The sequence below is a fragment of the Photinus pyralis genome, unplaced genomic scaffold (assembly GCF_008802855.1).
Source record: "Photinus pyralis isolate 1611_PpyrPB1 unplaced genomic scaffold, Ppyr1.3 Ppyr1.4_LG1, whole genome shotgun sequence".
Classification (NCBI taxonomy): domain Eukaryota; kingdom Metazoa; phylum Arthropoda; class Insecta; order Coleoptera; family Lampyridae; genus Photinus; species Photinus pyralis.
Window position 1 is genome coordinate 30,438,692 of NW_022170249.1, and position 128,603 is coordinate 30,567,294.

General features: G+C 36.4%; 13 protein-coding genes and 2 long non-coding RNA genes across 20 annotated transcripts; 6 read left to right on the plus strand and 9 right to left on the minus strand.

Moving 5' to 3' along the window:
• The first annotated feature begins 6,479 nt into the window (after positions 1-6,479).
• Positions 6,480-30,264, plus strand: LOC116159886. Of its 3 annotated transcripts, none has more exons than XM_031472978.1 (3): positions 6,480-7,154; positions 29,497-29,579; positions 29,631-30,264. In XM_031472978.1, the coding sequence occupies exons 1-3, from the start codon at positions 6,690-6,692 to the stop codon at positions 29,830-29,832; spliced, it is 750 nt and encodes a 249-aa protein (XP_031328838.1). In that variant the 5' UTR covers positions 6,480-6,689; the 3' UTR covers positions 29,833-30,264. The 3 variants fall into 3 exon arrangements, 2 of the variants coding, with proteins under 2 accessions (XP_031328838.1, XP_031328837.1); XR_004143079.1 differs by lacking the exon at positions 6,480-7,154 and adding an exon at positions 20,734-25,301 and having other exon boundaries at positions 29,631-29,682; XM_031472977.1 differs by lacking the exons at positions 29,497-29,579; positions 29,631-30,264 and adding an exon at positions 16,348-18,282 and having other exon boundaries at positions 6,484-7,154.
• On the plus strand, positions 8,905-12,578 carry LOC116159890. The gene is made up of 3 exons (XR_004143080.1): positions 8,905-9,425; positions 12,104-12,139; positions 12,190-12,578. It is a non-coding gene; the product is annotated as an uncharacterized LOC116159890 (long non-coding RNA).
• On the minus strand, positions 19,440-26,592 carry LOC116159888. The gene is made up of 2 exons (XM_031472979.1): positions 25,959-26,592; positions 19,440-20,398 (listed from the first exon to the last, which is right to left on the minus strand). Exons 1-2 carry the CDS (start codon positions 26,307-26,309, stop codon positions 19,604-19,606), a joined length of 1,146 nt encoding a protein of 381 aa, XP_031328839.1. The 5' UTR covers positions 26,310-26,592; the 3' UTR covers positions 19,440-19,603.
• Positions 30,265-32,485: 2,221 nt separating the features above from the next.
• LOC116159889 (protein quiver-like) lies at positions 32,486-38,522 on the minus strand. The gene is made up of 4 exons (XM_031472980.1): positions 38,224-38,522; positions 38,075-38,128; positions 33,735-33,881; positions 32,486-33,683 (listed from the first exon to the last, which is right to left on the minus strand). Exons 1-4 carry the CDS (start codon positions 38,255-38,257, stop codon positions 33,472-33,474), a joined length of 447 nt encoding a protein of 148 aa, XP_031328840.1. The 5' UTR covers positions 38,258-38,522; the 3' UTR covers positions 32,486-33,471.
• A 9,885-nt stretch (positions 38,523-48,407) lies between these two features.
• On the plus strand, positions 48,408-49,405 carry LOC116179458 (probable pterin-4-alpha-carbinolamine dehydratase). The gene is made up of 3 exons (XM_031499253.1): positions 48,408-48,760; positions 48,947-49,075; positions 49,127-49,405. The coding sequence occupies exons 1-3, from the start codon at positions 48,626-48,628 to the stop codon at positions 49,307-49,309; spliced, it is 447 nt and encodes a 148-aa protein (XP_031355113.1). The 5' UTR covers positions 48,408-48,625; the 3' UTR covers positions 49,310-49,405.
• Positions 49,406-54,017: 4,612 nt separating this feature from the next.
• LOC116168447 (L-threonine ammonia-lyase) lies at positions 54,018-62,517 on the minus strand. 2 transcript variants are annotated; one of them, XM_031484285.1, is made up of 9 exons: positions 62,327-62,517; positions 58,444-58,569; positions 56,441-56,511; positions 56,102-56,389; positions 55,329-55,491; positions 54,706-54,861; positions 54,519-54,655; positions 54,242-54,467; positions 54,018-54,194 (listed from the first exon to the last, which is right to left on the minus strand). In XM_031484285.1, exons 1-9 carry the CDS (start codon positions 62,363-62,365, stop codon positions 54,063-54,065), a joined length of 1,338 nt encoding a protein of 445 aa, XP_031340145.1. In that variant the 5' UTR covers positions 62,366-62,517; the 3' UTR covers positions 54,018-54,062. The 2 variants fall into 2 exon arrangements, with proteins under 2 accessions (XP_031340145.1, XP_031340154.1); XM_031484294.1 differs by lacking the exon at positions 62,327-62,517 and adding an exon at positions 62,083-62,279.
• Positions 62,518-62,620: 103 nt separating this feature from the next.
• On the plus strand, positions 62,621-66,980 carry LOC116168481. Of its 2 annotated transcripts, XR_004144771.1 has the most exons (6): positions 62,621-62,785; positions 62,863-63,055; positions 65,891-65,936; positions 65,990-66,261; positions 66,313-66,483; positions 66,660-66,980. It is a non-coding gene; the product is annotated as an uncharacterized LOC116168481 (long non-coding RNA). The 2 variants fall into 2 exon arrangements; XR_004144770.1 differs by lacking the exons at positions 62,621-62,785; positions 62,863-63,055 and having other exon boundaries at positions 65,786-65,936.
• Positions 66,981-75,746: 8,766 nt separating this feature from the next.
• Positions 75,747-76,557, plus strand: LOC116168464. The gene is made up of 2 exons (XM_031484322.1): positions 75,747-76,042; positions 76,111-76,557. Exons 1-2 carry the CDS (start codon positions 75,862-75,864, stop codon positions 76,470-76,472), a joined length of 543 nt encoding a protein of 180 aa, XP_031340182.1. The 5' UTR covers positions 75,747-75,861; the 3' UTR covers positions 76,473-76,557.
• A 64-nt stretch (positions 76,558-76,621) lies between these two features.
• On the minus strand, positions 76,622-77,646 carry LOC116168456 (dolichol-phosphate mannosyltransferase subunit 1). Its single transcript, XM_031484308.1, has 3 exons — positions 77,452-77,646; positions 77,172-77,382; positions 76,622-77,123 (listed from the first exon to the last, which is right to left on the minus strand). The coding sequence occupies exons 1-3, from the start codon at positions 77,562-77,564 to the stop codon at positions 76,713-76,715; spliced, it is 735 nt and encodes a 244-aa protein (XP_031340168.1). The 5' UTR covers positions 77,565-77,646; the 3' UTR covers positions 76,622-76,712.
• A 3,493-nt stretch (positions 77,647-81,139) lies between these two features.
• Positions 81,140-82,035, minus strand: LOC116168472 (V-type proton ATPase subunit G-like). Its single transcript, XM_031484334.1, has 3 exons — positions 81,856-82,035; positions 81,513-81,712; positions 81,140-81,462 (listed from the first exon to the last, which is right to left on the minus strand). Exons 1-3 carry the CDS (start codon positions 81,935-81,937, stop codon positions 81,394-81,396), a joined length of 351 nt encoding a protein of 116 aa, XP_031340194.1. The 5' UTR covers positions 81,938-82,035; the 3' UTR covers positions 81,140-81,393.
• Positions 82,036-86,800: 4,765 nt separating this feature from the next.
• Positions 86,801-116,991, minus strand: LOC116163887 (dnaJ homolog subfamily C member 1). Its single transcript, XM_031478303.1, has 4 exons — positions 116,771-116,991; positions 116,393-116,713; positions 87,072-87,776; positions 86,801-87,021 (listed from the first exon to the last, which is right to left on the minus strand). The coding sequence occupies exons 1-4, from the start codon at positions 116,903-116,905 to the stop codon at positions 86,923-86,925; spliced, it is 1,260 nt and encodes a 419-aa protein (XP_031334163.1). The 5' UTR covers positions 116,906-116,991; the 3' UTR covers positions 86,801-86,922.
• LOC116164758 lies at positions 98,761-102,161 on the minus strand. The gene is made up of 2 exons (XM_031479316.1): positions 101,653-102,161; positions 98,761-101,592 (listed from the first exon to the last, which is right to left on the minus strand). The coding sequence occupies exon 2, from the start codon at positions 101,361-101,363 to the stop codon at positions 100,131-100,133; it is 1,233 nt and encodes a 410-aa protein (XP_031335176.1). The 5' UTR covers positions 101,364-101,592; positions 101,653-102,161; the 3' UTR covers positions 98,761-100,130.
• LOC116162582 lies at positions 103,978-107,700 on the minus strand. 2 transcript variants are annotated; one of them, XM_031477269.1, is made up of 2 exons: positions 107,113-107,700; positions 103,978-107,060 (listed from the first exon to the last, which is right to left on the minus strand). In XM_031477269.1, the coding sequence occupies exon 2, from the start codon at positions 106,861-106,863 to the stop codon at positions 105,529-105,531; it is 1,335 nt and encodes a 444-aa protein (XP_031333129.1). In that variant the 5' UTR covers positions 106,864-107,060; positions 107,113-107,700; the 3' UTR covers positions 103,978-105,528. The 2 variants fall into 2 exon arrangements, with proteins under 2 accessions (XP_031333129.1, XP_031332452.1); XM_031476592.1 differs by having other exon boundaries at positions 107,110-107,700.
• LOC116166290 (mastermind-like domain-containing protein 1) lies at positions 112,601-115,322 on the plus strand. Its single transcript, XM_031481520.1, has 2 exons — positions 112,601-113,276; positions 114,342-115,322. Exons 1-2 carry the CDS (start codon positions 113,144-113,146, stop codon positions 115,253-115,255), a joined length of 1,047 nt encoding a protein of 348 aa, XP_031337380.1. The 5' UTR covers positions 112,601-113,143; the 3' UTR covers positions 115,256-115,322.
• On the minus strand, positions 113,278-115,660 carry LOC116165542 (protein ALP1-like). The gene is made up of 2 exons (XM_031480454.1): positions 115,312-115,660; positions 113,278-114,259 (listed from the first exon to the last, which is right to left on the minus strand). The coding sequence occupies exons 1-2, from the start codon at positions 115,620-115,622 to the stop codon at positions 113,338-113,340; spliced, it is 1,233 nt and encodes a 410-aa protein (XP_031336314.1). The 5' UTR covers positions 115,623-115,660; the 3' UTR covers positions 113,278-113,337.
• Positions 116,992-128,603: the final 11,612 nt, after the last annotated feature.

Genomic DNA, 128,603 nt, shown 5'->3' on the forward strand with positions numbered 1-128,603 from the left:
TTAATTTGAATATTATCGCTTTGAGTTCCCTATTCTAATTTCGGTTCGCCTGCGATGTATTCAACTAAAGGAAAAGTTGATTTTCCCAATTGGTATAGTGCCGATAACAGTTAAAGGAGCACAAGATATTTATTTTCTGTGAAGCTAAAGCAACAATATTCAAATTAATAATTAATATGACAGCCAGATCTTTATTTGTTTCAAGAAGTTATTTTGGTTGCATTAAAGTAGGCGTCTTTCAGGAGATTTTTTATCATGTATAAGTAGACATAATGTCTTCTTCTACATGAATATCACTGTATATTAATATGAAATAGACGAATGTAGACCGACATCAAGTATTATGTGACCGGTATTCTCTACTGGAGATATTACAAAATGCGCTTCTAGACCGGTACCTATATTATATAGCATCCTTGACCGGTACCAGGTGTTCTGTGACCGGCATTCTTTCCTGGCGAGCGTTAACAGTTTAATAGCTGCGATTGGTTAAAAAATTAAATGCAGTTTATTGATGACCTTAATAACTGGATTTGAAGTGAATGCAACTAGTACACTGCTTCCGAGCATTACACTACAGAATAAACTTTCAGTAATTTTGATATATTACAGTGAGTCGTTATTATTCAAACAAGAATTTACGCTCTCGTGACCACAGAATCTCGCTTAAACGTGTTAAGAAATTTAATGAACCACATAGGGCAACTTGGATTCTTTGAAATTACTTTACAATGTATTTAGCACAAATAAATTGTCTTCATTCCTTATTTAAGGATTTGCTACAATGATATATTCATTCCCATCTTTGGTCACAATCGCACAGTGAAATGAAATATGTACGTTTTCTATTACAAATGATTGTATCTACTTTAAAAAGTGCATTTGTAATAGTCATTTAATATTGCCAAATATTAAGAAATACACAAGTTTGAGTGCACAAGCAACATATAAACTGGAAACCTTCCAGGAACGCTATCGTTGTTGAGTTTCATCATAGATGAGTAAATTTTCATTGAAAAACTGCAGAGTGATATTTTATATTGCAAACAGAAAGAAACTTGTGCAGTAATCTTTCATTTTAATATACACTCACTCATGTCTCTTCTTTCTTGGACTGTTAGATTTCTTGTTTCGCTACAAAGTTGCACCAAATCATTTACAACGTTCCGATGTTATACTTATTCCAGAATAAAGATAAATTGACCAAAATTTGACATTAAATTCCCTAACACTTTTCCTAATCGCAACAGAACCATTAATATTCTCATTAAATGTTGAACGTTTCTGAATTTCAGAACATTAGACTCTTTCTGTAATATTGAATAACAATTACTTAAAATGTGTAAACTAATACACTTGACATTTCTGGTCAGATTAATAATATTTTCATTTTACGCGAAGTTATTAAATTGAGTAACAATTTCCATTTCTGCACATCGATTAGGCATTCTCGTTATTAGTAGGTAATCCATCTACACATTCTTCTTGGCTATCAAAAATGTGTGTCTAGAAATCGCAGTCTTTCAAGTTAGACTGGTTCACTTTTTTAATAAACAGCGTTTTAACAGGTTCTAGGGGCATTTCAGACAACATTTGGCCAAATAGGCGTTTTTTACTAATTTGGACCTGCTGAACACGAATATCGATGTTGGCACCTCGAAATCTGAACAGGAAGTCCAGAATTCAAGATGGCGGCCAATTTCCGAAAATGTTGATATTTTCACTCATGCGACCGATTTTTTCGATCAAAAAACGGATTATAATGTTATTCCTGACGGAGGTACGGCACGATAATAATAATGAACAAATGTTTAAACAATGATTTCATAGTTTTTCTAAAGCCTAATTTACATTTGGCAAGTTTACTGGCGGAAAGTACTTTCTGCCAGTAAACTTGCTACCCTATTTCTATTTAACTGGCACTTTCCGCGCATTTACACGTGGCAAGCAGAGTTGGACTGGGTCACTGGGTCACTGGGTCAACTGGGTCACCTGGGTCACTAAATTAAACTGGGTCACTGGGTCGCTGGGTCACGTCATACTCTTTTCAGTTAGACCCAGTGACCCAGTGACCCAGTTTGACCCAGTGACCCAACTTGACCCAGTTTGACCCAGTGACCCAGTTTGACCCAGTGACCCAGTTTGACCCAGTGACCCAGTTTGACCCAGCGACGCAATTTCGCCCGGGGAATTCGACCCAGTCACCTAGTTTGATTGAATAACGCAGTTAAGTCAGTTCCCTCGGTTCAAGTGTACAGATTATGCAATAAATGAAATGCTGGTTTGTTGAAAATAATACTCGATTGCTTGACAACTGCCATTTCTGTGATGTTTGCTTTAATACTGCCGTAAAAAACTTTCCATGTCCCGAATTGTATTAGAATAATGTTATTTCTTTGCTTTAGGGCTTACCAGTTTGCTTACAGGTGTTCACATTTAATTTTTTTCTACTAGTAGCTTAATCCAAATAAATCTTTTCTCTAAATACTTTCATTGACTACTTGACTACAAACTATAAACAAATGCATTTGATTTTTTTAGGTATTAGTTCTCTTGAATGAAATTGGGCTACGTGCTTGTTGCCGAATATTATTGAGGAAGTTTTTTTTTAAATTAAAAGTTACTTGAAATTGTTTTGGATGATACCTAACAATAATTTAATTATTGGGCTACCGGGTCAGGACGGGTCACTGAGTGAAGCTGGGTCAAGATGGGTCACTGGGTCAAGCTGGGTCATCGGGTCAAACTGGGTCAAGCTGGGTCACCGGGTCAAGCTAGGTCACTGGGTCAAACTGGGTCAAGATGGGTCACAGGGTCAAACTGGGTCAAGCTGGGTCACCGGGTCAAGCTGGGTCAAGCTGGGTCACCGGGTCAAGCTGGGTCACCGGGTCAAGCTGGGTCACTGGGTCAAGCTGGGTCACCGGGTCAAGCTGGGTCACCGGGTCAAACTGGGTCACCGGGTCAACTGGGTCACCGGGTCACTGGGTCAGTAAACTAACTGGGTCACCGGGTCACTGGGTCACTCTATGCTTGACCCAGTCCAACTCTGACTATCATGCCTTCTACCCAATTTAAAACGCTTCTAAATACGGGGTGTTCATCTACAGAGTGATCACTAAAACGGGTAAAGATCAAGGCGGAACTTTTCTGATCATTTAATCACTTCGCAACTTCGTTTTCAGTTGCTTCAGAATCTTCTGATCCTCAAAGATCTATATAGATTGTGAAGATTCATCACATTTTCACGATTTTTCAAAATCCTCTGTTATAATTTGCAAGATTTTTGAAAAGTCCCCCAATTTTTTAGATTATTCTCGCCCTTCATATTCTTCAAATTCTCCATGTTTTACTGTTTCTTCAAAATTTTCCGATTCTTCAAATTGCTTGAATTCTTTTGATTTTTCTGCCTCAGTGAATTTTTCATGCCATAATGATATTCTTCAGCTCATACGGATTTTTTCATCATTCAGTTTGCTGCAATTTTAATAATAATAATAATAAACTTTTTAATGCCGTTAAATTACAAAATGTAACATTGGCGCGTCAAAACATATAAAACAGTTAATGTATATGGACAGTATACGCAGTAACACAGACAAACAATAACACAATCAAGCTTTTAAATACTCGTCCACCGAGTAGTATGGGTGGTTGAGAAAAAAATCCCGAGAAGCTGTTTTGAAGTGAACATGCGTGCTATGCTTTCGAATATCGCGAGGCAGATGGTTGTACAGCTTGATGCACATGTATTTTGGAGATTTGGCGTACAGAGTTGTAGCGTGATGGGGTACAGAAAGATGGTCCGCATATCGTGTCTGCATGCCACTGTTGACCTCCTTGTTGGTTACAAATTCGTGGCGGTTTAGAGAGACGTATAGCACACATTTATAAATATATAATGCGTGAATAGTCATTATCTTGAGTCGTTTGAACAACGGTCTACAGTGCTCCCGAGGCTCACTATAGCAAATACGGCGAATGATGCATTTTTGGATTTTAAGAATTCTGCTGCTAGCGGGAGAATTTCCCCAGATGGTGATGGCATATGATAGATGACTCTGTATATGTGCATAATAATATGTAAGAAGTGTTGTTTGTTGCACTTTGTGTCTCAGACAAAGCACCGCGTAACTGGCTCTGCGTAGTTTGCCGCATAGTTCGCTTGTATGAACTGTCCAATTGAGGTTCTCGTTTAAGGTTACACCTAGAAATTTTTGGTTGGTGTTTACGGTTATGTCTTTACCGTTGGACTTAATTTTGGCGTGAGTGCCAGTAGTATGAAGATGGACATTTCGATATATGACTACCGCCCCGTTTTTTCTTCGTTCAACTTCAACCGATTAGTGGCACACCAATCGGACATAGCGCGAATTGCATTATTTGCAGAATCTACTACCGTGTCCATACCAGAACCCGAGATAATTACCGATGTATCGTCTGCGTATTTGCATAGGGTGGCGGTGGTATATTCGAAGGCAGAGTATCCATATCATTTACATAAATGACAAAAAGGAGCGGCGCCAGAGTTGAGCCCTGAGGAGTGCCGACAGTGGGTTTCAAAGTAGAGGAGTTGAATTTAGCAATAACTATGTTGCCATTTCTTTCCGTAACTTCAACAAATTGCGATCTTCTCGATAAGAACGCTGAACGATTGTATCAGTTGCCGGCCAATTCCAACGTAATTCCATAGATTTCTAGCTTCTCCAGCAGGAGTTCGCGATTAATTATCGAAGGCCTTCGATATATCGAAGTAGATGCCCATTGTATATAATTTCTTGTCCAGGGATTCGGAAATATCATTGATAGATTTAAAAAGGCCCGAAACAGTCGATTTCCCCTTAATAAATCCATATGTTGTGTTTTCGAGAATAAGTTGAGCTTGTCAAGGTAATCAGATATTCGTGTCGCTATGCAGGTTTCTATGATCCCTGAGAATACTGAAGCGATTGATATGGGTCGATAATTCCCTACCTGCTGCCGATCGCCCTTCTTATATACAGGAATTACTCTTGTAGTTTTTAGGGAATGAGGGAAAACCCCACTGGTAAACACGTCGTTTGTAATATGGATTAATGGTTTGACAATAGTCATTGCTATACATTTTAATATTTGACCAGGGATTCTTTCTGCGCCAGAAGACTTCCTTTTTGATACTTTATTAATGAGATGGAGAAATTCGGATTCCGAGACCGGTCGAAGGAAGAAGGAACAGGAAGTGCGTCGTGGTATGGATTCATTGTTAGCCACAGTAGAAAATGAGTTGGCAATTGCAGTTGCGCTATCTATGAAATGTTTGTTGAAGATTTCCGCTATTTGGGCGGGGTCTTTAACATTGCTGTTGTTATGCACTATCGAGAGTTCATTCGGTGCTTTTTTGCGCGTGGACATGATACTTTCGTTTATTAGATGCCACACGGCCTTGTTCGGATTGTTCGAATTTGTAATATAGGTAGTAGTCGTTACACTCGCGTTTGGCTTTATCGATTATTCGGCAATACTTCTTTTTAAGTAGGTATTTTATAATTGATTAGGACATCGCGATTACCGGTAACTTTCCACAGGAAGTGTTGGTCCTTAAGGTCTTTACTCATTGTCCTTATTTCTGGGGTAATCCATGGTCGAGGGTGTTTGGCGGTGTATAAGGAACTCTTATATTTTTTTAAAGGAAATGCTGTTTGAAAGTAGTACTGAAGTATGCCCACAAAACAATCGTACTTCGTGTTTGTGCATGTGCTTTCATAAACAGAATTCCATGTTTCTGTTTTGATTGCATTGTAGAAAAACCGTTTGTTATGATTCGAGTAAACTCTTTTTAGAACCCAGCCCTCGTCTTTTTTGATAGAAGAGTCGACACTTATTGTCAATAGAATAGCCATATGGTCGGAAAATCCGCACTCGAGCACCTCCGCATTATCATATTTTAATTTAAAATTATCATATGATAAAGACCTATTAGGCGCTTTCTTTCGGTGATCCAAACGCGTTTGGATTGTCAAATCACGTTCTTTCGAAGTGTGATCTTATAATCATGATTGCTAAAATCGCGAACAAACTGAACATAAAAGTTTTATGATCACGAATTCCTAACCTATAAACGCAAGGATATTTTTGCTCAAATGTTAGATTAGTCAATATGTGTAACTGAAGAGGAGCATAATCGTGCAAGTACTTCCACCATTGAATTTATAACTTATAAATTCAATGCTTCCACTTGTATTTAAATTATTTTCATAATCCAAACAAAAAATATGTAATTCGAATGCAAATGTGCACTACGTAAACTTAACCATATTTTGATTTAAATTCGCGCGTTCTTTCGTAAAACGTGATCTTACGAATCACGATCTCCAAATCATGATTGCGAAGTAGCCGAAAGAAAGCGCCTATGGTCTCAAAGGGTAAGTTGTTTGGTATATTTTTGTAACACCCTGTACGAATACCACAGATGTAAATCGTGACGAAGCCAACAATTTAGGTTATGTTAACTGCTAATTGTTTACAATAGATGAATAGAAAGTTGTTTTTATTTGAAAATTTTAATTGATTTTAAAGTACCTCCTGTGATAATAGCCCCTATTAATTATACACCAAATAGATAAAATGTAGTGATTACTGATACCTTTTTATCTGTATTTTAAGGAAATTGTTTTATTTTTGTTATTAAATATGTATCGACTGTAAACAAAGGTATGAGTAATGTATTTGCAAGGCATCTCACAATGAACACCTTTGACGAAGACCAATTTGCTTATAAAATTCATTTCTCTAATAATTTAGATTGTGATAGTGATAGTGATAAAAGCGATTTCGATGAATGGTATTACAAGCACAAACCACCCCCTCTGTATATAAACGATGACTGTGATGTAGTGAAAATAGAACCTTTTACTACTGTGTTGTATAAAAGAAGCATTTCAAAAGTTTTGCAAGGGGCCAGTGCAAGTTTAAAGAAAAAGAGCAACACCGTAAGCGTATCTGTTCATGGCAACCATGTTCAGTTAACAAAAAAGGCAAAGAAAAAGAAGAAGAAAGTAGGGAAAGCCGTTGTAGGATCAGCCTCCAAAGTTAATGGACCAAAAGTGGCTTCTGCAACTCCTAAGGTTATTGGAAATCTTCAAAACACTTTCGATCGACCCAAGTTAAAGGAGTTCACGGTGAGTATGTACTTATATGTTTTTGTGGGAGTACAAATTTATTTCAGCAAGTAGTTGTACCATATCTGCGAGCCTTATTGCAAACACATTGCTGTTATTACCTACTCTCAGTAACTCTTTATATAATTGGAGCAAGCTCCATATGAAACCAACGAACACACCAATAGTGGTTCTGATTATATTATTAATTGGGCAATACTGTATTCATTTTAAGAATAAGAAGGTAGTGCTAAAATGCATATGGAACCTTTGAACTTCACTGTGATTGGTTAAAACACGAGTCAGTGTTACACTGAAACATAAAACGACTGGGGAATTTTGTAAGCTGGTAGTAGGTTGTTGCCAATTAAACTGACGAAGTAGTGGGGTCGTTATACGCCAACACCAATATTTTTGTCATTAAAGCACCAGACTTAGCACACTTTCTACTTAGGTGGACCCGAATGGAAATATATTTTTTTGTAGGCGATATCGGCGCTAGTTCAAAGATTATGGTCATTTGAAGAATTTTTTTGTAAATAAAATTCAAGATTTTTGACCGTAATTCAATCTTTTGTCCGTAAAGATGCTTTTTTTGTTTCAGAAAATGAATGACCACCTTTTATTTATGCAAAAATGATACCCCACTTGCCCTAGTAGTTATAATTTAGCAATTATGACGACCAACAGCGCGCGCAGCGTAAGAAAAGTTTACCCCCTCCCCCTCCCTCACAGCAGCGTATCTCCCGCTGCCTCCCGGGCGAATTCCATTCAGGTCCACCTAAGTAGCAAGTGTACCAAGTCTGGTACTTTAATGAAAAAAATATTGGTTCCCATATATTAAGTGCACATAACAACCCAACCCAAGTGTCATTGGCTGTTAATGTTCAAGGTTGGTATGTACTAACCCTGGTTAATGTCAACATTTATTTCTGTTCACAGTGCTGGATATTTCTACTTTACAATAATTTGGTGCCATTTTATATTTTTACTGTGTGTGTTTATCTTTAAACATAGCGCTAGGTTTGCCATCTCAAAACTCTGCCAACTAGAACAGGAAGCGCGAAAACCCCGCATTTAGGGACTATAAACCCGGACATATCAACTGAATTTGTTAAAAAATATTGTCTAAAGAAATAGTCATTGAAATTGTACTTTATTAACGAGCTCTTAGCGAGTTTATAATTTTGCGGTGTCTGTCCGTCCGTTAGCACGATAACTCATAAACGAATGGACCGATTACGATGAAATTTTTAAATTTTGCAAGTGGATTCTTTATCAAATTTGTAGATCGTAGTTCGTGAATTGGCAATGTAGCCAAAAAAATAAAGTAGGCCCTTTTGACATCTCCGTTAGTTATGAACCGAATTGCATGAAATTCAATATGCGCATAGCTTTAGCCATATAAAACACAATTCCAAAAGTTGAACCTAATCGATCAGCATTCACAGTGCCCTTTGCGCATCTGGACCATTTATAGACCGAATTGCAAACTTTCTTATTTATGAAGGTATTTAAATGAAATTTGATACATAGCCACTTGGAATAAAAGAAAATTTAACGCCAGTTCAAAATTTGGTTTTGCGCATGCGCGGTGCCAACTTTATTATTTACGGAAGCAAGTAAATGAAATTTCATGTATATACACTTTAAATAAAAGCAAAACTAACATCAGGTTTAAAATTTGGTATTGCACATGCTATAGCCATACCCAGGAGCTCGTTTGCTATATTTGTTTAATTTATTTTTATCAATGACTAGACTGTTTCAATATTCAATAAATTCCTTTCTTTGGTCCACTGTTTTGCCACTAGTGAAAATATTCTTTTTATTCACAATCGGTTAGTAATAAGAGTCATTCGTCTCATTTAAGAAGTTTGAAAGTCGGCCGTAACTAGATTATATTTATTACGAAGTTCGAAAGTATGAACTTCCGCGCTAAGGAAGAGAAGTATAGCTACTAATATCAGTCACAGATGGCGCACTAGATGAGATGAAGTTTTGAATCTCTGTTGCACCGTGACTCTCTCAGTGACCTCGGCACTGCGCAACCGTAAACACGCTAGAATTTGAATTTGCGTTACTGTTTAAGAGTAAGGGGTAAAGTACGAGTAAAAAATATACTCGTAATGGTAATATCATTGTTTATTCATAGGTATACAAACAAAACAAACGCTTGCCCGTAGGCGCGTTTTCGTTTTAAGTAAATTCATATTCAAAGCGGTTGCGCGTTGCTGAGGGAGTCACGGTACAATAGATATTCATGTCTAATTGGCTGTTGGTTTCCAGTTGGTTGTAATCATATATATAAGAGAAGTATATGGATAACCGCCTATGATTGCAATGTGCAAATTGTTCGCCATAATAGAGAGCTGCCCTATTCCTTAGTCCTGAACTCTGTATTTATGCGCAAACTCCCCAAGTAAATATTTACTTCTCTCCGCCTACTTTTAAGTAGCGCCAATTTCAAATTTCATAACCTATAACTCGAAAATAGGGTTAAAATTTTATTAAACCATTATTGTGTGCAATTACCATATGTAAACACAACCACGCACCATTCGGAAACTTCACCCAGACTTCTATTCGCTTCATGCAAGTTCATATTCACCACATTGGCCCCATTCCACCTGCCGACTCCTATCACTATTGTCTGATCCTGTGATGTCTTTAGATAAGTATACTAGCTGGCCGAGGCCCACCCTCCCAAGACCAATCGCCGCCGAAACGTTTCTTACCTGTTGACTATATCGCTTCGATTCCCCTACTTGCATCTTCACCGAGAGGGACGACGACAATTTGAATCTTCCCTTTTTTGTGCCCTCAACATTGTTTTCGGCACACAAGGATTCGGGACCTGCAGTCAATGGCCTACTTGAATGATTTCACTGCCAACTCAAATCAGCGCTCACGTGCCCCCCAGTGCGTTCTGGTTCAAAGTACTCCATATCGTTCTGCTTGGAAACTGTAGCATTTTCACGGAGAACTTTCGAGCTTCCTCAGCGGAGTTTGTTTACAGTTACACCCTTCAACTTCGAAGGCAAACTTTGTAACGATTTAGAAACTTAAATTGCAATTGAAATAATATACCTATAGGGATTATATCTTGAATATAACATGAAATTGGATAAGTTTGCATCAGCTATAATATAAAGTGATACATTACCAATGTTCAAAGAAACACAATTAAATTAAAGACATTTACTGATTTTAAAATAAAATTAACATTGTCGAGTTGGAAATCTTTTAGGTGTTAAGTGACCCCCATATAACTTCGTGCCCCCATCATGCTTGCGTGCATCCAAATCAATGCAGTCATAGCGGTTAAAATGACGAGAACACAACCTTGTTTTTACATCATCGAATTCCGATAGTTCACATGCTTGCAGTCACCGATTCTTGTTGCTTTTTTCATTTGGGAATCTAATAACAAGTAGGTATGGCATAAATGAATTGATTGCAGATAATTGCATTGTAACTTACTTGTGCCATATGAAACCGAAAAATCCACTTTCCCACAAGTACCTGCATTTCTTTATTTCTAAGTAATGAACACACTAAAATTGCCAAACATTAGGTATTCCATTACAATTATTGTGTATCACTTACGTATACTGATTTATATAACTACGAAAGGCTTCTTTACTATTAAAATTAAACAAAAGTTCAATAACTCATAAACAAAACAAACAATTTAACCTCAATCCGTTATGTCAAACTGGAGTAAATGCTTGGTAAATAACACTACATAATAACAGGCAAGCGCATTAGCGCCTAGTTCCCAACTAATGACAGAAGTATATTTCCATCCACTAACGTTGGCGATAGGCGTGTCCACTCGTTTATCCATATACTTCTCTTATATATATGGTTGTAATCATGGCCTAATAAGAGTATGGTCTGCTATTGCGCATAGTGCATTAGTCGGCGGGCGTTGATGTGACGTCACGCGGTTCTGAAACGAACTGGTGCCGGCAAAACTCCCATAATATTTCTATTTTTTGGCCTCATTGGTTATAACATTTGTTCAGATTATTATATACCATTGGAAAGCATATAAAATTATCTATCCTCTAGTATAAACACAGTTTTATAAAAATAAATTTTCGCGGAGTGAGAGATCCGATAAAACTGATACATTTTTTGAAGTTTTTTGTGAATAACTTTTAGCTCGACCAATTGCCGACGTCTAAACTATATGCATCTGATATATCTTTTTATTCCGCGTAATCTGATATATAACACATGTGGTTGTACCACTTGATTGGGTATATGAACGATTTTGAGGCTCTGCCGCCGCACTATAAGAATAAGTAAGAAAGCCTAACAATTACGGTGAACAGTTTTCATTCATAAAGTGCTTACGCCTAATTAGAGCTTATCTGCATATATCTACGTAACAAACTGTGTTGTATTACAAAAACAAAGTAAAAATCATTAGGATTTAATCTAAAATATGAACAAAACTTTTTATTCAATACCATGAACAAAACATTAATTCAGACTATTTACATATCAAAATGAATTGAACATATTCTAGCTAAAGTAAGGTATATTCAAGGTTAAGAGAAATAATTATGTCTTCAATAACGCATCTTACCTGATGATATATTTATTTTATCGTCTCTGCTGCAGCTATTTATCCATCGACTTTTAATATCATCTCGTTTAGGAAATCTATAATAACTTATGTCTTTAGTTTTTCTACTGTTGTTACTACAACCGTACACCGCACAATGAACCATTGTAATGAAGTAATTAATATTGTATTTACACGTCATGAAATGTAATACCGAAATGATTAGTGCAAATTCATTCTTATACGCGCGTACAATATTTCAGTGTACAGAACCGCGTGACGTCATGCGCGACTTGTGCGAGATTTCGTTCACGGGAATAGCAGACCATACTCTTATTAGGCCATGGTTGTAATCATGGCCTAACTCTTATTAGGCCATGGTTGTAATCAGGTTGTAATTCGTTAACCTCAAAATAACATTATCTTGGTAAGTTCATTATTGGATTAATAATAAAGTAAAATCGATCAAATTTACAGAAACGGACGTACCAATGCAGAAAAAATAACGGTTCTATTCACGGAAAGATACAAATTCAAGAACTACAATTGTTGAAATTAAAGGTTACATTGGACTGACCGCTGTTGTTTATAGTTACAATCAGGCCTTGTTTGGTCTGCTCAGTAGAAAAGTTTGTTTCTTGAGTAATAGACGCAACAGGAAAGGTTATTCGGGAGCAACTTGGGTATTGGAATGGAAGCATTAGGTTGTTCATCTCCCGTGACACTTGTGGATAACGACAAAATTCGCGCTATTCTCTCTTGGCCATGAAGAGACTGGTCAACATAACCACCCACAACCGATGCAGATTTCCACCCTCCCAATTGCTTTAATTGAAGAGTGTCTCCGCCGGCATTTGCTAACAGAGTTGCCACTGTTCAACGGAAACAATGCCCCGTGAATTTAACCTCGTCCTTCAATTTCAGAAATGATGCAATTTTTGCCAAAGTTAGTACTGTAATGAAAGTGGCTTTGTATGAACTTGTATCACTAGAAAGCATAATTTAATTAAATGTTTACGTCTTTGTCAAATACGTATTGTAGTTTTATTTAATAGCTATCTACTTACTTTCTGTGGTAAATAATCAAAACGTGCTTCATTCAAAAATCTCTCTACTTGATCCTGGCCAAAAACCTCCGACGTCTTTGGCTTGTATTCAACGTTTTGCGCCTTAATGAAGGCGATCAGATTATAAAATTTAGTGATATGTCTACGCTCTTATTTAAATTTAAAGTTGAGCGTAACATTGAATACGTAGCCCAAAGAGTTGAGGGTTTTTTAACCTTTAGATATTAATTCGTTAAAGTATGCCAATAACGAACTTTCAGAACCTATTGGAGTACGTTTCTCTAAACACCCAGGCCTTGTACAAATTGTAAGTTTGCTCGTATCGTTTTTTACTTTTATCTGGCAGTATACTTTTTGAAACTGTCTCTGCAACTTCTCGTAACTCAGGGGGGGTACTTATAATCTCCTCTGAATCAGACATTTTCAATTTTAAATTCAAATTTTCGTAAAAGTACGGCCGCGTAAAATGAAACAATTGACGGATGTTTGACAATTGTACGAACTGATGTGACATTTTTCCACTAATGAGAATAAAAAGCAAAATTTAAACAATTTATTTAACCTTTTTGTAATTTCTTACGATTGTGAATAAAATAGTATACGAACCTCGCGCGAAAGATTATTTCTCTCAGAATAAAACTGCCCTCGGCGCAAGCGCCTCGGGCAGTTAACATTCTTCGAGAAATAAGCTACTTCCGCGCTCAGTGCGTAATATACTTATTCAACGGTGGCATTATGAGCAGGAGTGCAAAAAAAAGCTCTAGGCAATTTTCAATAACTCCAAGTATAAATGAAGATTCGATGTTTAAAAAAATTGTAACCAAAGCTGACTGGCGCTTAAAAGTTTATCTTGTTGGCTTAAATTTTGACAGAAACTTGATGGCCTAAAACCCGGACTACCAATGAAACCCCGCCCGGACGCTCCCGGACGCCTCCTAAACTAGGACAAATCCGGGGAAACCCGGACGGATGGCAACCCTACATAGCGCCAACCTTCTTATAATGAGTGCACTATAGTCCCTCAATAAGTGAGAGACAACTGTTTTTTCAAAAAAATTTTTGTCTTTGTCCAAGAGGTGTTTCCGAGGGTGTTTCACTCCCATAATACATGTAGAAAAGATCCTGAAAACGCACCAGTCGTAAATGTCAGTACCTAATTAATCTCTTGCAGTCTCTAGCAACCGCAGATAAATATTTACAATTTTACAAAATCTACCTGCAGTCAGGCGCAATTTGTAATATTAGCAGACACCAATTTGATTTTGCGTAGAATAGCTGACCAATACACATTTTAGTAAGAGAGAACCTTTGCAAATACGTTTCCAGGAGAAATATGATACTATTCAATATACAAAAAAAATCTATTTTTAGTGCATGTTCCAACTCATGTTGGAAGGCGCCATTATGACCAATTTCTCCGTCCGTCCGTCCGAGGCCTTAACTACTCCTACAGTTTTCAGTTTGTTCTTTTTGAATTCGGTAGCTTATAGCCCTGACACCGAGTCAAAAAAGATCTTGACCATTAATGTGCGGGTGCGCATTTTATATTGGGTAATATATTTTGTTGAAATTTTTACCATAGATGCTTCTAGTAAAAAAAACATAGTTCACATAGCTATGGCCTTTTGGGACATACTTATCAATGCATGGAAAATGCCCTAAAGTAACTCGCCTTAGGACGAATACCTTTTCTTTTAATTTTTTATATTTATATACTGAATTCAGATATAAAATGTTTATTTCTCGGTTTGTTTATTCCTGAAACATCGTTCATAGGTTCTATGGGTTGTTTTTTTACATTTACATTACAAATGGTCCTAGAGTCCTGGAATTTTTTGCAGTAGGTAGCCTATACCTCGAAGGTGTGCCAGACGGTCATCAAATTTCGCTGTTTAAAAAGGGGGCCCCCCCACGAATTATTTCCTGAGATGCTGTTTTTGAAAGTAAAACTTGCATAACTTTTACATACGACAACCAATTGGTCTCAGATTTTGCATACGCATGCCTTCAGTGGTGTCAAGTTAAACTTTAAAAAATGGGGGGGGGGGGGTAAACACATGTTCTACCCTTCATGGTATTCTAATGAAAGGTCTCATCGAAATAAATTGGTTTGTACAAACTATAACTTTCCCGTCCCGTTTTCGAGATCAGTGAGCGACGGGGCCTGGGGGAGGGGGGTTAAAAATTAATTTGATCTCTTATTGTAATCTAATTAAAGGTCTCAACGAAAGGAACAGTTTTCTACACACTACTGCCCTTCTTTCTGTCCTCTTGTCAAAGTACGGGATGGAGGGGGGGAGTTTTATCCTTCATGGAACTCCCACACCATAGTCCTCCTCAACCAGTTATCATGGTCTGTTGTTATTGCTTATACTTTAAGAGCAGAAGGGGGTACTCACAAAGGGCGATTAGGACGTTTGGAAAAATGTATTCATTGATGATTTCAAAACTTTAAGAGCGAATATCTCAAAAACGGTTTGTCGGAAAGTAGTCACAAAGACCAAACGAATCGTCTGGATAAATGCGTGTTTTTTGTATGACTAGGATAGTTTTATTTTTACTTAGGTAAAAAAAACACTGCCCATCTCTGCATAACCTTTACAATTCTATAAGTTCTTGAATTTTTTTTAATTCTAATCCAAATACCAAAAAATTCATACAAATTCGATTAAGCAGGACGCACATTATCGCGGAATGAAATGGATCGGAATGGAATGGAAATTCTGAATCTCCGCACATTAGCCCGGAATTTCGCGGAACAAAATTATTTGTATATAAGAGTAATTTATATTACCAGACTTGCTTGATCCTGTTTGTAGGGTGTAATGTTCTTTCGCAGTGGACACGTCAGATGAAGAATTTGTAGTGCTGTGTGTAGTTTGAATTTGAAGCAAGAAATGAGAGAAAACAAAAAAACGCAAATTTGTATCGCATGACAAATATAGATGTGGATAACCATATAATATAACTAAATATAATTAATTAAAAATTCTTCATTCATTTCAATAATCAAACAAACACAAAATGGCTACGGTATATTGTCAAATGTCAGAGCTATTTTACTCTATTTCCTGTAGGATGAAACAGCTTTGTACGCGCCTTCGTCTAAACTAAACGAAGAGTGTGGAAAAATTCGTTGAGTGAGCAATCCAAGTCTTTCCATTCCGTTCCAATCCATTCCGCGGTGTTCTGATCCGCGATAGTCTGCGAACTCTAACTTATTTATATGTTTTCAAAATTTCCGTTCCGTTCCATTCCCTTCCATTCCGCGATAGTGTGCGTTCTGCTTTATGGCGTGTTTTAACGGCTGGGACATTAACGTTATGCAAATTTTTTTTTAATCGATTGATTTTTTTTATATTGTCGTGATCATACATCACGGAGCGCCATGTTTAACTTGCTTTCCTGCATTGGCGACCGAGGAACCATAGAACCAGGCATTTGGATACAATTTTTTTTGGAAACATTGTATTAAGCGCGCATGTAGGTTTGTCAATCCAATGGCAATTAATGAATTTGTTTTCATGAACACACAAAAGGCACTTATTTACATTTCTCTTTTTTGTAGGGCTATCAAGAGAGTAACCCTGTTCAACATCCAAAAAAGAAGTTGGATCAAAGAAACGAGAGTCTATCTAAAAACGTCAAACCGTTTTCTTTTTCTTCAATTGAATGGCCAGCACTTGGCACACCTTCTTCTACAAGAAGCGAAGCTGATACCGAGGTTGATACGTTAAATTTTTCACCTTTGGCTAATGCTGTAACAATCTTGCAAGATCCGAAAGTTAGGAAAAAATGTGACAATACTACACCTAGTCAAACCACACAAAAAAAAAATATGAAGAATAAATTGATATTGGAAACAGTACTTCGATCTGATGATAGTGACTCGCTAAGGATTACTGCAAAAAGATTACAAAATTCGTCGTCGCTCTTCAATGATGTCAAAAATAGTAAACTGATAACTAAGGCTAAGACTAAAGCACTACAATCAACAAAAGAAAGTCCACCACTTTTTGAAAATAGGAAAAAAGCTGGGCCCGGCGAAAATTTCAAGTTTCAAGCTGAGGACACTAATAATAAACCTACTGTCACAAGCATTTTGGATAACATACATACTATAAAAAAAACTCGAAAGCGTAGGTCCAAAAGGAAGAAGGGCAGTATTTCTAAACAAGTTGACAACAACAAATCCAATCCAATAGCATTTAACTTATCATCCTTAAAATGGCCATCCCTTAACGAATTAATAGATGAAAACAATACACAGCAAAAGTCTGCAGGAAATCAACAAACAAAAATAGACAAGAATCAAAAATTAAGAACTGGTCATGAAATAAAATTGGAACAAAATGTAACCTGTACGAAACTGGATGATTGCCAACTCAAAGGAATATTGAAACCACATGCGGGTAGTGATTGTCATGATGAACTGAAGAATGGTTTCTGGTTCTTGGACATTGCAGAATCTGATTGCAAGAGTATCAAGAAACATTCTGACAACCAGACTCCAAAGATAACAGAACCTCAAGTACAAAAGCTAAATCTATCCAAATTGGGTGATAAACAATCTACTCGAAGGAAGTCGGAAAATGGAGAACAACCTCATCAAATACGTGAAGTGGCAGTTGAAGGTATTAAACGTTCGAAGAGACGTCGTAGAAAAAAGGGACCAAGCGTTAATAATTTGGTTAACACAAGTCCCACCTTGCCACATGAAGACGACAAATGGCTAAACGATACTCTTTGTCAGGAAATGGGTTACAAAACAGAGGACAGTGCAGTAATCGAAGTGAAAGGGCAGCACAAGAAAAAAGGGGCGAGTGAGATTTCTGCTACGAATTACAAACTCACCACCTTATTGTCTGAAATAGAAAAGACTCCTGATATTGTTGACATTAATAGAGAAATCACAGTCAACTGTTCGAGACAGGAACAGAACATTATCATCATTACCAGTTTTCTCGGAAAGAGCCAAGTTTCTAAATCGATTATTCCTTGTTCGTCTTCTAATAACCGCACACTGCAGAAGAATAAAACGAGAAAACATAAAACCCCAACCCAGAAAACCGTTGAAAGTAACAAATGGAGAGCGGATCAAGATTTGCTTTTACTTGAAGACTTCTTACCAACCTTTAATCGAACGCCTGACAATATGGAAGGCAACTCTGTAATTCCCTTGAATAGTTTCGTAACGGGCGGGCGAGATTTTTTTTTATTAGATAAACTATTTCCGCAGAGCTCTTTTTCGATACATGCGAAACCACGTTTAGCTATGTCGAACATGTTTCTACATTTTTATACCGGATACAAAAATGATATTGAAATTTTAATGTGATAAATTATTGTTGTTACCTTACAGCCGTCAATTAGGCTACAATAATAAATGTGTGATAAAAAACCACCATTTTAATAGAACTAACATTTTTACTTGTGTTATTATATTCTTATTTTTTCTATTACAATTGTTGGACAATTTTATGATAATAAAGAATTTTATATATGTGCACAAGTTCATACAAGATGAAAATATTTTTACTGACAATTCAACTCATGTATAAAAAATCGCATAAGCCGCAGTGCAATTGTCACTTTGACAGCGGCAAAAGTTACCTGCAACTTTTACAGCGACAAATGCACTAGTGGTTTTTTCACTTATTCATTTTGGAACAATTATTGCATTATCCTTTCCCATATGATTAGCTTGACGTCTGTCAATAATTGACTAGTTTGGTGAATTTCTTGTTCGTTAAATTGTCCTGCCGAATTACACTCGAGGTTTGTATTTAAACCGAGTAAATTTGGGTTGTTGCAATTCAAATCTGTTTCCTTTTAGCAATTGAACTCGAAAAACTGTCAACCTAAAAATGCTCCACCTTCGGTGTCGCATTTTTATTAGTTGACAGTTTTTCTCGTCTAATTGCTAGGCAACAGATTTTCATTACCTTAACAACCCAAATTTATTCGGTAAAATACAAACCTCTTGTGCAATTATAAGTGAAAATCGTCACGAAACCTTCATTTTAATTCCAACTTTGTCAGGAAAGTTCAGGTTCTATGAGAGACAGTTCAGACCGCTTTTCCTGTCGCCTGTCACTTTATCGCCTGCACCTGTCACATTGCTATAAATGTCTGTAAGGACACCTGTCAACACTGACAGATTGACATTAGTCAAATGTTCTATATGAAAATTGAAATATGATTTCGGGTAAAATTTAATGCAAAACTAGTCAATAAAATGACATTACTTGACTAGGAGGTTTGTCTCCTGTACTTCAATATTTCTTCTCCAATAAATTTTTATTAGACTATTTTACGCGGAAAATAATGCGAATCACGTACGTATTAGTGATGATTTGTTCGATATTTTTAAGGTTACAAGTCCGGTGACCTTGGCGGCCACGGTACGTCACCAAAACGTGAAATCAGCTTTACAGGAAACATGTTTCTCACAACTTCCATTGATGCGCGAGCAGTGTGCTGCTCCATTGCTACTGAAATGGTAAGCTGCAATGGAGTGAATGACGTACCGTCCGTCGCCCCACCACTTACCGAAGGCATGCACTAGCCATTTCAAAAACATCCGTCTCCCGTAAGTCACCCTGTATATCTAAAAATGTGTTAAAATAACGTCTTAGGCGACCTAAGAAGAAAGTTATATTTACAAAAATCTTTCAACTTTATTTGGTATTTTAACAAAAAATAATGCTGCACAATTTATACAAAAACATTCATTCCATATTGTGATATACAAAGTGTCTAAGTACAACACTATTTTATATTACACCATAATTAAACTATGATCTTGAAAAAGAAATGCTAGCTCAAAGACATTTTAAATAATTACAAAGAATTAGAAATAAAGAAAGCAGTGATACCCCTAAAAGAACCACAGCCATGGTTCGTTTTATCTCATACTCCTCCTGGATAATACGTTTAATTGCATACTTATTTCTTTGAGATTTGCATATATTAATTCTTCTAGATATGCGGGTGTTAGCACAAAAACGTAGTTTCCATGCGTTATTAACAGGCGCTTCCAATCTAGGATTAACGTAATGTACCTGATGTTGACTGCTATTTATACTTTTTGGCAAAAAAGCATGTGTGCTAAAATTTGTTTCCTTTGCTTTATCCGAGATGTCATCAACTATGTGTTGTGTATTATTGTGCTGAATGATGGTTCTATTTAGATTTTTTGTCTGATAAAAATCAGCAATCCAGGAAAGAAAAGGTTTTCTATCGCTTTCACTTGGTATATTATCTGTTATGCTCTCGTCACGTTTTGAATTAACATTGATTGTATTCTTTACCTTTGTGTTTTGTTTACTATGTGTTCTAATGCATAGGTTATTTCTTACTAAATTATTCACAGGTTTTGCTTCAGATGTTTGTTGGTTGTCAATTATACTATTCGTTTTTTGGTTATTTAGCAGACTGCTGCTGACACGCAATTGATTCCACTGGTCTTGGGGGAATTTTTTCTCATGCTTCAATAATATAGCTTCATTGTTTGCTCTGGCTTTGGTTTGTGTCTGGTTATTTTTTTGCTTATCTGACTCGTTTACAGTTTTCATGGACGCCTTTTCTGATTCTCTATACTCACTGTTATCAAGGGACTGTAAAAAAACCAAATCAAAATAAGATGAAGAAATGAAATGCTTATAGTGCGCATAAATTACACGATGCGCTGTGTTCTACAAGGAGACATCTTTAAAATAATTTTAAATAATAAATAAGCAATAAATAAAAAATTTGTGGGAAATACAGTAATTGAAATATTTAAATCAAGCGTTTGACTAATAAAAATGGTTGTTAAATAGGTAGAACAAAAGAGCTTTCATAAGCATTCCCATGCAAACACCTTAATTGTTTAGTACATTAATGCAAAGGCATTGATGCGTACCACAACAAACAAGTTATGGTAAAATCAAATGAAATTGGCAACAATTAATTAACTCTATACCTATTTTTAGTTGTTAGTTTCCGTGAAAGAAGTTACCAAAGTTTCCACCATGCACTTGCTCCAACATTTTCAATCAACAGATGGAGGTAGGCTGATCAATTTCTCTCCGAGTGACTATACTACTACAAAGAAGTCATAGTAGTTGTAAATTAAGAAGGGAGTTCAAACAGTTACAAACAACAACAACGCATGCATGATATGCCAATATACATTTATACAATTTGCAATGTTTAAATTTTTGGCTTACAATGTGCACTGTATGCTGTATGAACCGTCAACTGTAGTTCAGTCATACCTTATATATACAGGATGACATATTTGCCAAGCACAGCATTGGGATTTTGGCTCGGATTTTGGAATAGACTTTTTTCTTCAAAAACGGATACTTTTATTGAATATTCTTACCCTACACCGGAAAATAATAAACTTTTGGTTTTTCCCTACACATACTATTTTTTGAAGCCGTTCTGTAAGGAATTTGGCACATTTTTTATGAATAGTAAGGGGATTTTGGATGGATGTGTGCGTCGGCGCGCGAAATCGTAAGCACGATCCCGTCACGCAGTGTAAACAAATAATTATACAGGCGTTAGTAAAGCTAGGAAAAGTGAGAGAAAGTACAATATAAGTGTCTAAAGTGTGGTGAAGTGACCAACACTAAAAAAAAAAAAATAGACTAACTGGATGAACTGTAAGTACCTAATATAAATTTAAGTACCTATAACCTATACGTACATACAACATAACAAGCGCGTTAAATAGTCGACCGGCTATCAGCTGACAGATAAGAGTTGTTTATTTACGTACGCGTATCTATATCGAATTCAAGAATGGAAAACTTGCTAGCGGATATCAAAAAGCAACTGGAAGATTTAAATAGAACGTCGGAATCGAAAGCAAAATTGATGACTGCCAGAAGCAGATAAACGAAATTAAAAATGAGAATGCTAATTTGAAAGCGGAAAACGAGCAGTTGAAATCAACGGTCGCACAACAAAACTATAGAATTGGATATCTGGAAAAAGAGATCAAAAGAAATAACCTGGTAATTCAAGGTGTAACGGAGGCAGACGACGAAACGAATATACAACTAAAGGAAAAAATGGAAACCATACTAAGAGACATGGGAACTCCGATAACTTTCGAAGCCGAAATCCAAGAACTGCATCGTATAGGAATAAAACACGCAAACAAAACACGACCCATATTCATGAAAATGCGAAACTATGAAACTAAAGTAAAGGTAATGAAAAGCACAAAAGAATTAAAAGGTACACAAATCTATATAACAGAAGATTTTCCAAAACATGTTATGGAGGAACGAAAAGTATTGAGCAAGCACTTAAAAAAGGCAAGAGAAATGGGACATAGAGCTTTCATGAAGTACAACAAACTAATCGTAAACGGAGAAGAATACGGAGTAGAAGATATCTTTGAAGAATCAAGCAATGAAATACCTGAACAAGATGCCACGAAGAAAGGAAGAACGATCAGTCAAAGGTCCCCTCAGAGCGTGGTTTCTAAGAGGACGAATAGCATGGGTTGTCTACTAAAAAACTGATACATAACGAGCAACACAGTACAAAGGAGACGACACTGGCAATGAATAAAGGTAACGAGATGGAACAAATAAATCTATGGAAATTCGGAACATGGAATATACGAAGCATAAACGGAAAAGAGGAAGAGTTGATGAGAGAATTTAAACAAGAGAAACTAGATATTATAGCAATATGCGAAACAAAGAAGAAAGGACGAGGAGCCATTGAGATGGATGAGGGAGATGTACTCCTATATAGCGGCGTAAGCGAGGAAACGAGAGCAAGAGGGGGGGTAGCATGTATAGTAAGTGCACGGCATGCAAATAAACTAATCCAATGGGAATTTATTAATGAAAGGATGCTAAAACTACAAATAAAATTACATCAAAAGGACCACACAACAATATTAATAGCATATGGACCAAATGAAGACGAAAGCGAAGGTAAAAAGGATGAATTCTGGGAAGCACTCTCGGAAAATACGGAAAATATTGCAGAGAGGCTTATAATCATGGGAGATCTGAACAGCAGAGTGGGAAAAAAGATGGAGGGAACACCAGATGTAATCGGCCCTTATGGCGAAGTACACCGAAATAAAAATGGAGATAGATTAATTAACTTTTGCGTAGAAAATAACCTAATAATAGCAAACACATACTACAAACACAAAGACATACACATGTACACAAGAGAGGCGCAAACTAGGGGAGAGAAGTCAATAATAGACTATGTGCTAATAAAAAGAGAATATAGGCACGAAGTAATAGACGTGAGAGTGAAAAGGGGCCCAGACATCTATAGCGACCACTATCTAGTAGAGGCAAAGCTACGAGTCAGAAACCAGATGCAAATAAAGCAAAAACATAGACCACATCCGCAACAGGTACATGAGAAGATAAGAACGTATAAATTAATGGATAAAGAAACTGGAAACATATATACAGAAAAAATAGAAAAACATTTACTAGAAACTAGGCATGAGTGGCGAAACATGGACCTAAAACATATATGGAAATATTTTAAAGAGATAATACTATCGACAGCAGAGGAAACATGTGGATCAATAAGGATAAGAAAAAATAAAAAACAAACAAGCTGGTGGAATCAATCTATACGAGAAGAGGTAAGGAGCAAGAAAGAAAAGTGGAAACAATATCTGATACGAAAGACGGAGGAAAGCTATAGCAAATACAAGCAACAACGAGTAAAAGTAAAAAACATGATAATAGAGGCAAAACGACAAGCCTGGATGGAGTTCGGTAATAAAATGGAAAAAGACAGTAAAACCAACCAAAAACTCTTCTATAGGGTATTAAAAAGTATGAAGAAACCTAGGGAATACAAAACCATGCACTTAAAGGACAAAAACCACAAAATAATCACAGACCAGGGAGAAGTAATGGAAAGATGGAGGGAATACTTCCAAGAACTACTTAGCAATAACAGACAACAAGACACTACAAATAAACATGTAAGAAATGAGGCAGTAATAGAAGAAGAGGCGGATGCCATAACAATGGAAGAGGTTATACAGAGAGTAAAAGCGCAGAAAAAAGGGAAAGCAGCAGGACATGACAAGATAGCACCGGAAATGATACAAAAATTAGGAAAAAACGGAATAGAAATGCTCACCACAATTTTAAATAAAGCTTGGCAAAGAGGAGAAGTGCCAGAGGATTGGAGAATAGGAGTGATAATCCCGATACACAAAAAAGGAGACACAAAGGATTGCTCAAACTACAGAGGCATAACCATCTTAAGTAACGTCGCAAAAATATATGAAGGGGTCCTAGAGAACAGATTGAAGCAGCAAATCGAACACCAACTAGACAATGCACAAAGCGGTTTTAGAAAAGGCAGAGGTATACAAGATCATATATTCACCATCAAACAGATAATGGAAAAAATTATGGAATACAACAAACAAATATGCTTAGCATTCGTGGACCTGGAAAAAGCTTTCGATAGAGTTCCGCAAAGATTAGTGTGGGAAAGTTTAGAAAGAAGAGGAGTTAATGCAAAGTTAAGAAGGGGAATAAGAAGCCTGTATACAGAGAATAGGAATTATGTACGTAAAAACAACACACAATCAAAAACTTTTAACGTGGAAGACGGTCTGCGACAAGGAGGCGTGCTTAGCCCAACACTATTTATAATAATAATGGATGACGTTATTAAAGAGGTGCGTAAAACAGTAAAGAAAGTGCAGGTAGGGTATAATAAACTACAACCGGTAGAAATAAGTGAATGTGTGTTCGCGGACGATTTAATGATATGCGCGAAAAGTGAACGGGACTTGCAAATGAACTTAGGGGCATGGAAAGAAGAACTGGAGAAGAGGAACATGAGAATCAATTGTAACAAAACGAAAGTCATGGTAATTGGAAAGGAGAACAGAAGCATGGACATAGAAATTGGGTCAGACAAAATTGAACAGGTGGACGTATATAAATACCTGGGAGTACTGATACATAGAGACGGCAGCATGGATGCAGAAGTGCAGGACAGAATTAGCAGTGCAGCAAGATTATATCACGCGCTAAGGAACAAATTCATCTCAAAAAGGGAAGTCAGTGACAAAACTAAAATGACAGTGTATAAAACAATATATCGGCCAATACTAACATTCGGGAGTGAAACGTGGAACATAACAAGCGCAATAAAAAGTAAAGTGCAAGTAATGGAGATGAAGTTTTTAAGAAGGATAAAAGGAATAACAAGATACGACAGAATAAGGAATGACACAATCAGAGAGGAACTAGGAGTGGAAACGGTAATCCAGACAATAGAAACACAGCAACTAAGATGGTTCGGTCACTTAAACCGGATGGACGACAACATTCCAGTCAAACGTATATGGGAAGCCAAAGGCCAGGGCAGAAGGGGAAGGGGACGACCTAAGAGAACGTGGAACCAACAAGTGGAAGCAGTTTTGGATACAAGAGGAAAAACATGGATGGAGGCAAAAACGCTGTCCAGGAACAAGACACTGTGGAAAATGCTTTTGAAAGAAAGGTATCCCCAACCACAGGAATAGATCTAACTTTACAATGTATCAAATAAGTATTGTAATTATGAACACCTCACACTCCAGGGTAAGAGGTTTTTTGATTATATATATATATATAAAATACACGAATTGGGTAACCTAAATAGGGAAAGATTTGCAGGTTTACATCCCTCACTCTGCTCACCCTTTGTTTCTCAAAAAATATTCATGCTTTGTTAAAAATCTTTTTTTTATACAGGGTGTTCTAATATTATGTTGTAAAAAACATAAGTTTATTTTATAACAAACATATACATATTACCTTAAATTAAAGTAGGCCATATTATTGACAGTTCAATTATCTTTAATTTTTGCATTTATACTATTTACGGAGAATTAAATAAAAATATTTAGCAAACCATCTTACAGAGATATCAGTTTTTGAAAATCTATAAGACCGCGATGCTGTGCACAGTAAATAAGTCACTTTTTATATAAGCGTTTGGCAGAATTTACCAAGCCAAAACTAAGAAGCACCGAATTAGTGGACAGTACCTACGAGAAGTAAATTAGTTTTCCCAATTTGTAATTCACTCTGTGAAGAATAGTAAAAATGTATAATTGAACAATAATAGAAGGTCAAATATTTAATCAATTTGATAAAAATTACTGATGCTACTTACATGGACCAGAAAACTTTGCTCATTTCCCAATTTTTGAATCACATTTTTTTTTCTGCTTATATCATCGACATTATCTTCCCCCTGTTGAATTTGAAGTGGCACCCCAGGTTTTTCTACAGCGGAAAGACTATTTTTGTAAAGGCCATATCGAGAATTCTTTTTCGATACAACCTCTTGAAAGGCCTCTATTTTTATAACATGATAGATACTGTGGTCTATTAGAACAGGTGGAGGTTTGTTCTTTTCGTAAACTTCGTCAAAGTCACTTTGGTCGTCGCTACTGTAATTGTCTGAATTGTATCCCGCATGTACTCTGTAGGCATAATTTTCTTCATCGTAACTAGTGTTCATTTTACAAGCTAAACTGCACGAGTGTAGCGCCTTGTTTACTGCTGCCTTTGAACCAACAACTAACCTAAAAACATGCAACAATCATAACAATTGATTGCCATTGCTTTTAAGTGGATATATGACTCATGCGAGTAAAGCCGACAAGTTTCTTGCACCACAATATGCTATCGCATTATTTCATTACGCCTTATCAGACCTGTAATACCCCACACGAAAAACAAACAAACATTTTTGTTTACATATTTGTTTATGTTGCAACAGTCAACACATCGCATTACGCATGAGCAGTGAGCACCCCCATTTAAACAAACGTGCTCCGTCTCGTGGAGCATTTGTGTATACCAAAATACGAATCATTGGTGTATACTGTACCATTGATTAGATACACATTTGTATAGTACCATTGAATTAATAGGATAGTTATAAATTCAATGTAAATTAATAAACAAAGATAGTACTTACCAATGAGATTTTTACCTTGTTTACATGTATACCCTACAGCCTGTTTCAAATTAAGTCGACACTATTTCGAACTTTCGTGTTTGTAGCTTTGTTTATTTAATATTTCAGGGGGCGATAATACTTCTCAAAATAAGAAAAAAATACAAATATGTGCGTGATGTACCTAGGTAAAGGGCGTAATTTTCATTTTACAGGGTAGCAAACTTTCAATTTTTCTCTCGTATTTTGCGTTGTCTTTCTTATGTTCTGGCTTAATTGTTTGAAATTTGATACATCAATTATTTTTTAGAACCTCTACAATAAGGTATCAAAATAGTTGGCTGTGGTATACAGGGTGTTGCATTTTCCTTGCCACTCTGTATAACGAAGACGACGCCTTTTAGACCATGCATATACAGGGTGTCTTAAATTGAGTAGGATAACATGACTATCGTTGTTATTAATTACTATTATACTTACAGCTTCGGTTAAATTGGCAAAGTTGTGCAGTTTTTAATGTTGATGGATATGCGATATTTAATTCGTTTCGTAGACACTATTTTTTTATTGGAAAAAAGTGAAAATCGCCATTTTCAAAGTTGAAATATTTGAGTAACAAATAGAGAGACAAGAAAATTACAAAACAGTGATACTAAACAGTTAGTATTTAATTTGGGAATCAACCTTGCATTTTTGCCTCGAAGTTTACAATGTAATTCTTATGGAAATAATTCCATGGCTGATTAAGATTGAAACCAAATTCATTCGTTTATTGTCTCGCATAGTCACCATCGACCATGGAATTATTGCCATAAGAAATACATTGTAAGCTTCAAGGCAAAAATGGTTGATTCCCAAATGAAAGTCAGTCTTTGGTATCACTGGTTTTTAAATTTATTTCACTATCGAGTGATGTAAAAATCCAATTTAAAATTAACCTTAAAATTAAGCATAACTAAAATACCATAGCAACGATTGTATTAATAATCGTTGCCATAGATTTTAAGTTCGACTTAACTTTAAGCAAGGCTTAATTTTGATGGTGCAACTGGGCATAAGCTAGGCTTAAGCTAAAATCAGCTTAAATTTTTTCGGTGCATACGGCCATAAGAGAAGGAAAGAGTGAGGAGTGATAATAATGATCATAAAGTTAAGCCCAAATTTGTTTGTTATTTCACCGAAAACTAATCTATCTAACTTCCGTGCACTAACAAAGAATGTACCATTGTCCAATAATGTTTTGAATCGCACACTTCGAGACTTAAGGATCGCATAAACACGAAAATGCAAAAAAGTAAACAAACTTTGGCTCCAAAAATAGCGCCGCCACAGGTTTCAACGTGCAGCATTGCCCTTGATAGGCATGATACTACATGCTTGATAGCATATTAGCAGTCCCCTTTCTTTCATAGTCCAAGGTTCCACCCTTAAGATCATGTTCCATCCATATTATATAAGTATACAGTGAATTTTTTTAAAATGCGAACATAGGAGTTTGCATGCAATGTAATTTCCCTATGTTCGATTTAAAAAAAAACACATCAATCTATTGAGTAGTTCAAATGAGTAGTAGATACAATTGACAGCTGTCACATTTTTAAAAATACCACCGTCCAATTTAATTACGAAATCGGTTAGGTTATTGCTTAGAATGTCAAGGAGGACACTTCGAACATTTATTGTAATTATTTTCGGTATTTATTTTCTTATTTTCTTCATTTATGTATTGAATAGATCAAATTAGTAGAATACCAGGTGCACATGACCTACAAATAATTTAAGGTTGGTTCACAATGAGTTGTGGTGTCAGTGCGTGGCCTGTGAGGTCAAGTTATCGTAAGTTTAAGAAAAATGTATCCTAAAGTTGCTATGGCCTCACATGGCTTCTTTAAAAAAATCTTACCGAGTGCTCTTCATCATAAAGTCTATAGAGTTGCTATTCATAGTCACACAAGTTGCGCGATTTGAGAATGTGAACCGCGCACACTTCATAGATTGATGTGTTTTTTTTAAAATCGAACATAGGGAAATTACATTGCATGCAAACTCCTATGTTCGCATTAAAAAAAACTCACTGTGTATTTCATATAACTCTCGCCAGGAAAGATTGCCGGTCACAGAACACTTGATCCCAATCTACAATCTCTGTTTTTCGCAAGGTGCTAGCGACTTCCGGGATAGTATCGTGTCAATGTTGAACGAAAAGAGTTTTTGTTCAACATTAGCACGATCCTATTCCAGAAGTCGCTCGTATCTTAATAAAAACAAAGATTGTAAATCGACACAAGGTGTGCTGTGACCGGCAATCTTTCCTGGCGAGAGTTATATATGGTATGGTTCCACCTTCCGAGTAGTTCACATTACTAATTGTAGTTCTTATGAACTCAGGGGTCTAAACACGCTACGAATTCAAATTCGCACTACTTTCAGTTTCACATTAACCTAAAAAATATAGGGTCTTGCACTGGATCTCGGATTAGTTAATCCATATATATAAGAGAATAATCTGAGCACTGGATATATATGATCTTGGATCAGACACTCCAGGTCCACAGATAAATATTTCAACATGACTCAGAGTGGAGTAAAGAAATGTGTTGGAAAGGACATATTCGAAAGAATGAATTACTTATTACAAGTAAGTCGTTTTAGGACATGTTACCATTTTCAAGGTGTCAATGTCAATTTTTTACATAATTTACGTGTCTTATTACTGAAATATTAATGAAGAAGGAAATTTTTTCAGTTAAGCAGTATCGCGAAGCCAGAAGCCTCAGCTTTGTATTCGCACTTACTGATTAATGTTTCTCAGAAGGCTGTTCAAAGAATGTAAGTTCAAGTCTTCTGTCGCTTCGGCTATTTACCACGTAATTACTTTAGGGAACCTGAAGTGAAACGGTCTATATGCAAAAGATGTCACACACTCATGATTCCAGGAGTTTCTGCTCAAGTACGCATACGTAAAAAGCAGTTGAGGTGGAAATGTGGTAAGTGTTTGGCCACAAAGGTGTTCAAAACAAATCCCGAATACAAATTATGGATTGATCATAAAGAAGCGGTTGTTGAAACTTTAAGATACTAAAGTGTAATAAAACGCATAAGTTAAACAAGAGTTATATTATTCTTTGAGCATTAAGATTCTTAAAATACAACAAGATAACTTAACATTTTGTTAGTTAAAATAAAATCAATATTAAAAGGTACAGCATTGGTGTAGCACAAATTTAACAATGATATGATTTCTGTGCCTAGTTAGATATGCTAAATGTATGGCAATCAGTATGTAACTACAGTTTGGCAATACATGCTAGGCAGTAACAAAATGAAAACTTCACCTTTTGTGGGATAAATCTTGTTTGTATAGTGGTCGAACTATGAGCACTTGACAATGACGTAGATAAAACTATGAAAATATCTAGTAGCTTAATTGATACGAATTTTGTAATTATTAAGATGTATGAAATATTGTAGATTCGATTAGAAACAACATAAAATAAAGTTTACTTAAAGATGATGCCAAATGTTTCTTCATTTACTTACAGTTAATGGTCTGAAACGCTGCAAATTGTGTCATTATGGTACAGAACATTAAATGGAGTGATACATTATACACACAGTCCTGTCAGGTGTTGCAAAAGTGGCATTGTTTGTACGCGAACGCACTGATTACGGTCGCGCCGCCATTGAGCATCAACCTCTGATATAACTTTCGATTAAAATTGATCAAAATCGGAATTTGAAAAATTCCAATTATTTTTATTTACATACCTACTTAATTTTTTGTTTTAATAGTGCGCTACGTACGTACCTACAGGGTGTCCCATTTTTGATACTTTTATAAGAGAAGTTGCTAGTGGTATCAAAAAAGTAATATATAGGTGTTATGTGTAATTTGAAAATATTCGCTTGGGGGGAAATCAAAAAACTGTCGATTTTGCAATGACCCCGTCGTTTCTTAGTTAAAAGAGATAGAGAAAATGTTTGTTACAAAACTTTGTTGAATAATTTGCCGATTTCAAAATAAGTATACTTACGGGGCCATGTAAAAAAGTTATGACCTAACTTCAATTTTTAAATGGAACACCCTGTATTGTTTCAATATTATTAAGATCTTACAAAAATTTAAAAAAATCTGTTTAACATTTTTTGTATATTTTTGAATATTTTTTAATATCCCTGGTGTGTTATATGTTTGAACAGAGAATCTAATATACTACCTTTTTAGATTAAAATACATAGGGTCTTCTATTTAAAAAATGAGGTTACTTCTGATAACTTTTTTATCTAACCCGTATACTTATTTTGAAAACGGCAGATTATTGAAAAATCATTATAAAGAAAGTTTTGGAATAAATATTTTTTTTAATCTCTTCTAACTATGAAAATATAGGGTCATTTTTTTGATTTTTCTCCAAATCTCTAAATCCAGCGAATATTTTAAAAATTTGGTTTTTTACCATTTTGAACCAAAAGGAGCGCATGACGCCTACATTATTTTTATGATAGCACCAACATTTACGGAGGTACCCTAGAGAAGTGTCGAAAATGGAACACCCTATACATGTTAATTTTACCTAAGCGATTAAAAAAAAGACAGCAGAAATAATTCAAGTTTCTTAGATCTTTTTAACGTCACAATATCCAGAGTTACTCTGAGATACCTTCAAGACTTTTTGGTTGAATATAAAACGAATGTGTGCAGTCGTATAATATGCTTTTCAGGCATATTTTCGCAAGATCAGTTCATTACTCGAACGGTAGGTTGCTTGATTTCAAGGAAGTAAAGTGGGAAACGCTCTACCTGGACTACAAGTTGAGATATTATTTAAATTTTCTGTCTTTATTTTAATTCGACCATATAACAGGGCTATAATAGACCACGGTCGTATACACCGATCTGAAAACTCGAGCCTGTTTCTATGTGAGAAGTGAGGTTGATACGCGTCGACTGTCGCGTAGTACCAAAAGTCGTCACGGGCGGCGCATCAGGCGAAGAATATTCTCTGTCAAAATGGGGTGCAAAAGTTCTTCTGTTTTTGAAGTGCCTAAAGATGCGGAAATGCGTGCAAAGTGGATGCTTGTGATTATTGCGATTCCGAAAAGTTGTTTTAACGGCGTTTATTGAATCGGATTCAAGGCAAATTTTCTCCATTGAATGTACCTATCCTCTCTACTCGTATAAGTTAAGTCTTCCATAGTATCCTTTTCTATTATGACATTATAACTATTATCGCTCCTTTTAATTAAAATAATTGATAAAAAAAAGTTGTTGCATAAGTTTAATGAACCTATAATAATAGCTTGCGCGCTCGGATTCTAACCCCTGTGTCGTCGGTGGTTAAGCCACCTGCGCTAATGGGACGCACGCTTTACATACGCTTATACCCGCTTTGGCTATACCGTATGGCGTCTGATCCTGACAACATACCTCAATCCATGCGCCACCTGGTAGCTCAGGGAGGAACTACGAATCTGACGACACATAAGAACCTTATCTCAAACAACAGGGTTTCCAAACATCTGTATACGACCCATGTAATATACCCACTGCTATATAATGTATGTTATAACTGTATCACTCAATGAAGTTAAACAGATAAATACACTCAAAACCAAGTTACCAAATTGTATCACTCAAATTGTTGTAAAAGCAATGTTTGGCATCACGTTATCATTGACCGAGCCTTCCCTATTCACGAGGCTTTGCAGTTTTACATTTTAATGAAACTCATATCTAACATATCATATACTTTACTCTTAATATTAATATCACAACCAATCTAAAAGTTAAAGAAATACTGCAAATCGCCTATTCAGCGGTGGCTATGGTAAAAATTTGGTATGTGTCAAAAAGTTTGTATGATAGGTCATAAGAATAAAAAAACTGATTTTGTTAGGTACTTAAAGGATTTCCTCAAAATCGGTACAGTCTTTTAGTGGTCGTGAATGTGTGGTGGGTGACACCATAAAAAACGTTGCCGCGTACGCGTATTATACTGTGGTTTCCAACCGAACATTAACACACATCGTAAAGTACCTATTAAAGTGGTGCAGTCTAAAGGCTGAATTCTCACTTGCGCTGAGCTCGGCGACGCGACGCGTTGCAGCGATGCAAAACGTCACTAAATAGAGATTTCATGGTTTTCAATGCGTGACCGCTTCGATGGCCGTTTTTGTGACGTCACCCACCGTATTTGAACGGCCGCTAAAGACGGCACCGCTTCCGAGAAAACTGTAGCTTTACAGAGAAATTGTGCAATTTTGTGACGTAATAAACATTGTAATTAGTACATTGTATTTTTATATGCATACTGGAACGGATGCACAATGCTACTGAAGCCAGTGGCATGCAACCCGAAAAATGGCGTAGGTAATTTATAAAGCATCAAAATGCAATAGCTATTGAACTATTATTTCTATGCTCATCGTTGAAACATAAATCTAGTAACTATCTACTAACATAATGAGCGTAACAAGGACAGGTAGCCGTAATTCAAAGTCTCTTACTCCGCACTCCCCTTGTTAGAAAAATTTGCGCATTTTTGTATCTTACATCCATTCCAGTAGGTTTAAAGTTCAATCAATTGGCATAACAAACTTGTAGACTGTTTTTTTTTGTTAATAAAAGTCTAATCTCTCTACCATTGTAACATACTTGTATCTACAGGTTGTTCCATACCAGCCTAGGACTGTGATTGAAGTAGGTATGGAACATTTAATATTATATCTTTAAACAATTACCAACTGCTAAAATTGCTAAAATAGATAGATAGACATGAATGGAGGTTTGAAACTTGGTAGATCCATTGCACATATCTTCCTCACAAAAACACATATGTCCTGTTCCACTACTTTCCATCATACAGACGTGATCAACCATAAACAAATTGATTTGTAACTGGGATGTACAAGTTCGTCTAACAACTTCGTAGGCTAAAAGATTGTTTTTGGTCTATCTGAAGTTGATTTACAGGAATTACTTACGTGATCGAGCGTGTCGTACCATTTTCACACAGCATCCATTACATGTCATTAGTGGCGGTTGATCCCTAGGAAGGACGGTGTAGTTAAACGGATCCTTGCATCGTAAGTCGGTCCAACTATCACATTCGTAGCAATAGATTTGTCGGGCTATTAACACAACAATAAATTAAAGATCAACAGTATAGCACGGTTCCTATTCATAATTTGTAGTCTTGTCTTAAGTCTATTGAAAAAAAGAAAAACTCAACGTGTTTCTTTCTTCCGAGATTCCTTACTGCAGAACGACGGAGGTGGGCTGCCCAGGCTTGCCAGAGCCTCTCTTCAACCAGAGAACGGGAATGTAAAGATAGCTAAAACTATGGACTGCAGCGGAAGGAGTACGTACTGCCCAGCATTCGCCTCGTAGATTTCTACATAATGGTAGCATTATGCGAAGGTACGTGTACCCCCTGAAAACTCCAAACAGACTGCAGTCTGCAGTGGGATTCAAACCCACAACCTCTCAAAGCGTGCGTAAAACGCATCCACTTCCCTACCCGCCTAAGTATTAAGATTTCGATTTTGGAAAATCTGACGCATCCATAAACAGGAGGAGGCCAGAAAATAACGAAACGTCATAAAGAAAACCTTCAGTGTAATAGAAATGCGATATACTAACAAAAATGAAAAAAAAAAGGTTTCTTTAACGCATTTTCCATGAATTGATCAACACTTCTTGAAAGGTCAGTGTAACCGACTATTTAGGTGTACAAAGCGAAATAGTTCTAATAACTTATAAATAAGAAACTTAGTAATGCGCATTCTGCGTATTCGCGCACCTGATTTTTAATATATGCGATATGTTTGCCTTTACCAGAAGAATCTTTGATGAAAATTTCAAAAAAATATCTGTAAGAAAGTTCACATTGCGCAGTATGCACATGCGCACATTAATCGTCAAGATCTTTCTTGGTTGAGGTGCCAGAGCTATACGCTACCCAATGCAAAAAGAACGAACTAAATACCTTGAAAACTGTAGGAATAGTTGCGGCCTCGGACGGCCAGAGAAAGTAATCATAATAGCGATTTGCAACATGAGTTCGATAATTAGCTGAAAACTGCATATATTTTGTTGAAATTTTAACCACAGGCACTTCTAGTTAGATATGCGCAGACTGCGCTGCGCAATGCCAACTTTCTTATTCATAGAGATATTTCTTTGGAATTTTAACCAAAGATGGTTTTAGTAAAAGCAAACGTATCGCATATTGTAAACATCAGATTAATGTGCGCATGCGTAGGATACGCAATAACAACTGTCTTATTTATCGAGATATCATTTTGAAATTTTAATCACAGATGCTCCTGTTACAGGAAAACATATCTCATCTTGTAAACATTAGATGTGCGTATGCGCAATCTATACGCATTCTGCGCAGTGCCAACTTTCTTATTTATGAAGATATTTGAAATTTTAACAATAGATACTTAAAAATCAAACGGACGCATGCGCAGACAGCAAAATGCCAAATTTGTTTACTTATGAAGATCTTTTTAAAATTTTAAACATACCGACTCTTCTAGTAAAAACAAACATATCGCATAAATAAAATGTGCGCATGCGCGAACTGCGCAACGTCAACGTTCTTATTTATGGAGATATTTCTAGTAAAGAAAAACATAGCGCACATAGCAATGGCCTTGGGAAGTAACTGGTAAATGCGCTGAAGTTACTCACCTTAGGGGAAAACCTTTTTACTTGTTTATCTTTATGATTAATCAGAATCACTCTACATATGTCAGATGGTTCGTTTTCTTGTTTCAGTCTGTGGCCCAAGTAAATGTGCGCAATTATTGCTTTCATATAATTTAATAAAGACATTTGAGTTGAAATGTGCAGGTGTTTCTTTGTGTAGAATTTCTGTATCTTTAAAGATTATTCGTTAAATATTAGTTTTGTGTTAAAAGTAATGGATTTGTATGATACAACAATTGATAATTATTTTGCTGACGTTAATAAATGTTTAACTTCGTAAAAATGCGGTCTTGCGACAATGTGGAGGTGGTTAGCGATAACGCATTGGTTATAAAAGGAAGTGTTAGAGGAAGATAAGGGGATTCTCAGTTTTGTCGGTATGGGAATTCCTGACCTTTTTATAGGGAATTTATTAGTCCTCATTTGTGAGTCTGATAAGGTCGTCCAAAAATCGTTTTGATAAACAAGTGCACTGCGAATTATTATGGTAACCAAGAAGCTAGTTAGTGATCTTTTTAGCGCATTTTCCAGCTCATGTTAGAAGGCCCTATTATTGCCACTTTCTCCGTCTGACTGCGCAATGCCATCCTTTTTGTTTATGTAGATATTTTTTGAAATTATAACCACAGATGCTTCTAGTATAGACAATTAAGTACGGGGAATTGGTCTTACATGTATACATATGGGCTATGTATACTTAAAAAAAACGGATCAAACGCATGGAATCATGATAGCATCACGGTATGGAACAGACGACTGTAGGCAACCAATATTACACGCGAATAACTTCAATATGGGCATAGCTTTAGCCATATAATACGCAATGCCAAAAGTTGAATCCAATCGATTCAAAATTCACAGTGCTCTTTTCGCATCTCGACCATTTATAAACCGAATTGCAAACTTTTTTACTTATAAGAGTATTTGAATGAAATTTGATACATAAGCACTTGGAATAAAGGAAAATCAAACGCCAATTTCAAAATTTGGTTTTGTGCATGCGCAGTGCCAACTTTTTTATTTATGGAGGAATTTAAACGAAATTTGATACATAGGCACTTGGGATAAAGGAAAATCAAACGTCAGTTTCAAAATTTAGCTTTGCGCATGCGCAGTGCCAACTTTTTTATTTATGGAAGAATTTAAATGAAATGTGATACATAGGCACTTGGAATAAAGGAAAATCTGGCGCCAGTTTCAAAATTTTATTTTGCGCATGCGCAGTGCCAACTTTTTTATCTATGGAACCATTTAAGTGAAATTTGATACTTAGGCGCTTGGAACAAAGGAAAATCTAACATTAGTTTTAAAATTTAGGTTTGCGCATGCGCAGTTCCAACTTTCTTATTTAGAAAAGCATTGAAATGAAATTCTTCTCATAAACTGAAATTGAAGTAGCACGTCAAAAATGGATTGCCCATGTGCAACGCTATCTTTCATATTTGTGGCCGGATTTTTACGATTTTATCAGAAGTTGCATCTTACAAATGGGAAATGAATGCAAGTGGAAATGCGCTTTATGTAAATCGTTTACGATTACTTTTTAACTTGTTTATAGTAGTTATTGCTATTAATTTTAACAATTTTGATTGTAATCCAAAAGTGTGGGATAATTCTTAAAAAAAAGTGCAAATAGTTCCGCAAGCACTAACAAGTAGTCCAATGATATCGACATTTTTTAATCCATAGGATTCTTTGAATTTAATTTAAGAAAAATTCCCTGTATATCACATAGTGTAAAAACCAAATGTGCATATGCGCAATGTGAACTTTCTTAATAATAGAAGAATTTTGAAATTTTAACCAGATTCTTTTCGAAAATACAAGCATAACGCATATATAAAAATCTGATGTGCGCATGCGCATACTGTGCAATGTCAACTTTCTTATTTATGGAGATATTTTTTGAAATTTTAACTACCGATGCTTCAAGTTACGACAAACATATCGCATATTGTAAAAATCAGATGTGCGCATGCGCAGACTGCGCAATGTGAACTTTCTTATTTATGGAGATATTTTTTGAAATTTTAACTACCGATGCTCCAAGTTACGACAAACATATCGCATATTGTAAAAATCAGATGTGCGCATGCGCAGACTGCGCGATGTGAACTTTCTTATTTGTAGAGATATTTTTTGAAATTGTAACCGCATATGCTTCTAGTAACGACAAGCATATGGCATATTTTAAACCGGTGTGCGTATGTGCAGTCTCCTAAGCTTTATATTTATAAGAATATTTATGCCGTCATTTTTTTCTTTGTTCACATAAATAGTCCGTTACATGATGGCAATTTCTTGTTTGAATCGAGAAATTTAAAATTGTAAAATAATCAAGGTACTCAAATTCATAGTACACACATCACCTGCACTACAAACTTCAAAAATCAATATTTCAGTAATTCCTAGTAGACAGGATACCATACTCTGTAAGCAATAGTAAGTGTTTTTTTTATTATTATGACCTTTTGTACTACAACAAAACGGAAAAACTAAATACGTATGGTAGGTAATTACAGAATTTATATGGGGGTTTACAAATGTATAGTTATGTACAATAAGTATTTGAAACGACTAGCTAAATATAATTTCAAAAACTTACTTTGGCATTCTGCATCTGTAGTTGATGTTATTGCTAATAGGGATATTACTGAAGCTGAAACAATAAATCATAGATAAGTAGGCAGCTTTGGTTTCAATAAGAGCAAAAGATTTACGGATCCTGCTCTAAAACTAATATAGTGTAGGTACCTTTTATTAAACTTATTATTGTAAAACTTATCATATTGTTTAAAGTTAACTCCGGTATGTCCTTGCACTATTTTTATGTTTTTCTAACACAATCACTATTTCTGCGTATGCTACTATTGCCATCATATTTAAGTTGTAATCTTTTAGGATGTGATAATAACATTTAAAACTTTACACTTCCAAGAAGGAGTAATGTACCAGCAGTGCAATAGGTACGTACGCTCTCTATCTCGTTTTCTGTATTGATCTCTTTAGCTTTCTCTTTCTAAAATAGCTGCAGAAATACGCGCAAGTCAACATTGTCGAGATTCAAAAATTCATTAGCAAAAAGAATTTATTATGACACTCGACTCGAGATTCCACTGATTCAATTCTTAACATATTTATGTTAATTATAATTTCTATGCAATAGTTGCTGCAATCGACATATCATAATAGGACTCCACCTTTCTTTTATGAAAATATATACCGCGGATTTCTGCGATAGTCAATTTGGCACTTAGCGTGGTCAAAGTACACATATAGCTTCACAAAAAATAAAAACCTCTTGAAATTTCAAATTTGAGTATTCAAAAGGGTCGTGCTTAATATGAAAAATTCTTTAGGAAGATAGGTATGCAATTTTCCGAAAAATCGTCGAGTGAAAAATTTTGTTTTCGTTTTTTCACTGTAATTGTTTAAATATTAAATATACGGAAAAAAGTTTCAATTAAAGTTTGCAGCTGATGCATTTATCGACAAAATTTGTCTGTAAAGTTTTTCTGTAAATTGACAAGTGTACGAGATATAATTGATTTCAGCGGAAGTTGATTCGTGGGTGGGCGCGAACGTCCCGTGAGCCGAATTGATTAAAGGCTTGATTTAAAAGTTAATAATTTGAATATTGTGATGCACTGAAAAAACTGACAAAGTTAATATATTTCAATGAAACTTTATCTGTAAATACTTTGAAGTATATACTTTCAAAACTTAATACAATTCTTCTGTAAATAACAAATTTTTTAAATAATAGACAATTATTTATATCAGACGTCTTTTAGAAAATCTAACAACTATTTTCAGTGCTAATTTAGAAAAACACAACGTAGATATTGACGAAGATGAAGATAATGATGACTTCGACGATCAAACAACTATAAATGTTGATAATCAAGACACTCAAGGTTCACATTTTGAGGATAACTTCAGTGAAGATGAAAATGATATTGAGTTATATTTGAGCTTGGAAGACGAATGATACTGATTGATTTCGATATGATAAATAAATGAAAACTCTACGTTTCTACCTGTCATTGTTTATTTACTATCTTAAAATTAAAAACTTGAAAATTAATAATTATGATGTTTAAAAATACTCTTAGGAAAATTTGGTATATTTCGAAAACTAATGAAGATATCAGAAAACTTTTCAGACAAATTTTGTAAGTAAATGCATTGTCTATAATTTTTCTGTATTTTCATTATTTAAACAATTAGAGTGAAAAAACAAATAACAAAATTTTCGACCAAAGTTCTTCCGGAAAATTGCTTATCTAAATTGGTAAAGATTTTCTCATATTAAGCACAATCCTTTTAACTACCTACATTTGAATTTCCAAAAGGGTTTTACTTTTTGCTGCATTTTACGGATATTTTGTGTACTTTGACCAGGCTAACTAGACATGATCCCATTGTAAGGTTGGGTGGGTAAGTGTAATTAATCTTAGGAACCATTTTTGCTCAGAAATCAATTATGCGACAAATATAAACTAACATTTGTCGTAATACATCAATATCCGCATTAGCAATATCAACTGGTCATCTTGCACCCTACCTGAGTCGCCAGAGGGCAACCACACCTGTCTGGAGCTTAGACCTGCTGCTGTATACAAATATTCAGATATAAGATGAAGTTTATAGGTCGATTTTGCTCCCCCCGCCAGCACCAGATCCGGTGGAAGTTGTCAGGGAAGAAGACGGAGTGGCAACAACAACAGCTACAGCGGAGAAAGAATCAGACGAAGAAGGTTCCTACCGCGAAGTCCACCGGGGAACACGCTCCCAAACTAGCCGCCTGCAAACATCTTCGCGACAACAATCGCGCATAATACCGGAATCTTCAATTCAAACCGAGCAGACCCAACCACCTGCACACCACCACCATCAACAACCAATCCAGTATCCAGAGTGACAAACCAAAGACACGCTGTTGCCAAAACGACCAGTCATCCACCGCAGAAGCAGCCGCTACAACCATCCTTCCTGCAGATGCACGACAATGAGACACAGGTTTTGAACGTCTCAATCTACCAAATTCACCTAGTTCGTGTAATTGGGTGTAGTACTAGCGGTATAACGGAAATTCTTGAAAGAGACTGCATTTTTTTATACCAAGGTGCCACTTGGTACAGTTGTTCCTTAGAGCCATTTAAACGATTTGACCCGAAGAACACTTGACATTTTCCGTGTGGGTAGATTTTAGAGGGGGTGGGGGGTGATTTATTGTAACATTTTTTTAAAAACTAAATATGGCCTAGAGACGAGATCTGGGTGTCGATTTCGTATGATTTTAACCCGAGGAATCCAATGGTAGCGCCAGAAATGTAATCCGGATACCGGAAGTCCGTGAAAAGCCGCCATTTTTAGAAAATGACAAACTTTTGATCGAATTATATTTTTAAGGGACACCGGGTCGTGTAAGGTGTCTAGACTTATGTTTTTGGGGTCAGGGAATTCATTTTTGATAACAAATAGAACCTACTGGCATCGGAACTGCATGAGAGGCTTCCCTACTGCACTTTTTGAAGACGTCGCACACGGTGAAACCCAAGAATTCCAAAGTTTTAATATACAGGGTCATTCTTGACGAGCGTCAGTTAGAAAGATATGCAAAACCTTTGAAAATTAAGCTGAACTGATAAGTCCTTTAAAGGTTTTGGCACATGATGAATTGAACTAAAATATTTTCAAAATGGCGCCACTTCCGGAAATACCGGAAGTAGCCATCAACTTTGTTATTTTAAATAGGGACCCCCTATTTTTTCTACATTTTCGGATTCTACGTCGAATTTGGAGTACAACGATACCCCATAGTTGACCCTTTGCTCCAAGGGCTTCGCCGATATTCAAGTTTTTGTGTCAAAAATTGAATTTGCAGGGGTAACTTTAAAAATTTATTATTCGAAAACGGTGAGAGATATTGCAAAACAGTTTTCAATGCTTTATTAAGGAAAGATCAATTTTCTTATGGTATGCGTAACCGTCTAAAAAAGTGAGACTACGTCACTTTTTCAAAGCTCTCAACTTTTAAACTTTTAAACATCCGTAACTCCATTTTTTCAAATGGCACCCCCCATTTTGTTCTTCACCCTTGTTTTCCTTTTTCCCAGACCTTTAATTTGATGCAAAATTTCAAAAGCTGCTTCAAACGGTTTCCGAGATATTCCATGTTTTAGTTACTTCTTGTGGAAAGTTGATAAAAAAATTAAATCGCTTGATGTTATTCTTTTGTTTTTATTATGATAATGTTTAAACGTCAAATTTTCGCTGCTTTTCCTGGCAGCTATTCGATTACATTCACCGTGTATTAATATTAAATCCAAAAAATCTTCATTAGTGTAACCCAAACGAGCCATTATTGACGAGAAGTATAAGTTCAAGCAACAAAAATTTGACGTTTAAACATTATCATAATAAAAACAAAAGAATAACATCAAGCGATTTAATTTTTTTATCAACTTTCCACAAGAAGTAACTAAAACATGGAATATCTCGGAAACCGTTTGAATCAGCTTTTGAAATTTTGCATCAAATTAAAGGTCTGGGAAAAAGGAAAACAAGGGTGAAGAACAAAATGGGGGGTGCCATTTGAAAAAATGGAGTTACGGATGTTTAAAAGTTTAAAAGTTGAGAGCTTTGAAAAAGTGACGTAGTCTCACTTTTTTAGACGGTTACGCATACCATGAGAAAATTTGATCTTTCCTTAATAAAGCATTGAAAACTGTTTTGCAATATCTCTCACCGTTTTCGAATAATAAATTTTTAAAATTACCCCTGCAAATTCAATTTTTGACACAAAAACTTGAATATCGGCGAAGCCCTTGGAGCAAAGGGTCAACTATGGGGTATCGTTGTACTCCAAATTCGACGTAGAATCCGAAAATGTAGAAAAAATAGGGGGTCCCTATTTAAAATATCAAAGTTGATGGCTACTTCCGGTATTTCCGGAAGTGGCGCCATTTTGAAAATATTTTAGTTCAATTCATCATGTGCCATAACCTCTAAGGGACTTATCAGTTCAGCTTAATTTTCAAAGGTTTTCCATATCTTTCTAACTGACGCTCGTCAAGAATGACCCTGTATAAACTTATATTATTTTATTTAATAAAAATACACATTAACAAAACATAAGATATATTAAAACATGGGGTAAAAAATGTATAATCCTATGAAGAATCACCATGTACATCGCTGACCTCCTCTGAGATTGTGTTATAACCACTGAAAAGGAGTTTTACATATAAATATTAAAGGTTCGGTAGTAAATTATATCGAAAGTATACAATAGTCTCCCATACATTTTTGGCATGCAGAGGAACATGGTAATCCGTTTCGCCGCAGCACGAGTTGGAGGAGCACATAAGGAGGGCGGCGTATGTCCCTAGCCATATCTGGGGATGTGCAAATTAGGTGATGAGAAGCTCTACAAGTCCAGAAGGATGGGGATGGACTCTTGAAGCCAAAGGCAGGAACGTTCTGTAGTCCAAGCTGCCACAAGTATGGAAGGCAGTCCGTGCTCTGAACAGGTGTGGCTGCGCGACAGGCTGCGAGACCCTTCGGTGCAGCTGCCGGCGACATGGATTGCCATGTTCCCGTGCATGACAAAAATGTATGGGAGATTGCTCAAACAAAGGATAAGAATATTGTAAACTTTCGGATATACCTAATTTACTACCGAACCTTTAATATTTATACCGAGTGAATAGTCCCATTTTCCCATTTTTTGTAGATAGTTGCTCCCCATGTTAACTTAGAGGGTTGATCATGACACCAATCGAAAAGAGATTTTTTTCCTCGTCTAATGATATACGAATTAGTTCATTTTCAGGTGTATTTCTCGCTATATTATCAAAAACTCGAGAAATCCACTTACCAAAATCATGTTTAGCCATGACAAAAAACAGATTCAAACGTCGAAATCAATATCAGTTTATGACGCCTGGCATTAATTTTTTTGTAAAATGCGGTTCACTGAGGAAAAAGTATTTATTTCATACTATCTAGTAATCGCCGCTTTCCCAGACCCATTTGAGTCTGGTAAATCGTATTTTACCAGACTGAAAATGTTTACCTGACTGGAAATTTTGCCTAGCAACATCAACTGACATCCATCTAAACCTGTATATTAATGTGTCAAACTACTGTCAGATCAAACAAATCAAGTGATCGACTTTTGCTTTCATTTGAATGCGTACAACATTCTAATCAAAAATTGTATGGCATTTTAATAGAAAAAAGAGCAGTATGAAATAAAATGTTTTACATTATTTGTATGTTAAATCAGTTAACGTTACTCGTTTCGAAATTCCTGCCTCAGCTACGCTTCGGCAGTAAACATCTCACTCGTTAACGTAAACCTTGATTTACCATACTTATATGTAAATAACTATTATAATAAACAACGTTTACAGCAGAAATATTTACTCTAACGCGATATTTGTTTTCCGTGCATGTGAAAACCTATTTCAATTCGTTAGGAAATTTCCATGGCTTAACATGATTTTGCTAATTGGAGAAACGATCGGCAAAAAAACGTTTTCGTACTTCCGGGACTAAAGTAAGAACTTCACTCCATTATGACAAGTGCTGAAGTGTCACTTTTTGTCCCGCCGGGATTAAATTTAGACGAAAATCCCGGAAGGATGAAATTACTAACAAGGCAATTTCAGTAGGTTGTTCCACATTTTGTATGCGGCACTACCTCTTAAACGCATCGTACTGCTGCTCATATAGTTTTTTGGATTTCGGTGGTATCAATTCTATACCTACTTTGGCTGCTTTTTATCAATATCAAATACACCTTTGTCACCCACCACCAAAATTATGACACTAGCAATGACAGTTTCCAAATTATTTTTGTTACCATAGCATAGGGTTTGTCATACCAACGCAACGTTCCTATGGTAACTTGTCAAGCAGCGATTTTTTTGAAAGAACGCGTTCTCTAACTTCATACATATTAAGTGTTTCGGTTTCGGAAGTACGAAAAATATCGTATATACCTTGCGACTGAAGTAGTGGTCTTAATCCCTTCGGTCGGGCCATAAACTTTACCTTCGGGATTAAAAGTAAGTACTACTTCAGTCCCGCGGTATATAATATACTATTTCGTACTTTCGAGACTAAAGTGACAACTTCACTCCATTATGACAAGTACTGAAGTGTCACTTTTTGTCCCGCCGGGATTAAATTTTACGAAAATCCCGGAAGGATGAAATTACTAACAAAGCAATTTCAGTAGGTTGTTCCACATTTTGTATGCGGCACTACTTCTTAAACGCATCGTACTGCTGCTCGTATAGTTTTTGGATTTCGGTGGTATCAATTCTTTACCTACTTTGGTTGCTTTTTATCAATACCAAATACACCTTTGTCACCCACCACCAAAATTATGACACTAGCAATGACAGTTCCTATGGTAACTTGTTGGGCAGCGATTTTTTGAAAGAACGCGTTCTCTAACTCCATACATATTAAGTGTTTCAGTTTCGGAAGTACGAAAAATATCGTATATACCTTGCGACTGAAGTAGTGGTCTTAATCTTAATTAAAAGTACTACTTCAGTCCCGCGGTATATAATATACTATTTTCGCATGTTAATTTCCTACGTTCGGTTTTAAAATATTCACCCGGTATGTGAAACTCCTTTTCAGTGGTGATAACGCAATCTCAGAGGAGGTCAGCGATGTACTTGGTGATCCTTCATAGGCTTATAAATTTTTTACCCCATATTTTAATATATCTTATGTTTTGTTAATGTGTATTTTTATTAAATAAAATATTACAAATTTATATAGGTATTAAAACTTTGGAATATCTTGGGTTTCACCGCGTGCGACGTCTTCAAAAAGTGCAGTAGGGAAGCCTCTCATGCAGTTCCGATGCCAGTAGGTTATTTTTGTTATCATAAATGAATTCCCTGACCCCAAAAACATAACTCTAGACACCTTACACGACCCGGTGTGCCTTAGAAATAATTCGATCAAAAGTCTGTCATTTTCTGAAAATGTCGGCTTTTCACGGCTTCCTGTATCCGGATTACATTTCTGGCGCTACCATTGGATTCCTCGGGTTAAAATCATACGAAATCGACACCCAGATCTCGTCTCTAGGCCATATTTAGTTTTTAAAAAAATGTTACAATAAATCACCCCCACCCCCTCTAAAATCTACCCACACGGAAAATGTCACGTGTTCTTCGGGCCAAATCGTCTAAATGGCTCTAAGGAACAGCTGTACCAAGTGGCACCTTGGTATAAGAAAATGCAGTATCTTTTGGTATACCGCTAGTACTAGTGGATATTTGCTGTTGGTTAACATTAGCCCCCTCTGATGGTTAAGCGGGGTTGGTGTTTCGTATGCAGCTATTGGTATATTTTCTCGTGGTAGTTTCAAATTTTTTGTTTTTTTAACAAGTTGACTTGAAATTTTAACCCTGTATATTGCAGATTCCACTGACTATATAATATATACTCGGATACGCGCTCCTCCGTAATCCGTGCCTTCCCCTAAGGGGTAGCGTAAGCCCCTCACTCTGATACGCAATGAGGGAGACTCACTACGCACTCGCATTCAATCCTAACGGTCGGATGGGATCAATCTCCCCCCTCTTGCTCCGCTTTTCCTTTATCTCGCCCGCACATACACCATATCGCGGGCTCATACGTCCCAGATCCTCAGTCCTGCTGCGACGGTGTCTGCCTACACCTTCGCTCGAATGCATTGCTCTTAACACCCCAATTTCTCATTAGCTAGTGAAGTTTATAACGAAGTGATCATCGCAATGCTATCCCAAGATCTATTACTAGACCTGTACTGTCACCCGATCTCAGTACCATGCATGAGATAGCCCTTCACCCACTGTGGTCACTCATGAATTACCAGTGATCTCAGTCCTCTACCATTCTCTGCTCTCGCTCTTCTCTTCTCTCTCTCTCATCTCTCTCTCTCTTCTCTCTCTTCTCTCTCCTCTCATCTTCTCCTCTCTCTCTCTCTCGTCTCTCTCTCCCTCTCTCTCTGCGTCTCCTCTCTCTCTCTCTCTCTCTCTCTCTCTCTCTTCTTCTCTCTCTCTCTCTCATGCTCTCTCTCTCTCTTCTCGCTCTCATTCTTCTCTCTCCTCCTTCTCGCCTCTCTTCCTCTCTCTCCTCTCTCTCCTCTCTCTACCTCTCTCTCCTCTCTCTCCTCGTCTTCTCCTCTCTCCTCTCTTCCTCTCTCTCTCTCTCTCCTCTCTCTCCTCTCTCTCCTCTTCTACCCTTCTCCCTCTCCGTCTCTCTCCCTCTTCTCTCCCTCTCTCTCCTCTCTCTCCTCTTCTCTCCTCTCTCTCCTCTCCTCTCCTCTCTCTCCTCTCTCTCCTCTCTCTTCCTCTCTCTCCTCTCTCCTTCCTCTCTCCCTCTCTCTTCCTCTCTCTCCCTCCTCTCTCCTCTCTCTCATCTCTCTTCCCTCCTCTCTCCTCCCTTCTCTCCTCTCCGTGCGCTCGCTCCCTCTCTCTCCTCTCTCTCCTTCTCTCTTCCTCTTCTGCCTCTCTCTCCTCTCTCTGCCTCTCTCTCCCTCTCTCCTCTCTCTCCTCTCTCCTCTCTCCTCCCATCTACTCTCTCTGCTCTCTTCTCCTCTCTCTCTCTCTCCCTCTCTCTCCTTCTCTCCTCTACTCTCATCTCTCTCTCTCTCTCTCTCTCTCTCTCGCTCTCTCTCTCTCTCTCTCCTCTCTCTCTCTCTCTCCTCTTCTCTCTCTCTCTCTCTGCTCTCTCTCCTCTCTCTCTCTCTCCTCTCTCTCTCTCTCTCTCTCTCTCTCTCTCTCTCTCCTCTCTCTCTCTTCTCTCTCTCTCTAATCTCTCTCCTTCTCTTCTCTCTCTCTCTCTCCCTCTCTCCTCTCTCTTCTCTCTCTCTCTCCTCTCTCTCTCTCTCTTCTCTCCTCTCCTCTCTTCTCTCGGCTCTCTCCTCTCTCTCTCTCTCTCTCTCTCTCTCTCTCTCTCTTGCGTAATTAAGTTTATGTTTTGATTGATTACATGCGGTCTCTTGAGCAGAAGTAATATTCATATATAAGTTTTTATCGTACTGACTTGTTTGTAAACTAAACTAACTCTTCGGTTTAGAATCTATGTGTGATATGCGATTCAATGACTTCCACATACCTACCCGCTTACCTGGCCCATAATTCCCAGAACTTGTATTTCACCTATATGTTACCTTTTGAAGCCTACATGTTACTTTTTTTTGTTGTTGTTATAATCTTATGTTATACTTCCCCATCATTACAAACAATTACTTTTGCTACATAATTTAATTGTAATTGGACGGCTAGTTTTTTCTTGACAAGTTCTTTTATTCTCAGCCTATTTTTATTTTTATTCAGTGAACTACCATTTTCAAACTCAATTTTTGCAAAATTTCAAAAAAGTATCAAATTTCAAAATCTCCATAAATAAAAAAGTTGACATTGCGCAGTGTGTTCATGCGCACGTCTGATTGTTACTATGTGCGATATGCTTGTGTTGTGTGTACTAGAAGCATAGTTAAAATTTCAAAATGGTTGAGGTACCAGAGCTATTAGCTACCGAATGCAAACAGAACGAACTAAAAACTGTAGGAGTAGTTTAAGGCATCGGACATTTATTACATGTCACTCAATACTAAACTCGAGCAGTTTAGGAATATTCACTAATTTTCCTTTTTTTTCTTAATTTTTCATACAGAATCACCTCTTTAAATATTCGCATATTAGGAAAACCCTGTCTTCTTTATCCCTGATTGTGTGCAGACTTGGTGCAGACATACAATCTTGAACTCTAAAGAGTTCACTGTATGTCTATGCATACAATACGTCTATAGTGGACCGATTAGGCAAATCCAATACCATGGGCAAATCATATAACTTGCGGCCTGCGGGGGGGCGTGGCGTGTATTTCGTTAGGTGGAGGGGAGTGTAAACAAATGAGCTGAAGATGAGTGTGCTGGCACTTGCACTTTGCAGAATCTAAATCTTGACTTTAGATAAGGTTATGGTTATCGATATCTTCACAATCTTTTTTCTATATATTCCCTATATTTTACTTAATTCTTTTTATTTTTGTTGCTTGAATTGTAATTGACGAACGACCTTGTTTTGTCACTGAACTAGAACTTGGACAATCGCGTAAATAAAAAAAAATGAGTTTGTATGCGACCAGACTGGTAGCCGTAAGGTCATCAATAACCGGAATTGGTCTAGAAAGTACGCAGATACCAAGGAATTTCCACATAACCTCCGCCCAGTTAACTACCACAAAACCAAAGCAAAAAATGGTAAGTTTTCACTTCTCCTTTGCCTACAATTATTTAATTAATGCAGTTTAAAGATAATTTTGATGAACAACATTTGGCAAATCATCTAACTTTCACTTGTTGCTAACTTGCCTATCTTTAATCCATATTGTAAACTTCAACTGTTTTCTTACAAGCCTAAAGTTAATACGAAATGTTAATTTTCAGCCACTTAGTCCTAAACTTATCGGTGAAGAACGTGATCAACAACTGAAACCTTTATTGCTAACAGGTTGGTCTGTAGTTAAGGATCGGGATGCAATCCACAAAGAATATCTGTTTAAAAATTTCAACGAGGTTTGATTTTGTAAGCGATCTTTAAAGTTATTTTAATCATTTGTCTTTCAGGCGTTTGGCTTTATGAGCAGAGTTGCTTTGTTAGCAGAAAAAATGGATCATCATCCTGAATGGTTTAACGTGTATAATAAGGTGCAGGTAACGTTAGCTTCACACGATGTCAGTGGTATCAGTTCTCGGGATGTAAAAATGGCTAACTTTATGGAAACTGTCTTCTCGTCATATAGCAAGTAATTATTTCTTCTCACCCTGCAAATTGATGTGGTCCAATTGATATGATTTTGATATTAAGTTTATGTACTTAAAAATTATATACGGATGTTGTAACTAGTTTTTTATTTATTAACTACATTAGATACAGTTGGCATATTATAGTTACTGTTTGAGGTCAGAGAAGGTATTCTAGTTTAGTCAATGTACCTACTACGATCTTGGGGTCTATTGTACCCTCTAGCTTTATTTTCACTCCCTTAAAGTGTCTATGTGTATGAAAAAACATTTCCAACATTTTCCTGGGAGAAACATTTTAAAAGATTTCTGGGTTGATCTTCCTTTTCTGTAGAGGTGTTTCTCTCCGCGCACCTTAACACAGAAGCACATTTGGTGCAGGTGTTCATTCTATAGTGCCCTGTTTATATGGACCTGTCAATATGAATAAATCATTTCTACCTGAGTTGCAGTAGGTGTTCAGCCCTTTGGGCAGAGTCGTTCTTAGGGTGGAGCGGCAGCTCCAGGCCTCGCGCTGTGAGTCCTTACTCTTGGTTGAATGAAAATAATATAACAATGTACAGTGTACAGACAGTACAGATATACATGCCTAAAATACAGGGTGATTCCTATAGTACCTGCCACCGTTTGAGAGCGTGTAGGTGGTGCGTAGGGGAGTATTTTGATATAGGACACTTGGGGTCGGAAATCTATAATAAGGGTGCCAGAGCCAAATTTACCTTCTGGAATTTCGCGCCTGTAGGTAGGCAACCCAACCGGCCGGCGGTGCACACGGAGCGATCTCAGGCGGCGATGTGTGGCTGACACTTGATCAGAATTTTGTTTAAACCCACGAAATCCCGTCTGCAACGACGCGTATCAAGTGAATAAACACTATGGCAATAGTATAATAATAGTTGGCTAGATGTAGGAAGTGCATTGAGAACAACGGTGGCCACGTTGAACACTTGTAAACGTTATTGCTTTTGACTGTCGTTTTCCCTCCTTCCCTCCCATGTCGCTTCCTCGCGCTAACTCGCTCTGCATCGCTCCGCGCGAAACGTCGGTCGGTTGGGTTGCCTACATACAGGCGTGAAATTCCAGAAGATAAATTTGGTTCTGGCGCCCTTATTTTAGATTTCCGACCCCAAGTGTCCTATATCAAAATACTCCCCTAGGCACCCCCTATACGCTCCCAAACGGTGGCAGGTACTATAGGAATCACCCTGTATATGTCTGATTACCCACAGGTGCATTTTTCGTACAATGCTTGACAGCTTGACCCGGTGAGACCCATTTTGACCCAGCGTTACCTGGTGACCCAGTAATTAAATTATTGTTAGGTATCCGCCTTTGTGCCAAAATGGTAATTTTTATTCAAATTTATAGCATTAGGTTTGCATTGGTATACATACAGTGAATTTTTTTTAATGCGAACATAGGAGTTTGCATGCAATGTAATTTCCCTATGTTCGATTTTTAAAAAAACCTACGAGTAAAAAATAAGAGGAGGGAATATAATGGTGGTGGGAAATAGCATAACACGCGACGGAAATCGTCAAAATATCACTTCCTTTGCGCTGGTTATGTCGACTTGACTTATCATAAAACAGAACAGACGGTGTCAGTTTTGTTTTACTACACCACTGCCAATAATATCGCGTTTCTCCCCACTCTTCTCGCAATTTTATCACTTCCTTTTTGTCCATTTCCGTCAAGTCCCCTTTTAATGCAAGGTTCTCTCCTTTTATTTTTTACTCGTAGAAAAAAACACATCAATCTATTGAGTAGTTCAAATGAGTAGTAGATACAATTGACAGCTGTCATATTTTTAAAAATACCGCCGTCCAATTTAATTACGAAATCGGTTAGGTTATTGCTTATGCTCAAGGAGGACACTTCGAACATTTATTGTAATTGTTTTCGGTATTTATTTTCTTATTTTCTTCATTTATGTATTGAATAGATCAAATTAGTACAATACCAGGTGCAGATGACCTACAAATAATTGAAGGTTGGTTCACAATGAATTGTGATGTCAGGGCGTGCCATGTGAAGTCAAGTTTTCGTAAGTTTAAGAAAAATGTATCCTAAAGTTGCTTGGCCTCACATGGCTTATTTAAAAAAATCTTACCGATCGCTCTTCATCATAACGACTATAGAGTTGCTGTTCATAGTCACACAATTTGCGCGATTTGGGAATGTGTCCACTGTGAAAGAACATTACACCCTACAAACAGGATCAAGCTAATCTGGTAATAATAATTACTCTCATATACAAATAATTTTGTTCCGCGAAATTCCGGGTTAATGTGCGGAGATTCAGAATTTCCATTCCATTCCGCTCCGTTCCATTCCATTCCGCGATAGTGTGCGTCCTGCTTTAGTCTCCTGGCGAGGATTCGGGTGGGATGGGGCGTACAGCATCGCGTATTGTCGTGTTTGCTTCGGTGTTTCTTTGTCGCTGCCTTGATATAAACACTACAGCAGGTATAATTACACGAATATTGGTAAATCCTTTTTTTTTTAAATTTTGTGTATTTGGCATAGTATAATAGTTTGCCAAATTTAAACTATCTACCTATCTCTTACTTTACAGTTTCCGAGATCCTTATCATGGTGGCCCCCGACTTTGAATCAACCTATATAGGTCCGCAAAACCCTGATAAACATTGGTTATTTTGTCCAAATGTCCTATCTACAATAATATCCCCTCGTAGTTCCTTTGCAATGGAGATGGCAAGGAAAAGAAAAGTGGTGTCTGGTCCAATACAGGATTCTGTAAACAGTAAAAGTTTTGTGAACCGAAAAGTCCTATCAGCATTTTATGCATAAAAAATTTAAAAACCCTCAATTTTTATTTGCGAGTAAAATAAACCCAAAATAAGTTATTGAAAAGCTGTGTTTTTAGTCCGAATTTGAAACGCTTCAGTCTAAATACGTCACAAACCTACAACCAATCACGTAGAAGGGAGCCGGCAACCTTGTGCGAGGGTCTGACGTTTGTCGGATTTGACGTTTTAAGAGGCATGTTTAACCACACCGTCTATAATTATATAATTATAATATATATAATTATAGACGGCTGTGGTTTAACTGCATCTAATGCGAAAGTGAACGACAAGTGACAAGTGCCTGTGACAGGTGACGCAATTTACAAATGACATTCTCCTGCTATATTGCCAATTCGTTATGTCATCTGATTGGTCGGGCTTATTACGTCACAGAGCCCGCCACAATCATACCGTTTTGAATAAACCCTTAAAACCGCACATGTTCAGTATTTTTTGCTAATCAGCCTCTATTTTTAAATAAACTTTTACTATCCAAAAAAATGTTTTATTCCTTTATGGTTTCAAATACACGCTTATTCAATTAGAACTACGACTGTAAACCCCCATTTCCGCGTAAAACCATTTCACTGTTTCAATTTTCTCGGATAATGAATACATTTTTATTTTATTTAACAAATTTTAAACCAATTTTCTATTACAAGCAATAAATATTAAACCTCTCGCCAGGAAAGATTGCCGGTCAGAGAACACTTGATCCCGCGGTCTACAATCTATGTTTTTCTAAAGATGTGAGCGACTTCCGGGAGAGTATCGTGTTAATGTTGAACAAAAAGGCTTTTCGTTTAACATTGGCACGATCCTATTCCGGAAGTCGCTCGGATCTTAAGAAAAACATAGATTAATTGTAGATCGACACAAGGTGTGCTGTGACCGGCAATCTTTCCTGGCGAGAGTTATATATCAAAAATAACAGAAAGTTTACTTTTTGTTTTAGAAAATTCCATCGCATCGCAGATTATTGAAAAAGATGCGGGTTTTATTTTTCCCATTTTCAGTCTTTATTATGACGGTTGATTGGCGTAAAAAATTATGTTCTACAAAAAACCTTAATACATGTTTGCACTAAAATAATTTGGGGGGCAATAATCGCATGTTATGAATTTTACATTGAAATCCCTATGATGCGTTACGCAAGTCACCACCCTGTATATATGCCGCAAAACGTCCGTCGTTTCGACATTAAAGTTAGATGGCTCTGTTTACATTCTTTTTCCCCAGGAGTTGCAACTGTAATTATAGAGCAATGAAGGTATTCTTTATTCATTGTTATAGAGTAACGGCGCGTTTAGACTTAGACGTAGCCAGTAGCTGGCGCTAGTCGCACTGGCCCGCCAATTCTTGGCTGGCGCCCGCGCTGAACCTATGGAGGAGTCCGGCAATTGTGAGTTTTTATTGCAGTTTTTATATATGCGCCGCACGCATCGAATGTTCCATAAGCATTCCTGCTCTCTGTATAGCTAACGAGCTTAGAAGTTTCTTTCTCACTATATTTACGTGCCTATGAAAACACAAAATTGTTATGACAGCGACTGACGCCAACCTGTTCAGACTTTGCCTGCAACACTGGCGCGGGTATACGGGGTTGGCAGCTACAACTGGCGAGTGGCGAGAAAAATAGACGCGCTCTCTATTCGTTCCAGCGATGGCGGCTAGTGCTGGACTCAGGACTGGCACGAAAAAGTATTTACACGATGCCAGTGCGACTGGCGCCAGTTACTGGATACTGGTAGTACCACAGCTTATGTGGTAGTACTATAGGATAATAGACTATTCGTTAGGGCGAAGGAAGATGATTCAAAACCGCGGAAGTCGGTACCTTCTCTCTCTCTCTCACGCGGTGAATTTCACAATGGTTCCGAATAAAAAAAAAACTAAGAAAATAAAAACTGTAGGTATTATATATTTTTGCAAAGAACAACAAATAGTTAATCATTTCCCGAAATACCTGGGTAAACATGAGGAAAGTCAACGAATTCCACCCTTTTGTAATTGTTTTTTAGCAATTCTCTTAACTGAGAAGTATGTTCTGAATCCCTCGTTTCACACACAACCGTTATCTAAAACTGCAAATTACCAAATCTGTAACAAAATCATGACGACTTACCTCCACACTAAAAACATCAGTTGCAACCCAAGCTCTTTCATGAAGTATGTCCTTAATCGAAACTCCAAAACCGGCAAGCAGTTTACAAAATTCCGCAATACCTCCCGGACGATCGCTGACAGTTGCGACAATCTTCACTAATCTTCCATCCGCTGCCAAACCACGTTCTAAGCATCTTCCCAGTATTGTTGTGTCAATATTTCCACCGCACAAGTTCAGTACAACCCTGCAAAATTAATATAAATTCCATTCACTTCGCACGACGCATTATAGGTACCTTTTTCCACGAAGCTCATTTAATTGTCCCGCAAGTATTGCGGCCAAACCAACGGCACCGGCACCCTCTACAACGCATTTTTCGTATTCGATTAGCCGTAAAATGGCAATGGCTATCCATTCTTCTCGTACCACAACCTAAGAGCACTGTACTTTGAAAAGTGTAAAGTTTTTATTTATTTTCTTACCAATTTGTCAATAAGAGATCGTGCAGTCTCAAAAGCGTTGTATCCGACCTGAGGAACCGCTAAACCGTCCGAAAGGGTTGATTCTATATTTACGTAAACTGGTTTTCCAGCTTCCACTGCTTTAGAGAAGCTGGCACACCTTTCAGATTCCACCCCCTAAAATGTGTACGGCTTCAATAACATATTCAAATTAAGTAAGAATGTGAATAAAAATAATTATTCATCCATGGCTCATCTTTTTGAAGTATGCATTGTAAATTTATGCTTGTCCAAAAGCGCGTATTCATATAGCGAACGAATTCGGCCGAATGGACTCGTTCGGCTAATGTGTATCTACCTTACCTACAATCAATCATAAGCGAACGAATGTGTTATCATTCTTTAGTTTTCGCTCACAAGGCACATGAAAGAAAAGTAGCCATGAATTCATTCGGTATGTTAACGTCGAACGAATTCGTTCGCTATATGAAAAGCTGAAGTTATATGAAAATTATGCCGTCGAGGCATAGTATTGTATTTATTTAGCTAGGTACACCTATTGTCGTTCCGATTTTGTTAATAAGAGTATATAACTACAATAGTATTTTAACGACGTATAATAAAATACATATGTATTCACTTACGATTATTTTAATATTTGGGTAAAGCGTTTTAATTGCTAAAGCTGCTCCGGCTATTAGACCACCTCCTCCAATTGGTATCACAACTGCATCAATATTCTCTACTTGCTCAACAATTTCTAAGCCTATGGTACCTTGACCAGCCATGATGTCCGGATGATCGTAGCTGTACATATAATATAATAATAAAATAATATAATATAATTATGCATGATACATACATACAGATGGCGACACTGATTAGTAGGTATTTATGTAAAAAATAATGAATTATTTTATTAGGAGTCGGGCCGGGGCCAAATACTTTTTTTAAAATATTTAAATATTAAATGAAATAGTAAGTATTTAATTATCATATATTTTAAAAAGTATTTAACTACTTTGCAAAGCATTTAATATTGATATCCTTCACGAGCAGTTAAAGTATTCAAGTACCCCAAAAGTATTTGACAAGTCCATAAGTATTTAAATACTCTAGAATCATTAAAATACTTCTAAAAGTATTTACGCTTTCAAATGCAAATACAATATGAAGAAAGGTTTACATATAAAGTATTTAAATACTAAAAGGTATTTAAACACTTCAAATACTCCTCAGCTTTGTTAGGAGTACTCAAGAGATTGGATAAGGCGGTACGTAATTTCGTATTCCTAAGTGAAAGAAATACGAAATCGCTGACGGCTAACCAAACGCGTATAGGTACCTATATCTGATGAAACCGGATATTTTTAAAAATGAAACTACTCTATGGCAAATCCGAAAAATGCCTACCTACCCATTAATGTATGTGTATCCTTGTTTCTTGGCGAGTTTTAAGGCTACCTTCTTCGCTTCACCCATATCTTTACCTTTCACAATCACATTCGCATTGAATTTTCGACACTGCGATATTTTCATGATTGGGGCCACTACCGGCATGACTACAGTGACTGGTATGCCCAGTTTAAATCCGTGGTAACATAATGCAAGTGCGTGATTTCCTAAAGATGCCGATATAACTCCCGCTTTCTTTTTGGCTTGATCCAACATTAGTAGTGCGTAACGAGCCCCTCTATCCTTAAAGCTAATTTTTGATTAGTCATCAATCGCAGTAAGTGAAAAACCGAGTGTATACCTTCCTGTATATTGTAGATAATCTTTTTTGAAGAACATGTCGATGCCTGTGGTGTCCGATAATTGTGACCTCTGAAAATCAAAGAAAACGGAAATATTATATAATATTCAGTCTGTTTCAAATTAAGTCGGCACTATTGCTAACGTTCTTAGTTGTAGAGTTGCAAAGAAGGTTAAATTACCAAAACTGTGTATTTTTGAGTTCAAATCTGCGATTATGAAGACAAAATAACATCGCATTTTTCATCAGATAATATCAAAAATGTAACTTTTTTATATGGAACACCCTGTATATTATTACAAGTTCTTAATGCACCATACCCAAAATACTTAAAATAACCAAACTCTTTCAACTATTTTCGTTTCGATCTAGTTATGTGAAAAATGCGATGTGCTTTTGTTTTTTTAAATGCAGATTTGGATTCAATAGGAGAAATACACAATTTCCATAATGTGACCGTATTCTTAACATTACAACTAAGAAAGTTAGCAATACTGCCGATTTAATTTGAAACAGACTGTATAGGTATAGGCAAGACAGCAATAGCGGTTATTACATACATTAGAATTTGGTTGTTTGATAGTATGGGTTGGTACAATTTTGATCCCCTTTAGTTACCAATTCAATTTGGTAGGACGGTTAAAATTCGCCCTTTATATGGGGTCTTCTATTGAACAAAATTAGTATGTTAACCGTTTTCTTGGTTTCACTATTGTACCTACTCTTGTGAAAGAAAATGCTACGTACTTGCGAATTTTACTCGATTTATAGTTCTAATAAATTAAACAAATATAGCAAACGAGCTCCTGGGTATGGCTATAGCATGTGCAAAACCAAATTTTAAACCTGATGTTAGTTTTGCTTTTATTTAAAGTGTATATGTATGAAATTTCATTTGAATGCCTCCATAAATAAGCTGCGCATGCGCAAAACCAAATTTTGAAACTGATGTTAAATTTTCTTTTATTCCAAGTGGTTATGTACCAAATTTCATTTAAATCCCCCTATAAATCAGAAAGTTATCACTGCGCATGCGCAAAACCAAATTTTGAAACTGGCGTTAAATTTACTTTTATTCCAAGTGGCTATGTATCAAATTTTATTTAAATCCCTCCATAAATAAGAAAGTTGGCACTGCGCATGCACGAAACCAAATTTTGAAACTGGCGTTAAATTTGCTTTTATTCCAAGTGGTTATGTACCAAATTTCATTTAAATCCCCCTATAAATCAGAAAGTTGGCACTGCGCATGCGCAAAACGAAATTTTGAAACTGGCGTAAAATTTGGTTTTATTCCAAGTGCCTATGTATCAACTTTATTTAATTGCCTCCATAAATAAGGAAGTTGGCAATGCGCAAAACCAAATTTTGAAACTGGCGTTAAATTTTCTTTTATTCCAAGTGGCTATGTATCAAATTTTATTTAAATCCCTCTATAAATAAGAAAGTTGGCACTGCGCATGCGCAAAACCAAATTTTGAAACTGGCGTTAAATTTGCTTTTATTCCAAGTGGCTATGTATCAAATTTCATTTAAATACCTTCATAAATAAGAAAGTTTGCAATTCGGTCTGTAAATGGTCGAGATGCGCAAAGGGCACTGTGAATGCTGATCGATTAGGTTCAACTTTTGGAATTGTGTTTTATATGGCTAAAGCTATGCGCATATTGAATTTCATGCAATTCGGTTCATAACTAACGGAGATGTCAAAAGGGCCTACTTTATTTTTTGGGCTACATTGCCAATTCACGAACTCCGATCTACAAATTTGATAAAGAATCCACCTGCAAAATTTGATCGTAATCGGTCCATTCGTTTATGAGTTATCGTGCTAACGGACGGACGGACGGACAGACACAACAAAATTATAAACTCGCTAGGAGCTCGTTAATAATAAGAAAGTTGGCAATAGTGCTGGTTTTAGTTGGACCACACTGCACAATTATAACTTTTAGTGCTAATTCTATTACAATAGTACCTGTACCTAAATTGTAGACACTTACATCACATGGTGTACGGATTACGCCAGACTTTATTTTGAATGCTGCTGATGTTATGTCTTCGAATGTAATTTTAAGCGGCCTTTCGGGATCACAAAACGGATCTTGAATGATTTCATCATCGGAGTCCTGCAAAAATAAATTTAGTACTTGCATTAGATTAGCAGCTATTTTGTGGCGTATGTGATAAAGTTTACGTGGTGGAGGACGCGTTCGTGAAATGTAGACAGGGGTATTACGCGCGTAGCCGCAAGGCATTACGGTTGCTTACGCGTTAGAGTGTTAGACCATGCGATCATCGTGTCGGGCGGTCAAAAAAAAGTAATTAATCGACCGCCGGCAAATGTATAGCGAGGTAGTGTGGTATTTTGCATCATAGTTAATCCGCGGGGTGATTAGATTCAAGTGGTGAATCAGTTGACACAATGGGAAATCCGATGTAAAACGGCCGGGCGCGTCGGCAAGAGAAGAAACCATCTAAATTGACCATAGCTTCACCTATCGTCAATTGCGTAAAAAAAAATTAAATCGTTGGTAGAGATATAAAAAGTTCAATAAGTCCGATGATTTTTTTGCGTGCAGAGTGTTTTTGTGTCGCTGAAGAGAGCAGTAAACAGCACGTGATTAAGTTGAATGCTTATGAATGTCGATGTCTTTAATACCTATCGTAAAATAAGGTAAACGCATTTTTCTTGTATTTGTATATTCAACCCATTACCGTGCATTTAGGGGTAAAAAGAACTAAACTATTGTCATTTAAATAGTAAAAGAGAAACCTTTAAAGAATCGGTGCCTTCATATTGTCGAAATGTGTATTTTTGTTAGAACCTACCTAGAAGGGATTTTTGTTGCAATGAACTGTGATTTTTAACTACCGAAGACCTCATAGTTGGGTTCAGAATTTTCTAGTTTTAAGATTAAGACTTGCCATTTTAAAGAAGGAATTGGAATTGTTATACCGTTTATGAAAGGGATTAAGTAAGATAAAGAAGTGACCACTTAGGCGGAGCACAACTCGTTGACGGAATCCTGAGTTAAAGGTCAATTTTGTAAACAAAAGTATTTTTTTTAAATTTTATTATATGGAATTATTTTTGCACTCACGCTATTTGCTAAAATATATTTTATAATTCTATGCCATAATAAGTACCTACGTACTAACATGTCTATTACATCTACTACTTTTTATTATACCGTTGCTACTACTAAAAGTATATAGTCCATAAATTTTCATTTAAGATGGTCTGCGCATGCGCAAACTCAATTTTTATCTGCATGATCAATTCTTTAAATATACATCCGAATACAATTAATATTACAACAAATACCTATCTTAACAAATATAACACAATTGAAATGTACGTGTACAACAAAAACGTTTTCGAGAATTATTCCCCTTTTCGCTTGCGTCTTAACACCTAATAATTTCAAACAAGTTAAAAAGTAATCGTAAACGATTTACAAAAAGAAAATCCGGCCACAAAATATGAAAGATAGCGTTGGCACTGCGCATGCGCAAAATAAAATTTTAAAACTGGCGTTAGATTTTCCTTTATTCCAAGCGCCTATGCAACAAATTTCATTTAAATGCTTCCATAAATAAAAAAGTTGGCACTGCGCATGCGCAAAACCAATCTTTGAAACTGGCGTTTGATGCGAAAAGGGCACTGTGAATTTTGAATCGATTGGACTCAACTTTTGGCATTGCGTATTATATGGCTAAAGCTATGCCCATATTGAGTTTCATGCAATTCCACGGAGATGTCAAAGTGATCGGACATTTCTAAACAAAGTTATCGTTCACACGGACAGACAGACAAAGGAACAGACAGACAGACCAACAGACATACGACAGACACCAATACTCTCTAGGATCGTTAATAAACGGCAAAAGTGTAAAATTATGAAACATGTAAAAAACTGTTTTTTGGTTTTTTAACAAAAACTTTGTTAGTAATAAACGCAGAAAAAATTCCTTCCTTGGCGCAAGCCTCGACACCATAACGAACCAAATAGCCAAAAAAGTAGAACAAGATGATAACTTTATCGAAATCGATCGCCTAAAGAAAATCAATAAATAAATTTTACTTGAGTACACGAAAATATTTTCTTACCACTTTAACAATTCATAGAAAAAAGTAGAACAATCAGCTCTTAAGATAAAGAACTAGTAGCGTCTCAACGAACGAGCGGACGGACGGACGGACAAAGTGGCCACAATAGCGCATTTTTTTAATTTTTGTTGAAATGCGCTAAAAATGAGGTGTGAGAGTGCCGTATGTCCTATCTCGGTTAAGACTGCAGTGTATCTCACCTGTTTTTAAAGATAGAAACTTATGGGATTTTCGCGACCCTGTGTCTACTTTTTTATGAAACTAGCACAAACATAATCAATCTAGCCACGTTTTTTTCTGAAATACAGGGTGAAAACGAAAAGTTTTACTGGTATGTTATCATATCTTACTACGCAGTAAGATAGAAAACATGTAAAAACTGCCTGTTTTAAATATTTTTACGTAGAGTGGCGTAGTCAACACAAATTTTTGGAGCACCGTTTCTGAGATTATAGCCAAAGTTGGTATTTTTTAATGCAACACCCTGTATATCTTAATGTCAATTTTTTGTATTCTTTTGCCTGATTGCATTGATCACAATCTATATTTTGTTGATAATATTTAATATATATCCGAAATGATATCATATTTGTTCTAATTTTTGAAATGAAATGTTTCACATCACAGTCAGCCATTTTTATTAATTGACGGCTACCTTATTTACCCTGGATAAAATAAACAAAACAAAATCTCCATCTCTATGGCCTACCATTTAAAAGCCATAAAAGGTAACCTTTTTGATTTTGATTCTGGGCTAAAATTTTAAAAATGTAGCTTTGATACATCAATGTAGTCCGAAAAAGAATGCAAAAAAAAAGATATAGTCGCGAAAACCGCAAGTTTAAAAACAGCTGCGATTCTCTGCGGTCTGAACCAAAATAAGACGCATGGTGTAGTGATCACAAAACCGTCGAACATATACGTACGGATGGATTTTACGCAGATATTAAGCGGTACTTCTCATAAAAATATGCTATCAATTTGCGCACCTATCCTTTTATGCATGAATTTGGAAATCAAATATGTAGCCCTGTAAGCTTAAATTGAGGCAACCGTACCTATAATGGTGAAAAAAGAGTGGAAAGTAGTAATGAAGAAGGTGGCAAAGTAAAAAAACACTAAGTTCGTTTATCCTGAGTGAACTACATACTATTACATAGGTATTAATAAAAACTAAAAGTAAATCTTACAATTTCGACCTGATGATGTCCTTGGATAAGATACAGAAACACCGTGACGTCTCATTTGTGATGTGGTTTTTCCAAATTCAACGTTGTTTTCAATTTTGTTTAGGAATTTCAATTTTAAAATTCATTTACCAATACCTAATAAATTATATAGTTATTAACAGTAGGCACCTACCGAGGTACCTACTCATTTAAAATAAGCACTACTAGTAGACAAAGATGTTGGCACCTACATCTAAGTTAATAAAAGTTAATAAATCGTATTTAAAATATGTAAATACATATTTTTCATACATTGGGGAGGGGCAGGTTTTAAATTAGAGGAAATGTAGGTAACTTACCAAAGTTAATGCCGCAAATTCCATTTTACGAATAAAGTAAAGAAGGGTACATCAACACGCAAGGTTATTTTGTATAGTAAGTATAAAAATAATTTAAGAATTGAGAATCTTATCAACGCTGACCGAATTGCTAAATAAGATGAAGGTCACAACATTTCTTAAGATACTATGAGGAGTAATTGCGCACTGTATCCAAAAATGTTAGCTCGGCACTGAGGTAAAAAAAAAGAAACAGTTTACTTACTTGCTCTTCAGAACTGTGACGAAAAGTTAATTCCTCCATTATCTACGTCAAATATAAATAGATAGATACTGAATAGATACTTTGTCAATATCAGTTTTATCAACTTTGACCTTAGAGAAATTGAATAGACCGAATAATGAAAGCGAAATGTATTCAAGTTAACTAATTTGTTTGAAATGGACGAGTATAATGTAGAAACAGATTTCTACATGATGATTTTGGATTGGCAATTTACTGATAAAGCCAACGCAACATAAATGGTGATACCACGATTTTAGATACTTAATTACATAATCGTGCGCGTATAACAAGCTTCTTAAGTCGCAAAATAAGTACCTACCTAAACCTCTCGCCAGGAAAGATGCCCGTCAGAGAAAACTTGATCCCGGTCTACAATCTATGTTTTTCTAAAGATGTGAACGACTTCCGGGAGAGTATCGTGTTAATGTTGAACACGAGGTTGAACAAAAAGGCTTTTCGTTTAATATTGGCACGATCCTATTCTGGAAGTCGCTCGGATCTTAAGAAAAACATAGGTTGTAGATCGACACAAGGTGTGCTGTGACCGGCAATCTTTCCTGGCGAGAGTTATATAAGGTACCTATAAGCATGTTAGTGTGTATAATCAATGTTATAAGTGTAAAACTTCGTCACCACCATCACAGATTACCCTAAGTAGATATAGGGTAATCTGTGCCACTATATACTCTGGATATTTGAGTTTATTATGTAAAATAATCTAAACAAATATAGAAGACGAGCTCCTGGGTATGGCTATAGCATGTGTAAAACCACATTTCAAACCTGATGGTAGTTTTGCTTTTATTTAAAGTGCATATGTATGAAATTTCATTTAATTGCTTCCATAAATAAGAAAGTTGGCACTGCGCATGCGCAAAACGAAATTTTGAAACTGGCGTCAAATTTGGTTTTATTACAATAAGTGTCTATGTATCAAATTTTATTTAAATGCCTCCATAAATAAGAAAGTTGGCACTGCGCATGCGCAAAACCAAATTTTGAAACTGGCGTTAAATTTGCTTTTATTCCAAGTGGCTATGTATCAAATTTCATTCAAATATCTTCATTATTATTATTATTATTATTATTATTATGGTCGGTGTTTCTTGTGAGAACTCAGGTCTAGCCTGGTTAACAATCGCACGGATTAAAATCAAGTAACGATTAGTGTCTGTGTCTGTGTCTGGTGAAGTTCTGTAGGGTCCTAAAAAAAAATGCCTGTAATTTTATTAAATGTAGTTTATTGTGTAAGTGTTTCATTGGCTTTGCGTTTGGGTTGAATACGAGGTGGTGTGTTTCTGTGAAGAAGGGGTTTTGTGTTTTTAGCGCATTTCCACAAAAATAAAAAAAAAATGCGCTATTGTGGCCACTTTCCGTCCGTCCGTCCGTCCGTCCGTCCGCTAACTTTGCGACGCTACTAGTTTTTTATCTTAAGAGCTATTGTTCTACTTTTTTCGCTATTTGGTTCGTTATGGTGTCGAGTCTTGTACCAAGGAAGGAATTTTTTCTGTACCGCTTACAAAAAAAGTTATTGTTAAAAAAACAAAAAACCGTTTTTTACATGTTCCATAATTTTACACTTTTGCCGTTTATTAACGATCCTAGAGATCGTTTATAATTTTGCATTGCTATCTGTCGCCTGCCGGTTGGTCTCTCCGTCTGTTCCTTTGTCTGTCTGTCCATCTATCTGTCCGTGTGAACGATAACTTTGTTTAGAAATGTTCGATCGCTTTTACATCTCCGTTAGTTATGAACTGAATTGCATGAAATTCAATATGGGCATAGATTTAGCCATATAATACGCAATGCCAAAAGTTGGATCGAATCGATTCAAAATTCACAGTGCCCTTTTCGCATCTCGACCATTTATAAACCGAATTGCAAACTTTTTTACTTATAAAAGTATTTGAATGAAATTTGATACATAGGCACTTGGAATAAAGGAAAATCAAACGCCAATTTCAAAATTTGGTTTTGCGCATGCGCAGTGCCAACTTTTTTATTTATGGAAGAATTTAAACGAAATTTGATACATAGGCACTTGGGATAAAGGAAAATCAAACGCCAATTTCAAATTTGGTTTTGCGCATGCGCAGTGCCAACTTTTTTATTTATGGAAGAATTTAAACGAAATTTGATACATAAGCACTTCGAATAAAGGAAAATCAAACGCCAATTTCAAAATTTGGTTTTGCGCATGCGCAGTGCCAACTTTTTTATTTATGGAAGAATTTAAATGAAATGTGATACATAGGCACTTGGAATAAAGGAAAATCTAGCGCCAGTTTCAAAATTTTATTTTGCGCATGCGCAGTGCCAACTTTTTTTTATCTATGGAACTATTTAAGTGAAATTTGATACTTAGGCGCTTGGAACAAAGGAAAATCTAACATTAGTTTTAAAATTTAGGTTTGCGCATGCGCAGTTCCAACTTTCTTATTTAGAAAAGCATTGAAATGAAATTCTTCTCATAAACTGAAATTGAAGTAGCACGTCAACAATGGATTGCCCATGTGCAACGCTATCTTTCATATTTGTGGCCGGATTTTTACGATTTTAACAGAAGTTGCATCTTACAAATGGGAAATGAATGCAAGTGGAAATGCGCTTTATGTAAATCGTTTAGGATTACTTTTTAACTTGTTTAACTGTGCTAGGGCGTGTAACTTTATTGGGTGGACCTGTCTTTGTAGTGCATGTTGCGTTACTTGTATTGTTATTATTATTAGTTTGCAATTTGGTTTATAAATTAAATGGTCGACACCGCAAAATTATGAGCTCGTTAATGAAACAACATTGTCGTACAATAATTAGACAGCAGTTGCTGCATGCCCATTCTAAGATTCTGCCTCCCCACTTCTCTATCGCATGCCATTTATAACGAGCTCCTAGCGAGTTTACAATTTTGCGGTGTCTGTCCGTCCGTTTTAGCACGATATCTCGATAACGAATGGATCGATTACGATAAAATTTAGTAGATGGATTCTTTATTATTAAATTTGTAGATCGGAGTTCGTGAATTGGCAATGTATATCCCAAAAAATAAGGGAGGCCCTTTTGACATCTCCATAAGTCATGAACCGGATTGCATGAAATTCAATATGCGTATAGCTTTAGTCATATAAAACGCAATTCCAAAAATTGAGCCTAATCGATCAACATTCACAGTGCCCTTTTCGCATCTCGACCATTTGTAAACCGAATTGCAAACTTTTTTATTTAAATGAAATTTGATACATAGCCACTTGGAATAACAGCAATTAGCAAAGGTAGAGCCATTTTCCAAATTTGGTTTTGTGCAGGATGTGCAGTGCCAACGTTCTTATTTATGGAAGCAATTAAATGAAATTTCATACATATACCTACACTTTAAAAGTTTAAATAAAAGCAAAACTAACATCAGGTTTAAAATTTGGTTTTGCACATGCTATAGCCATACCCAGGAGCTCGTTTTCTATATTTGTTTAGTTTATTTATTCATATTACGTTTTTTCGTACCTTTCATTCACATCTTGCCTCCATGATCTCTTCATCGTGACCAAGCTATTTCGTTTTCTTCATTCTTCCTGGTGCAGTTAATGCCATATAAGTATATCTTCTTTGGCCATCTTATTCCATCTTTAATAAAGAACCAAACCATAGATTACGATATAGGAGGGCGGACAGAGTCCACGCATACCTAAACGGCGAGACCTCAAATTCGGGCCCTTTGTACTACCTCCCTGACTTGAGTTGTCCGACACCTCAACGTCACTCAAGGCATCTCACAAATTTGAGATGAACCTAACGATGGTGGAAGAGGAGGCGGCTCTAATCGTGGCCAAGTCCGGCCAGGATACCCTCAACATGGTACATGTCAGTTGGACTACAACGGGACATTCACAAAGTATGTGGTGTGCCGTTTCATCGTCTGTGTAACCAATTCTACCAAACCCATGCAATGCATAATTATGTCTTTTTTTTAGTTTGCAGTGCCCAGAATGTATATGCCCACGAGTAACCTCCGGTTCTCGATTGATAGCACCGCCGTTCACAGAGGAACAATGGGAAAATCTGGACAAGAGAGGCAACAATGAAAAAGGCTAAACACATTTTACATCACATCTACAATATACAAAAATTAACAATCCGAGGAGGTAACTAACACTTGAATTTGAATAATTTAAATATGACGTTAAATTACTACAACATTTGATAAGCTAAAGAATGACCATCCCAAATAGATTTAGAAACAACTTCCCCCATTTGTGAAAGAATAACATTCCGAAGTCTCATACATAAAAGTACATTAAGTAACATTGTTAATTTATAGCCGGACCTCCTCAAGTCCAGAAGGTATCTGAAGGTTCTGAATACTGTAAACTTAGACTAAAGTTGTATTTCGAGATGAATGCTGCTAAGTAGGTACCCTATCTTTATCACTTCGCATCTACATCTGCTCGGGCGAAAAGTTAATTGCACTCAAAAAAGGCAGATTCGTACACAATGAATTGAAGTCGCTAATCGATCTAAATGAGTTCCAAAGGTTCAAACAAATCAAATGAAAATCAATAATTGAACAATCTGAAACAAATCAAAATAGGAATGACATGTACATTGACAGCAAATAAAACCAAATTCAAGAAACACTTTACCCTGAGTTACAAACAGGTGAAGGTGTTTAATATCACCATTAAACAGGAAAGGGCGCTGGCCAAATATTAGAGAAATAGTTAATTGGGAAAGAAAGTAGGATTAAGAAATAAAATTACATTGCATTATTTGTAAATGAGGACAATTTGCACACAACATTGACTAGGTTAGTTTTCAATTTGCAATTAACAGATTGCAATTAATTTGCCAATTGTTGTATAAAATTTTGTATATAAACAACGTAAAATGTAGAATAAATTACTATTGACACAAAAGTCGTTTAGTCACTCTACGTGAGCACGGGGCTTCCAAGTCTTTAAAATTCGGTGCATGAGACTGTGTACCACCCTGTGCTTACACTAAATAATATTGGGAGTAATCTCAATATTGTTCATGGTCCTTCGAGCCAACACCAGCGGCAGAAAATAAAAAGGTCCGTCAAGCCACCACCAGCGGCAGCAAAACCACTATTAGCAGTCAAGGATTTACGACCCTTGGACTTGAGCGAGAGGCACTGGGTAAGTGGAATTTTATTTTGACTAAAAAAAGTCAAGGGAAGCGGCGAAAAACAAAAGGATCCTACCTACTAACAAAAAGGCGATCAAGAGTCGCGTCGCTGATGCAGAAGAACGCCGGCGACAACAACTGGAGACTGATTCCTGTAGCAGGAAGGAGCAAACCATACAGCTTCAGTCCAACGTTAAGAGTCCGGGGGGACCCACGGATATCTGCGTGCGACAAACACAACGTTGCATTACAGAACAAGTTTTTGGAATTATTCGGGCCAGAACCAAATTTTCAGCATCCGACACAACAACTACTACTAAAAAAAAAAAAAAAGGGGAAAAACGGTTCTGAAGTAAGAGGGGGTGTTGGTTTGGATTCTGTTTTAGCTACCAGAAGTTCAAATGGAGCAATTAAACGAACTCGCACGGAAACAACAGGAGATTGGTCAACAAATGTGTAAAATGTTAGCCAATATGAAGAAAGACTCAGCCTCCAGGAAAACCAGCGAATATATTGTGAAACATGACCGACAGCTAGAAGCTTATCAGGAAGGTATCGAAAAAAATCATAACGAAATTATCGAATTACAGATACAAAATCATGAGTATCACAGTACAAAGTACAGAGATCAGCTGCAAAAGGTCTACGACAACACGATAAATTATCTACAACAGTTACAGAATCAGCAGAAGAAGGAAGAGGATATTGAAGAAATGGATAACGAACAGGAGCTCCGAATAAAAAAACAGGAGGTTCGTCTAAAACAATTTAGAGGGATATTGTTTCAAATGGAAGAGGAAATAATGGAGCAGAACTTAAGACGCTGCGAAACATTGTACACCAAAGCAGAGAAGAAGTGGGAAGTAATATCAGAGCTTGAAGTGGACATTCAAGCAAACGAGGTGAGCTTCTCTCATGAGTATTTTAGAAAGGATCCAGTCACGAAAATGGAATTCGAATACGATAACATACAAGAAAAATTAAAAATGCTCACCAAAAAGGCAAGTATAAAGGCGACAAACAACATCGAGCTGCCCAAAATAAAAATACCAACGTTCCGAAGTGGATATGACAATTGGGCTCCCTTCCACGATTTGTTCGAGAAATTAATACATTCCAACGAGAAGTTATCGAACGCGGAGAAGATGCACTATCTGAAGGGGCATGTGGACGGAGAAGCAGCAAGACTTATACAGCATCTAATGATCTCGGAACAAAATTACGTAACAGCATGGAAGATCCTTCAAAACAGGTATAATAACAAAAGATTAATGGTAAATACGTTATTAGATAGAATCCTGGAATTCTCGAAAATGGAAACAGCGAAGGCATCTCGATTGAAATGGCTTCACGATACCATACATGAGTGTCTGGAGACAATATCAAATCTGGGAATGGATACATCGTCATGGGGTCCAATGGTAATTAGAATCACCACAAAGAAATGGGACTCAGAAACCAACAGGCTATTTGAGCAGTCACTAAAACAACCAAATGAAATCCCAGCATTAGGAGAAGTGATGCAGTTCATGCAGACGAGGTTCCAGTCCTTGGAGGCATCGGGGTCAATGCAGAGCAAGGATGCGAGTCCTAGGTACACCTGGGGAAACACGTCCACCATATCATGCCATTACTGCCAACAGGAGCATCGACTTGAACAATGCCTTAAGTTCAAGGGGCTATCAATCAACGACAGAAACAAGGAAGTAAGAGAAAGAAAAATATGTTTTAGGTGTTTAAAACACAACAGCGAGGAAAAATGCTACTCAGCGTACAGGTGTGCAGAATGCGGTTATCCACATCACACTTTACTTCACCAACCGTACAAACCAATAGCAGAGCGGGCAACACAAGCAAGCACAAGAACATCACACACTACAGTATCTAAAAGGAATTGTCAAACCCAAAAGGAAAACCAGGAAGTACTACTAGCAACAGCGATAGTACAAGCACAAGACCTCACTGGGGTACAGCAATTATTAAGAGTACTAGTGGACCCTGGATCACAAGCCTCGTTCATCACAGAAAAGGCAGCACAGCAGTTGAAGCTACCACGACAAAAAGCGAATGCAAGGGTATCAGGAATAGGTGGTTATGATCACACTAACGCAAAAACCAAGATAACGGTTCAATTACATCCAAGACAACCAAGTGAGTATGAGTTAACAACAGAACTAATCATTCTCACAAAGATAACCGAAAATCTACCACTGGCGTCGTTTGAGATGAACAAAGATCCATGGAAGAATGTGCTGTTAGCTGATCCCACGCTGAATAACTCCGGACCAATTGACATACTACTGGGTGCCGAGGAATACGCAAAGATCATACTACCGGGAGTCATGAAAGAAGGAAAATTAGTGGGTCAACAAACCGAATTTGGGTGGGTGATATCCGGGCAAACAAAGCACGGTGTCAACCAAGGCTATCAAATACTGGGCATGGTATCAACAATGGAAGAAGAGACACAACTATCCAAATACTGGGAAATAGAAGAAGCGACCATGGCTAATGGGTTCAATGAAGAAGACAAGAAGTGCGAAGACCACTATAAGGCAAACACTACACGCAGCCCCGATGGAAGATACACAGTCAAGATTCCATTCAAGAAGAATTCGATCAAATGGGGGCGATCCAGACCACTAGCAATAGCCAGGTTGTTGCAACTGGAGAAAAAACTAGCAGCAAACGACAAGATGCGTGAAGAATACAACGCGTTTCTACAAGAATACCTGGATTTGGGTCACATGGAAATGGTACAGGCACACTCAATCGAGGGCACACGCTATTACATACCACACCAACCAGTGATAAAGGAATCCAGTACTACAACGAAGATGAGAGTGGTGTTTGATGCATCAGCCAAAACGACGACCAGCGGAAGTTTAAATGAGATGATGTATGTGGGACCGAGGTTGCAGCCAGACATAGCCGATATATTACTAAGATGGAGAAAACATCAATATGCGTTCACAGCAGATATTAAAAAGATGTACCGCCAAATAAGGATACATCAAGACGATCGCCAGTTCCAGACTATAGTATGGAGATTCGAACGTAATCAGCCGATACGCGAATACCAGCTCAACACAGTAACATATGGAACAGCGGCAGCTCCATACTTAGCCATAAAGACACTACAACAGTTAGCAGAAGACGAAAAAGAAGAGTATCCATACGCAGCACGAGTCACGCTACAAGACTTCTATGTGGACGACATTTTATCTGGTGCTAACAGCATACCTCAAGTAGTACAATTGCAAAAAGAATTAACCAATATGCTAAAAAAAGGAGGGTTCCAGCTACATAAATGGGCAGCCAATAAAGAAGAGATATTAACCACTATTCCCATGGAAGCTAGAGATCCTGCTGTAGCCGAGTTCAACAATGACGACCAGATCAAATCGTTGGGAATAAGATGGATACCAAACCAAGACATCTTTACGTTCAAATTCAAGGATGGCCAAGATAAACCAACCAAACGGAACATTTTGTCGGAAGTGGCCAAGATATTCGACCCTTTGGGTTGGCTGTCACCAATACTCCTAAATGCAAAATTACTCATACAAAGACTCTGGCTATCCAATACAGGCTGGGACGAAGAGGTGGCGGAATCAATCAAGATAGAATGGACAAACTTCAAAATCGATCTCAGTATGGTGGAATACTTACGGATACCTAGATGGATGCAGTACGATCAAGACCAAGAAAAAATAGAACTTCATGGGTTCTGTGATGCATCAGAAAAAGCGTATGGAGCAGTGGTGTACTCAAAAACAGGAAATGGGTGCATAAGTTTATTAATGTCAAAATCAAAAGTCGCCCCAGTACGAACCAGGCAAACGTTACCTAAATTGGAATTGTGTGCAGCAGTGCTACTAGCAAAGGTGCTAAAAAGAGTGACAGAAGCATTACAGATACCAAAAACAACAGTGTACGCGTGGACCGATTCCATGATCACACTCGCATGGATAAAAGGTGACGCAAACAAATGGAAAACCTTCGTGGGAAGTCGAGTGGCACAAATCACAAGCATGACCGCAAAAGAACAATGGAACCATGTGCGTACTAATGATAATCCTGCAGATCTGGTATCGCGAGGAACAACAACATCCAAATTAAAAAACAACACGTTATGGTGGAATGGACCCATATGGCTAAAAACAGATAAATGGAAACACAGTACAAGCGAATATCCTACAACAGAGGTAGAGAGCAAGAAAACTATGACAATAATAGTGAACAATAGGAACGAGCTAGCAGAAAGGTTTTCTTCACTAACACAACTAATTCGAGTGACAGCATACATCATTCGATTCATCAAGCATTGCAAAAAAATTACAGTAGCTGACGAACATTTAACAGTAGAAGAACTCAATACGGCATTAAAGAAACATATACAAGTAACACAACAGAATACATATCCAAGGGAAATACAAAAGTTAAGTAAGAAAGAACAAGTACACAAGGACAGCAAGTTAGAATCGCTCAATCCGTTTCAAGATGAAGACAGTTTACTTAGGGTAGGAGGGAGGTTACGCAATTCTTACTTATCATACAACGAAAAACATCCATACATTCTACCAGCAAACAGCCATCTAACACGACTACTGATTTTGGATGCACATCAAAAAACATTACATGGAGGTCTTCAAATAACATTAGCATATTTAAGAAGAAAATATTGGATTATCACCGGTAGAAGAACAGTTCGAGAAATCATCAACAAGTGCAATACATGCATAAGACATAAGGGACAAACATTACATCAAATAATGGGAGATCTGCCAGCATCCAGAATAACACCATCATCACCGTTCGAACATTGTGGAATTGACTATGCCGGTCCCATACAAGTAAGAGCATGGAAAGGCAGAGGCCATAAATCATACAAAGGATACATTGCAGTGTTTGTATGTCTAGCAACAAGAGCGATTCATTTAGAAGTTGTTAGTGACATGACATCGGAAACATTCATCGCGGCTTTCAGAAGATTTTCAGCAAGACGCGGTGGTTGCCAACACATATACAGCGACAACGGCACCAACTTCGTCGGAGCCAGCAATATGATACAGCAAGAAATTCAACAAATAGTACACAGTAGAGAAGTGCAAGAAACATCGGTGTCAACTGGAACTCAATGGCATTTCATTCCCCCAGCAAGTCCACATATGGGAGGAATTTGGGAAAGTGGAGTTAAGTCCTTAAAACACCATTTAAGAAGAGTAATTGGGGAATCAACACTTACATATGAAGAATTAACTACATTAACTCATCAAATCGAAGCGTGCTTAAATTCAAGACCAATAGGAAAGTCCAGTGATGTAGTAGACGGAGGTACAACACTAACACCCGGTCACTTTCTAATAGGAAAACCAATAATAGAACCATTCGCGAAATCATCAGGTACAATAGAACTCAACTTAAGCAACAGATGGAAAATGGTACAAAACATGAAGAAACAATTCTGGAAAGCATGGACGACGGATTATTTGCATAATTTACAACAACGCTATAAATGGAAAACAAAAGAAGACAATCCAAAGATAAATGATGTAGTACTCATCAAAGAGGACAACTTGAGTCCAGGGAAATGGCCACTTGCAAAAATCAAAGAATTACATCCATCAGAAGACGGCACTGTACGCATTGTTACCATCCAGAAGGCAGATGGGAAAGCATCAAAAAGGAGTATTCATCAACTAATACCAATCACGACAGAAGAAGGTAACACCGCAGAAAAAAATCAAACAGCAACATCACAACAACACGCATATGGATGCAATCTGAAAACATTCGTTATAAGCATACTAATGCTATTGGTCACAGTAACAGCAGAATACAATATTACATATCCAAAGCCAGGTTTCTACATTGAACACATGGGAGAAGTTCAAATTGAAAGAGGTATATTCCGAATCGATCTACAATACAACAAATCACGAATCAAAGAGGATATAAACGCAGCATTTCTAACGACTAGTAATTTCAAAGAGTTGTGCAAGAACGCAACAGAAATGACAGAAAACGTACAATGTACAGAATTGGTGCAACATATCGAGGATCAAGAAAATCAATTGAGATGGGTACAAGAGGGAATCAACTACATAAGTCAAACTCGTAAAAAAAGAGGTATCTTGGGGAATATATTAACGGCGATATTCGGTGTGAATGACGAAGTATACAAGGACATTGATGCGTTAAACAAGAATCAGCAAGAGTTAATGCGGAATTCAGAAAGACAATCCAAAATAATGTTGTCTACTATATCAAAATTTAAAGAGACAGAAAACCGCATCGAGAAGCAATTAGAGCGCTTCAACACTAAATTAAATGAAGCGATAAAAGCCATAAACCAGATGCAGAAATGGTATAAAACAATAGACGAAAACAGACTAAATATTCACATCTTAAGTACATATCAAACTAGCAGTGAATCTAGTAACAGAAGTACACAATCACTACAGCAAAATAAGAAACATCCACTACAACCAAGGGAACTTTCAAGAACTTATATCAGAAACCCACATCAGAAGTATTATTACATCGGCAGAGCAGAAATTACCAAGCATCCTCAAGATTTTACCACATCCAATAATCAAAGTAACTACAAAACAAACAGTGGAAGTGATTCATGTGTTCGGGTTTTTTCTGGTGGCAGAGATCACGGTATACGTGATTATGAAAGTCACCCCAATTCCTATAAAAATTGAAAATTCTACGTTTTGGACCTTAAATGTCAATGAAGAAATGCTAGCTGTGGACTACAACAATCAACTATATTTCGAAATATCAAATGAAGAATTCAAAGACTGCCTACAAACAAACAAACACAATTTTATATGTGCTCCCACTATGGTGAAGAAAATAGAAGAAAACAAAAATTGCATCATTGACGAAGTCTACAACAGAACAGAAATTAACCAATGCAATATACAACAACATGAGATTCAAGGATTAATTTGGAAGCAACTCTATGCCACCAATACTTGGATGTTCATCACTAATCAGTCCACACGTATCGCTATCTCCTGTAGTGGCGAACGACAGGAAATCACGATCAATGCCACTGGAATTATCAGGATTTCACAAGATTGCCTGTTGAAAACAAAGAAAAGTATACTCAATCCGAAACGGGATAAAAAGTTATCAGTACTAGGTAGCTACATAAAACAGTTTAACAAACCATATAATCATACAAGGTCAACTCAGCAAATAACCAAAGTAATAGAAGAATCAATATTCCATCCAGAAGACTCTTTTAAACAGCTAAAAGACGAAGAAGAAACTCTTAATGCAGATATTCGAAATATCAAATGGCGGTCCACAACATCACAGTCCATTATTACAAGCACGACAACTACCTTACTCATTGCAATTATCTTGGCACTCGTACTAGGAATAAGATTCTACATCCAGCACAGAAACAAATCACATACCAAGGACAACGATCGCGAAGCAGTTCAGTTAGAACCATTATATTCAACTATTCCCGGGGAAACACAAAACTAAAAGATAGATTAGGGCGCGGCTGGCAGAATGTTTAATATCACCATTAAACAGGAAAGGGCGCTGGCCAAATATTAGAGAAATAGTTAATTGGGAAAGAAAGTAGGATTAAGAAATAAAATTACATTGCATTATTTGTAAATGAGGACAATTTGCACACAACATTGACTAGGTTAGTTTTCAATTTGCAATTAACAGATTGCAATTAATTTGCCAATTGTTGTATAAAATTTTGTATATAAACAACGTAAAATGTAGAATAAATTACTATTGACACAAAAGTCGTTTAGTCACTCTACGTGAGCACGGGGCTTCCAAGTCTTTAAAATTCGGTGCATGAGACTGTGTACCACCCTGTGCTTACACTAAATAATATTGGGAGTAATCTCAATAATGTTCAGAAGGCAACATAATTTACAATATAAGTAATTTCAAATTTCAATTAAAACTAAAGTAGGTACATTATACACTTTTGAAAATGGAGAATGGCACAAATCTTACACTGGAAAAATTAGCAGAACTTGAACTAAACTCTATGGATGGAGAAAGCCAAGTGACCTCAAATACAAAAATGACCCTGATATGAACTGACCAAAAAGCAAACTCAGCAAAGCTATAATTCAACACACCATTTCTTTCCTATACAGACCAACACTGCAAAGAGCACAAAATTCAGGTAAACCAATAGCTTTTCAACAAGTAACAACTGATGGGTAGGTATACTATGGTGTGGCTGGACAATCAGTGCTCGCAAGGACACCACCATCTAGCTTCTTATAATAATTCTCAACAAGCCAGTTTCAACGCGCAGAACGGTGTCTTGAATTTGCTTGTACAGACCCGCCATATCTTCACAGATTGCAGTCATGTTTGACCCTCGCGTTCTCACAGACGAGGAACGGGAAGGTCGACTTCACTCATGTTTTGAGCTTCAAAATCAGGTCAAAGAGGACCCTGAAACTTTTTTCAAGGTAATAATTGGTGATGAATCGTGGGGCTATGGATACGACCCCGAAACAAAGCAGCAATTAAGGCAGTGGAAGACAGGTAAGTCTCCTCGTCCCAAAAAAACAAGAAGAACAAAAGAATGCTCATTTGTTTCTTCGATTGCGAAGGTCTTGTGCATGCAGAATTCGTTTCCCCAGGTGGAACTGGTCAACTAGAAGTTCTACTTGGAGGCTATGGAAAGATTGAGGGAAAGTATCCGGAAGACATGGGCAGGTTTTTAGCGCACAACTTCCTTTATGATAACGCACCGGTCCACACCACCCTCTTCCCAGAGACCCCAATGAAACCGAGCCTATATTTTCCGTTTCTCTTACAGTGCATTGACCATGAACTGAATTTACTTTGGACTTATATTAAAGATAGGGAGTTCATACACCTCGTGTTCCTTGCCTATTCTGTTACCCAAAACAGAATTCGAAAATTTCGTTCTGAAGAAAGGAGGACACATAAACACAATGAAACCATATAGTCTGCTAATCGCTATTTCAAGGATTTTAGTACTGCCATTATTGTATTTATTGATTTTAACTTATAGACCTCCACTGTGCCACTAAAATTCATGACTTGCCTCCCTTACTATTTATTTTTGTCAGCTACATGTGATATAATTTAAGGTTGTACTGCTTTTGATATTTATTAAAAGAAAATGTGATAATCCAATATTTCACAGTTCATACTTTAGAGCAATTAACAAAATTAATAATAAGTTTTATGTAGTCACAAATAGATACAAAAGACCGGTTGCAAATTGTACAATTTCAGAGCCTCCTAGTTTTGATTCCCCATAAACGCGATCTACAAAAGCAATTGGTACTTCGCCTATAGTAAAATGACACTGCCTCGCTCGAACAATCATTTCCATTTGAAAAACATAGCCCTTAGATATACAACTTTGAATTAATGTTTGCAAAACGTCTTTTTTGTATAAACGAAATGAACCGGTTAAATCGGAAACGCCAGGTCTCAACAGTAATTGGGTTAAGAAATTAGCTCCTCTGGATATTAGTTTCCTTTTAAAATCCCACCCATGCACTCCACCATTTCCTAAATATCTTGTTCCTGTTACGATATCGTAATTATGTATTTCTTGTTGTTGTATAAATTCCGGAATGTACTTTGGCTAAAAAACACATGTCTCAAAAACACTAACGGTGAAAATGATGCTCACATGGTGACTTAAATCCGCATCCATGATAATTATGAAGTTTCCTGTCGCATGTTTAATGCCATGTATATACGCTGTACCCAATCCTAACTTTTTTTCTCTTGGGCGTAGAACAATTTTTGATGAACCGTAAATTTTTTGTAGTTGTTCACCAGCTTCCAACGTACCATCCGGACTTCCGTCGTCAATTATGATAATTTCATAGCCATAACCACTACATAGAATTTATTTAAATGAAGATAATCACTTGCTGTGGCTGATTAGAACTAAAGTATGTATTTACCTTTTCTCCATACATTTCACTATTAGCCATATTATTATAGGTAAATTTTCTACCTCATTGTAAGTGGGTAACAGAATAGAATATTTATTTTGCGATTTTGTAGAGGACGACATTATAATTTAATACAACTTTATAGTAATCACAGATTTAATAGGTTATGCTTTCTTACACGTCGAGTTGTCAACTGAAGGTTATTTGAACTAATCGAAGGCAAAAGTTCTACTTTTCAATCAAGTTCCACCACTGAAATGGGCGCGCCGGCCACAACCAAGTGTTTATCAGTGCCACTATAATTAAGGTACTCGACTCGCCATTAACGTGCCCAGTGGACTGTTAATATAATATATAAATTCTGTTTGGAATAATCGGACGTTTTGCGCATGGCTCAGTTATTTAAACCGTAAATGGAGTAGCTGGTTTGGTTTGCAGTCCGATGATGGCATAGACAAACCGCACTGGAAGCTTTCGCCCTAGCCGCTAGCGGATTCGTTTCGTGAATTTGCTTTCTTCTTCGTGAATTCGTTTTTACGCTCGCGAATTCGCTGTCTCCCTCTTTACAATGGCCTGGTTTTTGATCTAATAGAAACATTCCTCTCAACATCCAACGGTCTCACCATAGGTATTAGTTCCAAAAATACCAAAATTCATTTTTCAGTAAAATCTGTCAAAGTATGAAAGTTGGCACTTAAGGGCCGCGGTGCATTGCAACCTTCTCAAACTAATCTCAACAGTTTATGCTTGATGATAATATTCAAGAAATATTTAAAAATGGAAACCATACAGGGTGCTCATCGCTCATGTATGGAATAAGTATAGTAGGTATTTCGGTAAATATCGAATGTATAGAAAATTTTTCTATATGAAAGTTATATTTAGCATTTTATTTCCCATAATCATCATCATCATTTCAGAAAACAAATGAGTAACGAAAAATAATTGAATTTTTTAAATGGCAGTGCACCTTTTCATCATATAGCCATATTATGCTTTTCATTAGACTCATTTGATAGAGATTTTTTTTCTTTTCGATGATTTAACATTAACATTGGTACCCTAATACAAGAAAATTTTTCAAAAACTTATTATAATCACATCATTAACATTAATCTAGATATCGCACATCAAAATAAAACAGATGAATGTGTACGTTTGTTACCATTTTATTGCTAATTTCATTTTGTCTCTAAGGTTTAATAAGAACGTACACGTTCATTTCTTTTTTTATGTAGGATATCTAGATATTAATGTTGTTGATGTGATTATAAGTTTTTTTGGAAAATTTTCTTGTATTAGGGAACTCATACATGCGTTACATCATCGAAAAGAAAAAAAAATCTCTATCAAATGGGCCTAATGAAAAGATGCACTGCCATTAAAAAAAATTCAATTGTTTTTCGTTACCTACTCATTTATTTCTCTGAAATAAAACAACTGAATACCTACTGCCTTATTATGGGAAACAAAATGTTAAACAACTATCATGTAGAAAAATTTTGTATACATTCGATATTTACAGAGATATACATCAGGGGTGGTGACTTGCGTAACGCATCATAGAGATTTTAATGTAAAATTCATAACATGCGATTATTGGCTCCCCAAATTATTTTAGAAAAATGTATTAAGGTTTTTTGTAGAAAAATATTTTTTACGTCAATCAACCGTATTAGTTTTCAATTTTTTGCATAATAAAGACGGAAAATTGGAAAAATAAAACCCCCATCTTTTTCAATAATCTGTGATGCCATGGAATTTTATAATACAAAACTACGCCAATATCTGACATGCCATGGAATGTCTGCTATAAAACAAATCAAATTCTATCAAAAAGTATATATTATATTTAGAACAGGGAATTCAACATTAAGAAAGACCAAATTACTAAAAACCGTTTCCTAATATAACAATTTACAATAAATGTTCGAATAAACAGTAACCAAGTCGATAATATAAAATCCATTTCGAACTGCTGCTAATTGATAACTGGATATTTTTTTGTTTTAGAAGATTCCATGGCATCACATAGATTATTGGAAAAGATGGGGGATTTATTTTTTCAATTTTCCGTCTTTATTATGCAAAAAATTGAAAACTATTACACGGTTGATTGACGAAAAAAATTTTTTCTACAAAAAACCTTAACACATTTTTGTTCTAAAATAATTTCGGGAGCCAATAATCGCATGTTATGAAATTTACATTGAAATCCAGAATCTCTATGATGCGTTACGCACGTCACCACCCTGTATACTATATTCCATACATAATAATGGGCACCTTGTAGGTATATGTTCTTACTAACATCATTGTTTAAATACTTTACAATGCTAACATCAAGATTGTTTGGAAAATTTATTTAGCGTTGTTCGAGCCAAGCAATTAGTGCTGTACAATTTGCGATAACCGTCGACAAGTATTTAAACATGTCCAGGAGCGGTTATAAATACAGATGAAACAACGTTCTTGGTTGCTGCACCATTACCGAATATACTTATCAAGAAGTAAATATTCCTGAACAATTTATAGTAGCTTTGTTGAAAAGTATACAAACAAGTACAAATTGTGCACAACCCTTAGTGCAGGTAAAGCGCATTTTTTTAAACACCCCTACGAAATTTCTTCCATAAATAAGAAAGTTGGCACTGCGCATGCGCAAAACGAAATTTTGAAACGCGTTAAGTTTGGTTTTATTCCAAGTGGCTATGGCTATGTATCAAATTTTATTTAAATGCCCTATGGTTATATTTCTTCCAAACGTCCCAATCGCCCTTTGTAGAGGTACTTTCCTTTGACAATTCACTCTTAAGATATAAGGAATTATAACCGATCGCGACAAGGGATCGAGGAGGAAGACTATGGCTAGTATAAATTAATTCCTTTCGTTGAGACCTTTAATTAGAATACAATGAGATAAAATTAATTTTTAACCCCCTAACCCCCCCCCCCTCAGGCCCCGTCGCTCATTGATCTCGAAAAAGAGTCGCACGGGAAAGTTACAGTTCGTACAAACTAACAAACCAATTTATTTCGATGAGACCTTTCATTAAAATATCATGAAGGGTAGAACATGTGTTTACCCCCCCTTTTTCTAAAGTTTAACTTGGCACCACTAAAGGCATGCGCATGCAAAATCTGAGAGCAATAGGTTGGCGTATGTAAAAGTTATGCACGTTTTACCTACTTTCAAAAACAGCATCTCAGGAAATAATTTGTGAGGGAGTCCCCCTTTTAGACAGGGAAATTTAATGGCTGTCTGTCACACCTTCAAGGTATAGGCTATCTATACCTACTGCAAAAAAATTCCAGGACTCGAGGACCATTCCCCAAGAAGTAGTTCAAAACGGTAGAAGTGGGTCCGGACAAACCACAAACAATAGCAAATTTTTTTAATTCTTAAAAAATGCAAAAGGTTGTTCCCTGTGCATGAAATGCATTCACATAGGTATAGCTTATGTATCAGAGTTTAACTAAGACAAGAAAAACTGGACCCGATCATAACAAATTGACTTGTAATACCATACTATTTCATGTAATTCAAATACCCCTCAATAACTGGTTCAAATTTCGCGCCACATTAAGGCTACAGAATATCCAAAATTGATGTGATAATTCATAAACATAAGCTCAAATTTGGAATTTTACATAATGCAGCTATAACAAAAAGTACAGTGGAATGATGCGAGAGGAGCAACTAGTTAGTAAGATATATTTGCAACATTTACAATAATTAAAAGATCATTTATGTAGCTTACTATAAGTACACATAACATGACCATAATCGAGACAAATTCTCAATTTTTTCAACAAAACAATATACAATTCAAATACATAAGCTTTCATAATTGGAATGATATTTACATGTCTAAATTTTAACTAATATGTAAGTACTCTCTAAGTGTTTACAACAAGTAATGAAACACATTACATTTAGCCCCTCTTTATTTACTGACGATAATTCTTATGAATTTCTGGCTTGATATCATACACCAATTCCAAAACCTTGTGCATCACCTAAAAGTAATGAAATCATAAAATGTAAATAAAATTACAGGAAATATTACCAAATCTTTTTGGCTCAAGATCGCTTTGTTCATATCTTCAATACGCAATTTGGTATCCTGATCAATTTTCGCAGCAACATCCTCTCGGGATCCCATGTGTTTTGCCTCAAACTCACGAAACTGACGTTCCCGTTCCTTACGATATTTCTCAATCTCATCTTGGGCTTCTTCCTTGGCCTGCTTTAGACGTTTCGCTTTACCTGAAAGCAAAACAATATCCTTCAACTTATTAATGACCTAACAAAGGAAGACAATGCAAAGTTTAGAGTCGCTTAAAAACTCGTGATGTATTGAATGAAACGCCCCAATTTATTTTTTATTAAAAAAAAGAAATTCTGCTTACGTTTACGGGCTTCCGACACCTTTTCCGCCGCCCGTTTCTCGGCAGCTAAAAGTTGTTGAATACCTTGCGTTTGACTTGCCATTTTAGTTTAGTAGAGAAAATTGCAAAGGACGGGAAAAGTGATCTTACAACAAGATCCACTCGCTCAGGTGTCTCGTCATATGATTGTTTCGATTTGTATATTCAACACTGACGTAAGAGCGGCGCTGTTATCGTAAATAATTTTAATACATCTACAGGACGGCTAAAAAGTTGATATCGTATGCATGTACAGTGTGTTCAAATTGAAATTGACATTATTTGTAATGTTTAGCTAGTTTAATAGTTATTTGTAGTGTACTTAACCCCCAGGTTCTACGCTAACTTTACACTACAAGAACACGGAAATAAAGTCAACCCGGTAACGTTTAAAAATGGCCACCCGAATGACTATTCCCTCCAAAACTAAACAAGATCCCGCTTAAATTTGAAAAGTGGTACGTGATTAAACATCTAAGGCAGGGCCCCCTTACGTTAGTTGTAAACAAAGCTATGACCTGAAGCACAGTAGGGAAGGAACATTAAATAAAACACTGAAATTGTGAAAAGTTTTTTAATAGTGATCGTAAATTATTAATATTGTGAAAGCCCGGAAATTTATTTGATGTACATTAATATAAACAAAGCCAAAGGTGTCGTACTCTCGCAAAAGTAACTGCTAAGGGTAAAAAGAGTACGACGTAAGAAAAACCTCGCAGTTTGATTAATACAGTCCAAAAGTTAATTAACAAAATATTTTGTAAAAGTTTAAGCAGTAGTTAACAAAGATAGTAAATGCATATACACAATGCTGGTTACACTCAAGGTTAAAAGCAAGTTTTTGGGAACAATGGGTCAGGTATAGGAGCAGGTAGCTAAAATAAGAGTACAGGATGTGACAATAAAGTCCTTTTGTTATAAAAGCAAGATGGATAATTACATGGCCTTCGTAGGCAAATTTAATCAAAAACAAGATATGCCAACTCTCAAAAATGTATGTATCGTCGTAAGTTGTATATACAGGGTAGGGTGGAACCTCTCAAGGCGTTAAATAAATTAAAACGGCAATTACACATTGTAGTGTACTTAATCTCCAGGTTCTACGCTAACTTCACACTACAAGAACACGACTCAACCCGGCAACGTTCGAAAATTGCCACCCGAATGACTATTCCCTTGAAAAGTGACACGTGATCAAACATCTAAGGCAGGGCCCCCTTACATTAGTTACAAACAATGCTATGACCTGAAGTACGGTTGGGAAGGAACATAAAATGAAACACTGAAATTGTGTAATAGTATATTTCATTAAGAGCCTAGAAAGCAGACTTTTCCGTGCGCGCGTGGCAAATAACCGTATACGGCGCAGCCGAAATGCTGTTGTGTTTTATGGAACATATTATACAGGGTGGTGACTTGCGTCGCGCATCATAGGGATTTCAATGTAAAATTCATAACATGCCATTATTGGCTCCCCAAATTATTTTAGAGCAAAAATGTATTAAGGTTTTTTATAGACAAAAATTTTTTACGTCAATCAACCGCGTTAGTTTCCAATTTTTTATATAATGAAGACAGAAAATTGGAAAAATAAAACCTGCATCTTTTGCAATAATCTGTGATGCCATGGAATTTTATAATACAAAAACTACAATATCCGTCATGCCATGGAATGTCTGCTATAAAACAAATCAAATTCTATCAAAAAGTATTATATTTAGAACAGCGAATTCAACATAAAAGACCAAATTACTAAAAACGGTTTGCTAATACAACAATTGACAGTAAATGTTCGAATAAGTCACCATTAACTGCAAGACAGTAACCAAGTCGATCATAAAATCCAGCTGCTAATTGACAACTTGACATCTTTTTGTTTTAGAAAATTTCATGGCATCGCAGATTATTCAAAAAGATGCGGGTTTTATTTTCTCAATTTTCCGTCTTTACTATGTAAAAAATTGAAAACTAATACGGTTTATTGACGTAAAAAATTTTTTTCTACAAAAACCTTCATACATTTTTGCTCTAAAATAATTTGGGGAGCCAATAATCGCATGTTATGAATTTTACATTGAAATCCCTATGATGCGTGACGCAAGTCACCACCCTGTATAGGTACAATATATACAAAAAAATGGTAGTCGAAGTACACGTGGCGAGCGCTCCCGTCGGAGTACGGTACGGGCTGATGCAGATCTTTTGACTCATTGGCTGATGGAGCGTTTAGTTTGCTCCCGGAGGTGCAAAGCGGCGCGTCGCCATAGAGCTATTCACACTGTTAAGGGTTTACTTACCTACTGCTACAAATTTTGGTAGCAATTAATGCAGGCTCTTTCAACGAGCGTAGTAGGGAAACCCTTGCACTGCTTCCTATATCCTACACATTAACGGATTAATCTGCAGATTAACGGTTCAGATCCGTTAAAGTGCGAAATTTTCTTTAAATTAGTAGCATTCTGTAGATTATGTACCTAGTTAATCTGCACATTAACACATTCTAAATTGTTCAAGTGCGAAGTTCACGTATACAATAAATGATTTCAATGCAGTAAGGTTCTAAAAATGTTTTAACTACATACCTAATTTAATAAGTTTGTTTCAAAAATGTTGTAATTATTTATCTTTATTCTTTTCACAATTTAAACAAGATTTGCTACTACTGAGTTGATTTTACTGAGTATACCAAATTAGTGGTAGTTTTTACAATCAATTCTAATGTTTTATGTAAGCAAAGAACCAATTTTTTTTCAAATTAACGCACACTTGATTATTAATCTGTAGATTATCTAGTGCATCTGCAGAATAACTAGGTAATCTACGAAGTAAAAGCATTTTTCGCACTTTAACGGACTTAAGTAGATAATTTGCAGATTAACTAGATAATATATACAGGGTGGCGACTTGCGTAACGCATCATAGGGATTCCAATGTAAAATTCATAACATGCGAATATTGGCTCCCCAAATTATTTTAGAGCAAAAATGTATTAAAGTTTTTTGTAGAAAAAAATTTTTACGCCAATCAACCGTATTAGTTTTCAAATTCTTCATATACAGACGTTAAATTGGAAAAATAAAACCCGCATCTTTTTCAATAACCTGCGATGCCACAGAATTTTCTAAAACAAAAAGATATCCAGTAATCAATTAGCAGCAGTTCGAAATGGATTTTATGATCGACTTGGTTACTATCTTGCAGTTAATGGTGACCTATTCGGACATTTATTGTAAATTGTTATATTAGGAAACCGTTTTTAGTAATTTGGTCTTTCTTATGTTGAATTCGCTGTTCCAAATATAATACTTTTTGATAGAATTTGATTTGTTTTATAGCAGACATTCCATGGCACGACGGATATTGGCGTAGTTTTGTGTTACAAAATTCCATGGCATGGGCATCACAGATTTATTGAAAAAGATGGGGGTTTTATTTATCAAATTTTCTGTCTTTATTATGCAAAAAATTGAAAACTAATACGGTTGATTGACGTAAGCAATTTTTTTCTACAAAAAACCTTAATACATTTTTGCTCTAAAATAATTTGGGGAGCCAATAATCGCATGTTATGAATTTTACATTGAAATCCCTATGATGCGTTACGCAAGTTATCACCCTGTATATACTATACAGGGCCATTCAATATAAAAAAGTGAAATTTTTATTACCTGAAAAATGCAATGTTGTTTTGTTTTTTTAATTACAGATTTGGGTTCAATAGAAAAAAATACACAATTTTGGTAATTTAACCGTCTTTCTAACTCTACGACTAATGGCAGTTTGCACCAACAAATTTAAGCTGGGCTTAGCTTAAGCGTAGCTTAAATTCCCTGACAACCATTGTCTCAATAATCGTTGTCATGGATTTTAAGCTCCGCTTAAATTTGTTGGTGCAAACGGGCATAAGAAAGTTAGCAATAGTGTCGATTTAATTTGAAACAGACTGTATACAGAAAAATTTATTAAGAAGTAGACATAGGAATGTATGTGTATTATCTTAGGGAGACATAAGGAAATGTCTACTCTTAAAAGACAAAATCTCTTCTGAAGGGCGCCTAATTTTATGTATCCAAAATAATTTCATAAAACAAAGATCTGGTTGTCATATTAATTAATTTGTTGCTTTGACTTCTGCATTGTAATTTTCGTTCGTCGGTGATTATATTCACCTGAAGAAAAAGTAGTTAATTGGTATTGTTCAAATTTAGTTAAATTTCAAATTAAAGTTAAGTGGGAGAAGTAACGCATTCCCCTTCCTTACTATCTTTTCCAAGAGAGCACACTTTTGGTTTCGATGAGGCGCGTAACGCGAGCGATCCTTATAACGTCGACTTAAAATTAATAACGTGCGACTCTACAACGCAAGTGAAATAGAAACCCAGAAAAAGGTGTCTACCGCAGGGAGCTCCCGAAGAAAAGGAAGTCGAATACCAAACAGTAAGTGACAATTCCTTATGTTTCCTTTACACCTTTTGAACAGGTATAGTGCCGGTAACAGTTTAAGAAGCGTTAGAGATGTATTTTCTGTAAAGCACCAATATTCAAATTAACTAATATGACAGCCAAATCTTTACTTGGTTTAAGAAGTTATTGTAGTTGCATAAAATTAGGCGCTCTTCAGAATAGATTTTGTCATTTAAAAGTAGACATACGAAAAAACAATAGCCGTAAATCCCTATGTCAACTTTTAAATAAATATCACTGTATATGATGTAACTGTCGAAATTTTTAAATAAATGAAGATTTTGTTCAAGTGTGAAAACTGAAATTATGGTTGGCTAACATTATTTTCTAGTTATAGTATCAATTGGACAAAATAACTAGCACCAAGCTCGCGCGCAGTCTCTGTCCTCAGTTTTGAGCGTTGCCTTAGTGTGAAACAAGCTTTCCCCACCTTACCTTAAATTCTATGAAGGAAAAAACAAAATATGTATGAACAATTGTCATTTTTCTTAGTGATACTGGAAAGAAATGACCATTACAAGTTCAATATGTACAGAATTTACTGTCAATGTCACCTACTTAACAATATTGATTAAAAATTTATCGTCACTCTTTAGGTAGTTCACCACCATTTTCAGAAGTGTTATTCTCTTTCTGTTTCTTAATAGTTTCCACTAAATGTTTATACCTTAATATACACTGCTCCTAAAATGATTAAAAGTTAAAGATGGAAAGAAAACAATTTGAAAGATAACCTTTGTTTTTCCTGGAACACAATCGGCAATACAATCCCAACGATCAAGAGCACCTTTGGGGTATTTTGCTAACGCATTTTCCATAGCTTTTTGTTGTTCTTGCGTCCACACGGATTGATTTTGTTCTGTGGTTTCAAATTTCCCTCCCTTAGTCTTTTTCTTAACACGAATTTCCTCTTCTACTTGTACTTCTTCTGTGGAGAGCCGGAAATTATTGTCTTTTATTTTGTTGGCCATGTAAGTGACTTCGGAGACAGTGCGGCCCAAAGTATCTGCTATAAGTTCCCATCGTTTTGCAGTTCCTCCCGGATAACGATTAATAAGGTGTACCAACTCGTTGAGATCGTCATCTGTCCATAGTCCTCCTGATACAGGAGCGCTGTTATTATTTACGGGCACATCCTGACTCGCACGTTGTTTGGACGGTTGAATTTCAAAGGTTGGCCCGTTGGGTATCGCAAAGGCAGGTTTACGTTTGCGGACTGTCTTGACCGGTTGTACTGGTTCATCATCGCTGGTTTCACTTTCGTCTTTTTCTAGCTTTTCCAGCGCTTTCAGTTTCAATGCATTAAACATCCATGGTAATGATATAATGGTTCTCCATAACAACTTCGGAATCTGCACTGGTAGAGTATTTAGTATTGAGGGTTTGGGAACTTCAATTGTTGAAGCTATTTGCCTTTGCTTTTTGCCTCGTACTTGATCCTGAAAAACATAAAAATTAGTCATTTTCCAAATTTATGTTTTTTTTAATACAACATATTAGAGCTAAATGGAACATCATGTAAAAGGCTATTTCAATTGTTCCAATTTTTTCGTTTCTATCTTAACTACTTTTCTCAGCCACTACATAGCATACTAAAATTCAATTTACTACTTTGTGTTATTTTTATTTCATCTTGTTCATTTCTATCGGGAAAACAGTTCAAAGTGTAGTTTTAAGGGGGCGGTATCCAACGGCTTTTATGATTCATGACCACTACAAGCGCTCACATAGGTTTTGTGTGTTAGGCAACACATACAATACATACAGGCATTGAATAAATCAATTACTTAATCAATGATACAGATTAATATTACTGTAATAATCCAGTCGGTATAGACAAAAAAAACGAAAAAAGGTTTTCGCCTTAAGGCGAGTAACTTTAGCGCATTTTCCATGAATTGATTAGTACTTCCCGAAAGGTCATACAGACTATTTATGTGTACAAAGGAAAATAAGTTTTGGTATAAATATTCTTATAAACAAAAAAGTTAGGATTGCGCAGACTGCGCATGCACACACCTGATGTTTAAAGTATGCCATATGTTTGCCTTTACTAGAAGAATCTGTGGTTAAAGTTAAAATCTCTATAAATTGTATCTGATTTTTACAATATGCAATACGCTTGACTTTAGTAGAATCATCTGTGGTTAAAATGTCTCCATAAATATGAAAATTGACATTGCGCAGTTTACTCATGCGCACGTCTGATTTTTACAATTTACGATATGCTTGTTTTTAATAGAAACATCTGTGGTTAACGTTTCAAACAAAAACACCCATAAATAAGGAAGTTGACATTGTGTAGCTTATGCGCACATCTGATTTTTACAATATGCAATATGCTTGTCTTTACTAAAAGCATCTGTGGTGCAGTTGCAGGAAAGCTGCCTTGACGTGTTCTTCAATATGTGTTATTGTCAAGCCTCGGCATGTACAAACGTAGCCGATATATATACCAACAACGACAAGAATTGCGACGAAGAAATTGAGATTAGGATTGACAATCTAATCGAGCAGCCGCCTGGTGACGAAGGCGAAACTGAAAACGTGGATGTAGAAGCTGCCCAAGATTTGCAGGTGCGAGTCATTCGTCCAAGACCCTCGTCACGATAAATATCAAATTTGGATTTGTAGATTAGGCTTTTTGAGGATACCACATAAAAAAAACGCTTAATCTCTAGGGTGTTGTGGAAACGAATAATACCGACTAAAATGAAAAAAAAATAGTGTAAGTCCATTAGTCCGCTCATAGCAGTCAGAAGTTCAGAACACATAAAGGAATTTCAATTTTATCCTTAAGTTTAAAAAGTTGTAGTTTCGAAACTGTTGGCCACAGCCAAAAAATGTTATATAGCAAAGCTGTAGGGAATAATTAAAAAAATTAATTCATAGGGGGCGAAAATAATCTAAGCATTTTTTGTGTAAAACGCCACACAATTGATAAATATAACGTACTATTTATGTGTACAAAGAAAAATAATTGAAGGCATATTCAAGTGTTATACGCAACGGTAAAGGAGACCCTTCTCTCCCGGTTATGAATGTGACATGACGGTTATATATTTTACCATCAAGCAATTTAAATAAATAAATAAATGTACCCAGGCATTATTATTTATTTATTTACGGAAACAACATAAATTGGCGAGGAGGAAGATCGATAAAAGACATTTCTGCAATTATTGATGGTTGTGATTTTAGTAAACCCGTCGACGATTTTGTATTGGCATGTTTTGTCACATTTGAAGTACACTTTTTTCGAGAGGAGTTGACGCTAGCAATATTTTGAATTAAGGGAGAGGAAGATTATACCCATGGTACAATAGGTATGCCTATAACTAAACGGAGATGACGTTTTATCCCAATGACGTAACAAGAATCACCGCCAAGTTTGAAAATGACATACGCTTCATACTTGAATTAGAAGTGCCATTGCAATTACTCAATTAGTGTGTAATAATGATGGATAAATAACTTTGGTGGCAATCCTCGGAAGTGTTTTGTGTAATAGATGTGCTCCAAAGTGTTTCTTAATATTGGTTACAAAATTACATTGGCTACGCCGGCTACGCGCATTTTCTATTCATGTGTGCACAAGTGCATAATTTATTATAACGGGCGATCAAAAATGAGTTGCTGCCGAGTCGCCTTTGGAAGTTCAAGTTAAATACGATTTCCCATGGAAAAAAAATTCCAAAGGTGACTCGACAGCAACTCATTTTTGATCGCATAGTACTATAGGCACATTTTATGTTTCGTTTTGCATCTCTGTAAGTTTTCTGCTTCAACAAAAAGTGGGTTTTGAAACTGGATTTATAATTGATTATAAAATCACACAATGCACATTGTACAAGCCTGGAATTCTTGTGTGTATTAACATATGCCTTTTTAAACTGTATTTATTAGTTGCATAGTCACACTGCATCTCGGAATGCATTTGGAAATAAATATCAAGCAACAGAGAAGCTAAACGTACCAGTTATTGTACTTATTTCAGAAATTTAATCAGCTTTTTAAGTTTTTTTTTATTGCCGCTAGAGGTCTCGTCCTTATTTGAAAACGCTAATATAATTTTTACTTTTTTTACTTACATATTTTATTGTAACTTTAAATATTTGTATTGCGATAACATGCAATAATTCATACTTTGTAAGTTTAATGTGAAAAAGTGGACGCAGTTGACATGGATTGAACAAATCTTATCACATCTGTAAAGGGGATACACATTTATTAACTGGTAGGACTACACAAACCCCATTACTTTATTGGTAGAGCCCAGTTATCCCAATGACGTCACGCATAGGCACACCTTGTCTTATTGTACCATGATTATACCCATTACAATAGCTTTATTAGGCAATATGCCGGAATTCCAGGATACAAACGACTTTAACATCTACAAGGGTAGGCTAGAGCAATTTTTCGTAACAAACTCGATATCAGATAATAAGGTTTTATTCATGTCAATTTAGAGATTTATGTGAAGTAGTTGACATATTGGTTATTAACAAGGGTAGTTACATCTATGGTTACACCGCTGTTTAGGTAGAGATATTTTAAAAAAGTTCAATGTTTCAATGGCCCGTATGAATAAAAGTAAGCAAATGCTTATACTTGCAAAATTCAAAGTAAATACTCGTAACTGCCCCTTCATACTGGTCTGTTTAGCATGGTTTAGCAGTGCTGCACCGCGTCCTGTCCTTCTGCTTAGAAACGCTGCTAAGTCGCCTAGTGCGAAGGAGCACTTACGAGTATTTACTTTGAATTTTGTAAGTATAAGCATTTGCTTACTTTTATTCATACGGGCCATTGTTTCAGCCAGAATTTTTTTTATTGCACAGACAATGTGGAATCTGATTTAGACGGGTTGATTAGAAAATTTTCAGATTTATTTAAAGAAGATTTGGGTTGTTTTAAATATGAAAAAATTAAGTTATCAGTATGGGAAGGTGCTTTGCCTAAATTTTATAAACCGCGAGTAATTCCTTTTGCTTATAGAGACAAGGTTGAAGCAGAATTAACAAGGGTAGAGAAGGAAGGAGTTATTACACCTAGGTATATTAAATTCAGACTAGGGTACGCCCTTAGTTCCAATATTAAAACGGGATGCTTCTATTCGACTTTGTGCAGATTATAAAATCACAGCTAATTACCCGTATTTAGAAGATGTAAAACACCCTTTACCGCGAATTATAGAATGATTTATTGCTTTACATGGTGGACAGAAATTTTCACGTCTTGATTTTAGTTATGATAAGCATCAACTTGAATTAGAGGAGGAGACGAAACTGTTATTAGCTTGGTCCACACATAAAGGTATTTATAGAGTTGAAAGGTTACCGTTTGGAACTAAACCAGCTTGTAGTGTTTTTCAACGTATCATGGAGAAAACGTTACTTGGGTTAAAAGGTGTAGTAGTATTCTTGGATGACATCGTAATCACAGGTCACAATGATACAGAACATTTAGAGAATTTAAGAGGAGTCTTTGATAGGTTGCAAGGTGCAGAGTTTAGATTAAAAAAGAGTAAATGTTTATTTTTTCAAAAAGAAATTAGTTACCTAGGTCATATAATTGATAAAGATGGCTTGAGAAAGGATAAAACAAAGATTGAAGGGATTTTAAACTGTCCAAGACCCGATACTATTTCTAAATTGAAATCGTATATCGATATGGTAGGATATTATTCAAAGTTCATCTCAAATGTAACAAAGTTACTAAGTCCTTTGTAAAAATTATTACAGAAAAATTCAGAATTTAATAAGTGGAACGATAAGTGTTAAGATGCTTTTAAGAAATCCAAAGAAATTATGGCATCAGATACAATACTGGTGCATATTGACCCTCATCTTCCTATTCAAGTTTCATGTGATGTACGTTCTTACGGAATTGCTTTTCAATTTCGAAAACAGCTGTTGAATGAATTGGAAGAAGTTCGTCTTTCATGGCGAACGGACGTGTTTTGTGCCAGCTCCGGCTGATTTTAGGGTCTTTTGTGACTGTATAGTTTTAAAAATGTTTGTCCTGTGTGGCCGGGAGTGCAGAAAAATTTGCAATTGTTTAGTGCATATTCGATCGAAATCGGTTCGGTTGTTGAGATTTTACGAATTTTTAAAGTATTAAGTTTAATCTCAAGATGCATAACGCGCGGGACTAATTAAATCGTGAGAAGACAGGGCAGGAACCTCCAATCAACAGAACAAAACTTGTTAAAATGAAGAGTACTGCTCGCTCATATTTTGGTGGCCAGGGATGGATTCAGAGATAGAGAAATTGGCCAAGGCTTGTGATTCATGTAACAAACTGAGGCCAGATCCACCAAAAAGTGCTGTAATTCCATATGAACAGTCGAAACATGTTTTTGAATCGTGTTCATATTGATTTTTTTGGTCCTATTAAAAACCGAATGTTTTTAGTTTTAATCGATTCTTTTACTAAATGGCCCGAAATCAATAAATTCTAACGATACTATTGATGCATTACGATTAATATTCAGTAGGTATAGCATTCCAAATCATTTAGTGTCAGATAATGGACCAGCTTTTGTCTTAGTTCAGTTTGAAAAATTCTGTTCAAACAATGGCATTAAGCATTCGTTAAACGCACCATATCTAGGCATGGGAATTTTTTTCGATATATCGATAGGTATCGATAGTTATCGATATATCGAATAACAATAGGTACAGCTAAAAAATATCGATATATCGATACTTATCGATAAGTATCGATATATCGATACCTTTCGATATGTCGATAACTATTGATATATCGATATGTCGATAACTATTGATATATCGATATGTCGATAACTATCGATATATCGATATGTCGATAACTATCGATATGCCGATAACTATCGATATATCGATATGTCGATAACTATTGATATATCGATATGTCGATAACTATTGATATATCGATATGTCGATAACTATCGATATGTCGATAACTATTGATATATCGATATGTTGATAACTATTGATGTATCGATATGTCGATAACTATTGGTACGATAAAATTATGTTATTGTTGAGATTTCAACGAGCGCTACTATTTTTATTAATAAAATCCATTTTCGGGTTTACTCTCGTGTAAATTTACTATTATTAAGCATTCGTTAAACGCACCATATCTAGGCATGGGAATTTTTTTCGATATATCGATAGGTATCGATAGTTATCGATATATCGAATAACAATAGGTAGAGCTAAAAAAATCGATATATCGATATATCGATAACTATCGATATATCGATACTTATCGATAAGTATCGATATATCGATCGATATGTCGATAACTATCGATATATCGATATGTCGATAACTATTGATATATCGATATGTCGATATCTATCGATATATCGATATTCGATATATCGATATGTCGATAACTATCGATATATCTAACTATCGATATGTCGATAACTATCGATATATCGATATGTCGATAACTATCGATATGTCGATAACTATCGATATGTCGATAACTATCGATATATCGATATGTATCGATATGTCGATAACTATTGGTACGATAAAATTATGTTATTGTTGAGATTTCAACGAGCGCTACTATTTTTATTAATAAAATCCATTTTCGGGTTTACTCTCGTGTAAATTTACTATTTTTAGTTGCTCGACGTTTCGGAAACTTAACTTTGCTCCCTTTCTCAAGAGAAGCGCTACGTCACATCATCATCCATGCCAAATAAACGCAGTAATAAAATCTTAAGAAAATAGATCTTTTCGTCTTACTGACGATTGCTCAAAAAAAGAAGCACTTCAAAAACTTGAACAAAATATTGCATCAAAATGGCTACTCTTTAGATAAAATAAAGAAGACAATCAAAGGGTGTAATCATGGCCTATGTATCGGTATCTGATTGATGGTTACAGAGGACCAGTCACAAAAAACAGAAAAAGCTAAGAACACTTCAAATTTAGATATACAGTTTCAATTGATTGACATTTACGAAATCTAACAAAAAAACTCTTGATAAAGGTAGCAAAGAAACGTCGAGTAACTATTAATAGTCACTTTACACCAGAATAAACCGGAAAATGGATTTTATTAATAAAACTCGATAAGATAACTATCCTTGTCGATAACTATCGATACGTCGAATATTTCTCTCAAATGAGGCGTGTAATTACCGCTTAATTACAGCGGTAATTGAATTGTAGAAAGCTAAAAAGAGCACTGCGATAATTGCACAGTTAATATGGTAACTCCATTGAAGTTGCAAGAACTGCATTCGGTTATTTTCATATTTTGTTAAAAGAGCCCTCTTGTCTTGTCGGGCTCTTTCGCCAAAATATAAAAGTAAACTCATGCAGTTTTTAGACACGCTTTCAAAAAAATTATCGGTAATATTATATCGATACCTATATATTAAAAACTATCGCCATAACGAGAACTATCGATATACCGATACCTATCGATATAGCGACAGTTATCGATCTTTCGATAGTTATCGGTGTATCGATAACCATCGATATTTCGATAATTATCGGCATTCGATAGTTATCGGTGTATCGATAACCATCGATATTTCGATAATTATCGGCATATCGATAAGTAAAATATATCGATGGGTAAGTACCCGATACTTATATCGATAGGTGAAAACAGTTATCGCCCATCCCTAGCGATAACTATCGACATATCGATATATCGATAACTATCGACATATCGATACCTATCGATAGTATTCATATATCGATAGATCGATATATCGATAACTATCGATATATCGATAACTATCGAAATATCGATAACTATCGAAATATCGATAACTATCGAAATATCGATAACTATCGACATATCGATAACTATCGACATATCGATAATTATCGATATATCGATAACTATCGAAATATCGATAACTATCGATATCGAAACTGGTCTTCAATAATAATAATGCAAACAATAAAGATGCACCAATAAGTACAATATTAGCTCGCTATTCAATGGCTTATCGTAATGCCGAACATTGTATTACAGGTAAAAGTCCTTCTGTACTGATGTTTGGGCGATCATTGGTAACTAGATTTGATAAAATTAAACCTAGTTATCTAAAAGATACACCAAAATTTGAAAGGAAAGGGAAGGGAGTTATCTTTTTCTGTAGGGGAAGAGGTACTCTGTCGCGATTATAGAGTGTTAAATAAAAAGAATTGGTCAAATGTTACAATTATAAAAGTGTTGGGACCCAGAGTTTAATTATGTAAGGTCCACAACACAAACTTATTTGGAAAAGACATCTTGATCAGATTGGAGCCACATCCCGTACAATGGTTGAAATGATTGACAAGACAACAGCAAAAAGTGTGTCGAGTACTTCAAATAATCCTGACAGGCATTACACATGTGTAAATAAAGACCAGAAATTGCCTAACTCGAATGTGGAAGCAAATTCCAGCGATGATACCTGAAGTTAATATAACCAGTAACACTGTAACTGTTAGACCGAAGCGTGTAGTTAAGCCTCCCGAAAAATTAAATTTATATGTTTCAAAATAATTATACGAAGGGAGAGATGTTATGTATTAGAGTATAAGTGACAACGTCGCAAAAGTGTTATACGCAACGGTAAAGGAGACCCTTCTCTCCCGGTTAAATGTGACATGACGGTTATATATTTTACCATCAAGCAATTTAAATATAAATGTATGCAGACATTATTATTTATTTATTTACGGACAGAACAGTTATGTGGTCAGAGATACTCGATGATGAGATGACCATCCAGCTAGAGTTATCTACTACGACACTGGTTGGTACAGGCAAAGAATACTTAATAACAAGAAGTACAACGGAATAGGTTTGGTTGAAATAGTTATCTGTTAAATGTGTTGCCTAACCACATGAAATATTATTAATTAATCAACCTCCATGGCTATGCCTTGCAATGGCCTTGCAGGTTCCTATTTGCAATGTTGCCATATGCCATAACATCATGCATCTTTATTTAATATTATTTTGCAAATCGACCTTTGAACTCCTCATTATTTTCATACATAATTTAATTTTATACGTAGCAAGATTAAGTATTGTTTGCTATGTACATAGGGAAATTTACTACTGCATATTGAAAAAGGATTACTGTTATAATTTCGGCATTCGGTATGATTGTATTTCCTCTATGGAATTAACACAATGGAAAATATAAACCACCCCCCACACTTTACCAGGCACCAGGAATCCGGATCAAACAAAATCTCGATGTCGTCGATCTGTCTCTCTGTTGTGTTATTTTGCATAAAGCCAAATCATTTTAAAGTTTCCGCGGCGAAATTATTGAATCGATGAAGATTTTGCTCTACCAGTGATCTGAACCCAAAGTTTTGTGGTACCTAGGTACCTACTAGATTTGATTCAGCGCTTGCTATTTGAAATTTTAAAGTAATGGGACGCTAGCGTTAACCATAGCCCCCCCGAATGTCAAGATTTTTTTGCAACATTCATAATCGGGATAAATGAACTCCTGTAGAGATTCTTGCGCATTCTTTCTTTAGCCAGACATTCAAAATGGTGGTTAACAGACCCCCAAATTCTTTTTGTTTAGCATGGTCGGGTAAATCAAAAAGTTGCACATTGTTGCATCCGAACAATGCACAGTAAGCCATCGCGAAATTTTAATACTAAAAACTAATACAAAAATCCGATATACTAACTGATACCCAACCATCCTCGAGATTGTGTTTGGGCTGTAACTTTTGGACCCGATGGTCTACGTAGCTGAAAAACAGTAGTTCTTATTTAAGAACATGTTACATGTGTTATGTGTACCATTTTTCAAAGCGATTGGACGTTTCTAAACAAAGATATCGTGTAGGTACACGGAGAGACAGACAGTAATACAAATGATAAACGATCTCGAAGAAAGTATGGACGTAGAAAACATACCTATTCCTTGATCGTGCTGTACAATTACATTTTGTTTCACTGACCAAGTAGAAAAAGGTCGCAGCATTGAATTGGACAGTTATAACTCTCGCCAGGAAAGATTGCCGGTCACAGAACACTTGATCCCGATCTACAATCTCTGTTTTTCGTAAGGTGCTAGCGACTTCCAGGATAGTATCGTGTCAATGTTGAACGAAAAGACTTTTTGTTCAACATTAGCACGATCCTATTTCGGAAGTCGCTCGCATCTTAATAAAAACAAAGATTGTAAATCGACACAAGGTGTGCTGTGACCGGCAATCTTTCCTGGCGAGAGTTATATAAATTCAATGGTCCTCACCTAGGTGCAAACTATACCTAAATGACGAGTAATCGCGCCTTCGATGTATGACAAGGCAACTTCTTTGTAAATGCCTTTGGTAATGAGTTTAAAAAAATTATGAATTGTTGTCAAATTGCAATATTTTGTGTTTGTGTTTTCACTTCGTCGTTAGCGTTAGCGCCCTTGAATAAGGAATCTTTCTTATTCTGATATCAAATAATTATTACGATTTGCTTATCCGATCGCAGCGCTAAAAGAAATCGGATTTTTACAAAACATCAAACATGTTATAATTAGGGGATTGGCGGTATCAAATATTGATCGTATATCGATTGAGGGCAGATGTAAAGAAGTGCAAAGCAGAGTTTATGTAAATAGTAAATAATGGGAGTAAGTATTTATAGGACAGCAATAATATAATTAAAGAATTAAACAGGTGGCAGGTCATATTTTTTATTTATAGAATGATCGCACTGAAAGGCGATAACCGGGGAAGTGCGAGACAATTAGTTGTTGTTAGTTTGATACGCATTGCTTTGAGTAACCTGACTCTCGCCCACACAGCTTTGAATTTATGGAGAGTATATCTTTGGCAACACCGCGATGAATAATGTTACCGTTTTGCTGCAGGTACCTATAATCTCGCCAACTTTACGGTACATTTTAATTATTCAACTCAAGTTACTAGAGGGCCAGATTATCGCCCTCCCAGCGCTGAGTAAATTCAAACTATTTCACAATTTAATGATACGCTGCATCTCTTATTATTAGTTACTCTTTGGTACAGGTATATACGTATAGAGCGCGTTTTTAAAAAAATAGATGATTATCAGTTCATTGTACCATTTATAAAAGAGAACCTCGGTAAAACGAAAGTGACATCTCTGATAACCTTTGTATCACGAACCAATAAAATAACTACTGATAAACGCTATAAACTAAAAAAGACTGTATAAGATAAGTGATATCGTAGGCGATACAGGAAACGCATGGACAGATTCTTGAAATTTAAAGGGAGGGGATAAATAAGATTCGTAGTCGCGCGATTGCGCAACATATCGTACGTGGGATATCGCTGAGTGTTGCATGTCGCCGTTTCAGCGATTTATAGATATTCTGCCCACATTTTTATCGCTTAAGTCGCGCGTATGAATGACGCCTTATATTATAAATGTACGCTTATTCTTTGTTTAATAGTCTTTTTTCATCTACATATGTAAAATTCATCAAATCACTTACATTAAAGTTCTCTATTATTTTCTATGCCAAAAATGAATGCTGAGAGCAATACAATCACTTTCACAGAAGCAAGGTGGATATTGATAAAAGTAAACACTCAAATTTATAAATTTAATAAAACATATTTAATATGGCAAAAACATCCCAAATTAGATACGTATACATATTTATACTCCAAATATACTGAGGTGTATCACAAATCGCAGATTTTAACAATAATAGCTTTATTATTGTATAGGCCCCATCCATGGATATATAAAATGACCTTCTGATTGTTTAAAGAGGTATACATAGGAATTGTTTTTTTTACTACAGAACACAAACAAAGCAAGTTGCACATACAGAATACAAAAATATCAAATAAAATCTACATATTACATACATTCTAACAATAACCTAAATATTATCAGAAATTAATCAATATACACATCAATGATTAATTTTATTGTCTCTATGCACCAAACAAACCACTGAAATTGTGGCCTTAGTGTGACTAAACTTCACACGGATGTGGTTTATTCCCAGTACCACTTCCAACATTCCGACCTATGTACACATCCAAAATAATGGTTCAGATATAGTAAGCAAGTTGTCAACCATACTTCCTGCTGTTGATGGAGAGTCATGTCGAATTATTGAATCGGCCAATATTTTGGATTGGAGAACAAAGGAAGGTTAACCTTCTTAATTTTGTGTAAGTAATGTGTATAATTCCTCGTAAAGTATTTCAGCGAAACATTTTTCTGACCGTTTGATAGATAGAACCATTTAGTATTGCATGCAATGAAATAGGCTCTTAAGGCTCGAAAAAATTGTCCAATGCATAAAGAATATTTAAAGTTACAAACTGGGCAATTTTAGACTGAGCAAAGCACGTTTGGTAGTAACTAAATTTAGCACTCAATTGTTATTGTTTAAGACAGATTTACTACCGTACATTTTGAACGAAAACAATGTTCCTCAAAATATTTACCATACCAATTATGCACTACTAATGTTATATTTGGCTAGGGAATAGTTTAATTGACAAATCCGGTGTTGTTTTTTAATTTCATTTTCAGGCCTTTTTTTAAACCGCGGATATGTTTACCTCAAATTAAAGGTACCTATAGTTTGTTTAAATTAGGCGTAGAATAATTTTATTCATAGACATCTACCAGTGGCATACTATAAGTTTAAAACTCGGTTATGCATATGCTAATAAATTTGCTTAAAATGCGCTACTTATTTCTATCATTAGATATCAATAAACGAGTTGCTTATATAAATAATACAAAAAACCAAACAGTCACGAATCCTTAGCTATTTAATTTCCAATAGTAATTTATGAAATCGGTTGAGGAATTGGTTGTTCACTATCTCGTTGCTCAACTGATTGATGTAGTAAGGTAGCATGCTTACCGCCACATTTTTTGCACAGACTGCTTGCGTGGCAGTTTCTAACATTATGGCCTGATCTTAAACAATTAGTACATATTTTCAATTCAATTACATGCTGTAATCGTGAATCGACCGACAAATCCTTAAATTGTTGGCAAGCAAAAATAATATGACTTCCTTTGCAGAACGTGCACGTAGGATTACGGAGGCCAGAAGTTCCAGGACCCCGAGCATCTTGTGTATCCCGTTGATTTGAATTTCTAAATTTGGTTTCTAGAGCACGATATCGGTTGGTCAAAAATATGTTCAAGTGGCTTACTTTGAGAAACCTTATATCTTTACCGAGGCTCTCCCATAATCGCCTGGAATTAAAATCTAACTTGCTAATTACTAGATAAATTAAGATAGTGTCCCAGTCTTTGACGTTTTCGCCGAGACTTTCCAAAGCGCTAACATTTTTTAGAAATGTGTTATGAAGGTGTTTTATAGAAGTATGTGATTCTTTTGACAGGACTGGCAGGTCTACAATTTCTTTAAGATGTAAATTAACAATCATTTTTCTATTTTCAAATCGGGCTTTTAATATTTCCCAGACTGTCGTGAAATTTGCTTGCGCGTCTGGTAATGAAGCAACAATCTCAGAGAGTTCCCCTGTCAAACAGTTTTTAAGGCAATCGAATTTGTCAGTATTGCTTAGCGAATTATTACTGTAAACTGTAGTCATAAACTCGTCATGAAAACGTTGCCAGTCGCGATAAGCACCAGAAAATTGCAGCAACCGGGGAACTTGTGAAATAGTGATACAAGATGTAGTAGATGTATCATTTGAACTGGTGTCTTCTGGTGTCAAGGTCGAGGGTTCTTTTATAGTTTTTTGTTGAAGAATTTTCCTACCACGTGCAATCACATCATAATACCGCTCTTCAAAAACCGCACGTTCATCGCCCGTTGCATTACCAAGAGACGAATCACTAATTAATAATTTTTCTATGCCATTTTGTATATCTTTAAACTTCTCTAAGGTAGGCTCAATTTTTTCCAGTCTTATTTTGAGAAGTTCTACATCACCTTGTTCAGGAGAAAATGTGTTTAAATGCTGTTCAAAACGAGCTAACTCTGCTGTTAACTGATCTCTGCTGTTTTTTAATAGGTTTAGGTCAGAATTAGTAGCACCCATGATCAAACATTGATTTTAATGCGTATTTCCTTTTTTTTCTAATCTGGTGGTCGAAATTACGTTAATACTTACTTCACGCCTTTAAGAGGAATGTACCCACTTGTGATAAAATTGGTATGATAAGAAATTCTAGGAATACTAGTACAGGATAAAATAAGGCGTTCCGTTTTGTTTCAATGTGAAAAATCCAGCAAATGAGATACAGCTTCCTCAATTTTATCTTGAATTTCTAGTAAAAATAATCAAATAACAATCATATGTTTAATAATACCTAGGTATACCTACTTACCGGAAAGCGTAAAACCGAATTTCAACAATATTAATTTCCTTCAATAATTTGAAGCAGCAAAGTCTCAATTGACTCTAAATCACAGCAAAATATATACTTAAGTATATTCACAACAATTTCGCATATCGCATCAATCTCCTACACAGTAGATACAGGAGTGACAGCACTGTTAACAAACGTACGATAATTATCGTAATTGTACCTTGGACTATGGACTTCCCTCTAAGAATTGTATGATAAAAGATGATAACATACGATGAACGATAATAAACCTATACTTTGCTTTTCGAACTAGGAGGGTCGATTTAAAAAGATTCCTCAAAAAATCTTGGCTTTCTTTGACATGTTGAATTGTAAAATTTAATCACTTTCTTATCACTGTATTTAGTTCTGAGTTTTTGTGTGTTCTAAGCTTAGACCATATAGCACATGGACTGCTATTAGCCCTATGCTTTCAATACAAAGTGGGTGGTCACGGATAGAGGGCACTGTAATCGTGGGTATGTGAATCTCGGGGTAAACTAAAGTCGTATGAACACCACTCGGATCACGTAAAGAGTAGCTTTTATGGTAACCGCGTAGTACGGGAAGCTTTAAATACTCTTGATTATCTTCTATACGTCCACAAATAAGAATAGGTTTGCTTTTTTTGCCATATCTGGGTAATGAATTAATTGACGTTTGTTAATTTACAGGTTGACAGCCTCAAATCGTGTCTCATCGGAAAGATTCGTTTACCCTGAAACGCACATACTCAGACTCGGGTATATGACGTTATTAACCCCCTCAGCCAGGATCTTGAAATTAGTAAGTGTCGGGAGTCCGAAATTTTGCACAATCTTATTCTTAGATCACTTCATTTCGTCGAAAGCTGAGGTTATATTACTTATATTTCGTCATTTTTAAGTTGGTGAAACTAAAAAATCTGAAGTGACAGGTAATGTTTTTAAGACTAAGAGGTTACATTAACTTCTTCGTCTACTAAATTGAAATATGCTGGATTTAACGTGCATATTAACAGATAATGTAATAAAAGTAGTACAATAGGTATAATATTTTGCAGAGGCACCTCTAAAAAGCATTATGCGGGTCACTCTGTAATTGGGCACATGCCTGTTGAGGGCCCAGAACAAGAGAGGGATAATAAATACATAAATATATAATACAATTTTAGGTTTAGTTCGACTTTCTCACAAAATAAACGACACTTCCATGTCACATGTGGATACACTTTCTTTATGGGAGGGTATGATATTTTGAGATGAAGACTTTATGGGAGGGTATGCTACAGTTTATTACATCTATTGGAACAGCAGTATCTAGGACACAAACTCTCCACAAAGAAAATGAAGGTTCTGAGGTGCTAGTAAGGCATATTGGATGGAATAATCCAGAATGTGATAACACAAAAATAATGTATTATCTGTGGTAAATATATTAGACCTTATCCTAAAGCTCCCCCTCAGAAAACAAACAAAATATCACAGGTGGAGAAATTAAGAGTATATACAATCCTACCCGAGAAGTTACTAATTGACCATTAATTGTAAAACACCCTGTAGAAGGGCGATCAAAATTTAAATCATTCGCATGTACCCACGTAAGTATTGTTGATTTTGAAAGACTTTTTGAAATTCAAGTCAACGGAGCCACAGGTCTAAAGAAAAGCAGTCAAATGTCAAACATTTTGAAAATGAATAGAATAACTTGAAAACCTTTGAGTCTGGGTATAGGGAAATGCAGTATCAAACGACGTAAATTTTCATGTAGATTTCAAAAATGCAATAAAATATAAGGTGTTCTATTTAAAATAAGAAAGTTGCAATCCACATAGGATAAAACCAAAAGTAAAATGATTATATTTTCCTTCGATATATCATAAAAATCTGTTGGTATGCATATTTTCAAACAAATTATTAATGGGAGTCTAAATACTATTAGGTAAACCAGGTAACGGTTTGTGTGAAACAGCCTGTATATAGTGAAAGGATAAGTGAAATTGAAGAACTTTTACCATTAGAATTAAAACCCTTCAAAGGTACTATCTCAATAAGAGAGAGTCGACTCGGATTGACTATAAACCCAATGTAATTGAAGCCAGGAAGCAAAGTTGTTTAATTTGTCACGAAGGCAGCGTTTTTGATCATTTTGGATTGGGAATCATACGATTGCCATGCCAATTATGAATATGATAAGAGGGATGGTGAATGTAATAAATCCAGTATTTCATGTAGGTATCTTTTCTCAGATACGTTTAGGAAATTTGAATAGGCTGTTAGTTGAGAGATGAAAGAAAAAAAGATAGTGATAGCTGAAAGACTGAGAAAAAAATTAAGATAAATATTTATTGGTTCACATTGGTTAAAGATAATTTGTTTACACTACAACAATAATTTGATTTAGTCTAAATCAACCCTACAGGTTGTTAATTAGTTGGTTTCTTTTTTGTTATTTTTTTTATTTGCCACATTTTCAAACAACTACAAGCGAAATTAGATCACTCACTAGTAGGCGGGGGACACTTTGTACCCTGAAGGCCCAATCTTCAAATGAGTATAACTTTTGTTTGAATAGTTATTTTAAGAAAACTGTTCGACAATTGTGTTCCTTAACTCATCAAGTATGTACACCACAAATTGCAGTGGAATTTTTTTTCGATTTTTCAAAAACTAATTTCATATTTGTGATATTTATGTTCAAAAAAACCCCCAGGTACCAAATTTCGTGAGAATCAGAATTTTTTTGTACCCTCAGTTAGGGGTGCGCCAGTAGACATTTCGAAAATTTTTTTGCAAAATCGGAAGGGGCAAAAAGTGCTTATTTTGATCTCCTCCACCAACCAAATTTTTATTACATACTTGTAACACCCTGTATAAAATGTCAAACAGCTCGTTTTATATAAACATAGGAATTTTTAACCAAATACAAAATTTTAATACAGATCACAAAGTAAGCAAGTAGCACATAATAAATCTACACATTACATACATTTAACAATAACCTAACACTAAACAGAAAACTAATCAATATTGACATCAATGAGTAAGGAACCTTATTGTCTCTATGCACCAGACAGGCCACTGAAATATTGTGCTCATAGGTGTGACGAAATTTCACAGGAATGTGGTTTGTTCTCAGTTCCTCTTCCACCGTTCTAACACGCACATCCCAAATAATGATGCAGGCAAAGTAAGCAAGAAATGCCAACAAAGTTTTCAACTATGTTTCCTGCTGATGATTGGCAGTCATTGCGAATAATTGAATCCGCCGACAGTAAAGGTCCTTGGTCATTAGGATCGGAACACAAAGGAAAGGTAAACTTCTTTTGTACAATTCCTCTTAAATTGCTAAAGTATACGAACAAAACATTTTTTTACCGCTCTCATAGATAGAAACGTTTGATATTGCATTAAAACAGGCTGTTAAGTCTCTTTAAGGCTCGAAAAAATCGTCCAATGCATAGAGAATATTAAAAATTAGATAAAATATAAGTTATATAAGTATAACTATAAAAAATCCCATCTTTGGTAATACACGTTAGTAACTGGGCATTTATTAGTCTACCAAATTTCAATCTTGTACTCCATTGTAGATTCAAAAGGTGAAGCACGACTGGTATTAAGGAATACACTCAATATTTCGCTAGGGAATAGTTTGATTGACAAAACCAGTGCAATTTTTCACTTCGTGGTTTGCATGTTGACGTTTTAGATCATTTTAAGCAACTTTTCAAGAAGAACAATTTTTCCGTCCGTATGTAAAACTTCTAGCCACGGATTTGTGCCCCTTCTGAATCAATTTCAGACATACACAAACGTACGCTAAAACAGTAACATCTATCAAATGACGCAAAAAAACAAAAAAAGTAACAAATTCTTATCTATTCCACTTTAAATAGTTTGTAACCAAAGTGACTGCAGCTCTCAAACCCTCTGACATTCCGCTATCAACTTGCTGCCTAGATTGCACTTGAACTTGCTGCACTTGAGGAGTGTCTTGTTGATTCCCTTGTTGCCCAACTGACTGATGCAGTAAGGTAGCATGCTTAGCGCCACATTTTTTGCACACATTGCTTGTATGGCAGTCTCTAACCTTATGGCCTGGTCTTAAACAATTTTTACATATTTTTAATTCTATTACACGCTGCAATCGCGAATCCACTGACAAACTTTTAAATTGTCGACAAGCAAAAATAACATGACTTCCTTTGCAAAAGCTGCACGTAGGATTACGAACGCCAGAAATTCCAGCATCCCGAGAATCTTGTGTCTGCCGTTGATTTGTATTACTAAATTTGCCTTCTAGAATACGGTACCGGTTGGTCAAAAATATGTTCAAGTGGCTTACTTTTAGAAACCTTATATCTTTACTGAAGCTTTCCCATTCTCGCCTGGAATTGAAATCTAACTTGCTAATTACTAGATAAATTAAGATAGTGTCCCAGTCTTTGACGTTTTCGCCGAGACTTTCCAAAGCGCTAACATTTTTTAGAAATGTGTTATGAAGGTTTTTTATAAATGTATGTGATCCTTTTGACAGGACCGGCAGGTCTACAATTTCTTTAAGATGAGAATTAACAATAATTTTTCTATTTTCAAATCTGGCTTTTAATATTTCCCAGACTGTCGTAAAATTTGCTTGTGCATCTGGTAAACAAGCAATAATCTCGGCGAGTTCCCCTGCCAAGCAGTTTTTAAGGCAATTGAATTTGTCATTATTGCTTAGTGAATTATTGTTGTAAACCATCGTCATAAAGTCATCATGAAAGCGTTGCCAGTCGTGATGAGCACCAGAAAATTGTGGCAACTGAGGAACTTGTGAACTAGTGACGTATAATATAGATTGGTCATTTGCACTGGTGCCTTCTGGTGCCGAGGGTTCGTTTACAGTGTTTTGAACAATTTTCCTAGCACGAGCAATCACATCATAATAGCGGTCTTCAAAAACCTCATGTTCATCCCCTGTTGTATTACCAAGAGACGAATCACTAATCAATAATTCTTCTATGCTATTTTGTATGTGCTTAAAATCGTCTAATATGGGCTCAATTTTTTCAAGTCTTATTTGAAGAGGTTCTATATCATCATTTTCAGGAGAAAATTTGTTTAAATACTGGTCGAAACGAGTTAACTCTGCTGTTAACTGATCCCTGCCCTTTTCTAATTGTTGTAGTTCATGCTTTTCATTTGATGTAGAATTACTAGCACCCATGATCAAAAATTAATTGATAATGCTTACTTTCTGTTTGTGTAACCAAGTAATCTACTTCAGGTCTTTAAGGGGAATGTACACAAATACCTACTGCTGATAAAATTGAGAAAAACAAATGTTAACTACCCGATAAGAAAAAGCCTTCCCATCTGCTTCAATGTGAGAAATCCAGCAAGACACAGCTTCCTCTATTTTATCTGTAATTCATAGTACCTAAATAATTGACATGTTTAATAATACACTTACCACAAAGCGCAAAGTGGAGTTTCAAAGTGATTATAATCTTTTGGCAGGCAGTAAGTGATGTATTCCGAGTTCTGTTTCTTTTATATCGCGAAAACCATGTCAATAATTGGACACAATAAAACCCCAACTGCCTTTAAATCAAGCTTCAAAATCGACACATTCAATTCCGCATCGCGTCACATTTATTTATAAGAAAGGTCAATGTTCTGCACGGCTGCACACTGGACTGCATTTACAATGCAAACAAATAAAAGCTCTCCCACCACTTTTCTGTTTCAATTTTACCGGCCCGGCGCATGATATAAATAGTTTATTTATTTATTCGACCCTGATGTTAACCTTAAGGTTAACTGTGTGCTTATAATTAGATGATTTATCTGATCTGCAAATGACCAAATGTACTCTTCTCTTTTAGTTCACTTTTTCCTAGTAAATTCGACCAGTACCCAACTCTATTATGTAAAGTAAAGCGCCGTTTACACACAACATTTGTCGTACGATTTATCGGCGTCACAAGACGTTGCACACAAAACTTTTTACAAAGAGATTCGAAATTAACATTCTGTCCTGCAATTCGATAACCTACGCGGGAAAATTATAAGGACACATATGACCAAATGTACTCTTCTCTTTTAGTTCACTTTTTCCTAGTAAATTCGACCAGTACCCAACTCTATTATGTAAAGTAAAGCGCCGTTTACACACAACATTTGTCGTACGATTTATCGGCGTCACAAGACGTTGCACACAAAACTTTTTACAAAGAGATTCGAAATTAACATTCTGTCCTGCAATTCGATAACCTACGCGGGAAAATTATAAGGACACATATTTTTTTATCCTATACAAGGAGAAACTTACATTTTCTCGCCTGTGTGAGGACGCGAAAGAAGACAATTGCACGCATGGAGCGAGAAAATTCAACTTTGTCGGCTAGGCGAGAAAAAAATACGCCTTATGTAAGCTAGATGGCGCGGTTGTAATAAAATGTCAAAGAAGATATTTTTCTCCAACCACCTGAATAAGACGCTATTTTGTTATAGTTTTTGGTACAAAAAATGGGCGATTGGGGGAGTCGTCAGTATCACCTTGGTAACTGTCCAAAAAGTAGGTACTTTTCGGACTAGTCCGCAAAAGTAATTTGACCAATCAAAAAATTACAAATAGTTGTCATTGACCTGTCATTCAGAACATGACTCGAGATGTCACTTTAACAAAAACCGTAAACATGTCTATTTTTATATTAATCAGCACTTGCACATCAACTTTCAACAAGATCGAAATAAATGTCAACTTTCTATAGCAAGCGCTGTCAAGACTTGTTTAGACGTGCAAGATTTTATTGCAGGAATGACTTGCCTGAAAGTTTTCGACTTGCTGGACTGAGTGGACGATAAGTGATAAGAGCGTCCTGAAACACTGGGTGTATGACGGCATCGAATAAGTAATCATAGGAAGAAGTATAACAATTGAGGAGGTGACATGCAAAAGCCGATAAATCCAATTTATACGATTCGAAGAAAAACGGCAAAAATTTCCCATACAGAATCGCGTAAAGACATATGTACTTGGTTTCTTTTCATAGATCTTTGTTCTTCTGGACCTAGATAGTGATACAAAAATTTCATAGATGTATGTAATGCCGTTCAGTGTTAAATTAAAGAAAACTATCGGATTTATCGTTTTTGCACGAAATGTGGTATTGTTTAAGCATTACTACAGTGTTTGTAAGAATAAACGACTTTATTCGTAAAAAAAATTAAAAAACAGCCGATTACAAATTTATTAATTTATTTATATTATTAATTTTATTATTATCAATTATCAATTATTATTATTATCAATTTTTATTTATTAATTATTATTAATTTATCAATTATTATTATTATTTATTATTATGATTATCAAAGCTGGCACCATTCAACTGAATATTATTGTGTCTAGCACGTGGTATGCACATGAAACCTTTACTAAGGATTTATCGGGTTTTGTACAAAAAAAAGGCTCTGTTGGGATTTATCGGCTTTTGCTTGAAACAGCCAACTTTGTATAACTCTCGCCAGGAAAGATTGCCGGTCACAGCACACCTTGTGTCGACCTATAATCTATGTTTTTCTTTAAGATGCGAGCGACTTCCGGAATAGGATCATGCCGATATTGAACGAAAAGTCTTTTTGTTCAACATTGACACGATACTATCCTGGAAGTCGCTCGCATCTTTAGAAAAACATAGATTGCAGATCGGGATCAAGTGTTCTGTGACCGGCAATCTTTCCTGGCGAGGGGTTTATAGGATTTTGTATGGTAAATGTCGCTTTTTGCTCGAAATAAACTTGATACATCGATAGAGCAGCAAAAAATTAGTAAGAAACCGTATCAAACTCGTTTTAACTTTAAAATGGATTTATCGGCTTTTGCGTGTCACCTCCTCAATTATAGATTTACGTATTTAAATGGAATTTGATACATAGCCTCTTGGAAAAAAAGCAAATTTAACGCCAGTTTCAAAATTTAGTTTTGTGCATGCGCAGTGCCAACTTTCTTATTTATGGAGGCATTTAAATGAAATTTGATACATAACCACTTGGAATAAAAGCTAATGTAGGTAGCGCCATTTTCCAAATTTAGTTTTATGTAGGATGTGCAGCGCCAACTTTCTTATTTATGGAAGCAATTAAATGAAATTTCATACATATGCACTTTAAATAAAAGCAAAACTAACATCAGGTTTAATATTTGGTTTTGCACATGCTATAGCCATACCCAGGAGCTCGTTTGTTATATTTGTTAATTGTTTAATTTATTAGAGTATGCTCTTTCCTTCTCTAAGCTATCCACGATGCACACAGATCAGCCCTGTTGCCAATGTGTCTATCTGAACTCGTTTGGTTTTAAACTGGTTTAACTCACGTTTAACTGCTATTTTTGCTATTGTTACGGGCGGCGATTATTATAATCACCAGTCAATGTGAATAAGTGAGGCAAGGAAAATTTTTTAAACAGCCCTCCCTTCTCAGTTTTATAAATGGTAATTTCTAAATGTACTCGGTGCATTTCAGATTTCAGTGTTTTTTTTCGTTTTGAAACGAGCTTTAATTATTTATCGGCCAGCGAAATGGGTGCAATCTCGATATTACGCCTCCTTCCACCTCCAGCCGAGTCAACCCCATTTACTTCTAAAAAGTCACAGTTCCAAAAAATTAATCGTATTCAAGCGCGCGCGATAGGGCGCAGGCCCGCGGTGCTACTTAGGGTGGAAATGAAGCCGGCAAGTGGTCCCGCGTCGCGGCGCAGGCAAAAAGTGCTTTGTATAACTGACTTTTACGTCCCTCAAATGTGGGTCCAATTTTTAGGCGGGCGTTCGAAAGGCACTTGGCGGTTGAGTTGTTAGCACTTTCCTGTCGAAATCTTCGCTTTTTATTTCTGTCAGTTAGCTACTAGTAGCGCTACCTAAAATCGAGACATTTTCGACATGGAAAATAAATTTTCTCTTTATCGCGCTAGTCAACGGTTACAGTCAGGAACCAGCCTCTTCCGATCAAATTCGAGCTGGATCTGAAAAACATTATTTTGCGCCCCCGCCCCGATTGTAAAACGATTGCCGGCCGGCCAGCGGGCATACATTTTTTAGAATTAAAAAAATCCGATACAATACCAAACAATTCTCGAGATTTTTTTGGGTTGTAACTTTTTGACCGCACAGTCTACAGCATTTAGTAAGGACTATTTTTTCACACGTCAATTAGTAAGTTTGGATGAAGCTTATAACATAACAAGACTTAACAGTACCTATATCAACAATTTTCAATTAGACAATTACGATAGTATACCTAACACCCCTTAATTTACAAATGTCCAATGAACACATACAGGTCAGTTTACTACTTGCTTGTGATGATTTTTGCGTAAATATTTTTTTCTCCAACCACCTGAATAAGACGCTATTTTGTGACAGTGTTCGGTACGTAAAATTGACGTTTTGCGGATTAATCGCTTTCACCATGGCAATTGGCAACTGTACAAAAAGTGGATACTTTTGGTCCTAGTACCAAAAAGAAATTGACCTTGAAAGTTGGCCAATTAAAAAATTACAATCACGGAGATATGTCACATTGACATCGTTTTACATTGCAGGTTGTAAGATATTTCTATACATACAAATCAAATATTTTTGCATATTCAATGCAAATAATGCTGTTACCTATACGTATGTACATGTATTGAAAATGATTTACGCTCGCTATTTTTATTTAAACCATGTGTACAAGTTACATAGGTATTCGGTGAACGTAATTTTAATACGTATACAACCCGCCGTCGCGCGTAACACCATCTACTTCAGGCCCATTGCACTATTATCTGTCATTTTGAATTCAAAATTTGAAAAAGTTAATTGCAATTAATATTAATTAAAAAAACTGTATGGCTTTTTTATTTCAATACAAAATATAACAATATTAATTGTGTATACAATAGAAATGACTGAAACTGACAGCGACATGGATTGCACTCCGCCAGAGATTATAGAAACGGCAGAACATGCTACCTTAGATTGCTCCCTACAAAGTCGCGAGAGGTGAGAAGTAAGAAGTAAGAACGAATAGGTTATAAGTTAAACCTAAAAACTAGAGTGGCATGACACGTGAGGACAAGAAAGCAAAAGTTCTCATACTAGTAGTGAAACTGTGACTGAATCTAAATTCGAATATAATTTGAAGTAAAGGGGGTTGGAGAAAAAATTGTATGTTTTATTCGTACAAAAAATGCGTTTTCGGGACTCGGAAGGTTGCTGGACTCCGCTAACGCGTCGTCCAGCAACTATCTTCCTCGTCCCGAAAACTGCCATTTTTTGTACTAATGAAACAAATAACTATTGTAGTGTATGTCTACATTTTTTGAATGTTTGTATTAAATGAAAATGTATTAAATGATGAAAAACAGTACCATGGAATAATAATTACTTATTCCATGACAGTTATCTGGTCAACTTTCACATCTCCCATGAAAGAGATCAAATTACACTAATGAGCCTATTTAAAGTAAGGCCTTAGGGCTTATTAATAGCATAATGGAATTGAATGAAAGCATGGAATGTTAATACATATATGTATAGTTTGGCAACGTTGGGACCTTCTACACGGAATTTGTTTCAATTTGAATGTATTTACTTGTTAAGTCCAACGCCAGATGGCCAGATACGAAAACGCCTAGTGGCGGACTCAAATATCTGAATATGATTTTTACTACAGAATAATACTTCTTCCTATGATTACTTATTCAATGATGACGGCCAGTAGGTATATTTTCTTTCAAATTTTGAAGGCGCCTGGCAAAGTGTAAGGCCCAACTAAATGGTCTGGCATACTTATTTGCGTGGGATGGAACCACTGACAAATTGCAATGTAAAATTATAACAAACATTCAAAATGACTCCTGGGCTTATACAATCGTTTTTTAGGATGGTTTTTGAAAATATAAATTCTACATACATACATTACTCTCTAGAGCGACTATATAAAGTTTTTACTAGAAAGACAGTAATTACTATAATATCGCTAAAATACGACGACACAAATTACATCAACCACAATGGTGGCAAGCAGCAGTAGTGCAGCTATTTTTTTCTAGATGTCGCTAAGGTACAACTTAAAAATGACTTAAAATTGTCGCGCATTTAAGTAGTTCTGTAAAAAATATTATAGGGAACTGCTTCATCCCATTAAGGATCTCGCTCATTATACCAACACAACACAACACAGCACGTCACGTCAAATGTCGGTGAAGATAAAATGCATTAGGTTAAATAAGGATCCGCTCACTTGTCCAACACGACACGACACAGCGTCGGCCGATGTTGGTCGGATCTTCATCGCACAACCCTGACCGACAAATGTCGATGCGTGTTGTGTTGTGTTGGCGAAGTGTGCGGAGGTAAACCGTCAAGAATGTCTTTAGCATGCGCAAAAGTAATCAGCTGTTTAAGTTTAGTCATTGAAAAAAAATATTATTTAGTGGACTTCAGCTTCTTAGCGAAATGGACGAAGAACTATTAATCAATCTCGTTGAAAAATACAGTGAATTATACGATGTAAACGATTCAAAATATCATGATCAAGCAAGGAAGGAGAACATTTGGGAGGAGATTGCTGCAGAAATGCAAAAACCAGGTTAGTTTTTAGTTTTATTCAATCTCGTAATCTTTCAAGTAAAGTATACAATATATTTAATTTATGTAACATTTCTTTTTCCTCTGCGCACCATTTCAGTTTGCCACGATACCGAACCATTTGGTGAATTAAAATAATTTTTGAATGAGTCTCTGACGCCCATTGCATTTGTTGTGGACGCTCCCCCTATTCCTGGAATATTTTCGATGCCTTCTGGACGTACAATAGTTTCATGTTGTTCTTCAGTCCAATGACAAGTGTCATTTCGCAAAAAATTATGTAAGCAACATGTTGCTAAAATCACTTTATCTAACTTATCTGGGTCTATTTGTAAATGACGTTGATAAATCCTAAATCTCTTGACTAAAATACCGAAAGCGTTTTCAGAGACGCGTCGAGCTCTACTAAGTCTGTAATTGTATATTTTCACTTCTTCATTGTTTAGACACTGCCGACCTGGATACGGGCGCATTAAATTGTTATGAAGAGGGAACGCTTCGTCTCCTACAAAAACGTGTGGAAGACGTAAATTGCATCCGGGTAAGGTCTTAGGTTCTGGAATGTCTAAAGCATTGCTTAATATTTTTTTACCAATTGTGGAATTAGCAAACACTCCTCCATCACTGCTTCGTCCATACGCACCTACATCAACTGCAGTAAATCTGCAATGCGCATCAACAAATGCAAGCAGAATTACACTAAATGATTTCTTATAATTGAAATATAAAGATCCACTATTGGGTGGTTTATCAGTGATGACGTGTTTGCCATCGATTGCAGCTAAACAATTAGGGAAGTTCCACAACGATCTGAAGAACTTTTCATTCTCCTCCCACATGTCTTTTGTAGGTGATGGCATTACTAACGGGCCCATGATCTTCCAAATGGCGTCGCAAGTTGTGTGTACGATGTTTCGAACTGTTGTTTCCCCAAGTCGATAGCTGAATGCTATTGTTCTGAATGTATCGCCCGTTGCCAGGAATCTATACAAATAATATGTACTGTATTAATAGTTATGTTAGTTGCTTGTGTAAAATGACTACTACTTATATTTTTTATTTACAGCACGTGAATGTAAAAAGCGGTGGAGCACGCTCAGGGATTGCTACCGGCGAGCACTGAAGGCTCAGCAATCCAAAAGTGGTGATGGGGCAAAGGCACACAGAGAGTGGCGGTTTCAGCAGCAAATGAGTTTCCTGCGAGGATTTCTTCCTGAACGACAGCAGCTGTCAAATGTAGAAATAGAAACAGCAGGAGCCAACGATACTGAACGTGAGGAACAGGAACGTGTAAACTCACCAACTGATTACGTTCAGCAATCGGAGAGTGATGAATCAAGTACATCATCGCGCCCTCAAAGCACTCATTCTGCTGTATCCATAGTAGGCAAGCGTAAATCCAATAAAAACCAGCCGCTTACAACAGCACATGTTTTACAAAGTTATTTAGCAGAAAAGCGAACTAAAAACACTCCATTAGCGACCGCACACTCTCCACAACCTCTCAAAAAATTTTTTGCGTCCATTGAAGACACCGTTAGCACTTTTCCATTAGAAACACAACTAGATATCAAATCAAAAATATTCAATATCGTTCATCAAGCGGAACTATCACTTTTAAGACATTCAACGGGTAATATAAATCAATCACATTTTCACCAAGAACATCATCAACAATATTATCCATCTCAAGTACAGCACATTCAACCACATTTCATCCCAATGACGGCACCTCAGCAACAACCATTTCAAGACATACAGTACGCAACTCAAAGACGTGTACAAAACCTTCAACAATTACCACGTATCTCGCAAGCACCATCACAACCTCAATCACAATTTCATCCATATACATCCCAAACACAACATTTGACCAGCGATTTGCATTATGAAGAAGATGCATCCCAGTTGACGCAATCACTTACTACAACAGAAAATGATGTACCTACTACACTCGACAATAATAAATTAGATTTGTAATGCATTCTTTCAAAAAAATAAAAGTTATGTAAGTTACAAAGTAGTAAATTACTTACCTTAAGGTCACAGCAAGTCGCTCTTCTTTACTAATTGCTTTACGAAATGTAGTGTTTTCTAAAGTTAATTGTGATTCCAATAAATTTACGCACTCTGCGAACTTTGGCGCAGACATTCTAAAATACTGGAAAAATTTTATCTCGTCTCTCTGTAAATCTTGGAACAAGTGATGAAATTCTCCCAGTGTTGATCTTTTCATATTAATAGGATGAACCCACATTTTCCTCTTTCGCTTTTTTTCATTCTCCTCTGCTTCTAGAGCACTTACAACCACCATCAACTCTTCGTCCGACGAATCTGAAGACTCCATGCTTACCACAATACTAAACTTTTTCAATTGTACTACATCAGTAGTTTGTTTTTAACGTTGAAAAGTGTCGTTAGCCGTCATTATATGAGCGCAAGCCGAATCGTCGTCGGCCAGCGCTGGCCGGCGACGTGTTGTGTTGTGTTGGTATAATGAGCGAGATCCTTTATGATGTCATTGGGTACATATTTGTCTAAAAACGATTACCATATAATTCAAATTTATCACCCCCACAAAATTTGAGGTAGGTAATTTTGTGTAATTGTAAAATCAACATTAGGTAATAATTGCATTATCTATTACATAGCTCTAGTAGTAGTGGTTCGTGTCAGCCACCATTAAAACGCAAGTAAGTATAAACTCATGATGCGTGGACTAAAATTACTACATGCATTATGTAACTGTAGCTGAATTTACATATTTTGCAGGCATATAGGTAGCCCTACAAAACACTTTATCCGTAACATATATATTACTTAATCAGTTCACCTTGATCAACAGAATTACAATTACGTACCTAGGTAAGTATGCTCGTAAGTATGTATAATAGGAAAAGTTTTTCTAACAATTTTACTATATTTTTTGCATTATGTGTCACCTAATTATGGCCCCTTAAATGCTGTAGATACGCACATTTTTACATTCACAATAGCTGCCACAATAACATACATCAATATCATTTTTAAATACTCTAACGTATTCTTCACATTAAAATTTCAATGCAGACGTCTTTACACGTAATGGCAGTACATGAAAAAAATTTGGGTACTTACCAATGTAAACTTGCGTTCATAATATGAAGCCCATCCAACAATGTACTGCCCCACAGATATAACTACGAGCAGCAAAAGACACAATTCTAATAATCCAATACGTCGCACATGCCGATAGTAATAAATAGCAGACCTCCAGTTAGGTAAACCGTTAACTAACACGTCATCATAATACTTTCTCTTTGTCGAATCTTTAAGAACATCATAGATAGCTACCAAATGGCGAAATTGTTCTTCGGCATTCTCCGCGCTATTCTTGTCTGGATGTAGTGTTAGGGATAGCTTTCGAAATGCACTTTTTATAGTGGGAGTATCTGCGTCCTAAAAATTTAGCGTTAAAATGAAAATCGCTCCGTTAAAACAGAAATACTTACTTACTTGAGCAACCGAAAGAAAAGTGTAGAAATTTTCCTTAACTTCTTCAACAACGTCAAATACCTCTAATTGTTGAGTATCCCATGCCGTTATATAATTTGTGTTACAAAGAAACATAAATATACAGATGGATTTCATATTGAGCAGTATTCAAATTTTAAAAAAATTATAATTCCTTATAACCTAAAAAGTTTTTTTAGCTGCAACATTACACGTGTTAGCAGCCACAGCGGTGTCTCTTGTTGCGTCTGTTCATTCCTTAGCTGTATATAGTGGCTGTATAAAGGTGGCAACGGAAATTGGATACACCGAAAAAAACCTAAAAAAGCGTTAGATGCAAGCATTGATTACACACACTGACTAGTGGGCTCTCCTTGTACTTTGAAATAAACTTTAGCGCTCTAGTTTCAACTAGATGTGTGGTCTCGAGTACTTCCGGCCCATCTATGAACCTCAAAATTCAACCGAGGGAGATGGAGCAAGGAAGCAATTTAAAATTGTTATTTTCAACCCCCTGCCGCCACGCATAATGGTAGTTGTATGAGGCAAATTTATTTTATTTATTTATTATCCCTCTCTTGTTCTGGGCCCTCAACAGGCATGTGCTCAATTACAAAGTGACCCGCATAATGCTATTTAGAGGTGCCTCTTAAGTTGGTCTATACTTCTCCGGTATTTACCTTAAAACCTAATTCGGAGTAGCCGGTAGAACGCTCGGAACTGGTCTAAGGTAATTTCCATCTCCGCCACAGATGAAAAATTCACCCCGACCCAGGTTCGAACACCCGACCTCCAGATAGCCCAACGCTCTACCACTGAGCCATAAAGATGAGGAAGGAGTGTAATATACTTGTAACGTGATTTATAAATTCGGGTTCGATTTATATCAATATTTATTAAACAAAACTAAAACACTATAAAAACCGTACAATTTATATCGATTATTATATCACACACACTTCGCAATTTATATTTCCGTGCTCGATCTCGTTCGATAGTAGACTAACTCCCGCGATGTTCGGTCCGCAACCATTTATACACGCAAGCAATGTAAGTCCCGAACATTCTAGAATACGCGTAGAAAATTCCAGAGCGCCAGAAGGCGACGTCATGTCTGGAGCATTTCCGTTACACTGCCCCCTTCTTAATTCTGGACGTCTCGTTCAGAAACTGCGTTAATATTACTTTTTAATGCCTCGTGTCGGAATCTGCAATCAGAGCCTGCTCGACAAACACCTTTCTTGAAAAAGTAACAGTCCACAGTTTTGCGGAGGGTCGTCCCCTGTGGGTTGAAGCAGCATACTGTAATTCGAACGCTAGTGTTTCTACAAATCACTTCGATCATGGTTCGCACTATCTTCCAGTCCAAGCCATCTAAACCACATCCAATCTTCGGGATCGCCAAGCTATTTATGTCATAGTATGCCATGAGTTTCTTTAAGCTTTTTAAAGCAGGCCAGAGGTTTTCATAGGTGGGTTTGCCTTCTGACGTTTTCTTTGAAACCAAGTAGAACAAAGAGCGTTGACTATCTTCCAAGCGCAGTACTTTACCCACTCGTGGTCTTTGCTTTATCAACTCGTCTATTCTTCCAAATCTTTTCCGGAATACGGAAGCTATACCTCTACCCATGCGAAGGTCTTCGGCGACACAATGGGCGATGGAAACGTTAACCGGAAGCTCAAAAATATTTTGACAAATTTCCTGAGTAACGCCAAATCGAGCTTTCTTCCGCTGGGCGTAATTTGACATAAAATCGTTAAAGTTTGGCTCGATCCCAAAGCTGCGTTCCTCTTCTCGAATACCTCTAACTTCTTCGTTGTTGTTGGATCCGGCATATCGTGCGAGTCGATTAATGTGGACAACTTTCGGTTTCCGGTGGTTCATTCTGATACGATATATCACGTCATTTATTTTCTTGATCACCTCATACGGACCTTCCCATTGTCTTTGTAGCTTGGGAGAAAGACCCCTTCGTCTCTGTGGATTGTGCAGCCATACCAGATCTCCAGCTTCAAAAGTTTCATTGACCGAGCGGAGGTTGTATTGATTTTTCATGCGATCGCTGGCAATCTGAATATGACTTCTAGCCAAGTCGTGAATATCGTTCATCTTCGTCTTTAGTTGGTCAACATAATTTTCACCTGCGACATATTCTTCATGGGGTTTACGCCCAAACTCGAGGTCACATGGAAGGCGTAGTTCACGACCCAACATAAGGCAGGCAGGAGTCTGACCCGTCGTCTCGTTGACGGCTGATCGATATGCCATAAGGAACAGGTGGAGGTACTGGTCCCAATTTTTCTGATGTTCTGCCACGACTTTTGAAAGATATTTACCCATCGTTCGATTCATTCTCTCCACAATTCCATCTGACTGAGGATGCAAAGGTGTTGTTCTGGTTTTATTGGCTCCTACCAATCGACAAACATCTTGGAACAAAGCCGATTCAAAGTTCCTTCCTTGGTCTGAATGGATTTCTATAGGAACACCAAAACGTGTAAAGAACTCCTTTACCAACACTTCTGCAACTGTTGCTGCCTCTTGGTTTGGAATGGCGTAAGCTTCAGTCCACTTTGTGAAATAATCCATAGCGACTAGGATATATTTATTTCCGCCATCTGTCTCGGGAAACGGTCCTGCGATATCGATAGCAACTCGTTCCATCGGACTACCAACGTTATACTGTCTCATGGGTGCCTTCTTCTTGGAAACTGGTCCGTTTCCAGTAGCACATAACTCACATTTTTGACACCATCGCCGGACATCTTCTTTACTGTTGACCCAATAGAATCGCTCACGTACCCTTTGCAACGTTTTCGTAATACCAAAGTGTCCTCCGGAAGCGCCGTCATGCAATTTTCGCAATACTTCCGACACTTTGCTTCTAGGTACTACTAATTGCAGCGTCGATTCGATGCCATCTTCACTTTCAAGGGTCCTATACAACAGGTTGCCTTTCAGAGTCAGGCTATTCCATTGGCCCCAATAACTCTTTACTTCAGGACTTGTGGCACTAATGTCTTGCCAGCCTGGTCTTTGTCCGTGGCGCATCCAATTCAGAACAGTTTTTAAACTTGGGTCGTTTTCTTGGGCCGTTTTGATTTCGCTTGGCTTCCATTCCTCACTCTCTACAGTTGTTCGTCGCAGATGGCCAATTTTGTCTTCTATTTTAGAACAATGTGTGCAGTTGTCCTTGCACGGTCTTCTTGACAAAGCGTCTGCATTATTGTGAACTTTTCCAGCCCTGTGTTCAATGTCGTAGTCATATTCCTGAAGACGTTCTAACCATCTTGCCACCTGTCCTTCTGGATTTCGGAACTGCAAGAGCCACTTTAGCGCTGCATGATCTGTCCTTATCAGGAACTTGCGGCCGTAAAGGTACTTATGGAAATGTTCGCATGCCTTTACCACACCCAGGAGCTCTCGCCTAGTCACACAGTAATTCCTCTCGGGTTTCGACAGTACTTTGCTGAAATAGGCAATGACTCTTTCCTGTCCGTCTTGCAATTGAGAGAGAACAGCTCCAATGGCGGTGTTACTGGCATCGGTATCTAGCACAAACTTTCCTTCATTTCTGGGGTAGCCAAGGATAGGTGCGCTAGTAAGAGCCTGCCGGAGGTGTTCGAAAGCTCTTTGACAGTCTTCACTCCATTCGTACTCATTGCCCTCTTCTGTCAACTTTATTAATGGTTTAGCAATGTTGGCAAATCCTTTCACGAATCGTCTATATAGGTGCACAAACCGAGGAAACTTCGAATCTCGTGCTTGTTCTCAGGAATCGGCCACTCTTGAATCGCTATAATCTTCTCTGGGTCAGCTGTAACACCATCACGAGATACGATGTGCCCCAAATATTTAACTTATTCTTTTTGGAACATAAAGCATTTCTTGGGACTTAGTTTTAAATTGGCCTCTCGTAATCGTCCAAACACCTCTCTCAGGTTCTTTAGGTGTTCTTCAAAAGTTTTTCCTACGACAATTACATCATCCAAATATACCAGACATGTCTGCCACGTTAGTCCCCTTAGAACTGCTTCCATAAGTCTCTCAAACGTCGCGGGGGCATTACACAATCCGAAAGGTATTACTGTGAATTGCCAAAGTCCAGAGCCTATAGAAAACGCGGTCTTCTCTCGGTCTGTCGATTCCATCCCCACTTGCCAATAACCACTCTTTAGGTCGAGTGTGGAAAACCATTGGGCTCCAGATAGAGTGTCCAAGGTGTCGTCTATTCTTGGCAGTGGATAGCTATCTTTCTTGGTGACCGAATTTAACAGACGGTAGTCAACGCAAAATCTTGTGGAGCCATCCTTCTTCTTTACAAACACTATCGGTGATGACCAAGGACTATTCGATGGCTCGATGACACCTTGTTTTCTCATGTCTCTAATAATCTCTTCCGCTTCGTCTCGTTTAGCCAATGGGAGTCGCCTTGGCTGTTGTCTAATCGGTTGGGAATTGCCAGTATTTATTTTATGGGTGACTATGCTTGTCTTGCCCTTGTCCTGGTCGTTTACCGCGAACACATCCCGAAATTCCACAAGCATATTTTTCACCTTTTGTCGTTGTCTATTGTCCAAATCTGGAGTGTTTTTAATGACCATATCTATCAGCTCTCTTGGATACTTTCCTTTAGATAGATTTTCCGATCTCACAGAGCGAATAGCCGAGATGGGCACACACTGTCCAACTGCAGTTCGTTTGCTTAGCTTAACAGGACTATCTTTCAAATTCATAATTCGAATCGGAACGCCATTTTGAACTTTTACCAGAGCCCTAGCCACTAGAAATTCCTTTTGGTTTAGTGCTTCGACTATCCGTAGGCTTCCCTGGCGACAATATCCATCTAAAGTGGTCATTATAATTTTTTCACTAAGTCCGGGTATAATGACGTCATGAGTGGTTAACAGGCGGATGACATCTTCTTTGTCTTCATGGAAAGGGAGTTCTTCATCGCCGACCTTTAACACGCCCTTTTTCACGTCTAACACAGCTCCGAGTTTCTTAAGAAGATCCATCCCCAAGATGAATTGATCAGAAATATCAGCAATTAGCACCTGGTGATTGATGGTGGTCTTTCCGATGGTGACAGACATTTTTATTTCTCCGTGCGTTTTTATTCTTTCACCAGTTGCTGTTTTTAACTGCACGGTCGAAGATGAGATCCGAGAATGATTCTTCAATAACTCTGGTCTTGCAATAGTTCTTGTTGCACCTGTGTCTACTAGCAAGGATCTGTCTTCTCCATTAACTCGGCCGTCGATATACAAACTCAGAACTTTTCCAGACGACGAAATGTTTACAGTGAAGATCGGGGCTTTGTTTCTGCAGGTCGACGATAGCCCCTTCCTGTCGACCTTTCTTAGTTTTCCGGCTGCTGTAATGGTTTTTGGCAGTTGCGGCGAACGTGTCCAATCTCGCCGCAATTCCAACATCGTGGTTCACGTTTCTTTTTGCCAGTGACTGTATTGCTTTATTGACCTTTTCTTCCACTACTTTACTGACCTTTTCTTCAAAACTTTCAGAGCCACCTTCCTCTTCGATGGTTCTTACCCGGCTCTCACTGCGAGGTTCCACCATACGTACTCGCGCACTTCCATGACTAGCTTTCTTGGCGGCTTCGAATTCTAACGCATGGGCCAAAGCTTTTTCAATTTTGTCGTGCCTAGCCAGTCTCAAAGCCTGCTGGGCATCTCCATCACGAACGGCATCGATAAATGTTTGTACAGCCAGTTGATCAAGAAAGCTCTCCGGTGCCGTAGGGTATGCCAATCAAATCAGTCTAGCGATGTCCGCTTCAAGTTCCTGCAAACTTTCTCCAGGTTTCTGCATTCGGTTCTTGACTTGGGCATAGTAAACTTGCTGAAGGTGTCTATCGCCATATCGCATTTCGAGTCGCGCTACTATTTGTTGGAAGTTCTGTTGATCCTCGGGGATGGTCCTCAACACATCCAGAGCATCTCCTCTCAGAGCAAGAATCAGGGCTGTAGTTTTGTCTTGAAGAGTCCATTTATTTGCCGCAGCCGCTGCTTCAAACTGTCGAACGTACGTGGTCCAAGGAATCTTACCATCAAAAGTAGGTGGCTTTACTCGGGCTTGCTGAACGTCGCCTTCTACTCTTGTATTTGTTTCTGGGTCGACTTTCTTGTAATGAGTAGACTGTGGCACCTCAAGAAGACGGTCCATCAGTAATTCATCTGGGGCACTACTAGTACGCTCTTCCGTACTCAGTCGCAAGAATTGCTCGCGCAGCTCTTCATACTTGTGCTCAATCTCGACGAATGTTGCTTTAAATGTTTTGGAAACTTCCGTAATTCTATCTTCAACTTTTTCTTCAATTGATGTTGAGACTTCTTCGATAATCTTTCTAGAATTTTCTTCCAACTTCTCGAACTTCTCTTGAATATTTCTAGAATTTTCTTCATTAATCCTTCTAGAATTTTTCTCCATCTTCTCGAACTTCTCTTGAATATTTCTAGAATTTTCTTCCATTTTCTCGAACTTCTCTTCAAAATTTCTAGAATTTTCTTCCAACTTCTCGAACTTTTCTTGAATATTTCTAGAATTTTCTTCATTAATCTTTCTAGAATTTTCCTCCATCTTCTCGAACTTCTCTTCAAAATTTCTAGAATTTTCTTCCAACTTCTCGAACTTCTCTTGAATATTTCTAGAATTTTCTTCATTAATCTTTCTAGAATTTTCTTCCATTTTCTCGAACTTCTCTTCAAAATTTCTAGAATTTTCTTCCAACTTCTCTTGGTTGCTTTTCATTTCTTGTTGCAATACCTGTTGGCCATTTTGGATTTGCTGGAGCAAATTGAGCATCGTTTCTTCCATTTTAGCGGCAGCAGATCTTGTTACAGGCATACACAAGCACAAGCACTTAATTTAATCTTACTTTTAATTAATTTAATTAATCCCACTTCTGATACCAATGTAACGTGATTTATAAATTCGGGTTCGATTTATATCAATATTTATTAAACAAAACTAAAACACTATAAAAACCGTACAATTTATATCGATTATTATATCACACACACACTTCGCAATTTATATTTCCGTGCTCGATCTCGTTCGATAGTAGACTAACTCCCGCGATGTTCGGTCCGCAACCATTTATACACGCAAGCAATGTAAGTCCCGAACATTCTAGAATACGCGTAGAAAATTCCAGAGCGCCAGAAGGCGACGTCATGTCTGGAGCATTTCCGTTACATACTAAAAACCTTTGAATATAGACTACTAAAGAAGTACCGATTGTATGGATCACGATGCGGGTGTTAGGTGTGTTGCCTATATACTCATTTTTACTTAAATATGTGGTTAGGTTAATAATTTAAACTCATTCCTTATTATTGAAAACTGTAACATTCGCTAGTAGCGTCACCTATAAAGCATTAGATGTAGACTGTAAGCATTGAATAATATTATTCAATGCTGTAAGTAAGAAATTTATTTTCTGGATATTAGCAAAGCTTTGAAATCAAAGGTAAAAGCAAATTTATTTCATTTTCAATCTTTGTCTCACCTTTGAGTAACTATTTTTGTTCCAACACGGACTATTAATGTGGAAATGCGCTTTTTGTTATTTACTTATTTAACTCTGGTTGCGAGGTTGAGCTGAGAAAAATTCTTATCCATCATATAGGAAATTAGCATGGGAGATATATATTTGAAATGGACGAAATTCCAGGAAGTTCTGAGAAAATATGAGGAAATTTGAAGAAATTATAGTGAAATAAGAGACAAGAAAATCTGAAGAAATCTAAAGGACATTTAATAGGCCGGGCGCTAAAGGGTTTGAGCATGCACTGGAAGTCTAACGCAGTTTGACATTTGATTATTGTTGGGAGCATATAGTAGATGAAAAAAATCGATGTCGTCGCATTTCCGCGGTGGGCATCACATGAGGGGGAGGGGGCAAAGTCGCGCGCGTGGCGATTCACTTTATCGTTTATAACTTAAAGACGGTAATAGTTAGAGCACTGCTTGAAGCGGCTATTTACAGCTACTTATATTACCTACAAAAAAGGCCCTAAGGATAAAAGTCGTACCTCTAACTGTTTTGCACGATAATTACTAACCTAAGTGTAATGCTATTTGGTATGGTTGGAAAGCATTTTTTCAGAGCTTTCCAACGACGTATCACACATGGGGGGTCACTATTTAAGATTTAAAAGTTGGGGTGGCTGGGGCGCAGGGGGTTGGAGGGGGTGCGTCGCCAACTATGTCATTGTGATTCTCCCTCCGAATTACCGAAACGGATTTTGATTTTTTTAAATATCTCGTTTATTTAATAAGATATGGGGGGTGGTAAGTTTTCAAATTGTCACCCTGTATGTAGTAGGTATATGAAAATGCCATGTTATCAAAATGAATTTTGTTGTTATCTACATTTGGAGTGCATGGTCATAGAATATGCCAAAGGCGAGATTAGGAAACTGCTTCGGTAAGTACCGTAATAGTTAATTAGAAAGAGTTAATGACATTTACTTACAGCAATAACGTTACAGACCAACATTGACCTATGGTAAAGAGAGAGTCCGGTGCTGAACGAATCACAGTAAACCAGACTACAAGGATCATGACTGATAGCTAAAGTAGAGGTTTGCTTTCAAGTTGGCGCTATAATGGACATTTGGTCAGCAGGAACTGGTATTATAAACAAAACAAACGGTGGCACGTTAAAGCAAATTCAAATTTTAGCGCGCTTGCGTTTGCGCAGTACAGGGAGTCAGTGTGGAACACATCTGCAAGTGCTTGGTATAGGTATCAACAGGACCGTATCAAGTAGTAGATTTGTATATTGATGCACTGTTTTTTTAAGGTAGAAAAAGAACAATGTGAGATAGAATAAACTTTATTGGTGGCGCCAGATAATAAGTTTTTGAGTGTTATTTGTTTTAAAATTCCTATTTATAATTTTTAGTGTATAAAACAATCGGGTCCGAATGTAAAGTTTTAAAACATATTGCAATGGAAAGTGTTTGCAAGGGTGTGAATATTTCACTTGTGGAGAGGTGGAAAGTATGTAAATAAAATTATGTACAACATTATTGGATAATATACACTCTTCAAATCTTTTTTGGAAAATTACTTCTACTAATGCAATTAGACTCACAAAATTGTCATGCGGCATTTTCAAACTGCCGAAAGTGGCCTGGTCTACGTTTTCATTGTCATATGCCTTAAAGTAGCAATACAAAGAGGTGTCGTCCAGGTTTTCATATGCTTTTGCATACTGCGTACATATGTAGCAAGAGTGTTTTCCTAATGCTTTTTGCATTAAGTATCCACAAATGTAACGAACATAATTAGCACACCAGCACCACACAGATTCATATACAAAGATTACTACGCCACTGCTAGGAACGAAATAATGAATCGCGCAAACAACAAATTGACTACGCCCATGATAAATCTATACCAAGATGGCAGGATGCGCGATTAGTTGCGCAAAATTTTCCCGCGCTAGTGAGTTTTCATGCTGTGTTACTAGTTTATACTTTGCTTCTTGTATTTGCTTTATTTTACGTTTTCCGTCTCCAGTTGTATATAAACTCGTTTCTTAAAGACGCATATATCCGAGCATACAGGGTGTTTTTTTGGGAGCTTTAGTTAAAAGTTTCTGGGAAAGTAAAATAGGTAGGTTTTTGAAAATTTGTACTTAGGAGTTACTCTGAAGGCCGAATCGATGTAAAATATTTTCAAAATGGCCGCACTTCCAGAAACACCGGAAGTAGATAGTAACTTCGTTATTTTAAATGGAAACCCCTATTTTTTTATTGGATTTTTGGATTCTACGTGAAATTTTAATTCTTTTGATACCAATATGTCGATATCTGCCATTTATGGTTTTTAAGTTATTTTGACTTTAAGAAAAAAAATGGCGGATGCAGATGGTACCTTGATAATTGATTACTTGCAAACGGTTGTAGTCATGGCAACCTATTTTTATCAGTGCATAGAGAATGAATATGGCTTTCTTTTAGTGCACTTAAAAAAAAGTTAAGTTGCGTACGACCGCCCCTATGGATATCCAAATTTATGAAACTTCAAAGACTAAAAACTCAGTTTTTTTTTAATGGAATGACCATGTTCTTACTATTCCATGAGATAGAGAATCGAAATGGGCATATTTTGACAATACATGTTCCTATAGCTATCTTTAACAGTTTCTGACTTATTCCCATTTTATTGAATTGACACTATTTTTTTAGGATTTTCTTTTTAGTAGTCGGCCATGATTCTATAACAATTGAATTTTAAACAAATCTAGTGACACTAATCCATCACCCACTGTTATAGGTTAACATAAGTTTTTCAAAAATCGAAAAATGACTCGCAGTGGTTTCACCTATTTTGGAATTTAATTGTTATTTATGGTGAAATGGGCAGAATCGCGGCGCGTGCTTTCCGTACATTCATTCGAAAACTGGAACGAAATTGTATGAATTTTTGGAAATTTTGTACCCCTAATGCACTACAAACCGTTGAAGCACAAGTTATACAAAGCTCTACAAGAGAATATTTAAGAAAATGAATTGAATTGCAAATGCAAGATTAAGAAAATAAATTCAATGCAAAATATAAAAAACTTTGTTGAAACATTTTTGGTATGGAATTGTTGCTAGAACAGATATCGCATTACCTCTCTTAATTTCCAGACTTATACGTTGTTTAAGAAATTCAGTTGAACGACTCTGTTTAGATTTTTCAAAAATTTTCTGTCCTATATCCTTATTAAATGAGTTATTTATTAATGAATTATTTAGACTAGAACTAGAATCAATGGTATTAAAGAATCCATTCCTTGATTTGTTTAAAATTCGATTGTTATAAAATCATGGCCAACTACTAAAAAGAAAATGCGAAAAAAAATGGCATCAATTCCGAGATCAATTCAATGAAATGGGAATAAATCAGAAACTGTTAAAGATAGCTATAGGAACATGTAATATCAAAATATGCCAATTTCGATTCTCTATCTCATGCAATATTAAGAACATGGTCATTCCATTTAAAAAACTGAGTTTATAGACTTTGAAGTTTCTTAAATTTGGATCTCCATAGGTGCGGTTGTACGCAACTTAACTTTTTTTTAAGTACACTAAAAGAAAGCCCTATTCATTCTCTATGCACTGATAAAAATGGGTTGCCATGACTATAACCTTTTTCAAGTAATCAATTATCAAGGTACCATCTGCATCCGCCATTTTTTTTTTCTTAAAGTCAAAATAACTTAAAAACCATAAATGGCAGATATGACATATGGGTATCAAAAGAACTGAAATTTCACGTAGAATCCAAAAATGCAATAAAAAAATAGGGGTTGCCATTTAAAATAACGAAGTTACTATCTACTTCCGGTGTTTCCGGAAGTGCGGCCATTTTGAAAATATTTTACATCGATTCGGCCTTCAGAGTAACACCTAAGTACAAATTTTCAAAATCCTACCTATTTTACTTTCCCAGAAACTTTTAACTAAAGCTCCCAAAAAAACACCCTGTATAGCTTGGATTTACATTATAAGGTATGTAATTCGCTTAAAGTGTTTTTAGAGGTAAAACTGTGCCTAACCTTACTACTGGTAATTGATGTAAAAATTTTTTCACAAGCCCTAAATACCTAATGAGTTTAGATAGACAACTGGTTAGAGAAGCAGCTTATCCGAAATTTAGCAGCAAATTCAATTATGATTATGGATAACGCAATTGTGATCATAAATACGCTTGAATTGGTTTAATGTTTAACATTGATGATTGCTGTAGCACAAGGAATATTGCTCTCTTTTTTCCGTTTTCCATATATCTTTTTGAATTTGGGAGGCA

Coding starts and splice junctions, on each gene's coding strand:
- LOC116164758 (XM_031479316.1), bottom strand. CDS start 101,363: ATGGGTGCTACTAATTCTGACCTAAACCTATTAAAAAACAGCAGAGAT.
- LOC116166290 (XM_031481520.1), top strand. CDS start 113,144: ATGGACGAAGAACTATTAATCAATCTCGTTGAAAAATACAGTGAATTA. Junction 113,277..114,341: donor TGCAGAAATGCAAAAACCAG/GTTAGTTTTTAG, acceptor TTTTATTTACAG/CACGTGAATGTAAAAAGCGG.
- LOC116168472 (XM_031484334.1), bottom strand. CDS start 81,937: ATGGCAAGTCAAACGCAAGGTATTCAACAACTTTTAGCTGCCGAGAAA. Junction 81,713..81,855: donor GGTGTCGGAAGCCCGTAAAC/GTAAGCAGAATT, acceptor TTTTGCTTTCAG/GTAAAGCGAAACGTCTAAAG. Junction 81,463..81,512: donor TCTTGAGCCAAAAAGATTTG/GTAATATTTCCT, acceptor CATTACTTTTAG/GTGATGCACAAGGTTTTGGA.
- LOC116163887 (XM_031478303.1), bottom strand. CDS start 116,905: ATGAAATCCATCTGTATATTTATGTTTCTTTGTAACACAAATTATATA. Junction 87,777..116,392: donor ATGAACGCAAGTTTACATTG/GTAAGTACCCAA, acceptor TATGTTTTTCAG/GATCAAGTACGAGGCAAAAA. Junction 87,022..87,071: donor GTGTTCCAGGAAAAACAAAG/GTTATCTTTCAA, acceptor TAATCATTTTAG/GAGCAGTGTATATTAAGGTA.
- LOC116159888 (XM_031472979.1), bottom strand. CDS start 26,309: ATGAACACTAGTTACGATGAAGAAAATTATGCCTACAGAGTACATGCG. Junction 20,399..25,958: donor AGCAAAGTTTTCTGGTCCAT/GTAAGTAGCATC, acceptor GTTTTTTTACAG/TCCCTTGATAACAGTGAGTA.
- LOC116168464 (XM_031484322.1), top strand. CDS start 75,862: ATGTTTGACCCTCGCGTTCTCACAGACGAGGAACGGGAAGGTCGACTT. Junction 76,043..76,110: donor ATTAAGGCAGTGGAAGACAG/GTAAGTCTCCTC, acceptor TCGATTGCGAAG/GTCTTGTGCATGCAGAATTC.
- LOC116165542 (XM_031480454.1), bottom strand. CDS start 115,622: ATGGAGTCTTCAGATTCGTCGGACGAAGAGTTGATGGTGGTTGTAAGT. Junction 114,260..115,311: donor CGACTTGCTGTGACCTTAAG/GTAAGTAATTTA, acceptor TTATTTGTATAG/ATTCCTGGCAACGGGCGATA.
- LOC116168456 (XM_031484308.1), bottom strand. CDS start 77,564: ATGTCGTCCTCTACAAAATCGCAAAATAAATATTCTATTCTGTTACCC. Junction 77,383..77,451: donor GTGAAATGTATGGAGAAAAG/GTAAATACATAC, acceptor AATTCTATGTAG/TGGTTATGGCTATGAAATTA. Junction 77,124..77,171: donor ATGCGGATTTAAGTCACCAT/GTGAGCATCATT, acceptor TGTGTTTTTTAG/CCAAAGTACATTCCGGAATT.
- LOC116159886 (XM_031472977.1), top strand. CDS start 6,690: ATGAGTAATGTATTTGCAAGGCATCTCACAATGAACACCTTTGACGAA. Junction 7,155..16,347: donor CCAAGTTAAAGGAGTTCACG/GTGAGTATGTAC, acceptor TCTTTTTTGTAG/GGCTATCAAGAGAGTAACCC.
- LOC116168447 (XM_031484285.1), bottom strand. CDS start 62,365: ATGGAGGAATTAACTTTTCGTCACAGTTCTGAAGAGCAA. Junction 56,512..58,443: donor TAATCCGTACACCATGTGAT/GTAAGTGTCTAC, acceptor TTTGATTTTCAG/AGGTCACAATTATCGGACAC. Junction 55,492..56,101: donor GGATACACATACATTAATGG/GTAGGTAGGCAT, acceptor TTATATGTACAG/CTACGATCATCCGGACATCA.
- LOC116179458 (XM_031499253.1), top strand. CDS start 48,626: ATGAGTTTGTATGCGACCAGACTGGTAGCCGTAAGGTCATCAATAACC. Junction 48,761..48,946: donor CAAAACCAAAGCAAAAAATG/GTAAGTTTTCAC, acceptor GTTAATTTTCAG/CCACTTAGTCCTAAACTTAT. Junction 49,076..49,126: donor TGTTTAAAAATTTCAACGAG/GTTTGATTTTGT, acceptor TTTGTCTTTCAG/GCGTTTGGCTTTATGAGCAG.
- LOC116159889 (XM_031472980.1), bottom strand. CDS start 38,257: ATGATAAGTTTTACAATAATAAGTTTAATAAAAG. Junction 38,129..38,223: donor AATAATAAGTTTAATAAAAG/GTACCTACACTA, acceptor TTATTGTTTCAG/CTTCAGTAATATCCCTATTA. Junction 33,684..33,734: donor GGTACGACACGCTCGATCAC/GTAAGTAATTCC, acceptor ACAATCTTTTAG/CCTACGAAGTTGTTAGACGA.
- LOC116162582 (XM_031477269.1), bottom strand. CDS start 106,863: ATGGGTGCTAGTAATTCTACATCAAATGAAAAGCATGAACTACAACAA.